The following is a 144179-nucleotide window of genomic DNA, read 5'->3' as shown; positions in this document are numbered from 1 at the left end:
TGCAGTCAGGCCCATTCAGCCTCTCTGCTGCGACTGCCAACAAGGGGCCAGTCAGGGTTACTCGCGGTGGCCGTTCCATGGGGAGGTGACCTCAGAGCCTCCAGCCAGCCTGCGCTTGGAAAGGCAGCAGCTGGGGCAGTGAGCGGTAACCCCAGCGAAGTGCCTGGAGTGTGCTGGTACAAGGCCTCTGTGAACCCTGGGCTTCCCCAGAGCCCTCCCCCCTGAGGAGTATGCCAGACTCACCCTGTGCTGGGGCAATGGCAAAGTATCTCCCCTCCCCACAGCATCTGTACATCGGTGTGGGTCTCCCCAGGCTCTTGTGAGCTCCTTAAAACCCAGCGCTGAGCCTGGCTGTCCAACTCCATACTGCTCACATCTCTCCTGCATGGGTACCCCCCACACTGACTCAGCTCCCCAGCGCCTCTCCCAGCATAAAACCCAGGCTGGCTCTTTGCAGGCAGCCTCAGCCCATGTTTCATTAGCTGCTCCTACCCCAGTACACAAGTGAAACAGCCCTACCCTGCCCTTGGCCATACAGTGCCTTCCGCTGACCCACGGCCGCTGCTGCACCTTTGCCCCACTCTGCCCGAAACCCCTGTGGGAACCGCTCCATCTCACAGCTGACGCACTGTGTGATCAGGGCAGGTGACAGCAGGAGGGGACTGGAAACAGACACATACACCCCTGCTGAGACACACATATATACACCCATCCTAAGCCAGCTATTCCCAGCCACACACACACACACACACACTCACATAGACACAGCTCTCTCTCTCTCTCTCTCTCTCTCACACACACACACACACACACACTCACATAGACACAGCTCTCTCTCTCTCTCTCTCTCACACACACACACACACACACACACACACGTGTCTGCGCAAAGAGACCAAAGCTGGATGGCTACAGCTGGAGCTTCATCAATGTCTCCCAGCCCAAGGTGCAGTGCTGCATCTCTGGTCAGTTGTGAGTCTGAGATGAAGCACTGTAGCTCGGGAAGGGAGGAGCTGTGCAGCAGAGGGAAAGGCATCCGTCCAACGAGCCACACGGGAGCCCAGGCCAACAGGCCTTATGGCTCCAGGCAGCAGCTTCCCTTGATGGGCAGCAAGACGATATGACTCCCCACTTGGGTTCAGACCCATAGGGTGTGAACTGGGGAGAGAAAACCCCAGGCCAGGCACCTGGGGCTCAGCGCAGAGGTAGAGGGAAAGGTCTCTAGTACCAACCAGGACACAGGGTGCTCTTCTGGTTCCAGTCGGGCAGGGGAGAAGGTTAGGAAGGATTTTCAGGAAGCCTGGTATCTAGGCGGCCCCTAGTTGCACTGCAGTTGCCTTCATTGCTGGCTCTAGGGCTGGGTTTCCAAGAGCTCTGGGTGTGCACGTGTGAATGCACCTGTGTGGCTCTGTCGGCAGAGTGAGTGTGGATTCCCTCCCCTACAGTGGGTAGAGTGTGGCTCGCCCACCCTGGCTGCACTTTGGGAACATTCCCTAATGCTCAGCAAGGAGTTTGGAGCAGAGAGGAGCTGTGGGGAATGAACCTCACCCATTACAAGAGCTCAGATCTGTTAGGACTGGGCAGGAGATGTTGGGGGAGATGGACTCCATGGCAACAAGCCCTCCCAGGGCTGGCCCTTCGAGGAGCCTATGGTGCAAAGTGCTGCTCTCTAGCTGTAGGGCAGAGAGACATGCAGGAGGTATAAGGCAGTGGCACACCCCAAATAGTGGGCTGGAGCTGCGTGATTAGGACCTGTGGGCTTGTGCTGCACCCCCCGCCCCAAGTCCCCTGGGGATGCATGGAGTGTTAAGGGGGATTCATCTTCCTCAGGGGCGGGGAGTAACTTGGCTAAAGGAATGAAGGAGAGCGAGGGGGAGGAGGGGCTGACTGGGGTCAGTGCAGGGCGTCCCTGCAGAAGAGTCACAAGCTGGGTTTGGACACCTGTGCAGCACTCCCTCAGGGTAGCACCTGGAGCTGTGGATGGCTAAAGGACGCTCAAGTACTGGGGACGGCGGAAACCACACTTCCTCTCCCTGCCGTGTCCTCAGGGTCCAGTTTTCCCAGGAATCCCTTAGGCACTATGACGGGGATTCCTGGAAATACTGTTCTTGAGGCCATGGCTCAGCAGCTGGAGAAGACCTGCCCCCCTGCCGATGCAGAGACCTCCAGAAGTCAGCGGAGCTGGAGAACAAGGTTTGGAAGCACGTCTGGGGATTGACTTCTGGCAATGCCAGGCTGGAGGATGGGAGCAGGGCCGGTTTTAGGGTGATTCAGCTGATTCCCTGGAATCAGGCCCCGCGCCCCTAAGAGGGCCCCGCAACGTCCCAAAGGAGCTGCCGCTGAAGTCCCATCACTGTCTTCGGCGGCATTTCGGCAGAGGGTCCATCCTCCGCAGCATCGATTGAGCTGCCGCCGAAGACAGCAGCGGGACTTCGGCGGCAGCTCCTTCGAACCTAAAGCCGGCCCAGGATGGGAGGGAGGAGCTCTCCAGTGCTGTCATGCCATGGCCATGCTGGGTGTGAGGGGTGGGTGTGAGCCCTGGTTTAACTCACCCCAGCTCTGCCAAACAAGGCCCAAGCCCAGCCAAGTGCACAGAAGCTATTGCATCCCCCAGACCACAACTCAGCACAGTGCAAAGAAATCTAGGGGGACCACCAACAGGCCCAGGAGCTGCCCTGTGTGCTGGGATCCTGCAGGAACAGAGCCTCCTCCTTTATTAGCTCAGAGCTGGGGGCCGCCCCACTCCCTAGTGTGCTGCCATCATGGCTGTGGGGTGAGTTCGTGTGAGTAAAGGCCTCCCCGGGGTCCTGGGTGTGTTACTTGGCCGCTGCTGTGTAAATAAAGATCTGGGCTCATCATGCAACTTGTCCGTGGCTGGTTTTCTCAGGGGGGCGGGGGGGGTGAGGGGAAGTCATGCCCCACCATCAGCAAGTGCAAACAGGGCAGCCTGGGGCAATCCACCCGCTGAAGCCTCTGCCCCTCCTCGGCAAGGAGCAGCTCAGCGAGGCAGCTCTTTGGTTCCGTACTCTAGGGCTGTTCACCACCTAGTGCCATAGGGCCCTGGCCTAGTTACGTTCCTGGTGCTACCCCAACAGACATGTTAAATGATCACACTAACTGAAGCCCCCACAGAGGTGCCTTCCATAAGGCTGTGCCGAGAGCTTGGGATAGGCCCCAGAACCCAAATCCCCAGGGCAGGGGGCCTCTCCTCAGTCCCAGCGACTCCTCTCCATTTGCTTGAAATCACCACGCCACCCGTTGGTCAGCTTCACACCTGGGGGAGACCCTGATGCCCATGGGGCCGATTCCTCAGTAATTCCACATCCCAGGGAATCACTAGTTTTGACGTGACTGGAGCTCTCTGATTGCCTGTTAATGACGTCCTCCTCCACCCACCCATGTGGCATGCCCCAGATTAGAGCGTTCCCCATAAGCCATCCTACCACCGCAGTGGGATGGCTGGTCTCTTTCCCCACACCTCCCCGCCCCAGGGCCTTCACTGGGAACGTGAGTCTCTCACGCTGCCTCCAGCTCTTGTGACTGCCCCAAGCACGTGCACCCACTTTCCGCTCCAGCGCAAAGGTCGTGCGTGCTCTGGGCATCACGCTGCAAGCCCTCCCTGCCCTGCCAGTCTGGGCCCAGCGCTCTGGCCTACTTTAGCCATCATGCCCACCCTGCCACTCCCACCCCTCGGACATGCAGCCTGCTGGCAACAGCCCAGTGCAAACCTGCCGACTGCGGCGGAGCGGTGCAAAGACTGAGCCACGAGCGCCACCTTCTGGCTCGAGGTGGCTTTGTCTAGGCCATAAGGCACCCAGCACGTGATGCCGCCTGCCAGTGATGGCGGCTCAGTGAGCCTCACAGCAGTGCAGGGGGTCAGGTGTGGTGCAGGGACAGCGAGGATGTGGGGTGCCCAATCACACTTATGATGCGCCTCTTCTGCAGTCTGCCCACTAAGCTGCCTGCCCTGGGGCTACTCCGACAGCCCAGGCCTCATCAAACAGCTGCCACCTGTCAGATGAAAAAGTTTCCTGCTTTCCCAACAAAACTCCGCAGGCCTGAGGTCCAGGATGGGCAATAGTGAGTCCTGCCACAGTGATGGGCTCAAGGCCTACTAACCTTCCAGGGCTAGAGACAGGTGCTTTCGCCTGATTCCAAGCAGGACACCCCATCCTAATGTCTAGCCCTGAAGGGTCTGGGATACTGCACTCAAAAGCCACGTTCGGTCATTTTTAGCGAGGGAGTGCGATCGCCACACAGCCTGTGCAATTGGGCGCCTGCTGCTGAGGGTGAGGTCAATGAGAGGAACAGGTGACGTGAATTCAAACCCTGCTTTCCTCAGAAAATGATATGGATTGAGAGGTGCCCGCATCCACACTCATCTCTGCTCTGCAGAGTACCAGGAGCCTGACACCCCGCGAGAGCTGTGTAAGGGCAGACACACGACCAGCAGATGGCGCTGCAGGTCAGGCTCACAGTCCAGGATAAGCCTAAAACTGAGGGGCAGTAGCAGAGTGGGGTGACTCAGGATGGAGATAGCAGGGTGTGGGGTATGTGATCAGGCCTAGGAGCTTAGCAGAGTTTTGTGGGGCGCTCAGGATGGGAATAGCCTTGGGGTGGGAGTGGGCTGAAGGTCCGGCTTGAAGGGCCTCATTGCATGCAAATATGCTGGTGCATGTGACACACGTACCAAAGGTGCTTGCTGAGCTCCCACTGAACAACCCTGATCTCCCCTGCACAGCCCCCTAGTCTGTGGTTACTCCTGGACCCAGCTCCCCAGCACTCATGTTCTCCCTCTAATAAGGAAAAGCCATCAAGTGCTGCCAGAATAACCCCCCGAATGACAGCACAACAACCGGCTTCGCAGCGCTGGGATGAGCAGCCATCAGCAGCATCTTCCACTCCACCACTCCCTCACAGGCCCTCTCTCTGGAGACCCACCCCCATCTCCAGCCAGCCAGTAAGTGTCAGATCCCAGGGGGTCCCAGGCCCTCATGTCCTTTGGGCCACTCACCTGGCTTCACCTGGCATGTCTAGGAGCCTGGGTGAAGGCAGGACCCTGTGTGAAAAGCCGCCACTGGTCTGAGCTGAACTTGCTCTGAGGGAGGGAGGGAGAGGCATGCTGGAGAGTGGGACAAGGAGGGACACTCAGCCCAGGCCCATTCCTGCCAAGGGGAGAAGGCTCATGCAGCAGCAGCGTTCAGGGATGGGTGCACGGACAGGTCAGTCTGAGCCATTTCAGGTGAAGGAGTGACCCGGGCAGACCCATGTTCCAGTCTGCCAAGTCCATTGGGATCCCCCATTCCTGCCAACCAACACGCCAGAGCCCCCCAAACAGCTGGCAAGGATCCTTCTCGTGTGCTGGCTGAATCCCCTAGTCCCTGGCTTCCCATCCACACCTTCAAAGCTCTGTGATGCCATCCCCAGCTGGCACCTAACCCAGCTCCCTATGCTCTTCCTGAGCCCCCATCCTCATGCTCCCCTTGGCTCCTTGACCCCCGCGGCCTGGTGCGGCTGTTGCCTGGCTGCTGGAGAGGCAGACTCTGCACTACATTGAAGTGAGTAACACACAGCAAATCTCTGCCACCTCACCCCTGGGCTGTGTTGCACTGTAGGGTGAGGATTGGAGTCGCTGCTGTGGAGCTGCCAGCCCAGAGCTATTGGCTGGAGCAGGCTAGGCTGAGGCTTCACACTGACGCAGAGGAGCTGCAAGCAACACGTCTATGTCACTAGCCCCCCCCCCAGCTATGGGTGAACCAGGCAGGGAGCCCAGCCCAGCCCAGCCCAGCTCCGCCTGCATGGCTCAGCACTGCAGCACCAGCAGCATGGCCAGGGGCCACAGAGGGAATTTCCTTGGGACAGTCCCAGGTGTGAAGGGTGCGGGGCACAGCGAGCTCCCCTTTCCCCCAAGTTGTACCGGAAATGGTCACAGAGGGATCCCTGTTGCCAGCTCCCTCGGAGCCGAGCCAAGCCAGACTCCCTGCCAGCATCAGGCAACAAGCACAGGCAGCTGAGCCCTGGGGTCTCCCACACGGGCATAGGCTTTGCCAGCTGGCTCTTTACACCTGGACAACGAACACTGGGCCGGACTAAACCTCGCCATGCCGAAGGGTGGGTAGCTAGCTAGACGGATGCTGCGCTGATTGCATAGGAACTAGCTCACTAGTATTAAAAACCCTTGAGGGCCCTGTTTGCTGTCAAAAACCAGCCCCACCGTGTCTTTTACCCACAGTCCCCAGGCCCTTGCCTAGCCCCAGGGTCTCTGCTCCAGGCCATGACCCCTTGAAGCTCAGCCCGACATTACCCCAGGAAGATGTCACGGGTGCAGGATTTTTGGGGCACCTCAGCTACCTTGCAATGGTGTTTCTCCAGCTGGGGCCCCCCGCGGGGGGGGGGGGGGGGGAGGGAGCAGAGAGGTTCTGGGTTAGTGTATGGGAAGGGGGTCCCAGTGCTGTCTGGCCACCCCCCCCCACCCCAGCTGGCCATGGGTGCTGCAGAAGGCCTAGTGCCTCATGCTGCCTGCCTTCCCCCACCAGAGGGGGGCAGCAAGACTGAACGAGGCTCCCCAATCTCCTTACGCCCACCAGGCTGATCCCTGACTCACTGGGGACGGGGCGGTGCCCAGGGAGCATTTCCAGGTGATTCATGGCCAGGAAACGCTTCCTCAGCAAGGCCCTCAGAGCCAGGCATCGCCCTGCACCAGCTGCGCTGATTCCCGGGGCCCATGCTCAGGCGCATACCCAGGGCTAGCGCCAGCTGGCCAGCCCCTTCCCGGACACAGCCCTTGGCCGCCGGGCCTTGCCCATGGCTCGTTCGCTCCACCTAGGTGATGGTCAGTGCCTCCCCTCCCTGCCCTCCCCCTTCCAGGCTGCTGCAGGGCGAGCAGCGCGGTGGGTTGCACTGCTTGGCAGGGATGGGGTGCCCCATGAGTACCGTATCAGCCATCACCGCCAAGCGGATCCCAGCCAGCCGCCGGCCCCACTCGGGGGAGGGGAACCTGCCCTCTCCATGAGCACTGCCAGCTGCTCTGGGCACCGCCTGGCAGGTTTCCTTCACCGTCGGGCCCCGGGCCTAGTTGGCGCATAAAGAGTTAGCTTTGCAGGGCTCACAGCACGGGGCTGGAGCGTGGGCTAGCCGGGTGACCCCTGCTGGGCTATCTCGGTGCTTCCTGCCCCAGTGGGCCCCTCCATGCTTCCACCCCCAGGAATACATGGTGCATGCAGGCCCCTTGGTGCACCCGCCCAGCACAACCCAGTGCCCATGCGTCTCGGTGCTCGCAGCACCTGCCTGCCCCGCAGCACGAAATTCCCCATTCAATGGCCCTTCCCGGCCCAGAGCGGATCTGATAGTTGTTGTGACCTGGGAAGCAGCTGAAGGGAAGCAGAATGGGAGGGGCTCCCGGTTCCTGTTACTGTCTGTCAGGGGATACAAGTGACAGGCTAAGAATAGCCCTGAATCTCAGCCACCATGCACCACTGGCTTCCCTGGGAAGCAGCAGAGCGAGGGGCTGGGGATGAGTGGTCAGGGACTGGAGGCATAGGTGGGTGTTGGGTCTGAGTGTGTGTGTGTGTGGGGGGCGTGTTTGAGAGCGACAGACACAGGCCGTGGCAGAAAGTATAGGGGCCTTTGGGGCATTTCCCTGACGGTGGCCCAGGAGCCTGCTGCTTAGGGCGCATGATGGGGTAAAGGGCTTGGTAAAGGGCTCCAAGCAGGACATCGCCCCTGCTTGTCATAGGGTGTGTCTGCACTACGGGCTCTACAGCTGTTGTGTGGACACCTCCAGCATTGACAGAAGGGGTTTTTTCTGTTGCTGTAATTAATCCACCTCCCGGAGCGGCAGGAGCTAGGTTGACGGAAGGACTCTTCCATCGCCCCAGCTACGTTCAGACCAGCGTTAGGTCAGTGTAACCGCTCACACCCCTGAGCAATGTAGCTGGGTCAATCTAAAGTTTAGGTGTAGACCAGAGCTTAGCTCCTGCAGTGGTCCACAGAGATCGTCGGCAGCTAGACATGGGTTGGGGTATCCCCAAAGGCTGCTCTAACCAGCTCCAGGGCCTGAGATGCCTCCCTTCAGCCCCAGCATAAGGGAGGCACAAAGATGGTACAAAACACAGTGCCTGTGCTGGGCTCATCCCAGGCCCGGGGATGAATTGGAGCCTGAGCATGGGGTCAAGGGTGTGTCTGAGAACTGCCTTCCATTCAGACTGAGAGAGGGAATGATTAAATGCTCCATTGCATATTGACAGCTGAAGCAAAAGAACACCACCGGCCAAGGACTAGAACACATGCAAGCCTGGATGGTGGTTGGACCGTGCAGTCCAAGAGGCTTCCTAGGAGTCTGATAAAAACCATAGTCCCCATGAGGGTGGAGGACTGATTTGGATGCAACTGTGGGGGTGGTGGAAGGTGGGGGAAAAGCAGCAGAAACACCAGAGAACCTGATAGAGAAGCAGCTGAAAGCCAAGGAGACAGAACGAGCACTCAAGTGTGGCCCTGTGAAAATATGAGAGTGAGAGAGCTTTTGGGCAGAGTGCTGGCTGAAAGAGGCTTGAAACTGAGAGCAGAGAAACTTCTTTCTGCTGCTTGATTGCTCCTGTGTTCACAGAAACAGGACTTTGTGCATTCTTTGAAAATAAACAGGATTGCATCACAGATACCTGACTCCACGATCAGTTTCTTCTCCTAACAGAAACAACCCTCAAAGCCCCGAATATTGGCATGCTGAGGTCAACAGGGGCCTTTGCCTGAGTGAGGCCTGAAGCAGGAGAAAGGACCTTAGCAGGAGTTAGCTAGTGGTCTCTTGGGCTTCCCCAGGCTCTGTTCCCCACACACACCTGCCTCCGCCCAGACTGTGGGCCAAGGGACAGGCCTTCTCCATGCCCCAAGTGGTTTGTTTTCTGCCCTGCTCATCTAAGCTCTGACTGCTTGGCTCTCCCTGGCTATTGCCTGTCACAGGGGGCAGCGAGGGAGTCTGGATGATCCATCTCTTGCTCTAGGACTTTCTCGCTGGCTCATAGCTGCCTGCTTCAGCTGGTGAGCAATGCATTTCCTCCAGCGTCTGTGGTCAAATCCTGCAAGTCCACCCAAAACCCAACCCCCTGGCACCAATCCCCAGCTCCCAGCAGTGTAAGGCTCCAATCACGCCTCCAAGGGCTCCCACTGACAGCAGCTGCCCCTCACAGACACTCACAGCAACACAACCGTGAACTCACACACTGATACCCTCCCAATACCACACACAAGGGATCTGCGCACATCACATGCTCACACTAGTGCCTCCTCTCTCTCTCTCTCTCTCTCACACACACACACACAGTACAGAACAACCCTGAGCCTCCACTTGGCAGGCGCACACGTCAGCCATCCCAAGGTTAGTGGAGATCAAAGCCTCTTGGCTGCTGACTCAGCTTTGCCCAGCGCAGGCAGGACACACCCCAGGAGGGGTTTCTGCAGGGCTGGCACAGGACAGGGCAGGGGAACAAACTCCTGCAGCCCGCACCTTTTCTTGGCAGAATTTGCCAGCCCTGCCTCCCCCGCTGCCTTGCTGGCTCTCTCCCTCCCCCTCCTATCTGTGTTGCAGGTAGAAGACACAGCCCAGTGCCATTCTCTGTCTCACCACACCGGGGCCTGCGTCTCACCAGAGCTGGGCTGCCCCACGGGGAGAGCAGGGCGTTAGCTTCTCTCCCACGCCAGCTGCGTCACTGTAAGCGCCATCCATGTGCTCAGAGCTGCCCCCCCACACACACACACAAAGACACGGTCACAGTCCCCTGCACAGTCATACCCATCCCTGCTGCCACAGCTCCCCTGACCCCAGTGGGCTCCCAGTCCCAGAGAATAGTTTCCAATAGGGCTGGGAGGGGCAGTACACATTAGAAAAGCTGCCTTGATGAGTATTGTGGGGCTGCCCCATTGCATCCAGAAGGAGCTGGAGTCAGCAGCGGAGCTGGAGCCCAGCCCGCCCCAGCACACCGCTCCCTCAGAGGGGGGCGGGCAGCATGTGCCTCCGTGCCACCCCTAGGGACCAGGGGAGCAGCACCTGCCAGGTGAATTAGGAATCTGCTGCCGTGTGGTGATGTGGCAAAATGGCCCTGCCCCCCCACGTCCTGCCCTCCAGGGGATGGACTCGTGTCCGATGGAGGTGGAAGAATGCTGCTTCCACGGGTGGGAATGGCTGTGATATGGAGTCTGGGGAACTATCAGCTTGTAGGTTAGTAGAGACCCGGGTGCCTTGAGCCAGGGCAAGGGTGGGATCAGCAGGATTGTCCCGCACAGAGACCATGTATTAACAGAGGGCCCCCAAAGCCTCCTGTGCGCCGAAAGGCCCCCCCAAACTGCACCGGCCTCCCTCCCACCACGGGAGGACCCACTGACTGCCCCCCTGCTCACCTGCCGCTGCCTGAGCGGGAACCAAACTCTTGAGCTTTTGCGTTTGATCCACTTCATCCTGAAGGTGAACCCTGCTGCTGAAAGGGGCTGGGCAGGGAAATCCAGCGACCAGTATGGGCTCCCACCCCCGGAGCAACATGGCACAGGCTAGTCCTGGAGAGGCCACCCCTGAGCCATCCCCCCTGGCCCCAGCCCCAAACACAGCGCTGCACTTCCCGAGATGAAATGCCCTCACCTCGGAGCGGGGCTGCTGGCAGGGAGAGGTTTTCTATCCTGGGACAATTCTTGCGATTTCAAAAACCTGTTCCCGTCTCAGAACTGGGCAAACAGTCACACGTCTGAAAATGTTCACAAGCTGAAAACCTGGGGGAAAATGTCAGTTTGGGCTCATCCAAAAGGTTGGCATCAGTTTCAACCATTTAAAACCTTTCTTTTGGTCTAAATTGTTTCACTTCAAAAGGGGAAGTCATCCCGAGCCAGAGAAACAAACCTCATTTGGAAAAACATCTCGATGGGATGTTTTGACAATGGCAAAACTTGTTTTCCATGTTTTTTGATTTTTTGTTTTTTTTAGTTGGGACATTCCAAACGCCCCTTTCCACAAAGCTTTGGTTTCACCTTGTCAGCGTTTTCAGCAAAACCCCCACCCAATATTTTGTCCAAAAACTTCCTGACCAGCTCTGCTGTAGCAGTGCAGGCCCTAGGCCAGGACTCTCTGCAGCACTAAGGCCCCATGACACCATCCTGGGCCTGCAAATTGTGGAAATGGTCACCAGGACCTAGCCACGGCATAAGGAGAGTCCCAAGCTAGTGTAGCGTTCCCCCACTCGCCTTGTCCCCCCGCCTCTGCACCCACGGGATCTGAACAATGGAGTGTTAGGGCCAGGGACCGCGCAAAGCTGCAGCAGGCCCCGAGCCCTGCTAGTAAAACAGCTGCCCCAGCATTTGTAGGGAAGCCTCCATCTATGCCCCTTGAATAAAATAAAGGGATGTTTCCATTTGAACAGCAGCTTTCACCCCGTGGGATGCTCCAGACAATGCAAACTGTCTACATTATTATAGCACCGTTAAAATGCAGCTGTCTCTGGGGTGGTGGATGGAAACCAGGCGACCTGCAGGTAATACTAGATGATATTTTGTGCTTCTACCGCACCTTCCACCTCAAGCTCACAACCTGCTTTATGAACCTTAGTTAATATAGCCTCCTGGCAGCCCTTGGAGGGTGGGAAGGAGCATAGATCTTTTTGCTGATGGGGAAACTGAGGCAGAGAGGGTGCCTATGTGACCGACACAATGAAATTGTCTCTTGCCTCCCAGGCCTTGCTTTAGCCACAAAATCCTCCTTCCTCTTGTGGTGGGAGACTAAGTTTTGGCCCAGGGTGCTAGTCAAACCCCTGCCGTTACAAGAAGTGCCAGGGGAGCTTTCCTGTCCATGTCAAGGAGACAGGAGCTTAGAGGCCATGGTCAGATCTGACAGACCCGACACAGTGATCCGCAAGGGACTCCTCTCCCTCAGAAGGAAGAAGGGCTCGGAGGCCACAACTGGGGTTTGAATCTGAGATTCCAGCCAGGCTGGATGCTGCAAGCCTGACGCTCACATCCTTAAATGTTGGCCCTGCGGCTGCCTCAGCCTTTGCTTTAATGGCTGCAGCTCCTTCTCAAGGTATGTGCATCTCTCTTCCAGGATCCAGTTCCCCACTGGGTGCAGCCCAGCTGCTGCCACCGTAGCGACTTTGCAGAGTTAATGAAACCTTCCAGGGATGCTGCACTGCAGACAGATAATGGTGGTAGCTAGGTGGAGCCAACTGCCTCCTCCTAAGCCCCAGAGCAACTGCAGGTCCGCAGGGGGCTGCACCAGCAGGGCTGATTCCCTGTATCACCCCAGGGGCGCATTTCAAAGGGGACGTGAAGACACTGACTTCATCACACTGGCAGCCCGGCCCCTCCAGCCTTATTCCCAATCATCCCAACCTGGGTTCTTTCCAGCTGATTGTTTTCCTGGAGTTCGGGGAGGAGTATTTGGTGTGTGAGCCCATGCAGGGCCTTCTAATCTATTCTCCATGGGTTATTATACTGTGCTTATCACCGTCGCATCTGAGCAACACAACCCCACATCTGTCACGTGTTGTTTGTTCTCTCTGCCTCTCCCTGGAGGGAGATGCAGGTGGTGTGGAGTGTCTTGCTCTGGAAGGTTTGTTGTTGTTGTTGTTGTTAAATATCCCTGTTGCTGTGTGTTTATATTAGAGAAGGCAAAGTCAAAGAAATGCCTTCAGTACTGGTGGAAGTGTTCACCTGTGCAGAGAGCCCCTGGGCTGTACAGAAGGGGCTTCGGACGCTGAGGATTGCTGTACTGCCAACCCCAAGCATTGGAAGAACAGGAGCCAGGCTCCCAGAAATCATGAGACTGGTTTAGAAAAAATACAGAGGGGGGATTTTTCTTTGCCTTCTGGTTCTGAACTGCTAGACTGCACTTGGGGGTGGGACAGGGGGTGGGAGGTAATAGGAGCCTATATAAGAAAAAGCCCCCAAAATTGGGACTGTCTCTATAAAATCAGGTCATCTGGTCATCCTACCACGAGGGCTAGAAACTTCCTTTTCTTTTTTAAAGCTGAGATTCCCACATAATCACGTAATTCCAGGAGCTGGGGCTGCAAGAAAAACACCAAATAGCATGAGACTGTCAATAAAATCACAAGGGTCGGAGACAGTGGAACCACTCTAGTACAAACCCTGATGGAGAAAGGGGGCGGCTTCTGCAGCTTGTCCCTCCTTGGAGCCTTCCCCAAGGCTATTCAGTTAGATCCTGTTTCAGTGGGATGGATGTGGCAGCAAGGTGCCTCTTTAGATGCTCATTGATCCTCAGCAGGTGATGATGGATTAGCAGAGTGGATTAATGCACGAGGCTTCCCATTCGGGTGTGGTCACAAGTAGAGATGGCCCCAAGCCCCTGATTCAAACACCCCCAGACTGTGGGAAAGTCCAGATCGGCTCTGAGCTCTGGTTTTGCCTCCAGTCACCCATGTGTTGAATTTGGTGGCGTCTCAACACCGTCTCTGGTGAACATTTGCCTCCATCCATTTTGAGCTGACACTGCCAGGCACACCAAGATGGAGGGGGCTTGGGAGGGAGCCAGGTGTGGGACAGTACAAGCTGCCCACATCTAGGCCTAACTGGAGTTGGTAGCTTTCACTTTCAGGCATCCTACAAATCCTCAGAGAAGTGTTTCGGGACGTCCCAGCCTGGGCTGCCCATTTGTTTGCCACAGATGGGATTTTGTCAACAGCCAGAGACAGTCACCAGGGGAGATGGCAAACCCTGGCTGCAGGGTCCATCTGAGATATGATTGAAGGCCTTAGGCCTTAGGACAAGGCTACTTCTAATCCTAACTTCAAAGGAAGGGCCCACGACTCCCCTGAAGGAAGCGCTAGTGTGAAATGCCCAGATCACAGCACCCCCTCTTCTAATTCTCCTGTTTGCCGGACTTCCCCCCACTCAGCACTCTGAGGGTCGCACCCCCTCCTGACCCTCAACAGGTGGGACATGACCCACCGAGACCTGGAAAAGGAGGCTGGGGCAGAGGAACCAGGAGAACAAATCAAACAGCTGCCAGCAGCGTTTACAGGTGTGGTGGGGCTCAGACAGACCTGTTGCAGTGGGATCCCCTACAACAAATGGTCCAAGGGTTGGGGGACTGGCCTTTGACTTAGAAACCCATGTTCCGTTCCCTTTGTTGAAATTACTTAGCTTCTCTGTGGGATAATAGCACTGCCCTACCTCCCAGAGGTGTTGGATGGATAAATACATAAAGAATGTGAGGGGCTCAGGCCCTATGGTGATGTGGGCTGTATAAGTAGCTAAGATAGGCAGCAAAGTGAAACATGATAACAGTACTGCCAGTCTCAAGCATTAAATAAATCAGGAGAGTTTTAAAAAATGAATACCGTTTGGGGTTCTTTTTATTTGGCGTTAGCCTTTAGCCTCACATTTTCACGCTTTTCTTTGCAATAATGAGGGTGAGAAACCTGCTATTTTTTTAAATGAAAGCTGAGGTCCTCATGTGGTCCCCTGATTCCAGGAGCTGGGGCTTTAAGAAAAGCACCAAATAGCATGAGACGTGTGATAAGATTACAAAAGTTAACAACATGGTGGTAAGCTCCTATGAAACTCCTGGTGGTTCTTCCATCATCATCATCATCATCATCATCCTTTGCCTCTCCACAGCAGCTTCCATAAAGCCCACTTCATACATTAACAAAGTTCCAGGAAACGAATAAGGACTATGTAGGGTGACCAGACAGCAAGTGTGAAAAATCGGTACGGGGTGGGGGGTAATAGGAGCCTATATAAGAAAAAGATCCAAAAATCAGGACTGTCCCTATAAAATCGGGACATCTGGTCACCCTAGGACCATGTCAACCATCACCAGCTGGGTGAAAGACATCAGCTCTTCGGCACCAAACAGTAGCTAACTGGTTAGGAAAAGAATGCTGTATCCAGCTGAAATTGCTGGGGGGCTTCAGAGAGGTAATTCCCTCCTGCCTAGGCCACCAGGTCTAATATCGCTGCTCTTACAGGCTGTGCCGTGGGATTTTTTCTAACTTCAGCAGGGTCTGCTTTACATCCCCTTGCCCCAAAGCTGCCCCACCAGCCCAGCACTCACTGACGCACGATACACTGGGGCGTTGCTTCCGTATTGATGCAGAAGAAAGGGAGCCACCTCCCCAGTCACCCTCACCACTTCCAGCACCACCTCCACCCTCCGTTGAAGGTCTCCCTACCAGATGCTACCATAGCTTAGCTCAGCCCTGCTCAGTGTGCAGGGGCGGCTCCAGGCCCCAGCACGCCAAGCGCGTGCCTGGGGCGGCAAGCCACGGGGGGGCGCTCTGCCGGTCGTCACGAGGGCGGCAGGCAGGTTGCGTTCGGAGGATCCTCTGGTCCCGCGGCTTCGACGGACCTCCCGCAGGCGTGCCGCCGAATCCGCAGGCCCGGGGACCTCCCACAGGCAAGCCGCCGAAGGCAGCCTGCCTGCCGTGCGTGGGGCGGCAAAATACCTGGAGCCGCCCCTGTCAGTGTGTAAGATCACAGCAGCACAAGCTGGGGTGGCCCATGAGAGCCAGGGGGGAACCTCATGAAATCTGTGCTAGAACCAGCCAGAAAGTCCCCCCTCCTTTTGGCCATTTTACCAAGGCAGGTGGGCTGTGGGGGGCAGGGGTCTCATTTATGTATCGCGCTCCCCTCACACAGCAAAGTGAAGCTTCTGCAATTTCTGGAAATCAGTTGGATTTCCCAGGGCATCCCAGATCCAGCTTGAATCCACAGATCCATATGAAAACTCCTTAGATCTGATACCTCACAGAACCGCCCCTTGTTGGTCAGATTTTGGTCTCTGCGCCCCAAGTTTCCTGAAAAGCTGCTGTCATTACAGTCACTCTGCTGCTGTGAATTCTTACACGCACACAGAAAAGGGAAACCATATGAGAATGCAAATTCATAGCATATCAGTTAGTGCCCCAGCTACCAGCCTTCTGCCGGCCCTTTGGAGGCTGCTATCTGAACATGCCATTCATGGGCTAGGATGGTGGTGACTCAGCAGATACCTACCAGTTCTGCAAGATGAGTCATGGCCAGGTTTCCAGAACGAGGCCATGCCTGCATTATGGGCTGGCCAGCTGGCTCTTTGCAGCTGGAGTTGAATCATAATGGGGAGAGCAGTTCCTCCTGGTTAGGAATTAAAGGCTGCATTCTGGGCAGCAGGGCAGTGGCAAGTGGGAATGCCAACTTAGCACACGAGGGTAGGTTTTTGTGAGACACTGGCTGCACGGAAGCAGGGTTTGGCATAGCATCTAGGTCTCCCCATTTGGTATTTATGCTGTTACAGAGACCCAGGATACCCGCAAAACCTGTTCCTGTGCAAAATGTGGGTGATTCAGGAATTGCTTGCCTAAGGATGATCTCTGAAATGGAAGCTAGCCAATGTAGCAGCCAGTGCGAATGGTTACAGCTGATGCTCTTCCTTGTGGCACCTTGTTCAGATGTGATTTGGCGGGTACAGGAGACATCTGCTCCAAGAGGAGCTTGTCTGTTTCTCTTCTGGCACATTTCCAAAGAAATTCACATTGCCCAAGAGAAAGCAGACCCTGACAGTGGCTTCAGGCCCTAGACCCAGCAAGGAGACGTGGCAAGGACAAAACACATCGGGAGCAGAAAGGACCAGAGAGAGGGTGAACTCCAGGAAAGCAATGGAGGAAATGCTCCGGATGGATAATGGATCTATCTATTATCCAGTTTATAGTTGGATTTTATACATATTGTCCAATTATACAGAGATCAAAAGGGTTTTTTGGTGGGGGGAACGGGTATTGCAGAAATTCTGCCTAATTGGAAAAAAAATTGTAAGCAATAAATAATGATACCTTCAAAAATACTTCTGGGCTAGAACTTGCTCCAGGGGATACATATAATGAAGGTTTATCCTCCAGGGGATACTGGCAGAGATGAAAATCCTCCCAGCAACACTTGTGATAAGCTGTGCTTACAGCAATACTCAGGCTGCAAGGGGTCCCGGAAATGGGCCGGGGGTTGAAGAGCAGATTGTAGGGTGAGAAGATCAAAGAGCAGCTGACCAGAGGGACTCCGAGCAGAGCAGGAGTCCTTCGATAATTCTTCATGGCAAGAAATCAAAACAAGTCGTCATGTTTGTCCAATGGGAGTTTTCCGCCTGTCCCCAGTGGATGATCCCAAGTTCCCTTGGCACAACGCTATTTCCTCCAGCAGCCCCCAGGCAGGCGGAAGGGGTGTTCAGACACCACAGCAGTGACTGGGGAGTAAATGCAGAGAGGGCCTCCTGAGTCCCACTGAACAGCGCCTGGAGCATCACAGTGCATGTGGCCCTGATGGAGAGGGGCAGGAGGCAGGGTCCCAGGGTGCAGGAAGGAGCTTTCCGGCTGTGTCCCTGACTGCATGAGGCAAGCATGGAGACAGCTGTCAAAGAGAAGGAGTTGGAGCTGTTATTTGCACAGCCGGTGTGGACAGTCAGTTTCCAATCAGACCTGTGTGCAAGTGTGGCGGAGAGATCTGATTGCGCCATTCGGGACCATAGGGAGGCTGCTGATGGCAGGAATTAATATGTTCTCTCTCATCCCCCCACATCCGGTTGGCTGATGGCAAGAGGCCAGCTGTTCCCTGTGCCACCCCGTTCAACAGCAGGAGGAAGATTGCCCCTCACCCAACTTCCCACAGCTCTGGGCTTGATGCTGGGTACCCTGTAGTGTCTTGAGGAAAGCCCATCAGCTAGCAGGACAAGGCAGGGGGCTCCCACTCCAGGGTGACGAGTGGTTCAGAGTTTGGTGGGTAGCACCGCACCAGAGGGCTGAACTGGGTTCTGATGAGAAGGGGCAGCTTCTCTTTGGCCTTCACTGTGCCCTTCTCCAAAACCTGCCTCCACCCTGGCCAGGCTTTTTGTAACGGGGTTGATCCATGCTGGGACGGGCCCATCAGGTCTGTCTGGGGAGGCAGAGAGGTCCTGCTGGGACTCCCTTCTCCTCCCCCACTCCCTCTCTGCTCTGACACTGCCACGCTAATTCCACCCCCACCCCGGGCGCATGCTGGCACCATGTGACTTGCCAGCAGAGGGGGAGACTGCGGAATGACGTGAAGCATCTCCTCAGTGTCAGCGCTTCCCGAACAGGTGGCAGAAATCAGCTTAAAACTAATCCCCCTTGTCCTGCGTTGGCGTCCGGGGCCCAAGAGAGGCTGCCTCCCACGTGCTGCGCCACTCCACGAGCGGGAGCAGAGGCCTCCGTGCTTTTATCTGGTGCCAAGGGGAAGGGGAAGGAGTCATGTCCCAGGAGAGCAACTTGTGTTGGTGAGTCCGGCCGTCATCAGCTGCTCGTGCTGGCAGAGAGGAGCAGAGCCGTGGTTCTGCCGCTGGGTCCGTGCCAGGAGAGTGTACATGGCTGAGCTCTGCCCACGCCCCTGGAGTCCATCTCTCAGGCAGTTGCGGGGCTCAGCTCCAGCCAGGAGCACCCACTCCCCTTGTCCTCACTTTGTGGTTGGGGAAACTGAGGTACAGAGTGAGTAAGTGCTTTGTCCAAGGTCCCCCAGGAAGTCTGCTGGGGCAGGAATAGGGCCTGAAAACAGAACCCACAGTCCCTGGGTTTAACCTCTACCCTGTGCTTCCACCAGACTAGCACAGACTCTGCACCCTTCAGGCCCAGTCACACAGCATCTTCACCTCAGCAGCATCCACCCCTGCTCAGTCCAACAGTCGCCTCCCTCAGACGCAGACAGGATCCCGTCTGAGCAGCACTCGCCTTGTGCTTATGTGTTGGCTGCCATCTTAGCTGCCATGCCGGCACTGAACCATGGACCTCCTGAGCTAAAAGCACAAAGCTAAAGCGTTGTAGCTGTGGGACGTCACCAACCCAGATCCTCCATGGATCAGCCCAGAGGGGGCCCTGAAACTCACACTCACCAATGAATTACCCTTACATACAGCTCAGTCTCTCCGTGCGATGGCCCAGGAAGCACCATCAGCTCCCCATTTCACCATCCAGCACCCGCTGGGCAACATGCCAATACACAGGGGCGGCTCCAGGCCCCAGCACGCCAAGCACGTGCTTGGGGCGGCAAGCTGTGAGGGGCGCTCTGCCGGTGCCACGAGGGCGGCAGACAGGCTGCCTGCGGGAGGTCTGCCGAAGCCGCGGGACCAGCGGACCCTCTGCAGGCAAACTGCCAGAGGCAGCCTGCCTGCCGTGCTTGGGGCGGCAAAATCCCTAGAGCCGCCCCGGCCAGTACAACAGCTCTAGCTTCACCTGGAGTCAGGGTCATGCGTTATTTTGAAGCGGATGGTTCATTGTTTGGCCCGGTGGGGGTCAGGAAGGCACTGGGCCAGCCCAAGTCCTCATGGCTGCTCCAGCTCCCAGCTCCTGTGCAGCGAGAGCCACTTGCCTGCTCCAAGGGCCAACCCCTGCACACCCCGCTGTGCTTTGGAGCACGGGGCCCGGGGTCTGCTCAGCTTCCAGCCCTGAGCTGGAGACAGCCACCTGCTCAGCACACATGCTTTTGCAGACCTAATTAGAACAAATAAGCACATCTGTAGCTAGAGGCAGAGACCCCGCCCCCATCTCATTTGTAGACCTGGAGCTCAGTATTTGTAGACCTGGAGTTCCTGCTGGTGGGACAAGCTGGCTGAGAGTCCAGGAGCCTAAACACCTTCAGCATGAGTAATAACACTGAGCTGGAGGGACTCTTCTGGCTCAGACAGTCCTTGGCCTCTCTGCCATGACTTCCAACAAGGGAGCCAGTCCGTGTCCAGTGTGATGGGGACAGGGCGTTTGGTCCTTGGATTCTATGACACAGCAGCGGGCTCACACTGTTCCAGGGGGATGATACAACTGCTGCCAGTGCACTGGAGCAGATACTCCTGCAGTGACCGAGCAGGACTGGCTCAGAGAGGCCTTGATAGGTCTCATTTCCCTGTGTGACTTATAGCCGTTTCAGGAGACGCTGAACCTGGGCCGGGGCAGCCATGTGACCCTGGCTCCCCAGGGGAGAGGTAGCAGGGTTGGCTCAAGCCCCAGCTTGTCAGCTCAAAGGAGGCTTGGCCCAGCACGGTCTTCAGGATGTGGCCAGTGCCCCCCTCTGTCCTCAGGCACCGCTCAGAAACAAGGAGCTTGTTCCAGCCTAGCCGTGGGGCCCACCTCACTGCTGCGTTCTAAGGGGAAGCAGAACAGCTGCTAATTACGGTTGCTAATGGGTGAAGGGCACCGTGGCTGTAATTAGCCTCGGTTGCACTCCCACTCTGGCCCAGTCACCCCCATCAGACACACATGTTGGAGCACGCTCGCTCCCAGGCACAGGAAAGGATGGCAGAGAGGCAGATGAACCAAAGCCCCTTGCTTCCCTCGCGGGAATCCCCCTGCATAGGCCTCTGCCAGCCAGGACCCACCCCAGTGCCTTCTCTGTAGATGATTCCCGGGGCACCCAGCTGTCGCCAGGAGCAAACCAGCCCTGCCTGAGAGAATGTACCCTGACCCCCCACCCACAAGGGACAGAGCCATGGGGGCCCAGCTTCTGCTGTGCAGGAGGCACAGACCCACCTACTGAGCTATGCTGCTTTGGCTGTATTAGATGAGACCACTGACCCAGCCAGTGCCCCACCAGCACTGCTAGCACCACCTACTTCAGAGGGAAGTGAAAACCCAGGCCATGGTGCAATGCAGTGCAACCTGGATACCTGGCATGCACAGGGACGTTTCCTTCCTGACTCCTGGGGGATCAGTTTGCACCCTGAAGCATGACATTGGCAAATGTCAGGACACCCTGAGCTGCACAGCCTGAGCATTGCCTAGCTGGCATCCTGCAGCACTAAATCCCACAGGGTGGTCACCATAGAATTTCCTGCAAACCATTTGACAGCTGCTTTCCTGCCAGCTTATTTAAGGCCTCCGCACCCACCCGCCTAGCTTGGTAAATATTTGAAGGAGGTGGGTTCATAGTCTCCCTCTCTCAATCTGCAGATGAAGAACCAGCTGGGTCACCCCAAAGCAGAATGAAGGACTGGGCATTGCATGGACCAGAGTCCATGCCCATAGCGCCTGGCGGGGGCTGCTGGAGGGGTGGCAATGCAGAGGCAGCGTGAGTGATTAGGGAGGACAAGGCTGAGAAGCTGGGGATGAAGAGGACACTGGGTGCCCTTCCCTGGCCAGGCACACATTCCCGCTGTCTGCCCTTCACCCATCACAGCACAAACTCAACAGCAGGGGAATTACTACAGCCCAGCGCGGCTCTCCCCCTCCCCGCCTGCCTGAGTCAGCACTTCAGGAGATTCATGTAAACACCGAAGCGCCCGAGTGCATTTTCCAGGCCTGCCTCGTGCGGGTGAATAACAGCTGCGTAATGCAGCACGGGCACAGCCGAGCACAGAGAAAGCAAAATCGGCAGAGGGAGCCGCACAGGAAAGGCCCCAGGGACCAGGGTGCAGCAGAGGGGGTGCGCCTAGGGCTGGGCACACGGGGGTTGTGGTGCCCGTGGGAAGAGAGCAGAGGAGCAGAGGCCATATTCCTGCCCACCTGAAATGGGCACTGCAAGGGGAGGGGCCGCGCTGAGTGTCACTTTTCAGGAGGAGCTGCCGACCCCAGTACAAGAGATCAGCGAGACCCGAGGGGCCGGAAACGTTGGCGCTAGTGGTATGAAGTCCAGCCTGCCATTCCAGTGCCTCTGCCAACCTAGCTATGCCAGCGCCCCCTGCACCCATGGCCCTAACACACTGCTCGTCCCTGCCCTGTCCCACTGCCCCCCAGGCCTGTGAGCCAGCAGTGTCAGCTGCACTCAGGCACCCTTGCTGGTGGCACTGGCAGTGTGGGGCCTTCTGACCCAGCTCTCTGCTCCTTTTTAATAGAGGGGATAAATGGGAGCCCGAGGCTCTCGGGCAGGATGGCGCTGGAAGAAAGGAGGGCCAGGCCAAGCCCTGCCCTGGAGAGGGAGCCACGGCCCAGACATGCCCAGACTGTCAGCCAAAAGCAGGGCTTGAAAGCGCCATCGTCAGCAGCCTCCGTGGCCCAGAGCGGAGCTGGCGTCCCCGCCCTTGCTGACGAGCAGAGCAGCTCGAAACCTGCCGGGTGACGGGCCACAGCGGTGCTGCAAAGCAGAGAGGTGGGGCCGCTGCTCCCCGCCCCACCCAGGGCGCCGCAGCCTGCTGTGCAAGCACCAGTGCACCAGAAAGTGAGCCGAGTGCAGACAAAACGCAAGCCCTGGCATATGGCAACCAGAGAGGCCGCAGCAGCACAGACGTCCATCCCCTGCACCCCATTAGGTGGGGGGAAAGCCCCCCGTTCATGGCAGGGCCAGGAATCGAGCCTAGCTCTGATCTTCCACCCCCACTGAGGCCTGCACCTCATGGTGCTGAGTGCGGGTGGCAAGCCCAGCCCTGAACCAGGCAGGAGCTCACCCTCCAAGAGCGGGAGAAGGGGCACACTGGGAGGCCCTGGGAAGGACCTGGTGGGGAGAGAGGCCTGTTTTCTTCTTGCAGGTGTGGCTGCAGGGCAAGCTGGGTCACACACAGGCCCAGGAGCTAAAAGGGGCCTGGAGGTTGGCCAAACTGGCAGAGAGGAAGGGGTGGGAGGCTCACAGAGAGCCTAGGCAGGGCTAAGGCAAGCAGGCAAGTGCCAGTCACCCCCTTTCCCGCTCCTCTCTGAGATCAGCAATGGAATTCTGGCCGTTGGGGCACTTTGGCCTCTGGGCCCCTGGCTGCTGGCAGGGAATACCTGGGAAGGGAGGGCAGTGCCTCTAATTAGCTCCTTTCTGCTTCTTTTGAGCCATTCAAAAGCCGGTGGGGCTTTTTCACACCCATAAAACACAAGTGAAGCAGACTTCACCCCTCCCAGCAGGTGCTCCTGCACCTGCAGCCGAAGCTGCTAAGTGCCCATCCCTACCCTACAGCCTGGGCAGGAGCCCCTGCAGCTGGAGCAGACGGGAGCTTGACCCTCGCCAGCCTGCAGAGCTGGACCTTACTCTGCACATTCCAGTGGCTTTGCAATAGAAAAGTCCCCCCCCACCACACACACACACACGGAGCCCTTTGCTGGTCTGCAGCCTCGGACAGGCTGTGGTAGCTGCCTGGGAACACGAGGGGCTGCAACCCAAAGGGATGCAGCGAGTTCCCTGATGAGTTAAGGAGCCAGGGCTGTCAGGCTCTTTTCTACCACTCTAAACGGTGGGACTTAACCAGCATAACAGCAGCCACATGGGAGAGGAGAGGAGGCACAGATAGAAGCACGTGCCCCCTGTCCCCCAATGCCTTTTGAATTAGGAGTCTGCTACATGCTCCCCAGCGATCTCTTTGCTAAAGGATCACCATGGAAGAGAGAACACTCCTGCTGGAATGGGCCACAGCATTCCCCCTCCCTGCCCTGAAAGGAGATGCATGAGAGATGGCGGACTTGCTTACAGGGAAAAAGCTCTCTGGCGCAGGAGCCATCTTTCTGTTCTGTGCGTGTACAGCCCCTAGCACAACGGGCTGTCTGCAGGAATGAGGAAAAATACATCATCGCCACTGCTGGAGAGCCCTACCCAGGGAATGAGGGGCTCGCCCTAGCCGGCTGACTCTGCTCCAAAGAGAACCCCCACCCTGTCCCAGCTCAACGCGTCAGGGCAGCAGGAGTTCTGCCTCTCTAGCTTTTCCCTGTGATTCTGTTCCCAGCCCCTGCCTGTGATGGGGACCACGCTGCTTCCTGGCCCGCTGGGGCGCCACCATCCCAGCAACCTGGCCTGCTGCTGAACCAAGACCAGCCCCAGCCCTTTCCCTGGAGCCTGGCCCATCAAGGCTGGCTGTTTGCAGGGATCAACCCCAGCTCTTGTCTAAGGGATCTGCTTCAGCAGGGCTGCCCTAGTCTCGCTCACCTGCTGTTGCCAGGGGACAGAGTGAAACGCTAAGCACACACAAGCCTGCAGAGGATTTCCGCCTTAGCAGGGTAGGGCCTCTTTGTCTTCCTGCCACTCCAGCTGCTGCACCTGGATTGAGAGCAGGCCCAAGGGGTTCCCCAGTCTGTTGGCCAGCTGCACCCCACACTGCAGCCCCCATCCCCTTCTGCAGGGAAAGGGCCCAGGGCTCGTGGGGTGTGAGAGGCAACGCTCCACCCACAGGGGCTCATTTTGCCTGCATGAATCTAAGGACGTTAGTTTTGAGTTTTCTTCTTCCACACAGCCCTGCCATGCCCCCCGCCCCTCCAGTTTCCCCCATTATTCCAGTTCTGAGCTCTCCCCGCCAATCTACTACGGCACCTCAATACTGATCCCCGGTGCCCCTCTCCTCGCTCCAGCCCTTGGCCTTTCCACGGGGGTTTGCAGGATGGGGCCCAATTATTTGGAGATTTCCAAGGTACCCCCCTCACCCTGGCGTCAGGCACCCTGGGCCCAACTGATCAGAGCCCCACCCCGTGGCTCATGCCTTATGCTGGCGCGTTGCTCCCGTGCTGATGTGGGTGGGGGCAGTGCAAAGCTGGTTAGCAATCAAAGGAGACAGCTCTGGCCCTCAAGGAGAGTTCAGTCCACGCCACCATGGCTGTCAGACATGGGAGTAAATAAGGTGGGTCCTTGCACCAGGCCCTGACAACAAGCCACCCAGGCTCTGTGGATCAGTAGAGCTTGCTGCAGACACCCACATCCCGTAGGAACGGGGCTGAAAGCTCTGGCACGACAATGGCAGCTGTTCTGCATCTCAGCCCGACGCTAAGGGCCTGTGGCTGTACTCAGAGCAGTGACACAGAGAGGAAGAGCTCTCCCTCCTATTGCTGGTCCTGGTGGGATCCCGTCCCCCTGACCCCTTTAACGATTTCCTCCCCAGAAGCACCGCAGCATTTAAAGAGGGGAACACTGGCCTCTCGAGTGAAACACATAACTGCTAGCGCAAACTACAGCAGGAGGGCACGCCCAGCTGACACCAAGTCCCTGGGCTTCCCTGGCCCCCACCCCATTGCTAGAGAGGTTTGACACGTTCCTACCAGATCCACAGACAATGCAGCTTAAACCTGAATCCAGTGTACGTAGGCACCTGCACAGAGGAACTAGGGGAGGGACTGCAGTGTGGAGGCAGGAGGGCAAAGCTCAGGAGGCAGGTCTGAATGATGGACAAGGGAGACCGTGTGTGGCAGGACTCCCCTTCCTCTCCCGCACCCCCATGCTGTACACTGGATGGCTAAGAAAACAGCTAGAAACTCAATTCTGGCTCTTGAGTTCCAACAGCAGCTCCTGAGCAGACAGACGACCATCACTCCTGGGGAGTTAGCAGGAGCAGGGGAACTGGAGGCTCTTGTTACAGAGAGTGGGGGGTTCTGGGCCTACTGCATCATCCACAGCAGGAGGTGGCCATATGAGACCATGACATCCATTCTCTTCACCATGGCGTCTGAAGGCCTGGACTGGACAGTAGACCCGTGCTGCAGCTGTGAATTTGACTCAATATTTCAACATGGCCCCTTCTTTCCTTTGTCACCCATGGAAGACAGTCACACTCCTGGGTGCAAGGACAGGGTACATGCTCAGGTAGTGCTCAGGGGCTGGAGGTCAGCACCAGAGCTGTGTGGAGTGGGGCTGGAGGAGGGAGTGGGGCACAGAAGCCTTAATGAAAGGAATTTACAGAGCACTGCTATTTCTTTCTCTCAACAATTGGTTTGAAAAGTGTCCTGTGACGACTCTTTCTGTGCAAGCAACACATTCTCTGTCTCACCCCCTCCCCACCCCGAGACGTACTGTTATTGCCATTTCTCTTCTGCTAATGATCATTTCTGAGCAATCCCTTCCTGAAACTCTGCAGAACATTGACACAATTAGTTCAGGACTCTATTGTCTAACTTCCTGCAGTGTTAGCAAAGCGTCCTACGTGCTGAGACTAAACACCTCTGTTTAGAATGGCTGCAGCCAGTGTTTATATCACTATGGCTGCAAAAGACAACACAGAGGAGTGGAGGTCCACACAATAAGGGGATATGAGAAATAGAGCAACTTCAGGCCTGTGTGTAATTGACAACTCAACACTTGGGAGGACATATGGGCAAAATTGGTTGAAATGATTAAAAATTGTTACGGCTTGAGGAGGGGATTTTCTGAAGCACTCAGTGCTGGCTGATCAGTTTGCCTTTGGCTTCACAGGGGAGCAGAGAGTTAGGCCAACTGTGAATGTTTTGGAAAATCACACTCTTACCTGTGGGAATGCCTAATCTCTACTGCCTCAGTTCTGCTGGAGTCCCTTTCCTGGGGAAATCACCCCTCCCCTCCCTTTGAATACTTATGCAAAACCATCATTGGCACTGGCGAGAGTTTTGTTTGCCTTTAATAAAAGATTAGCAACGTATACTGGGACAATTCATTGTACTTGGGCCAGAATCTACTGCTCTGGCTTCAGGTTGCATCCTAGGGCAATAGATTGATGCTGTTGCCCCTTCGTTATAAATCATACTGCGTCTCAAGGAGACTTGTTCAAATGTATCTTCAAGGCCAATAGCTTGTGGCATCAGGAGTGCACAGAGCAAGCCAGCCCACAGGGTTTTGGGTAGGGATAATACTAGCTGTAACAGAACGCCACTAGCCGTCACCTTCAGCCCCCAACTAAAACCTCTCCAGCGCATCATCTAGGATCTACAACCTATCCTGAAGGATGATCCACCACTCTCACAGATCTTGGGAGACAGGCCAGTCCTCGCTTACAGACAGCCCCCAAACCTGAAGCAAATACTCACCAGCAACCACACAACAAAACACTAACCCAGGAACCTATCCTTGCAACAAAGCCCATTGCCAACTCTGTCCTCATATCTATTCAGGGGACACCATCATAGGACCTAATCACATCAGCCACACCATCAGAGGCTCGTTCACCTGCACGTCTACCAATGTGATATGTGCCAGCAATGCCCCTCCGCCATGTACATTGGCCAAACCAGACAGTCTCTACGCAAAAGAATAAATGGACACAAACCAGACGTCAAGAATTATAACATTCAAAAATCAGTTGGAGAACACTTCAATCTCCCTGGTCACTCGATTACAGACCTAAAAGTCACAATTCTCCAACAAAAAAACTTCAAAAACAGACTCCAACAAGAGACTGCTGAATTGGAATTAATTTGCAAATTGGACACCATTAAATTAGGCTTGAATAAAGACTGGGAGTGGATGGGCCATTACACAAAGTAAAACTATTTCCCCATGCTTATTCCCCCCCACCACCCCCTCCCCACCCCCACACACAGTTCCTCACATCTCCTTGTCAATTGCTGGAAATGGGCCATTTTCATTACCACTACAAACCGTTCTTTCTCTCTCCTGCTGGTAATAGCTCACCTTGACTGATCACTCTCGTTAGTGTGTGCATGGTAACACCCATTGTTTCACGTTCTCTGTGTATATATATTTTCCTACTGTATTTCCACTACATGCATTTGATGAGGTGGGCTGTAGCCCACAAAAGCTTATGCTCAAATAAATGTGTTAGTCTCTAAGGTGCCACGAGTACGCCTGTTCTTTTTGCGGATACAGACTAACACGGCTGCTACTCTGAAACTAGCTGGTAGTGTCCTTGTTTTTATGAAGGCCCATCACAGGATCAGGACAGCATTGTTGCTGGCATGGTCCTAGTCCCAGCACTACAGCCTAGATAGAAGACCTTTAAGGAGAAGCAAGGAGAGTTCAGGACCTGTTGATCTTGACAACCTCCCCTCCCAGTCCCCTCAATGCTCATTGAGGTAGGACTCAGCACCTGGGGCAGGCAGAGTAATTCACTTGGCATAAAGCACAGAGACACTTCCCTTTGCACACATGAATTATTACTCATGGGAGATAAGGAAGTGCCTCTTGTTTATGTCACAAGTGGTTTTTTCAGACCACTTAGCAAGTCAGTGACAGAGCAGGTATTAGAGCCCAAATCACCTGACTCCCAACCCAGTGCCGTGCTGACATCACAGAACAATCCTTCCTGCCTGACCAGGCTTGGGAGTGGGAACAGCCCAACCACCCCAACATGAATGTCATGTGTCCTCCAGAAAGATACAAGTTCTAGCTACTGACAGCGACCAGGGTGATCCAGTCCTAGGCATGCTCCATTTGCACTACTTAAGAAGTCCATTGATTGATTTTAGTTGATTAAAGTTCTTCCACTTGAGGTATGTCTACACTGCACACTAAGCCTGGGCTCTGACATAGGGTACGTCTACACTACGGGATTATTCCGATTTTACATAAACCGGTTTAGCAAAACAGATTGTATAAAATCGATTGCGCGCGGCCACACTAAACACATTAAATCGGTGGTGTGCGTCCACGGTCCAAGGCTAGTGTCGATTTCTGGAGCGTTGCACTGTGGGTAGCTATCTCGTAGCTATCCCATAGTTCCCGCAGCCTCCCCCGCCCCTTGGAATTTCCGGGTTGTGATCCCAGTGCCTGATGGGGCAAAAATCATTGTCGCGGGTGGCTCTGGGTACAGCCTCACCCCTCCCTCCCTGAAAGCAGCAGACAAGCGTTTCGCACCTTTTTTGCTTGGTGAACTGTGCGGACGCCATAACACAGCAAGCATGGACCCTGCTCAGCTCAATACCGCAATCGTGCATGTTTTAAACACCTCGCGCACTCTCGTGCAGTATATGCTGAACCAGGACCTTCAAACCGAGGCTAGGAGGAGGCGGATACGGCAGCGCGGCGATGACAGTGATGAGGACGTAGACACAGAATTCTCTCAAACCGCGGGCCCCTGCGCTTTGGAGATCCTGATGGTAATGGGGCAGATTCTATCCATTGAACGCCGATTTTGGGCCTGGGAAACAAGCACTGACTGGTGGGACCGCATTGTGTTGCAGGTGTGGGACGATTCCCAGTGGCTGCGAAACTTTCGCATGCGTAAGGGCACTTTCATGGAACTTTGTGACTTGCTTGCCCCTGCCCTGAAACGCCAGAATACCAAGATGAGAGCAGCCCTCACAGTAGAGAAGCGAGTGGCGATAGCCCTGTGGAAGCTTGCAACGCCAGACAGCTACTGGTCAGTCGGGAATCAATTTGGAGTTGGAAAATCTACTGTGGGGGCTGCTGTGATGCAAGTATCCAAAGCAATCACTAAGCTGCTGCTACGAAAGGTTGTGACTCTGGGAAACGTGCAGGCCATAGTGGATGGCTTTGCTGCACTGGGATTCCCTAACTGTGGGGGGGCGATAGATGGAACCCATATCCCTATCTTGGCACCGCAGCGCCAGGGCACCCAGTACGTAAACCGCAAGGGGTACTTTTCAATGGTGCTGCAAGCACTGGTGGATCACAAGGGACGTTTCACAAACATCCACGTGGGATGGCCAGGGAGGGTTCATGACGCTCGTGTATTCAGAAGCACTACTCTGTTTAAACGGCTGCAGCAAGGGAATTACTTCCCAGACCAGAAAACAACAGTTGGGGATGTTGAAATGCCTGTCGTTATCCTGGGGGACCCAGCCTACCCCTTGATGCCATGGCTCATGAAGCCATACACAGGCAGCCTGGACAGTGGTCAGGATCTGTTCAATTACAGGCTGAGCAAATGCAGAATGGTGGTTGAATGTGCATTTGGCCGTTTAAAGGCGTGCTGGCGGACATTACTGACTCGCTCAGACCTCAGCCAAACCAATGTCCCCTATGTTATTGCTGCTTGCTGTATTCTCCACAATCTCTGTGAGAGTAAGGGGGAGACCTTTATGGCGGGGTGGGAGGCTGAGGCAAATCACCTGGCCGCTGATTACGCGCAGCCAGACACCAGGGAGATTAGAAGAGCACACCAGGAAGCGGTGCGCATCAGAGAAGCTTTGAAAACGAGCTTCATCAATGGCCAGGGTACAGTGTGACTGCTGTGTTTGTTGATGAACACCCAACCCCCCTTGATTGACTCATTCCCTGTAAGCAACTCACCCTCCCCCTTCGAGTACAGCTTACTTATGCAAATAAAGTCACTCTCGTTTAAAAATCATGAATTCTTTATTAATTTATTATAAAAAGAGGGAGAGAAAGGTTTGGGAGGAGGATAGGAAGGATGGAGAAGGCCATTAAAAAAATTTCACATTAACGACAGCCTTCTTGTTGGCCTGTCCACGGGGGTGGAGTGGGCGGGTGCACGGAGCCTCCCCCCACGCGTTCTTACACGTCTGGGTGAGGAGGATATGGAACATGGTGAGGGTTGAGGGTGGTTATACAGGGGCTGCAGCGGCACTCTGTGATCCTGCTGCCGTTCCTGAAGCTCCACCAGACGCCGGAGCATGTCAGTTTGATCACGCAGCAGCCCCAGAGTTGCATCCCGCCACCGCTGATCTTCCTGCCGCCACCGCTGATTTTCCTGCCAGTCTTCCTGCCGCCACCTCTCATCTCGGGTGTCCCTCCTGTCCTCACGTTCACTGGCCTCTTTCCTGTAATTTGATACCACGTCCTTCCACTCATTCAGATGAGCTCTTTCATTGCGTGTAACTTCCATAATATCTGATAACATTTCATCTCACGTCTTCTTTTTCCTCCGCCTTATCTGTGCTAGCCTTTGGGATGGAGGAGGGATGGTTGAAAAATTTGCAGCTGCATGAGGGAGATAAATATTTAGAAAGATACATTTTACAGAACAATGGTTATACTCTTTCACAGTGAACAGCTCTATTCACCTTACATAGCACATGTGATTTCCCTACAAGGTCACATTTTTCATCTTAATAGTGAGTGCCTGCAGCTCTGGAGTTACAGATCTCACAGACACAGGTCCAGGCATCAGAATTCAGCTTGCATGCGGCCATGGTAAGCCACTGTCTTTCGGCTTCTGCAGTGATTTACCCCTCCCCACAATGCATGGCTAATACCACGCTAGCTCCCTGCTAATCAACACCCTTCCCACCCCCCCCACCCACTGCGTGGCTGGTAGCTTGGGGAAGCCCCGCTGACCAAACACAAAAAAGATCATCGGCATTTCATTCCTCCCCTCCCCCCGCTTGGCTACGTGGAGGAAAGGATTTTTTTTTAAGCTGCTGCAGTCCACGAACCCAGTAGGAAAATGGCCATCCCCCTTAATTAAATTCCTGATTTTTAATCAGGTTATCCTGAACGATATCACTTTGCTGAGGATAACACAACAAGATAAAGAACGGATGCTTCTTGAATGCCAGCAGTCACCGGGACCATACGCTGCTATGCTTTGCCACGCAATGATACCTGATTACTTGCTACATGCATGGCGTGGTAAAGTGTCCTACCATGGTGGGCGGAACAAGGCTGCCTTGCCCAGAAACCTTCTGCAAAGGCTTCTGGAGTACCTACAGGAGTGCTTCATCGAGATGTCCCTGGAGGATTTCCTCTCAATCCCCGGACATGTTAACAAACTTTTCTAAGTAACTATACTGTCTGCGAATGCATCCCAAGTCCTCAGGGCAAATCAATCATTAAAAAACGCTTGCTTAAAAAACAATGTTTGCTATTTACAAAGGTACACTCACCAGAGCTCCCTTCCATGGCGTCATTGTCTGGGATACTTGCTTGGGAGGGCTGGGAGGAGGGTAACTCCGTCAGGGTGATAAAAAGCTCCTGGCTGCTGGGGCTCACGGAGTGCTGTGTGCTCTCTGCTAGGTCTTCCTCCTCTTCTTCATCTTCATCTTCCCCGTCTGCATAATCCTCAGCCATGGCAGAGATTACAACCCCCACCTCGGAATCCACGATCAGGGGTGGGGTACTTGTGGCGCAGCCCCCTAAAATTGCATGCAGCTCAGCATAGAAGCGGCATGTTTTTCGACCTGCCCCGGACCTTCCGTTTGCTTCTTTGGTTTTCTGGTAGGCTTGTCTGAGCTCCTTAACTTTCACTCTGCACTGCACTGAGTCCCTGCTGTGGCCTTTATCCGTCATAGCCTTAGAAATTCTTTCAAATACTTTTTCATTTCGTCTTTTGGAACGCAGTTCTGTTAGCACTGAATCCTCTCCCCATATAGCGATCAGATCCAGTACCTCCCGTGCAGTCCATGCTGGGGCTCTTTTTCGATTCTCAGGAGACTGCATGGTTACCTGTGCTGATGAGCTGTGCGTGGTCACCTGTGCTGATGAGCTCTCCACGCTGGGGAAGCAGGAAATGAATTTCAAAAGTTCGCGGGGCTTTTCCTGTCTACCTGGCCAGTGCATCCGAGTTCAGATTGCGGTCCAGAGCGGTCACTGCTGCACTGTGGGATAGCTCCCGGAGGCCAATACCGTCGATCAGCGTCCACACTAACCCTAATCCGATATGTTAAAACCGATACTAGCGTTACTCCTCTCGTTAGGGAGGAGTACAGAAACCGGTTTAAAGAGCCATTAAAATCGATATATGGTGCCTCCTAGTGTGGACGGTTGTGGCGTTAAATCAGTTTTACGCTCCTAAAACCGATTTAAACGCCTAGTGTAGACCAGGCTTCAGGTTTGATCCCAACCCCTCTTTCCATCCCCACACAGGTCAGTCTGACCCAGGTCAGCAAACACTCAGGACCTAGGTCCTAGGATCCAGAACCTAGGATCATACTAGGGGGGTAGATCAGAGCCCAACTCACACTGTGATTTGGGTCTAAGCCCTGTCATTTTGCAAAGTGGACACAGCTCAAGTGGCAGACTCAAGTCAGAAAGGCTGCATAGTGCAGTATGGACACATTAGCATGACTCAGAGACCTGGATCCAGCGATTGTAAGCCCAGGTTTACAATCCAGTGTGGACACACTGAGTCCCAGCCTGGGTTTACGGTGCACTGCACTGTAGACATACTCATGTGGCTTTGAATCCAGCACGTTCACAAAGCTCAGTACAACCAGCATTATTAAATCAGTTGCCCAGTTCACTGTTTAGTATTACACCAGGGTCAGTGTCCTCTGGAAGTATAACGACAGGATGCCCTGCTTAGGAGCGGAGCAGCAAGATGAGAAGGCGCTGGAGGATTTGAGAGGAGGGAGGCTGCAGTTTGGTTTAGCAGTGCTATGGGGGCTTCTGTAACTCTGCCCTTTTTTTGCGGGAACTAGGGCACAGAAAGGCTGAACTGTAGTGCGCTGTGGGTAAGGAAAGGCGTGGGGAGTCCGGCGGCAGAAGGTTCTCTTTGAGGAAGGGCAGAGAAGGGAGGATTCTAGGAGGATTCTGCCATCACTCTCTAACATGGTGTCTTATACTGGGGCTGTGCAGCTGCTCTGATCAGCTGGAGAACAGCTAATCCTTTCACCTAGCTGCCCCTGCAAGGGCTGGCCTATGGCAGACCATGGAAGGCAGAGCAGGAATAAAGCCTTCTTCACTGGTGAGCTATGGTGAGCACAGTGAAAGTGGAAGGAGAACCTGAGATGAAAGCCCTAGACCTTGTCTTCACTAGGAAAGAGAGAGGAGTTTGTAATTCTAGGTGATGGCCCCAGCCAGTGTGTTAAGACCATCTTATCTACACTAGGATTTTCACTGTGTTTGTTAATGTATTAAGCAGCCTGTTTCTTCCAGCGAAGACGTTGCAGTCTCCTTTTCTCAGTCATGCTGAGGAAATGCAATTACACCACAGGATGGCCTCCAACAGAAACAGGAGCAGAGCTCCTGCTGAATGGGGCTGTGCCTGTGCTGGGAGGCCAAAGGGCAGGCAGGGGCACAGTTCACAGCCGTTGTCAGTCAGAATGTGCTGCCCGCACAGTTCTGTAATGGAGACAGCAGAGAGAGCCACTCTGGTTTGCACCTTCATTGGGCCGACAGCCGGACTCTGCACTAGGTGCTATCCCAGTGGCTGTATGCAAGCTGGGCAGTAAGTAACCCACCTCCATTCTCCCTCTCCCGGCTGTAAAGCACAGGCTGAATGGTGTGTCACCTTTAGTAACAGCAGGGGGATTGCTGGGAAATGGGAATCAGAGCAGGTGGTGTAGGCTGGTGGAGTGGATCTGTTTATGGGGGAAATAAAACAGCACTTTCTGCTACTTACAGCCCTGGCTGAAGCATCAGCATCTATGGCTGACAGACACCTGCCTGTTGTGAACTAAACATGGGATTTTTAGAAGCACCTAGCGAGTTAATAGCACAAAGCAGTGGGACTTGTACTTTCTCCCTTTGGCCTTGTCTGCCCACAACCATATCACTGTAGTTCAAAGAGCACAACCCCCTGTAATGGACACAGTTATACTAGAATAAAGGTGCCTTATAACCGTACAGCTCATGCCCCTGCCCGTGCCCGTGCACGGGGCTAGTATAAGATACGGTTGTACTAACTACAGCTGCTTTATAACTACAGCTGTAAGCACCTACCCATAGCTAACAGCTACACCAGCCCAAACCTGGGAGTAGACAAGGACAAGGCATTTTTCAAAAGCCCTCCTCAAACTGCTCCAGCCGGTGCCTGGGAAGAAGTTTATTGGCTCTGCCAGAGGAAGGCCGCTGGCTACTCGGATGTAGGCAGACTATTAAAGCTCAGGCACAGACACGCAGGGGCTGATTGAGATGCACATGTGAACAGCTGAAGCCTCCTTTTACAAGGACAGTTTTTGAGATGGAGGCTTTTCCATTTGCCCAATGGAACATTTTGACTGACCCGGCATTTGGCTCCAGTTGCACAGTGCTAGAGAAGCAATGCAGAGGACGGCACAGAAGCCAAGGTAGCTCTCTGCCCTTAGGTGCATAGGGCACTAAGCCCACACTATCACCATGAGCATCTCAGCCACACCCAAAGGGCATACTGGAATCGAGGACAAAAGCTTCTCACTCAAGTGTTGCCAAAGCTAAGCCAGTCACTGCTCCCCCGCTGCTCCCCCCACCCCCTCAGCATTTATAGATATGGTTAATCACCATTCCCCATACAATAATCTATGGAGCCAGTCAGACTATTGGAATGGGGGGGGGAGGGGAAATCAAGAGCTTATCTCCAATTTAAGCTATTTTTGCCAACGTTTTTTAACCTAGGCTGTGTCTACACTCAGTATGCTACAGCTGAGCCCCCATAACACTGCAGTATAGACACTCACTACAGGTTCTCCTGTCGCTGTAGTTAATCCACCTCCCTGAGAGGCAGTAGCAAGGTCAGTGGAAGAATTCTTCCGTCAACCTAGCGCTCTTGATGCCGGGGGTTAGGTCAGTTTAACTACGTCTCTCAGGTAGGCGGATGTAAGTAGGCCAGTGTAAGTTTCCAGCATCCACCAGTCCCTGATTAGTAGTTGGAGTAGATAGCCAGTCTCCTCTACACCAGTTACTGCATCCTATTTGCCACCCTTGGTAGACACCCTCCTTCTCCTCAGCCATTGGACAGTGACTCTATGTAGGGCTGTTGGAAAGTGTTGCCATAAGGATCAGCATCTCCTGCTTCCATGAAGTGGAACCGCTTCCTCTGTGACCGTAACGACGGGAGACCATTTACCTCTGCCAAGGTCTGGTATCCCAGCAATAAAGGCTGGACTGAGATCAGAGCTTCTGCTCTAGTTCACACTTATGGCAATGCAGATGGCAGCGTCCATATAGTGTCAGCTGATGGAAGTTGTTCCTGCATATATCTGTGCCCTTCTAGAAACCCATGTAGGCAATACACAGAGTTCTTTACTGGAAAGAGTTCATGGGGTTTACTATTTCTCCCTCCACCCTCTCCTTGCTTTTTCCAAACGGATCCCAAGTGCTCTGCATTCTCCCTTGGGACCATGATCACACTAAACAAACAGCAGCAGCTGGTGAATGTCACTCAGCAGGAGGAGCGGGATCTCTCCCTGCCAGCCATTAGCCAGGTATGTGTTAGTTTCCTCACTCCCAGTTCCATGATCTCCTGCCAAAGGCAAAGACTGCCAACATCTAACCAAAAGGAAAGCTGAGCTCTGCTGCAACTCAATATGCTTCAGCTCCAACACAACCCAGGAGGTGTCAACTTACTCCAAAGAACCAACTGCTCTTTGGAGAGGGAAGAGCTGGGCATGCCACGACAGCCGTGTTTTTCCCTTGAGAGAGTTTGTGTGTAGCCCATTAGGAAAACTGTTGCAATTTGGTTATTTGCAATAAATGGAAGAAATGCCCCATGTAAGCAGCGCTAGAGCCCCAGAAGCACTCCTAGGATTCAGAAAGGGCTCAGGCTCAGGAGGCCAAATGCCTCGGCTTACATACTGCGAGTCTTGCGAACAGGGCCAATCAGCTGCTGCCTACATGAAGGACTCCGGATCTGACCGTCAGGGTTGATCAGTATCAAGGACTCCCCCCTCCAGTGTCAGAAGTGATTTTAGTGTTGGCAAAATGTGCTAGACAATCTGGGACAACGAAGTCTCTCTCCACACTCCTCTGCCTGCTTTGACTCTGACCTACTTCAAGCGCCTGCAGGTAATGAAGTCTCCATGCCCATTCAAAGTCTCCCTGGAATACAGTTAATACTCGATTGCACTTACACATTGAAGGGCAATTTGAATTCTGATGTGCTCAGCCGGAACAGCATGAAGCGCTAGCGGCCCAGTGACTTCATTTCTCCCCCAGCGCCTTCCCCCACCGTAGCAAGGAAGAGTAATGCAGAAATAAGGTGCAATAGCTGGGCACCAGTTAAAGGAAAACTGCAGCGCAACCCCCCTCCAGTTATCCCTTGCTGTTTACCCGTTTCCTGGCAACCGCAAAGGAGGCGAATGCTGTGGTGCTCTATTTTCACAAGCTGCCCTCCTGCTGCCCCCTTTTAAAGGTAACGAGGCAGCCCAGAGGCCGGCGGTGCTTCTCCTCTAGAGCGCACTGGCACTGACAGCACCCCAACAGGGAGAGGAAACCAACAGCAATGGCCTTTAATCCCACACTGACTAGGTGACTGGCTGGGCCCACCCGGCCTTAAACTCTGACCTCCTTAGTCTATACCAGCCAGAGTCCAACAGAAGCAGGCAGCTGCTCATGTGAGCTTGGCGATGGACCCTGGCTTTTGTTGAGGTGAATGCTTTTTTTTTTTTTTTTAATTTAACACACACCCATTAGATAAACTTATGATGGCAGAAAGGTGTTGAAAGGCTTGGGCGTCGCCTCGTGCTGTCAAACATCCAAACCGATGGCTGGTATTGGTCCACAAAGAGCTGGCCAGCCCCCCGCGGTGGGTGCTGCTGCTCCTCGGTGCCAGCTGCTAAATTGCATTTTAAAAGACCCAGCTAACTCTGCTTTTCCTCAGAGCACTTCTTCCACATAAAGCAATTACTGGAGGCACCACAGGGAAAACATGCAAGCACAAAAGGGAGGGGAAGGAGGTGCATGGGACTCGCCACACGTTTGGACATCCTTAACACAGCCGTTTGCTATCTGAGGGGGGAAAAGGACATTTAGTGTAAAGTGTAAGAGCTGAAGTTTTGCTGCATGACACATGAACAAGCCATGCCTGAGCAGGGCTAGAGATACTGCATTCTCAGGCTGCACTTTGCCTTCTGGGCACATGCAAAGATATTTTACAGAGCACAGGACATGCTGGAAGAAAAGCAAGTCTCGCTCTGAATTGCAGGGAACACATTCTGAGGCCTCTATAGTACCCTCAACATGTGCCCACTGACAGGAGTGGCTCTGAATGTTATCAAGAGGTACAGGAACGGCCAGATGAGATACAATTTAAAGAGTTGTCAGCAGGGAGAAAGTTCATTCAACAGAACGGATGGTGTAATCAGTTTATGGGGCTTGCTACCAGGTTAATGCTAGTCACAAAGCCCTTATCACAAGCCAGATAGGGCTCAGTTGCAATGAACCCTATAAACTTATGTAAAACATGGATAAGTGTTGGGCCCTGGAGTGACTGTAGCAGAAGCACATCTATTAAAAATAGTGCTGACTGCAGTTTAGTGCACCTAGCAGTGTGAAAAGTAGTTACATTTATTAGGGCTAATTGCAACCCAGCTGTGCACTTTGTTTCCCCCCTGTGAAGAGTGAGGAGGAAATCGGGGTGGGGTATATTTCCAGGATGTGACTCAGTGTGAATTTCAGGTGTTGCCTACTAGCACCACTGCACTGCAATTGCGTGACATAAGTTGGCAAACACCTGAGTCACATAAGGAAGAACTGGCTCTTTCTCCTAAAGGATTATTAATGAGTGCTCTAGATTTTGTAATGGCCCTAAATACTAGAAATGCTTCTAAGACGTTAACCAGCAGGGCTTGCCTTTTTACATGTTATGACACAACAGCAGCACTCTCTTGGAAGTAGTCCTTCTAAAATACCAACTGCTCCTGCAGGAGGAACTGCCAACAGAAAAAGAAACAAGTTCAGCATGGAAATCTGAGCTTAATTGCTTCCAGTAACCAAGCTAGAAGGAACCTAGACCTGTGTCCCTCCCTCTGGTATTTTCCAGTTTGAGCTGCTCTCAGCTGCTGTGTAAAACTGTCATACAAACAGGGGAGGCGAACATTTGACAGCACGGTCCAGACAAAGCAAACAATCCAAAAAAGAAAAAAAATTGATCTTGTAGCTATAGAAAACAATGTGAGTTCTAAACTGGTGTCCCCTTTCAAATTCCCTGCCTATACCCAGATTTGTCTAGGTGTAAGCAGCTACATTGCAAAGCCCTAAATACTAGTACCCAAGTTACTGGGTCCACACCGATGCTGCACTCACTTGCCTGAGGTGCTAGGACTCAGTGGGATATCTCCCATGGTTCTTAGCACTGCAATAAGCAGAGCCATTCTGTGATTCTTTTCCAGCAGACCATGGAGAATGTCTGGCCTTCTAGGCACATCCAGGGAATTGTGGAAAGGCAGGATTTTTCTCATATACCCCAAGGGGTATGTATACCCCCGTTTGAAAACCGCTGCTTTAGATAATGCTGTTTATACAGAGCAAAACCCTAGTCTCCAGGAATAGGTCATTACACAAGTACATGGAGAAAGGACTTCCCCAACAGCAGGGAAGCTTATGAGCCAGTCCATGCATTATGTCAAAGGTGATGATTTTTTTTTAAAGAAGGGGGATGGGGGGGAAGAAGAGGAATCAGTTTTCTGATCAGGTGTTTTATTACATCCTGAATTACTGTTTTCATTGTGCCTTTTAAAAAAATTCTGTTCAAAACTCTGCCACTAAACAAAAGGTGTCTAAATTTAGGTAATTTGGCAAGCCCTACGCAGCATGCACTTAAATTCCTACCCCATCTTCTGAAATATTTACTAGTTCCATTCAAAATGCTGCCCCCCCTTTTGTTAGTTTAAAAAATTGTTCGAGACTTTTCCTCTCCTTAGCTATGAATACTGATATTCTGCATGACACCGCAGAGACCAAGATTCACTGAAGTACAAGTAGCTTCCCTTCCCCCCATTCAGCCACCCCAAATGGGAAATTTAAGGTTACCCCAAACCAGAATTCATATTTCTGACTGAAACCCAGGAGAGAAGCGATGGGTCACATTAGAGACAGGGGAAAAAAAAACAAAAACAAAAACAAAGGTCAAATATTTACTGAAAATTTGGTCAAGTACCTTCAAGAAATAATCAGGAAGCAAAACGTTAAAGCTTTCCATTAGTAATACAAAGTACTTTGACTTTATACAATAAGCTAGCTGTATAATTAGAGTATTTGAAAATTTGATTCCAATTTACCTACTTCACCTGGAGTTCATCTCTTCTTCACAAATTAATCCTAGCTATCTGAAACCAGCCCTGGCTATTGGTGGCAGTCATACTACACATGCTGCACTTGTGCAGTTCCTTTATACATGCTATTTGATGCATGCATTCAATGAGTCAACTAGACCAAAGCTTTTGTATATAAAAACTTTAATGCCTCAAACTCATCTGAAGAATAGTACGTTTGGGACCCGCAAGACTCTTTTCAAAAGACCCAATTTCTTTGGGAAAGTGTGTGTTAAGGGGAGAGCTCCTCTTCACAACTTGGGACAAAGCAGCTTCTCATGTGTAGTGTGGAAAGATTTCCATCCAAATAGTCGACAAGGCTGTGCAGTGGCCAGCCTTACACTTCTTGACCACCAGCCCCAAAAAGACTTCACTGCATACAGGATTTGCATCAAAGGCCCATTGGTTTATTCCTACATAATGGAACTTTAAAGATCTACTGTCCCACACTGGAGCACGCCATGAAGAGAGCTGCCCTAGAAAGGTGGTTTTCTTTAGTCCTTTGCTTGCCCCATTACAATTACGGGAGACATTTGTGCTTGCAGCAGAGAGCTCTTCCTCACAGCTCAACTTCCATCTTTCTGCTGGAGTCTGTGGTGCTTGTAAACTTGCATTTACGACATCAGGCTGGTATGAATTCAGCATGATGGCTTCACTCTAAGTAAGGAGCAGATGAAGCTGAGAAAGGCTGGCTCAGCAACATCTTCTAAATTGGAGAACAGTATCAAGGGAAATTAAAACCCCATGTGAAAAGCTCACTGGATTAAGTTTTGAACTAGACTCTGAAGGCTCCTTGGTGCAAAATTCCCACTTCAGTATGTGTACAATCCACAAAGCCGCATGCAAGTCCAGGGAACTTTTCAGAAGTGCACACTTACAATGGTAGAACAGAATAGATACATCTCTTCAACAACTGAGTTTAGGTACAAAAGTTTAATAAAAACCAGAACCACCCTCAGGCAACCGCAAGAGAATAAACTCGGTTAAAGATTGCGTACATCAAGGTTATACATTGAACAGGCTTTCAATGCGTTTGGTGACCATTTGGCAGGCTCCGTTCTTTTAAACAAACCTGCATGTCCGAGTTAAAAGCTAGAATCACTTACCAGAACCCCCAGTGCTAATACCCAGAGCAGTAAGCAGAGCACTTGTTCTAACATGAACAGAAAAGTGAACACAACTTTGGAGCCCTACAAACTTGGTAATGTGCCCAAACTTTAAAAACAGCATCAACGTGACAGTGTGCTCTTAATGATTTAGACAGCTACAAAATTGCTTAAAACCTGTTTTTCTTTACTGTGTTATGTTGTCAGGAACGCTGGTTCTCACTAAGAGGCAAGTTCGCAAGGGATGGGGTCTTAGTCTTTGCTTATATATGACCATTGTAGGTACGTTATAATTGCTTGGAAATCTGTTGCAAAATAATTTTGCTTTGCCCTTTAGGGCACTGGATATTAGTAAGGGAACCACCCAGGACACGCATCTGGCAGAGCTGAAACTGAAAGCCATTAGCCCGGATTCACAGAGTTTAGTACTTTGGCTTCAGTTTTAGGTTTTGGTTACAGTATATATTGCACAGCATACAGCCATTCAACATTCAGCTAGTGCCCACCCTCTGGATGATTCTATCTTACTCGTTTTGTTCAGCCCGATGGCTGCAGGAGTGGGAAGTACCTTCCAAAACACATACTGACTGATGTGCATATGACAGCATGTCCCATGCTAGATTCATGTTTTCACATCAAACAAGAACCATATATACCAGGGGTCGGCAACCTTTCAGAAGCGGTGTGCCGAGTCTTCATTCATTCACTCTAATTTTAGGTTTTGCGTGCCAGTAATACATTTTAACGTTCTTAGAAGGTCTCTTTCTATAAGTCTATAATGTAACTAAACTATTGTTATATGTAAAGTAAATTAGGTCTTTAAAATGTTTAAGAAGCTTCATTTAAAATTAAATAAAATGCAGAGCCCTCCGGACCAGTGGCCAGGACCCAGGCAGTGTGAGTGCCACTGAAAATCAGCTCGTGCCATAGGTTGCCTACCCCTGATATATACGTATTAAATAGTACTAATTAGCTTCCATCCTTTCCTGGACATGGAAGTAGCACAATTTGACTTTTGTAGTTTAACAGGATCTCTTGACTCCACCAAATCCAGGTTTTCCTGCTAGGTGAACAAGGCAGGCAGCTAGGAATGGATTTCGCTTATAGTGCTACACACCTGCTGAAATTTTTTTTCCCCCATTAATAATCCATTACAAACTCATTTGTAAGCTGAAGAACAAGATAACTACACAGGAAAGGAATCTCTCCCTCTACAACTGTCATATCTTCCCAACAGTAGCTGACAGTGGCTGTGATAGCATTTCCCCCACAATTTTGGGGAACTACATCTATGCAAAGAAATAGCATTGGTGGCCTATGAAGTTCAGATCAACTAATCCTCTCTGGAAACATGACAGCTGTCCAAGAGGAGCTTACATTTCAGATCAGCGTCTTCCACTTATACCAGTGTGTCTTAAGAAGTGGGACTTTCCATTCAGTTTAGATATACCGTAGCATACTGCGGTTTGTGCCTAGAGATGCTATGGTGTCTTTGAAATATGGCTGTTTCCATTACTGAGACTGGGATTTGTCAGATGCTTAGAATTTCAAGTTTCCTTTGGCAAAATATGAAGTAGAGGAATGCCACCTAGAACCTCACTGCTACCCCAACTGCCCAGAAATACATGAAAGAAATCAGTTTCCTCATTCACTCTGGAAATGTAGCTATCTTAAGCATCCTCCCTGCTCTGGCTGCAAGAAACTGTCTTTACTCCAAGGCGAAGTTACAAAAGAAAAACAAAGCCCTTCATATACATAGACAGAAGCACTGGGCGTATATTTTGATATATTTAAGATCTTGAGCACTTTCAAACTCCTCGCCCATCCAAACAGATATTTACTCATGTTAACGATTGAAGTGGTGTTTATTAATATAGTTGCCAGCTCACAAGACAAAGGTTTCTGCAGATATGAACTTAACATCTTATCAGGAAAACTAGAATATGAGCCTATCTGCCCGCCACCCCCCATTAGATTGCCCACTTTTTGGAACAGCAGTAGCCTGTTATAATTATGATCTCAGTCTCTTTAGTAAGAGTGCACAGGATATAATGCAGACCTGGAATAATAAGTTTTTCAAATTAAAGATCTTTTCCAGCAAGAAAAATACGCCTCCTGGCCAAAAACTTTGCTATGTGTATGTAAACAGTCTAAAAAGGCTAATGTACAAAACACCATTTACACAATAGGCATCTGGCAGCATTTTCAGATTTTTTTAATTTATTCTGACATGCTATAAAGGAATAAATTACACTGTTAAAGAATTACCAGCAATAAAAGTACTTTTCTTTCAGCTGGGCTAAAGTAAGAGTGAGGAGGAAAGCCCAGCGCAGTAACCAATGTGAACACTGCACGGTGTGAGGCTGTCCAAGAACAAGAGTTAATTTGATCATATCCACTTCACAAGAACTTGAAAGAAAATGCCTTGGTTTAAAACCCTCCAAACTCTTCCATTCTAAATTTTCAAAACTAATAATCACAAGTCAGTCCAGCCAATGCAAGACAACGGCAACGCTTGTGGGTTGTCAATACTGGGGTCTTCAAAAGATGCCAATCTCTTGTTAGAGAGGGCTGGGTATCAATGCAGCAGGTTATAAAAAATGCTAGACTGCCCTTCCCTTCCCCCTCAAGGAAAAAAAAAATACAAAATTTATTTAAAAACAAAAGTGAGGAAGAATTACAATACTAAATCTAAAATGATTTAGAAAGAAATATGACTTTTTGCTTAACAAATGGCCTTGAAATTGTCTGTTTAAAAAAAACTGGAGTGTTGATTTCTTTAGACTGAATTAACAAGGCAAATTTAAAAAAAAATCTCATTTCCTTACAGAAAGTTTAGTTTTTAATGAACTTGTAAACAAAAAAGCTCCCATTTCAAAATAAAAACAAAATCCCAGATCATATAGATGTTTACAGTGATTACATTTATCTAAGCAACTTACATACAGGTTCAGTTGTAAGATGTTAACTAAATTTCTGTGACAAATATGCTGTTTTTCCTTTTATACCAAGAACATTATAGAGTTAATGCAGAGTCCTAAAGATTATCTAGTAGTCGCTAAGTTTCTCTTAAGTCTTCACTTTAGATGCTGTTATTTCTAGCACAGGTAAGCAGGCAGAGTCTTTCATACGCTTAAAAACTGGAATCTTTGGTTACTACCATGTCAGCTGGCTTGGTATGTTGCACATAGAAGCCAACAATTTTAAGAATGTTTTAAGTGTACAACTTTCAAAACCCAGGGAGGAATAACCAGAAAGAGTGCACAATTGTGAGCATTTACAATTATCACAACTGTTGCTGAAGACTGTTCATGCCATTCTTCCAAAACAATGAGATCTCATAAGCAGTGTAGTTCAAAGTAAAAAGGTAACAAAAATTGGCATATGCACAATTTTCTCCACCATTTTGTGTCAACTATTTAGTTAACTTTTCCACTTGAAAAAATGCAATAGAAAACCGGACACCATGTTTCACTATCTCAGTAATTCACAATTACAGCTGCTGCTACAACTCAAAGTGCAGCATCACCAGCGCTGCCCAGAGCCAGTTTATACTGAAATTAAGTTCTTTACACCAAGTAAATGGTTGCCCACAACCACTGGCAAGTGTACGTATGAACTAAAATTTCTAGGATTTGGGGAGTGTCAAGTCCTGCTCCGATCTGCTCTGCTTCATTTGTTCCTCTCTTCATGCTCAGAAACCTGTAAGATAAACAAAGGCAACTTACTGATATTTGACAAGAAAAGGCATAGCCCCTGGGATGGCAGGGTTAAACACAAATAGTTATGGTCATTTACAGGGAAAATGTTGTTCCATTTTCGAATGGTATGGTCCCTGCTTTCCTTTTCTAAAGCTAAACATGGTTTGACTGATCACTGTTCTGAATGACCACCACATGCTTATAAATGTATAGCAACAGTACACATATGCACTAACTAGATGCAAAGTCCTTCAAATGGGCATTCAGTTTGGCAGCCAGCCATATACTTTAAGAACAAGATGTGGTCTTGCCACTAGGAAGCAAGGTGTAATTTCACAGAGTTGTTTTCTACTTGTCTGTAATGCCCTGTGTGTGTATTTTGCAGAATGTCACCACAGGTCACCTGATGGCAGTACATATGTACTGCCTCTCTGAGGAGCATCAAGTGGCAGGAAGCAGATTTTATCCTTTTCTTTGGGGCCAGCCTGATTAGAACCATTTTGGAACGGTGCAGAAATACTTTAAAATGCCTTTTCACTCCACTATGAAGCAACTACGAATCAGCTGTTTTGCTTCACATCCTTATTTTAAAAAGGCATATTGTGCTGTGTTGGGTGGGAGCCATTGCTTCAGCTAGACACCAGTGGACCCTCAGGGCTCCATTTATGCCCTTTGCAGTTGTCTACTTTTATTGGTGATACTAGGAATGCTCAGGTTTAAGACGACTTGTAGGCAGGCCCCAGACTCTAAGAAACACTATAGACTGAAGTGTTGTAGCGAGATGTTCACAAATCAAGGAGCATTTTGTTTATGAATGAATGTCTCTGGCCATCTGATAGGACTTCCTCCCTCCTCCCCCTCAAATTCATTTGAGAGCAGTTAATTCTGTTCTCAAACAGATACAGCCACAAGAAACCTTCAATCAAATCACCCCCCTGAGGAGTCATTTCGGTACCCCAAAAACCTTTTAAGGTGACCAATAAGTATTTTAAAATTGGACTTGTGGCCGTTGCTATTAAAAAGGGATAAAAGGCCTGAAAGGTTGTTTCTGAACTTCAAAAAAAGTCAGGCATTTCTAAGGGAAGTTTGAACACTAATGACTTACTGAAGGGACTAAAATGCTGAAACTTTAACAGATTTCCTTTAACCAGAGTCAATCATTAAACAGATTTAAAAAAATAATTTTAAGAGCAGCGAATAAAAAAAATCCCTTTCCTTTAACTGCTCAGCTTTTAGCTCTTGTGATGTCACCATTTCACTAGTTCTGTAGTCAGAGAGCCTTCCAGAATACACGGCACTTAGATTTCTAATGGAAACAAGCAAAAAATACTTTACGATCTGTAAAGAAAACTGAACTTCAAATAAAGAAGCCAAAAAGGATTAGAGTCCAAGATTCTTTTCTTCTTTGCAACTCATCTTTAATATGCCTTATCCAAATGACTGCAGCTGTACGTTTTTAGTTGAAAGATAAAGGCCCATCTGACATGCTTTGCCCCAAATCATTACCCAGCTTCAGACTATTCACATTCTGATAGGCTCGTAAAATAGTCTGAAGTGCACTGCACCTAATTTGAAAAGCATTTAAATTGATCAGCAATTACACCACCTTCTTTTAAGCACCCTCATCAAAAGCTACAGGAAAAACTACTGTTGCGCAGTCTGCATTTTTCCTGCGTGACTGTGTCCTTCTGTTGCGACAGTCTTAGCTAAGTTGACCAGCGCTTCCTACAGTCTCAGCATTGGTTACAGATACTGGGCTGTACTTTGGCATGTCATGCTGATTAGACTGGCAACCACAATCTGATATGTACATAGTCCCGCAGCAGTCTGGTCACGAGACTGTCCAACACTAGTGCCATTTTACCATATCCTTTGTTCAGATTCTTCTATTACAGGGGTTCTCCGACTTTTGTAGTGGTGACCCCTTTCACACAGCAAGACTGAGTGCGACCCCTCTTATACATTAAAAACACTTTTTTATATATTTAACTCCATTATAAGGGCTGGAGGCAATGCAGGGTTTGGGGTGGAGGCTGACAACTCGTGACCCCCCCATGTTATAACCTTGCGACCCCCTCAGGGGTCCCATCCCCCAGTTTGAGAACCCCTGGTCTATTACTACACACCTATCACTGTTAGAGTCACTGCATTTTGGCAATTCTTGTAAGTTGCACTTTTACAACAAAGACTGCACTACCGTACTTGTATGAGGTGAACTGAAAAATACTATTTCTTTTGCTTACTTTTAGTGCAAATATTTGTAATAAAAAATACACATGGATTTGGTAACACAGAATACTATGAAAATGTAGAAAAACATCCTAAAAATATTTAATACATTTCAATTGGTATTTTATTGTTTAACAGTGCGATTAAAAGTGCAATTAATCGCAATTAATTTGAGTTATTGCAATTAATCGACAGCCCTAATATGTACATTTATTTAAGCAATTTTAGTTTAGTATTTTCAGATTAACTGTACATTTTCAGTATGCTAGAAAACAGTGAATTATATTGCTTATTTACTGGATAATTAACTTTTGCCCATAATTTGAGTCAGGCTGCATTAGGATGAAAACTGGAATTTAAACACACAAAACAGCATTTTTATTCAACAAAACTTTGCTTATCAAAACATATTTCACATTTACAACTAAATGATTCAGCAAACAGAGGGATTAACTGTGTTAAGCAGTGAATTAAATCGATTATTTCAGATCAGCTCCAGTTACTTTCACTTTGGCACATTTGAAAATTTGACCCGGCTGAAGTTCCTTTTCGCCTAAGTCTCTTGAACATGAGAAGAGTCTCCTACATTTCTTAGGCCATCCTTCAAACTTTTAAAACTGAAGATTTAATTCCCTCCCCGCCTTGTTTTTATAAGGCAGACAAGCTTTCCTGCTTTTTCAACTCCCAATTGATTTCTCAACTTTGAATTAGTTCAAATGAAGCAAATATTCACTGTGCCTGCAGAAGAGGCTACTGCTGTTAAAAGCAGGTTTAACACTTCAAAAAAAATTCTGGTTCCAGGCGCTTAACTAGTGACTGCCAACAGTTCAGTGGTGTGTCTTTGTTTAAATCATTAGCAAACATGTACGGTTTGAACGGTTTACCTCCAGCCCTGAAATTTATTGTGGTTGGCATAACTGATGAGTGATTATTAGATGCCAATGCTGTAGCAGCATCTTCAGCAGTTAAGGCATCTACCCTGGTACTTTCTTACTGCCTGCAATTTAACTTTGTTCATTATTTCCTTTCTTCAATGTCTCTTGATGTTCCTTTCTAAATTTCAACACCATCAGCCATCTTTCTGCAGTTTATCCAAGGCTACAGAAAGAGGTTTCAGTATATGCAGCATGCACTCTACATTTCTCTTCAGTCTGATGTTGACTACTTCAGCTGTGATAGTTCCATCTATTTTGCCAACCATTTGCTTCACAAATAGTCATCAGAACAGGTCAGTTCTTAATAAATACCTCAAGAGTCAACTAATCCCATTGTACATATTGGGTGATAATTGGTTTGGATCTTCCTCCTCTCTTCAGCACAGCTGAGGCAAAGTGGTTGTTAGGGAATTATTTTGAAATTTCAACATTTTCATTTATTCCTGGAGGTGTATTTTAGCTAAAAGATCAAATGAGCACTGCATCCCCAAGTTATAAGTTTCAGGGTCCCTTCGTTATTTTCTTCTAAATATCTTCTCCTCTTTGCTACATGATGCTACACACTTGAATTTTTGTTCAAATTGTTATAGCTTTTACTGCTACTGGTAAGTATTCTGCTGCATGGATATTTCCTGATGTATCAATTGTTCTTGTAAGACAGACAACCCCATCTTCTGTTGTCACACAAGCACATATTACTAGATCATTGTGTACCTTGTTCCACTCATCAAGACTCTGATTAATGAATTTCCCATCAATTTTTTTTGTTTGCACTATTCAATTTCATTCTCACACTGTGTCCAGTAACATTCCAGCATTGTCTGCTCTGCCAGTGGAGTGTAGCCTCATCATAATGATTGAGCCTCGTCAATGAAATGTTTGCTCTTAACGAGATGAAAGGGAGAATTTGTTGCATAAACGAACCAAGGAATCTTGTCACCAAAGGAGTCTGGCTGGAATTGGCTGGTCCTGATTACTAACACATCCATGGTTTTACTCGATGAAGTCTTTTCTTGATTCAGTTAATTTACTGTCTGACATACATTTAGTTGCAGCAATCTACTGGTACCAGCAAATGACTCTGAAGTTGTCGACACTGCAGATGGATGTTCATAAACCCTTATTGTCTAAGATGGACCCTGAAACAAAATGGTAGAAGTCACTCATTGAGTATTACTCAGTGTTGCTTAAAAATAAATAAGAAGACAGATTACAAATGAAACACACATCCTACTAGAGCTGTTTGTACCACTGTTTTAATAATTTATTCTGAACCTAATTTTATAGGAACATATCTATTTAAAAACCCTTATTTCTAGCAACATATCAGACAGCGTGAAAAGAAAAACCCCTTTAAATGTTAAAATTCATAAATGCCTAATCAAACTTTACTTTTAAACAGGAAATCTTCACCTAGGATGTTTGATTGTACTGCACAATAAAAAAAAGTTATTTCAGAAGTTGAGCAGCAACAGTAAAAATGTAATTGATAATTTGTGGGGGCACTTAATATATCAATTATATTTTGAACACAAGAACTTTGAAATTGGTAAGTAATCAATCTAACCAAAACACTAATTTGTGACAATAAACGACGTTATCATTTACTAACATAGTAAGACATGGTAGACAGTCCATAAGAATGGTGGAAAAATAAGTTTACTAACCAGTTAATCCAGATTGTTCAGATATGTCCACATCATCTTCAAAATCACTGCCTTCTGAAGAGCATTTTGCATCATGCTTCATTCTGACAACCAGACCTTGCAACTCTGTTGTATTGCTTACATTTAGCATATGTTCCTTTTATACCCAGAGGTACTTTTTATTTTAAATATGTCCTGCAGCCATGGCAGGTCTCTCCCGCCCCTCCTTCCCCAGTTTTGAAATGAATAGAGCAGGGGTTCTCAGGACAAATGTTTTGGTGGCCTCATAGTGGGGCCACCAACTCTTGCTGGTGGCTGCTCATTTTTTCCTAAAATACTTGTAGGCTGGGGCCTGAAGCCATGTCCAGCTGCTGAAACAGACAGGGGATGGGGTCTGGGGATGGAGCCCAAAGCCGTGCGACTGGAGCCTGCTGCTGCACAGCTAGAGCCCAGGGCTGGAGCCCAAAACATGGCCAGAGCCTTATGCCCCGCCTCCCCAGGGTTGAAGCCCAAAGCCTGAGCCCCACTGTGCCGGGAAGGTGGGGAACTCACTGGCCACCTGCTCCTCCAGCATAGTGCCCCTTGTGTTTTCGGAGAGGGGCAGGATCCAACTCCTACTGGCAGCCCTGCAACCAATACCAAGGTGGCGCATCCAGGAGCAACAGGGAGGGGCTGCTACTTCGCCACTCCTTCCCCATCACAGCCCAGGAGGCTGTGGCCGCAAGAAAAGCCCCTGGTGGCCGCATTTGAGAAACACTGCGCTAGAGACTGCACTCTGAAGAACGTTATCCCTTCTTCCCAGTGTCCTGTTTTCACTCCAGCATTGCACCCTTCTGCTCCTTCTCCCTTGTTACAAAACTCCTCTACCCAGCCCCAGAAAAACAAAAGAATTAGCAATCCAAGCTATAAAACAGGAGTAGGAGACCTCCAGGTGGGCTCAGTGGATGATCCTGATGAGATACATATCTCCTGAAGTTAAGAGGCCTGGTCCAACTCATATGACAACTTTGCTAGTCTCTTGCACCAAGCAGTACAGCCTGTGGGTCCACCACAGGATCAAGCTATTACAGTACATGATTTATTATGTCATTTATAAAGCATTTAGAATCAGGGGAAAAACATTTTATATAGAAAAACATCCTTTAACTCCACGTTTTTGAAAGAGGCTCATGTATTTTTTATTTAAGTGTTTTAAGAGATTACAGCAAGTTTAAGCCTTAACATATTCTGTAGTAAATTCAAACTTCATTTTAAACAGGTTTATTTTTAAAGAGAAATTTTTTTTTAAATTTTAAAATCCTATTTTTGTATTTTTTCAAAAAAATTTGTATTCACCATTTAGCAAGGAGAATCACAGAACAGTTCTTTTGTAGCTGTTAACTGAAACAAGTGACATGAATAACTGTCAAAGATTCTTTCCTTTGGTGTTTCCCTCAGTGAAGATTAAACTTGCAAATCAAGCTTTAAGAATTTGCATCAACTGCAGTTAGGGTTGGGAATTTGATCAGTCTAAAACAATTGACTTAAAAAAAAATGTCAAATATGGAAAACCACTAAAGCACTAATTTATCAGAATAGTAACAACAACAAAAAAGTAACACTTTATGGTCTCCAATAGGCTTAGCTTTAGACACTTGTACCTAATTATGACAGGAAAGTTATTTCACTTAGAAAAATGTGAAGCAGAATGAAAACATTCTAATAAATAAGAATTACCACCTTTTTAGCAATGTGAATGTTATGCAAGAAAACCTCTGTGTAAGCTTCTCTCACCAACAGAAGTTGGTCCAATAATAGATATTACATCACTCACCTTTGTCTCTCTAATATCGTGGGACCAACAGGGTTACAACAACACTGCATACAACAATGCAAGACTGAACAGTCACAAAAGAAAAATTAAACTGAAATCAAACACATAGCATATGTAAAAGTAAAGTAATTTTTAAATGCACTTATGCTAGGTAGGTAGCAGGCCAACTCTTCAAGCATCTTGCTTTTCATCTTTTTCTTCAGCTTCAACTACTTCATCTATTTCTGCCATCAAATTCATCAGTATCTCCTTCCTCTTCATCCGATAAATACTGAGTCAACTCTTAATCTGCCATTTTCTTCTCTAACATTAAATTGTGACACATGGTAACCAGCTTCCCAGCACTGATGGGCTTCAGTTTATTTCTGGTTTCTGAATGGATGGGGATTCCCCAAACTCACAAATTTTGTTTTGTACATGCAGTTGTAGAGGGAATCACTTCTGCCACTGTAGCTAGACTGCAAGGAGGACACAACCCTTTCCACCATGATTAAGGAGCAAGCTCTTTTGATTCCCTGCTGGGACTGCACACCATATTGTTTTGACACTGAACAGGCTACCTCTTACTTTATAATTTGCCACCTCCATCAGAATTGTTTGCACATTTGTATATGCTTTAAAATTTGCAACAGTTACTAAGAGGTCACAAGCTGAATGAATGTTTTGCCACAAAGGTCTTGGCTCTAGAAGTGTGGATCAAGAAGGTAGGCAGCATTGTGTGCAGGAGTGATCACTTGGTTTTTCCATGATACTGTTTTGTCTATTATCTTTCCTCTTCAGCTTTTGTACGTTGATTGTGTTCAGTATTCTCAGAAAATTGTATCGATCAGCAACTCATTCTTGGCATCAGACAATGTTCAACTATAGTTTTCCATAGTCTGAATGGACTGAGCTATGGGGTACAAGCAGTGAAATGAACTTTGAACTTTACATTCAAGACATTGAGACTGTCAGTGTAGAGTACTCGGGGGCAGCACTTGGCCACCCCTTTTTCCAACAGCTGTTTATTGAATGACCTTCTTGCATATTTGAAGATCTTTGAAACATTTAATAGAAGATGCCCATCGTGTATGACAATGCTTACTCAGTGTGGAGGATACTGAGTCCTGTACTCAAAACGTTGAAGAATGGCTGGTTTTTCAAAAACCTCATAATGCTTTTCATTTCTGACACATCATGAGAAAGTTATCAGATCTCACCAATGAAAAGCTGCCTCATATGAACAGCACAAATGACAAAGAAAGTGTGGACACGTATTTGTTAAAGCCCAAGCAGCTTTCGTATTAGCCATGTTGTTGGTCACAACCAAAATAATCTTCCCTGGAGCTAATTCACTGATTACATTATTACACTGGTCAACAATATACTGGGCTATGTGGTGATTCTCACTTGTGCACTGAAACGAGTAAAGCACTGTGGAGTTATCATGAAGTTGATGGATGGAGCTATAGTCACAGAATGCTCCATCAAATACCAGAGACAAGTGAGGAACTTGCACAATAAGTACACCAATTCTTTTTCACATCGTCTGCTTTGGCATTCAGAAAACTTCCTATGAACTGTATCCTACTAGGTACTTCGTAAATAGGATACAACTTATGAAAAAATTCTAGCATTGAGGATTTTTGATGGTATAAAATGGTATATTGCTGACATAAATACCTCTGCCAAATGTAGTAAAGTTAGGTTTTCAGTGCTGAAGCAGGTAGAGCATCAAAATTCTTATCAGAAGATGAAGTGGAATTAACTTCACTTTCAGTCATATCACTGTCTTAATAGAAATTCCCAACATGCTTCATGATGCTGCCAGAGACAAAGTTGGAGTGCACAGAAGAAAAATTTTGATGCAGACCAATTTTCCCTATCTTGCTCTTTGACTGCAATAATCTTTGCTAGTAGCTGGACACATCGTAAGAATTCATCAAAGTGTTTCTCCATTCTATCTACGTGTCATACTCAGGAGAACAGAACTTGCACTTAGCTTTAACAGTTTTTCCATGTTCATGTCTAGTAAAAAAGTTTCCATACAAATGATTCTGGGTTTCCCCAACTCTGCATAATTTATGTCACTGTCGTTAATGTGTCTCTACTTCTGGAATGTTCTCCAGATTATGAAGTATCTCTTGTATTTCAACCAAACAGTTGCCAATCTATTCTGTTTCTATCTGCTGCTGCTCCAGAAGATTCCAGCGAATCAAAACATTTTTGGGCATGCTGCCCTCTCCCTCCCAGGACCGTTACAGATTTCCAGATCAAACGAAAGGGAGAGGGAGCTCTTCCTCCCTGCAGCAAACACAACGGATTCATAAGCAGCAGCAAGAGAAACACAGCAGGAAAGGAGAGGCCTTTATTGAGATGTGATGTCAGAACCCCCTCATTAGCACAGGATTTTTCAGATTATCGGTAAGGTTTGGCTGGGGTTAACTGTGTGAGCATTAAAAAGGAAGTTTTTGTTGAGAGGGGAATAGTTGGAGTTTATTTACACATGCATTTAATGTTGCTGTTTGCTTTGTTGACGTGAGGAAGGAGTTGGGGGTTAATAGCTCAGATTCTTTTCTTTGTTTAGGGAGAGGTTTAATGGCCGTGTAGCGTCTGTGTGTGTTGGGAAAGGAAGTATAATGACTGTGAATGACTCCATCCCCAACTCCCGAGTTAATTTCTTATGTTTGGTCAGTTCAGAGTAGACTGTAAGCTCTTCTGGGTAGGGACTATGTCTTAAATTTGTTTAATGTGCTTTATAACCACCATGTACATTGATGGCCTGGTATAAAGAAAAAAAACCAAACACACACACAAAATTTGTTCTATAACGTTCTAACCAGTCAAGATGCTCAACTTTCACCTTTTCCCAACAGATGGCATTAGCATGTAACAGGGTGAGTGACCAATATGTTCAAGTTGGCTTGCTAACATATGGCATCATGGTTGATGCAATTAAAAAGGTAGGCTGCCAGCTACATCAGGCCATACTTGTTGGAATACTTATAGTGGTTAAGTAGGCCTTCAACTGACCTGCCTGCTAAGTGCAGCATTCACCTCAAGAACAAGTTTTAATATCCCAGCTTGGTCTACCAGTAAGAGAATGCTGGAAGTCAGAATTGTGCAGTGGCTTTCACAGCACTTCCCTGCATTATTAGCCTTAAACTTAACCTGTTAGCTTACTGACTTTCACACCTAGATTCACTGCAGGTTAAATTCTAACCAAGGATTATCCAAGGTTTCTCTTTTGTTTCAACCGTGCTTGGCACAAGGACCTACTATAGTAGTAACTATTACTGCATCAATGGATTATAATCTAATACAGCACATGCACTGCGAAGGTAAGATTGAAATCATTTCCTTGCTCCAAGAGCTGAGTTTTAAAAGCAGCAAGAAAACATTCAAAGTAGTCCCTAGAGCGCTTCCAGCAGAATTCAACAGTGTTCAAACTGAAGCATGTTTTGTCTCAAAAAGAAGTTTTGGAAAGCAATTGCATCTGAACATTTCACAACATTTCCCCACAAAACCATCATATAAAGACTTATGTTTTATACCAAGAAGTCTGAAAACCAAGAACATCCAGCCACTTTGAAATGAAAAGATGGAAAATTGTGACTTTCTGGGATAAAACCTTGAAGTACAACAGCAGTTCAAGATTATACCTGAATTTGAGCAAGACATTCCAGGCTTATTGGTCCTCTCCCTGGCCTTTGGGCCAAGTGAGGCTGAATGCTGGACGTATTAATATTAGGAGGAAGCCAACTGATGAAACCATATCATTCACAGTTTTCCATTTTCACTGTTGAACAGATGCAGAGCGGAGAAAAACCCACAGCACTCCTATAACTGGAACAGAGCAGAACCCAAAGTCTCCAGGTACTGGCCCTAGTTAATGAGAACTATCCCTTAAAAGTGTTAGGTCTAGGATTTTGGATTGTATCATTTATCACATTCCCAACACCAAGTCAGTTTCTTGTTTTGGAAAAGGGGTTAATGCGGGAGCAAAAGATGCAGTGGTTAAAATGACCCAACATCCCCAAAAGAAATGATATGAAGAACAAGGACATTTTGGTTTAAAGTTAGTAGTCAAATTCTCCAAGGACGTCTTTTTTTTTTTTTTTTTTAAACAAACAGCCAAATGTGTGTTTTTAAACCACCTCCTTGATCTAACACTTAAATCACTGGCATTATCCAATTTAGTGTTTAATTTTTTTCCTGTAACGTCACTTGGTTCTTGGCTACTAACCTTTCATGTTACTCTTGGATTTGTCAGTTTGCTTGCCTGTGGGGGTTTGGGCCTGCTGCCCCTGCCCACTGGAAGAGGCGGCTTGCTGTGCTGCTTTCTGCTTTAACATTGTCCAGTCGAATGTGTAGTCATATTGGTGGTTCAGGGTCCTAGAAGACAGGGAAACATTTACTGCAACACATGACTACCTTACTGTGAATTTCAAGCCAGTATGCTGAGAAATGAAGCTAGACGTTAATCTTCAAAGCACTTAACAAAAACTACTAAGAGTAGTGTACAAATGCTAAATAATAATTGAAAGGAATCCTTGGAGTAAGCTTGAAAGCCATTTGGTAATGTCTGCTTCCCTCATTCACACAGATATCTGCATCTGTAGAAGTACTTCTGCATAGCCCAGCTTCTCCTTCTACCTACACTGAAGTCATGATGACCCAACATCATGGGTCTGTTCTCAGTGGTACTGGATTACAGAATAAGGAGTAATGGTCTCAAGTTGCAGTGGGAGAGGTTTAGGTTGGATACTAGGGAAAACTTTTTCACTAGGAGGGTGGTGAAGCACTGGAATGGGTTACCTAGGGAGGTGATGGAATCTCCTTCCTTAGAGGTTTTTAAGGTCAGGCTTGACAAAGCCCTGGCTGGTATGATTTAGTTGGGGATTGGTCCTGCTCTGAACAGGGGGTTGGATTAGATGACCTCCTGAGGTCCCTTCCAACCCTGATAGTCTATGATTCTTTCTTTATATTGTATTATAGGAAAGATTTGTGGTGCTATAAAGTCATAACTCTTCAGTGTAAGATGATTTGTAAGATCCCAAAGGTCTAAGATTACAGAGGGTCAACAACAACTTGCATTATTAAAAGGCAATTTACAGAGAAAACAGTTGGCCTTGTGTTCTTGTTTGCTTCTTTATAGTGTAAAAAGCATTAATGGGTTTTTAAACACCATTCCCTCCCCTCAAATAAACTTCCAGGACACCATCAGCAAATCTATATGTAGCCCCAATCCTCACAGCACCCAAAAGCCTCCCATTGGTTCTTCTTGTGATCCAAATCCCATAATCCTCTTGCAATTGAGAGTTGTGGGTGATGGTGAGATGTGGGACAATTTCACACATTTTGTGGGTTGAAGATGAAGAGGAATCAAAGTCACTGATCTAGGTCATCGCCAGAGCGGAACAGATCAAATAGAAAAGATTCTCTTCCTTCACAGCCAATTTCATGTTGTGCCACATTTCCTGGTTTTCTAAAATTGTAGTTTGCACTCTGTTTCTAATTTTAAATGAATTCTTGAAGTAAACTAGAAGTCTCCATATTCCAGGAGTTGTTTAAAAAACAAAAACAAAAAAACCCTAGTTCTAAAGAAGATTCATGAAGAAATTATTTTTCATTTGAGTGCTGACACAATTAGATTTCTAAATCATTGTGCTACATTTTGAGACTGACCTGAAAAGAATACGGAATAATTGCCTCAGATACATGTAATCAGGTGCCTCTTCAAAGCGCAGGCCACGACAGTAGTTCAGGTACATGGCAAATTCTGCAGGAAATCCCTGTAAGCAACAGAATTAGTCAAACTATGACCTGCAATGAGGAGCCATTTGTAAGGATTCGGAAATCAAAAAGCCATAGCCAATGTTTAACAGCAAAGTTAAAAAATTGATTTGGGTCTTAGGAGAAGGCAAGAATTTAAGTCTCTGTTTTGGCCCCATTTTGCTCAGGATGCTCATCTGGTCACTAGACACCCAAGAATATATTCCTTTTCCAGTCTTAATGCACAGGATCTTAATATGATGTCTAACGTAAAAATAAAGATATATCTACAAACTACAGCACCTAATTAAAACTGAAAATATACCAAATGCTTTATTCTTTTATACCCTTCCCCTTTTATTCTAGTTATGCTTAGTTCTTAAAAAATCCTTTGCCCCAACAGAAGTGGTTACAGTTCTTCAGAAAACTCAAAGTTACTCATACAGGCATTATACGTAAAAACAGAAGCTACTGCTTAATGCTCCTTGGGACTTAATCATGAAAAGTCTCCTACTTTGAGAACTGGTATCATAATGTGAATTTCTGTGTAATAAGTGCTGCTTAAACACCCTATTCTTAAGGATAAAATAGTTATTTGCATAAACGAATGCTCTAGTGTTGTAAGAGAAAAAGCAAGAGAAGGGAGAATTCAGTGACAGATACTTCTAAAATTTGTCATCTGTAAGAAGTAGAACTACATTTCCTACATTCACTATACGGTGGATTTGCAGGATTGCAGTTAGACCCCAGGGACTCTTGGAAGACATCTAACTAATAAAATAATCTATCCTGGAGATGGGTAAAAAGTAGGCATCTATGCCCATGCCTTTGATGCCATGAGGTGCTGACATCTGCAGCCCCAGAGAGGGTACAGTGAGCTGGATCCTTTGAAATCCCAGATGACAGTATCGGATAATTGTTTTCTGCAGTTAGGCCTCTCAAGTGGGATTCCATAGGGGTCCATTTTATTGCTTCTTCCATTCAACAGGTATAGGAGACTATTAGGAAACATGAGCTGCTGAGTCTTCCCTCACAGCACTGGATGAGCTCTAGCTCCATCTCATCCAATCTTTCCTGTGATGCGAGTGTTCTATTTGTAGCTCAATGAAATATTTTAAGAATGTGGATGACACTCAACCCAGATAAACCTGGCGGAGTGCTTACATGGTGAGAGCAAGCAGAAATGGCAAAGGTGAAGATTTATATTGTTCAGACCCCCCAAAACGAGGCTATGCCTGCCTTACTTATATTTGCAAATTAAGGATCTTGTTAGATTGCCAGCTGCACCTGCTGTTCAAGTAGCAATGGCTAGCAGGAGAATTCAAGTGAGTAGAGAATGCAGTTTATTTGAAGTGCTTAGACTGCATGTCCAACATGTCCTTTGAGTTTCTAAGGAATGATGTCATGTGGTGAAAAAGTTATTTCCATTTACTCTTACCTTACACAAAACCTCAACAGGAGTGGACATCTTCTTTTCACTAATCTTTTCATACTTTTGCTTCTTTGTTGCAGCCTGTGGAACATGTGGGTCACAATATAAAAAGATGTTGTGCAACACTGGATTAACAAGGACAGTAGCAAAAAATAAAAACCAAACTGACAGGGAAAGCCCTTTGTCAACCAGAAGGTGTTATGTGTTTTTTTATTTTATTTTATTTTTATAAAATGTGAAATCTCCAAGTCCCACATACTTATTGCAGAGGGAATGAAGGTCAATCTGGTATTAAGATTTGGACACAGTTTAATACCATTTATTGCAGTCTAAGGCTTTTATCACATGGCACAACTCGTGTCTTTCTAGCTGCTGCTTTTGTCCACTAGACCATACTTGAATATCCATTAATTCCAATTCCTGAGCTCCCTTCAACTGCTGCCTGTGCTTTTTAGTGAGCAACCATTACATTAGATAGAGGCTGAAAAGTTCTAGTATTTCACAAGCGGACTGCCTGTTTAAAAACCTTACAGTTTGTGCAGCAGTAACACCCCCTGAACAGCACAATTCCCATATGAGAAAGAAAACTAAAATACAGGAAAGAATAAGTGTGCACTATTCAATCACAATATGACCATGCTTTTACATGATGACCCCATGTTCTGACACAGGGTAATGCAAATGCACACCCGTGTTAAGCTTTCAATTAAGATAGCAATTCAGCTAACCCACAAACTAGACTTACATGTTCTTTTTAAAGTTATACTTTCATATCCTACATAGCTACTGAGAATACTAAAATAACCTTTAATATCTTAAGTCTCCCTTTCCAAAATGACCTCACCCTTGGATAGGAAGAGTACTTTTGCAAGCCATTGTTTAGTATAAATTTAAAAAGTGAAAAAATACACACATTCTGCATACTGCATGAGAAAAAGCAGAGGCTCTCTCCTGTCACATCCAGTAAAACTAAACTTGGAAAAGAGCTCTGAGTTAGAACCGCACAGATCATTTTATGCAGGCTAGTAGTAAAGAGCATCCATTCCCAGCTCTTAAATGTTTAGAATCTACAGTAAGACTGCAGACTGCATGGCCTACCTTTAATCCTTGCCAAGGCAGGCTGGTTCTATTAAAATACATCAATACATAGCCTAGAGACTCCATATCATCTCGACGACTGTAGAGAAAAAAGATAATCTTAAAAACTGCAAATGTTATCAGAAAATTAAGATTGCACCATTTAGTGTTCATAAGAATCCTTAAACTGGAAACAGTGTCATGTTTGTTCATACTATTTCTAACAATGACCAAAATGGAAGAAAAACCTGGGATTAAGCTATGTTTCTCTACATGTCATTTTAGAGATACTGAAATTTAGGGCAAACGTAACAATCAGACTGAAGGCTCCAATGTTACTTAGTTTTTCAAAGCAAGGAAAATGACTTTCCCATGCAGCTCCTATTGACATTAGTTGCAGTTGTGACTGAACACCTGCACATCTATGGAAGTTTGTTCCCATGAAACTCCAGAAAGCCAAAGTGAGAAATCTGATAACCACAGATGCATTAACTTCATTTAAGGCCTGGTCCACACTTGATATTTAGGTCAACAAACCTAAATCCAGAGTGTAAAATCTACACGACTGACGTAGCTATGACGACCTAACTGCCAGCATACATGCAGCGATGTCAACGGAAGAATGCTTCCATCGACCTAATTATGGTCATTTGGGGACAAAATCCCTACATCGATGTAAAAAAAACCCTTTCCAACAGAGCTATGCCTATAGTCTCTGGAGTATATACAGACCTTAATTCAGGCAGAAAACTGATCTGAATTAGAGACTTCTATAGTCTTCCTTATTTACATCTTTGACCTACTTTAAACAGTTTTCCTTGAACGCTGCTTTTAATATGGGGCTTACTGTAGATTCTGGTGTTCAATTACTATCAACATATCTAGACAGGGAGCCATTGTGACCCCTATATTTAGTTATTTAAAACCACCATCCCCCCCCAAAAAAGGGGGGGAGGGGCGCGAAATGTTGTAAGAGGAAGCTCCAGTGCCATTTGCAGACTGCATTAAGAGCTTGCTGCTAAAACACTGTTTTCCACTAGACATGCTCTGGCACCACTAAGCAGCCTCAGACCTTATCACACCAAACATGCTCCACAGGTAACATTTTCCTGAATCATTTTTCTGTGTGAGTACACTGCTACCTCGATACAACGCCACCCGATAGAACACAAATTTGGATATACTGCGGTAAAGCAGTGCTCCAAGGGGTGGGGCTGCGCACTCCGGTGGATCAAAGCAAGTTCAATATAACACGGTTTCACCTATAACGCGGTAAGATTTTTTTGGCTCCCAAGGACAGCGTTCTATCGAGGCAGAGGTGTATTTAAAACCAGGTGCAATTCACTGCAGTGAGGAGGTATCTGCTCCACCAGTTTTCCTTCTTGGCAGTGTCCTCTCTGCAATGGCAGGGAAGGCCTCTGCCCTTCTATATGCCAGCCTGCTGCTGATGCCTATTTAGTGTGGTCTGGACTAACTAATTTTCTGTGTCTACCCAGAAACCCCAGTTCACCAAACACACCTCCTGCCAGGCTGTTATTTTGCAGGAATCGGAGCCTACAGGGAAGCTAGATGGCAACAGGTTCCCTCATTCCGCCCACTAGGGGTTAAAGGGAGAGGGGAGGGAAGATGAGAGAAAGCAGTGGGGAGAGAGAAAACAGCAGAGGGGAGTTTATTTAATGAGTCTGTAGTGAAGGAGCATCTATGTAAGTAGATTCCAAAAGAATCCACATGTGCATGTAAGACAACCCTGCCCTGCAGAACTTACTACCTGAGAGAATACTCAGTGAATGTACCGTACTTACGAGGTAGGATGGAAAAAGGAGGGTGACAGTAGTCAGACTGTGCAGTTTTCTAGGCCACAGTGTGCAAAATTTGCTGGTTCTGAAATCATTTGTTTTTTTCCATTTTAAAATAAACTCTAGCAAACCCCAGTGACCTCATGCATAGACATGATGTGCTTAAGAGCCTATATGGGGGTGGTGGCAGTAGGACTCTGGGGCAGACTTTTCTCTGAGCCCAGGCAGAGAGGGGGCTGCATGCACCTCCCCTGTAATTTTTTTAAATGGATTTTTCAATGCCATAGCTGTACAGTATGAAGCCTGGAATTTACAGTCTTGTACTGACATTTCCTAATAAAGGCTTCATTAGAATCGAAACGCATGTAAGTGGACTCCAGGATATCTGGCTTGTAAAGGATGAGATGATATCACCTTCTGTTATACTAGGTATTTATGCTACTTCAGTAACAGCTGTCACTACACTTGACAGAGCAAACCCTGCACTAGTCTCAATTTAGCACTGTAACTGATGAAGGGGTCTGCTGTCAAGTTTCAGGTCTCCTCCATCTTCTCTTGATTTACAGCAGGGGATCACTTAGTGGCTTCACTACTGTCTGACTCTGAATGTTTTAGTAATTCTTAGAGAGAGTGAGGTAAAGAAAGTTTGCCATTAAACTAGAATTCCAAATACCAAAATAGAGGATGGGAGAGCTGCCAGACTCAAACAACCAAAAATAGCCCCAAAGAATGCATAGTCCTTTTTATGATCACTGTCTCTACCTTCAGATTGTGGCTTATCCAAATCTACTTGGGATGCAATGTATCAAAACCAGCGTTAAGAGCATGTGTTCACATCAGAAGTTCTCATACCCACCTTCTCTGTTTGCCCCACATGTCTAAGATGTCAGAAAATTGCCTGGGAAGAACCACCATATTTAAATTGCTATTCATGACTGCTACACAAAAAAGCCATAGAGGAAGGAGGTCAATATGGAAACATATGGTCCTTTTCTAAACTCTATGGTACTAAACCCTTCCCAAATGCTCTGAATAGTCAGTTGTAAGTTTTACTATAATTGATGAGATAAAACAGCTGCTCAAGCTATGTTTTAATAATGTTCAAGCTCTGATTACAGCTCAGGGAGCAAAAATTCAGAGGAACGGCTAATACTTTAGGATGTGACCTATTATGGCTCTATACTAGAGTCCTGCAGCAGGACTGGGATCCCGCAGGACCCACTGCAATAATAGCAGGAGCAGGTAAAATGTACTTTGTTGTGGGCGGGGAAATGTGAACTGTGGTAGGTTGAGGGAAAACAGTAAAAAAATATTTAAATAAAGGTTTTAACTGAAATTTAAGCAAGGGATAAAACGATTTGATGCATATTGTAACAGGAGTGAAGTTTTTTTTTTTACATGGTTTAAGCAAGATTGGTTTTATTATTTTAGTAGTAAAAACTGAAGTGTGTGCGCGTGCATATACATGCTTTTTTAAAAAAAAAGTGGCATGGGGGAATCTGTTTCTCTTGCAGAATCTAAAGTTTTTGCAGGTGGGAGCAGGATAAAAGTGCAAGAAACAATATGGGAGGAGGATTTAAAAAAAAAAGAGGTCCTGTGTCTTATGTATAACAACATCTAGCAGGAATGGGTGAGGGATGGAAATACAGCATCAACTTATGTTTGGCTTGGTGTGCCCAACACATGCTTCTGAACAGCCAGAGGAGGGTGTACCCTCTCCAGTTGAATTCTGGAAGAGTGGAGCTCAGGCATGCAGAGCAAGTGATGCACTCTGGCTCCAGGTGGTACAAATCCACCCTTTTGATTGATTAATGAAGTTCAATATTTGCTTTTGAGAAGGTGACTCTCTCTCACTCTTCCAGGAACAGGGATACTACTATAACCGCAGCCAAGTATGCAAAAGACTAGAACAGATGAGGAAAGCAGGGGTGCCGTGATCCTCAAAACCTTACCTGCAGGTATGGGCACAAGCATAACCTAACAAGTAACGCATGGGGAAAGACAGAAAAATACCAGCACCGAAAGTCAGTATAAAAAGGCCTCTGAAGCCAGTTAGGAGTTTTTCCCATTCCTGAAATAAAAAAAATGGGCTATGGAAGTGGATCTTCCAAGACCTTTCAAAGTGACAAGTGCCAGCACAATGAAAAAAAAAATTGTGCTTTGAAATTTTATTCAGAACAAGTGTTTCTTCAGCCTGCAAGACTCATCCTACTTCAAGGAAGAAAATAAATTAGCTTAATTAGCTTTCATACTCTGGCAGAAGCAGGCAGACAGGTAAGTATTTGCCAAGGGACGTGTTCACACATTTGAGTGAAAGTAGTTTAGAAACTTCTGAGTCTTATGAATGAGGTCAGCCCACAGCCTTCAGGAGCACGGCAGTAATCCCCTTGAACTCACCTCTGCTCAATGCCAAGATGTGCATTGATACTGGCATATCGAGCTGTGCCAGTGAGATTTTTGTCTTCTCTGTATGGTATGTGTTGTCTTGTCCTGTTGTCACGGTACTTTTTGGCCAAACCAAAGTCAATAAGGAATAACTTAAAGAGAAATGAAAATAGGTTATTGCTTCCAGATGCAAGTATGTGGAAACCCCACCCAATATGTACTTTGTTTCATTAGGTCTATAGTTAAATCAGAGGCAATAGTTTAAAGCAGGGGTCCCCAACGTGGTGCCTGCGGGTGCCATGGCGCCTGCCGAGGCGTCCAAGTGTGCCCGCATACTGGCCGGTGGACGAGCATCCGCCGAAATGTGGCAGCATTTCGGCGATGACACCTCTGGATGACGCCACTTGCCGGCAGCATTTCGGCGGATGCTCGTCCGCCGCCACAGTTCTCTGTGGCTCATCGTCTGGCACCCAGCAGACGAAAAAGGTTGGGGACCACTGGTTTAAAGGAAGCAAAGTAATGTGGCAGTAAGTCTTACTTGCTCTAACAAGCAAACTCGAAGTTTTAATATTCAATTATTTCAAGCCTTTCCTTTTCCCGGTGGGAGGGACTAGATTTTGCTACTTAACTCAAAGGTTTAGTCTTAAACATACTTTACTACTGTTCTAATCTGTATTACACTAAGGTTATGTCTACACTGCCCTACAGTTTGGATTATGGGGGTGTGAACAACAGTGCATGCTGTAACTCCCTTGTACAGATTCTGCTGGTGTGAACTAAAAGGTTCTTACTTTGCATTCATGTAGTCCTGTTTGAAAAGGACTACATTAATGCACACTAAGAACCTTTTAGTTGGTGTCAGCAGCAGCCACACAGAGGAGTCACAGAACAGCACTCTGATTCGCACTGCTAGTCACACCCCTGTAGTGCAAACTCTGGGGCAGTATAGACAAGCCCTTACTCAAGATCTGTGACATGTGATTATTAGTTAGGAAGGGAAATGAAAATATGGTATGGCTGTATGTATCAAAAATTTATTCATCTTGAAGCAATTCTGCACTACATACATTTAGATATTCACTTAAAGGCAGCTCAGCAACTTAAACCTTTCAATTATATTTTGATGTGCTAGCATTTGTGCATTTTAACTGTCACAGCAATCAAAGATAATTTTGCATAGCATAAAAGGCCAACTTCAACAGCAATGAGATATATTGCTTTCAGCCATACACCCATATTTTTAAGCTACTGATAAGTCAGCAAGCCAAGTACCATGAGATGCTTTTATTAAATCCAGCTGATTATACTCACATAGCCAAGCAGCTCTAGCCCAGTAAAAGGATCAGATTAAGATTTATTTCTACAAAGCCCAAGTCAACTAAACCTCCATAACTATCAAACTTAAACAGCAAGTAGGTTTAACTGGATTACGGTTAGTGTGCTGTTATTGTATTTTCTTGTGGCAAAACTTCAGGCAGAATTTGGCAGCCAAGAATGAGACTGAGGTATGTAAAAAGTGTTTTCAGTTATAGATCTGGAATATCACGTTTTTGTCTCAGTGTTGAACAATTAAATCTGTTCCTTTCTTTCCTTTAAGATACTCAGATAATTTTTTAGCTCAACCTTCAAGTTTCAGCCTGATGGCATGTGACACCCCACTGCCATAGATTAGATCCAGAGGCCAAGAGAAGGTTGGGGTCTCAGTCCATACATAGGACAAGGGATTGAAGTGGCTGAGTGTCAGGCTATTAAAAGGTGCTTTTGCAACTCTTAAATAATTTGCAGGAGAACCACACTCAAGGGCTTAAATTCAAAAGATTATTCCAGGTAACTCAGACAGAGGACGTGGTTCTTAAATTCACTCAACAAGTAGGAAGGGGGGAAAGAAAGAAAAAAAAAAGACCAAAGGGATAGTTTTACCATAGTATAAGGAGAGAGGTCTGCCTCTGTACATCTAGGTCAGGGGTCGGCAACCGGTGGCTCGCGGCTCGCCAGGGTAAGCACCCTGGCGGGCCGGCCTGGTTTGTTTATCTGCCGCGTCGGCAAGTTCGGCCGATCGCGGCTCCCACTGGCCGCGGTTCGCGGTCCCAGGCCAATGCGGGAGGCAGGAAGCGGCGCGAGCCGAGGGATGTTCTGGCCGCAGCTTCCTGCCTCCCGCATTGGCCTGGGACCGCGAACCGCGGCCAGTGGGAGCCGCGATCGGACGAACTTGCCGACGCGGCAGATAAACAAACCGGGCCGGCCCGCCAGGGTGCTTACCCTGGCGAGCCGCGAGCCACCGGTTGCCGACCCCTGATCTAGGTGGTAACACAAATTAAAATCAACGTTTCTACTGTGCAAGGAAGCTTCACTCTAGGGTAGCTGGCTGGTGGAGATTTGTTAACTATAGTTGCTTTTGGAGAGCAATCAAATTCAGAATACAGTAACTCCTCACTTAACGTTGTAGTTATGTTCCTGAAAAATGCCACTAAGCGAAACAGTGTTAAGCAAATCCAATTTCCCCATAAGAACGGATGTAAATATTGGGGGTTGGGGTGGGGGTTAGGTTCCAGGGGAAATTTTTTTTGCCATACAGTACAGTACTATAGTTGGGAGGTGCCCCCGCCTTACCCCACACAGGCACAGCCCACTGGCACTGGAGACAATGAGGCAGGCAAGGAGGCTGAAGGTGCTGTAGGCTAGGAGAAGCACGCTGCGCAGTGGCAGCTTCACCTACTCTGCAAGCACCAGGGGCTCAAACCTTGGCCCGCTCATGCCACCCCTTCCCCCAAACTCCCACCCTTAACCCGTCTCTTCTTCCCCACTCCTTAACTCCGCATGTGGCATCCTCGCTCCTTCCCCCTGCCTCCTGGCCACAGGGAAGGGGGAGGAGCAAGATCATGGCGTACAGGCTCCCCCTCTCTCCTGAACACCTCAAGCCAGCTGATTGCCACCTGCAGGAGGCAGGGGAGGGGTGCTCCGTGTCCTCACTGCTTCCCCCTCCCTGCGGCAATCAGCTGGCTTGCAACTTCAGGGGGCAGGAGGGAGAGGGGAGGAGCGAGGACTCATCAAGCAGGCTCCCCGCCCCCTTCCCAGCTGCAGCAATCAGCTGGTTTGCAGCGTTCAGGAGGCAGGGGGAGCCTGTACGCTGAGTCCTCGCTCCTCCCCTCTCTCTCCTGAACGCTGCAAGCCAACTGATTGCCATGGGGTGAAGGGGTGGGGGAAGGCGCTAATCCACGGGGTCTCCTGGAGGCCAGGAGGCGCTGGCGGCGGGGGCGTAGGGGAGCAGATCGGGGGCTGCCAGCTGTGGACAAAGCAGGCAGCCAAACGATGTTATAGCAAAGCATTGCACAACTTTAAATGGAGCATGTTCTGTAATTGAGCAGGGACCTAAGAGCGAAACAACATTAAGCGAGAGGATGTTAAGCGGGGAATTACTGTACTCTTTAACAGCCTGAAGACAGGTCTTACGGTGGCCGAGATAAGGGGCAATGTTTGATGCTGAAGAACTTGGGGACATTTTGCCATATTTTATACTTGTTTTATATTTAAGACCATGATCTTAAGAACCTGCTTTCACACAAATTTGCATGAGATTTCTTTCTTCCTTTTCTCTTAAGGGAAAGCTTTGCCTTACTGAAATTTCTTCCACTGGTGGCTGTTCCACCAGATGAAGCCACTGCCAGTCTCAAAAAGCAGACAGAAAGATATCCGTTCTTAGCCACACAATACAACTGGCAGAGACAACACCTCACAGGCTGAGCAGAAACATCAAATTCTTAGAACTACTGAGACAATTTAATAAATCCTAAAGTAGAAGCTGTAAGGTTACACCTGTATTAGCATGCTACAAGTGCTACCTACCTTTGACATAGGAAAAACTAAGTGCTGATGTAAATTTATAGCTGACCTCCACACAGAAAGACGACTCCCATCCTCTGTTCAAAGTTTAAAGCTTTGTGATCACATGACCCCCACCAATATGTTGCTTTGATCACAAAAGCTGTTTGTTAGAGTGCCCCCTTCCAGTAATAACAAATAAGTATTTTATACCTCAAAGGAAAGCCACCTTCCTCAATGACTGCATACATTTACTTAATCAGAACATTTAAACTACACAAGGAATTTACAAAGTACTTTAAATACTTCAAAGTCTCAGCTGATATGACAGGCACTTTTGTAATCCTCGGGGTCTGCCATTAATCCTAAGTGCAGGAAGAAACCCAGCCTCATGATATTGATCAAAATAAAACGTATAACCACACACACAACAGCAGTCTTTATAGTTCTTTAGGCAAATTCTGTATTTTTCCTGGAGTTTTGTTCCACATGGCATTTTAAAGCCTACATGCTGATGCCTCTTTAAAAAAAAAAGCTTAATTGCAGGAATTTTGTGATACTCCATGCTTCCTGCTACAACTCTTATAGACATGCTTAATTGCATATTGGGCTGATTATGAGTAGGGAACAACAGCTTTTTTTAAATGTACAGATATAAATTATTTAAAAATGGCCTAATCCAGTGATTTTTACACTGATCAAGTAACTGGAATCTCTGTTGTATTCCACTGTAACTTTTTTCCCCTCAGGGACTTAACCTAGTCTCCAGGAGCAGGACAGCAAGTTCAGCCACCTCCTTTCTAGACAACTAAGGCAGTAAATGGAGTAAAGTAGTATCTCTCAATGTAGGAGGCTGGGATCGCTTCAGAACACCCTCTGACCCAAATTCAACATGGACAGACTTTCATCAGATGCCAGTCAGCAGTAACAGAAAAGCCATCACAGAAACAAGTTCAATAGCACCTTAACTTAATTTGAGGTATAAGGGTAGGGCAGCTGCAGTTGTAGAATAAAAATTGCCTTGACTGAAATGTTTTCAGAACTAGATTCCTAATGACTCTGTCAGTCAGGTGCAGCACAGGTAGTTGTTCTGTAGTACAAGCAGTGAAGATGACTGCTTCTGCAAGCTACATACCAGAATAGTACACAAAATCAACTGATAAGTTGCTTACTGATTAATTTCCATTTAGTTTCAACTGCCTGGTTAGAAATAGGCACAAGACTTGCTTTCCCTTTCCAATCATGTCCTCCCTCCTAGCAGCAAGGAACCCTACACTTAAGATTTGAAAGCAACAGGCAACATGGGATTATCCAAGGGACAGGTTTATCAGGGCACCCTCATTTTATGAGCACATAGGTACTCATGACTTAAGACCTCACACCACCATTTGAAATGGATTTACCAAGCAAAAACTGCACGGGAAAGGAGACTGACTGAGGTGGTCAACAGGATTCCCCATCTCTGAACACATTCAGATATACAGCATGAACCCTGCTAGTGGGCATACGTGCACAGCCCTATGAGCAAGTCCTGCTGCTACATTGCTACCAGTTTGAAGGGGTAACCTATCCACGTCAAGACATGCAACGAATTGCACAAAGTTTTATATACCAAACTAAAACCAATTTCTGCATTTGAATACAAGGCATGTACATATAACCCATTTCACATTTAAGTTTACAGAAAACACTTTACAGTTTAGACAAGCGCCACAGGAAAACATCTTAGAAATGTTACATGTTTGCCAAGTATGTCTGAATAATGCCAACATAAGAGGTGCTTTTGCAAGGTCTACATTCTCCAGAAACAAAACAAAACAAAAAAAAAATAAAAGCACATGAATTTGGGGTTGAGGTTGGAATAGGAGACAGTTTCAGACCTGGTTTAATCCTGAGAAAGATGGGTCCTGAGAAGTACTAACAGTCATGCTTCTTTTCCTCTTCCCCACTGGAGATTCTAAACACTGAACAAACAATAGAGGGTGGCAGTGCATCAAACAGTATTGCTTACATTGCAACAATGGCCGGCGCAGACAGGCAACACCGAGGCGTTAGAGAAAGAACAGGGTAGCCAAATGCCATCCTTCTTCCACCAAGCACTGTAGTTTTCCAAAATAGTTTTTTTTTGTTTTTTTGTTTTTTTTAAAGAGAAAATTTTGAAAGATGTGGCAAGATAAATTTTGAATACGAGCCACTCCATAATGGCACTGCCTTAAACAGGGATAGCAATGGTGACATTTGGCTCTATCAAAAAAGGAAATTGAAGCTTTGCTTACAAAAGCATTCTTTGGTACCACAAACTGCCCTTCCCCAAAAGACATTCAGAAAAAGTAAATCTTCAGTAAGGAAGAGGTAGAAGGCATTTAGTCACCTTAAAGTTTACTTTCATAGGCATGCAGGGCTTATTTCTAGCAGAGCTGAAAGTTCACCTTTTAAGGTAGGAACAAAGTTACCCCCAAATATCAAATTGAGAATAATTTAAAAATTGATCACTTAAATTGAAATTGTGACTACATTTTTTAAAAATATATTGTTTATCATTGACAGGAAGCTACTGGAACAAGATTACCATGGCACCCTAGTCTTTTTGTGACTGGCATGTCCTCAAGTAGTATGTACAAAACTATTCAATATGTAGCTGCACTTAGCTACGAAGAAAAGGAACAAAACAGTGTATTATATCTGGAAGCAAATGTTTCTAAAATGGAGCAGCCATTAGTCCAAAACTGAACCAAAATGTCCCTTTTCAATTCTGCTTAGGGTAAAGCAACAATTTTACATTCTTACATTAAGGACTATCTAAGTTGTTAAACTTGGTATTTAATAAAACTCATGCCCTCAACAAGTGTCTGCGACCATTTCATTGTGTGGCTCCCTAACACAGATAGCAAGTGGCATTGACTAAAAATTCATGGTCTGCAGGCAATTTAGGTTTTCCACTCAGCTGACGTGACTAACATGCTCATCTAATAAAATGAGCACAGCAGTATTTTCTAGGCCATTATTCCATATCAAGGTAGAACAAGGAGCTACAATGCCAACCCAGCATGACTGTGCAAAAAAGTGTGGGAAAACGGCCAAAAACGAAAGAAGTTGGAAATCAGAGACAAACTAGTAAAAAATAATTAAAACAAGCTATTTTAATTTATTGCCAGGTCTTGCCAGAAAATTAAAGAACCTGACTGCTTTATAGCGGAGAAAAATAGAGCTCTATAGAGTAAAAGTATGAAACTTGGGAATGAGCAAGGTTTAACAGCAACAGGATTACATGAAGACTTTACCTTTCAATTTGACTGTTACAAAAGATTTTCCAACAAAAACAGTTAAATCTAAATGTTCATTGTGCACTGCACCCCTTCAGACAGAACTCTGATGTTTCTCATGTTAGCAACCAGTTTTGTTTCTAATGTTAATGGCTTCAAGTTGGCATTCATACAGGCAAACAAAGGTAAACATTTTATAGCTAATAGTGCCGAAAGATAGTAAACATCCTCAGATAGCATATAAAGAACGTAAGTGGGAATCTTGCTTCCAATAAAAAGCTTAATTATGTACGTTTGTCCTGAAGTTAAAAATTTCTATTAAATAGCATGCTTACTGCATTGCCAATGCTGCCTGTCTGCCCGAGCTCAACATAACAATTGAGAATTAAACATTTCACTCAACAGAACTAGTAATTGAAAACAGTATTTCTCTATGCAAAGTTTCCAACTGGAAGCATGCATCTCTGGCTAAGTTAACCCCCACCCCTACCCACAAGTTTAAAGTTAGCAACTAGAAGTACCCCAATTTAACTTAAAATATTTAAGATTCAGTAAGCTCAGTTTTGATGTGTGATCTTCAAGCATTCAGCTAATCTACATTTTTGTACTTCTACTTGACAGGTTTTCAGAAATTCAGTTACAAATATAGTTTAAGTCAACAATGCTACCATCTATAGGTAGACGGTTATTTTGGTATGCATAATCCTGAAGATTGAAGGTTTCATTACCAATCATTGCAAATTTTTAACACCTTGGTGACAGGTAGGTCAGGAGCTCCTAAGCTGGTGCGAACACATTTTGCATCAAGAAATCAGCCCTGGAGCCAAGAGTTAAGATTTGATTTTAACATTAAAGAAAAAAAATTAAGGTATTCTGATATGCACTAACTTTGAATAATGAAACACCATAGTTGGACAGAGCACGCTTAGGTAATCAATTAAATTAGTTTACACTTCAGATTTTTATGTTTAAAAACAATCTGTCATTAAAATCCTCCTTGTGAGGTGGATCAAAGGCCCAAATGTTCATGGCACTGCATTTAGCAATACATGTATCCCACCACCTGCCATCAAAGAATTAAACTGATTTAGTCTCTTTAACATATCCATTTCAGCAATGACAAACAGTTAACTCAAGCTGAATAGATTTTTTCAAAATCTAAATGTTTATCAGAACCATTCTTAGAGGCATTACCCTCCTTGTTCTTTCATGCAGAGAGCATTAGACTAACCTTATTACAGTGACGCCCGATACCCATTAGGAAGTTATCTGGTTTAATGTCTCTGTGTATAAAATTCTTTGTGTGCACATATTCAATTCTACTGATCATCTGTAAATACAAGAAAAAATAATCAGAATTTAACATTAGAAAGAGAAAGCTAAAGATCAAAGATATTAGAACAAAAGTCCAGTGTTTTAGTTCAAGTTCATTTTCCTTAATAATGAAGGAGTTATAAATTGCGTATTTCGCCAAGTACATTTTAACATGTACTCACAAAATAGATTTGTCAAGTGAAGCGACAAACAGTTTGATGAAGATAATCACTGGTCTGTCATCACTTGACCAGTACTACAGGTCTTCAGTGTAAGTGTCCAACTGTTTCACTATAAATAGTACAAGTGGTATTCACAATTGAGTTATCCACGAATTTCAGAAACCCAAGCAATCTAACAGAAGTTACTTTGTTTACTACAGGACTGTTTTAGAAATCTTTTCCTGATATTGTTTAACTAGGAACTAACTCATTAACAGTTTGTTACTTCACATGTGCCTTTTAGCTATTCTGGTTATCTTAATTAGCTGGATAATAATATTACAGTGTTAGGTGAGGTCTACATTACGGGGACTATTGTGGTATAGCTACAACACCATCACCATGCTGGTATAACCCCATACAGTGATGGAAGGTGTTTTTCCCTGTTGCTGTAGGACCACCTCCCAAGCAATGGGAGCTAAGTCAATGGAGGCGTTCTTCCATCAACCTGGCTGCACCTACTCTAGAGGGTTAGGTTGGCATAGCTATGGTGCTCAGGCATGTGGATTTTTTCACACCCCCGAGTGCGACAGCTATGTTGATCTAAATTTTAAGTGTAGACCGGGCCATAGTGAACTACAAGTGTCAATACTGTAGCATCTCTCTAAGCTAGTAACAATCCCAGTGGATTATGCCCCAGTGCCCATCTTTAAATTTACTGTACTAGAGTTCTACATCCTATCCAGTGGGGCGTTTAAAGACATTCCTATTGTCCCCAGATACTTAGGTTACTTGAAGAATCAAAACCTTTCCTTGTTACCACCACAGCAGCCAAGAGAGTGGTTCTCCCTCTGAAGTGAGCATCAGTGACTAAAAGCAGCTGAGAACAAGGACAGTTGACACCTATCTCCACTCAGAAATGCTCTAAGCTTCCTTGGCTGACAGCCTGGGATTTCATGACATTTGGCAAAGTGACAGTTGGTACTAACATCAGTTGATAATCTTGGATAATTTTCAATACAAGTTTGAAAAACTCACCTATATTTAGGTCCATCTAACCATGGTACTCATGGCACAACATTTTTCACGGCCCTGAGTGACTCAGCTAGGTGGTTCTAATTTTTAAGTGTAGACCAAGCCCTAGATTCTATGATAGAATATTTCATGCCTAAATAGAGAGGCAAGGCAAGATACAGCATTTCTAAGGTACTCAGCACTAAGTATGTAACCTCAAACTCTAGAGATCTGAATTATGAGATAGGAGTTTGGCATCTCCATGCTTTTCCCTAATGGAAAGCAGACATCCCAAAACCATTCAATTTGAGAAGACTAAAAGTCAGGATAGCAAGGATGTAGCAGATATACATTGATGTGCAGTGGCAGAAAAGTCTATATACAGCCTGCCAACAATATGCTTGGCTGAAGCCTATTATAGTGCTTCATTTAATCAAATTAACCCAAAATTTTGAGGATTGCTTTTTACCATTACCAATACTTGACAGCTGTGATGTAAGTAAAATAAAATTAAGAGCATGATTTTAAAAAGTGTTAACACTAGCATGGGTAGAATACTAATATTTGTGTTGCATTATTAGCTCTCTACAATGCTAATCTTATGCTCTACTATACCACGAAACTGTCACTGTTCGTATTTTTTGCTTCTATGTGGGTCAATTAGTCACTTGAGTATTTGGAGTACTGAGTTGCACACATTCTGACATACTTAAAAGGAGCACTGTTTGCTTCGTTTTCCTTACAATGCAAAGTTAAGTTTCACATACCTGGTCTGCTAACATAAGTACTGTTTTCATTGTGAACCTGCGGGAACAGAAGTTGAAGAGATCTTCAAGGCTGGGTCCCAGAAGATCCATAACTAGAACATTATAATCTTTCTCTTGACCATACCACCTGTAACGAAGCAGAGATGTCTAAGCTGTCATTCTGTTTAACATAAACTAACAACCTGTAGTATTAACAATCAGGCAGCCAGTTAATATTTTCTAGAAGATGCCAAGTAATACATTTTCCCACTTCAAAACAACTGAGATTGTTGATGCACAAATCCAGTTAACTAGACTGTTTTACAAAGTGTTCAGTATTTATAAGCAAGCCTTGGCTACTGCTAGACATGGAGTATTTTTGTGACAGTAATTTATTTTGATGTAGATTAGTGGCAACGATGCATTTCTTTTATAATATTCATTTTGTTTAGGACTTAATTGGATCAGCTCCATTTTGTTCTTCCTGCCACTGATTTCCAGAAAGCAGTACATAATGCTGGCCTTTAACTACGTTAACTCCCATTCTCTTATTAACCACCAAAAGCACTGACTAAAAACGACCCACTGGCAGCTGGCCTTTACAAGCTGGATACAGTATAATTTTTTATTATTAAATAGAATATCTTTTTGTAAAGCAAGCAGCAACAAAAAGCTCTGTAGCAACTTACTGAGTCACCCTACTTTCTGGAAAAATCACTCAACTTTCATAGGACATTGAGCAAAAAGGTTTTGTTTGTATTTTAATAAGGTGTGCCTTCAATTTTCACTTCAAAACAAAGGAGTGTCAGTTTCCATCTGCAACTCTCACATCCATCTCAGTCTTCAACTAGATGTCTGCCACTTTCTGACAGAAGAACATTTGAAAAATACCAGTGTACCAAATTAAAATGACAGAGCAAAGCAGAAGCAGCTATATGAACAGTAGGGTTCAAATCATGTTTGGACTGGCACCTTTCAAAGGTATCACCTCATTTTTGGTGTTGCTTCTTGTAGTTTCCAATTTCACCCCAGAGAATGTTCACATATATAAAAGAGAGCTGTACAGTTGTTTTTTTCACGCTATGACTATTTTTTTCACTAGATCACAACAGGGCGAGGGAGTTAGACATTCCCTCACTACACATTCATCCAGGTTTTCATTGGCATCGATCTCTCTAGCACTTGAGCACCTAGTAGATACATTCTGGTCTAGCAGAAGAAGCTGATGGAAAAATCTAGTGAGAGATCCTTGGTATACTTAAAGCAAAACTAAGATTTTACTAAAAGTAAAAGTTTAAAATTCCAAAAGCAGAAATCTAAAGGCACTGTTAAAATACAATACTAAATTACACTACTCTGGCCCAGGTATATCTTGCAAGCCACCAGAATGTTTAATCTCACAATTCTGAGCAAAGGCATTGAGAAATAGGAAGGAACGACTTACAAAAAGCATATCTATTCTTTCAGCAATGACGGAAGATCTCTTCCCATCCACAGTATTCCTACTAACGTGTCTGATATTTCATACCAATGCATACTATTATCCTACCAGATGTAATAGGGCTCGGAGTGGGCAACCTTTCAGAAGTGGTGTGCCTAGTCTTCATTTATTCACTCTAATTTAAGGTTTTGCATGCGAGTAATACATTTTCACATTTTTAGAAGGTCTCTTTCCATAAGTCTATCATATATTAACTAAACTATTATTGTATGTAAAGTAAATAAGGTTTTTTAAATGTTTAAGAGGCTTCATTTAAAATTACATTAAAATGCAGAGCCCCCCCCCAGACTGGTGGCCAGTGAGAGTGCCATAAGATTAACTTTTCTGGGATCTGACTAATATGGCCCTTGCCATAGCACTAGCAATAAATATCCCAAAAATAAAGGTAGGTGAACAGAAGACTATATCAAGTTCTGACTTAAGCCCCAGCTACCATATGTCTGTGTAACTCCTGTAGCAAATACCTACTTAAGGAGAGGACTCTAGGAAAGTAAGGTATCACAGATTGCTCTGTCCTCAACACTACTGATTCCATCAATCCAGGTCATGAGTTTCAGTACAGCCAAATCCATTGTCCTACATCTAGGAACAAAGTATAGGCCACGCTGACAGGCGGGGGGCTATATCCTGGAAAGCAGAGTCTGAAGAGGACTTTAGGGGTTGTGGTAGGTAACCAACTGAACACATTCTTAAAGTACATACACAGGGAGAAGATGTACGAGGCTCTTTAGTCTAGAGTAGCAGTTCTCAAACTGTGGGTCAGGACCCCAAAGTGGGTCAAGGCCCCGTTTTAATGGGGTTTCCAAGGACTGATGTTACTCTTGCTGGGGGCCAAGGCTGGACTCCAGACCTGAGTGTGTGTGGGGGCGGGGGAAGCCTCAGATTACACACCCCCTGCCTGGGGCTGAAGCGATTAGGCTTTGACCCGCCACCCCAAGAGCAGTAGAGCTCTGGCCCCCCTGAAGGCTTTAGGTTCCAGTTTCCCTTTCAAGAAGTACTATATTTTGTTTGCATTATAGATATTGCTCCCTGCACAGTCTAAAATAGACAGTTACCCACCACTGTCTACTGTAAAACCATTTTCAATCCAAACAGTTAAAGTTTTGTAAAGTTATAAGCAACTGAAATTTGGCCAAGTTATAAGTTTCTGAAAGTCTCAGCATCTAGTTTGGCAGCTACATTCTCCAAAGATTCTCTCTCTAATGGGCATGCTGCAGGGGTAGAGCAGACTTTCCTGCTATTGCTCCTTCCACCTGGCAAAAGCCACTGTCACAACATGCATTGGATAGATCATCTCAACCTGGGGAGAGGGTCCAACTTTTAGGGGCGTGACAAATCTTCTAATAGTTCAGTAATTATAGTAAATTTAGGGGGTACAGGGGCAAGCACCAGGATGCAATGTTACTCATTCAAAAACAATTTTAGGGGGTAGGAGTCTAGGAAAAACAATGCTAAGGTGGGACCAGATTTAAAAAAGGTTGAGAACCAGGTTGTTCTTGGCCCTGACTCAGCACAGGGGGGCTGTATTAGATGACCTCCTGAGATCCCTTCCAACCCTACATTTCTATGATTTAAAACTTAACACAGGAAATGAGCACATTAACAATGGAGCTAATGAACTAGTTTAGAACTAAAAAAGATGCTTCATTCAACGTAAGAAATAAGAGGTCAGTGTGTTTTGGGGTGTATATCTAGAGAGATCAAGCGTTTGAGCAGACCTTCCAGAGAAGTTGTTGCCTACTTGCTTTGAAAAGCATTTCAATCCCTTCATCCAACCCCCATACATTCTATGAACAAATTCACTATGACAGTTCCACCTCACTTCTGCCCAAACATGTTTCATTAAATGCTTAGGTCTACCTCAAATGTAGAAAGCGAATGCAAATTTCAGCCATTTGTTTTAATTTAAGTTAAATTAAATTAAGGATTATACGAAGCAAGGAAGCAATATGCTCTATTTCTGCTATCAAAAAAAGGTAACTGACTCCAATCAAACTGTGCAGGTATATCTCAGCGAGGTGTATGAATTGTTGAAAGAGGTAGGATTTTTTCTAACAAAACAGGTTTTTTGTTTTTAAATAGACTTATCAAGGAGTGGACTAGGAACATCATTCACCCAGACTAAAAACAGTCTATTTTTAGATTTTTGCTAACATCTCAATGTATTCTCCCTCCCACCAAAACAAACTATGTTTTGGGCGGATGATGTCCCTTATGGCAGAATGTTTGGGGATTTTTTAAAATACAGAAAAATCTCTGTCCTCATAACCAATTCTAAAATAAAGGATTTCAATATTTATCAAGAGTTCTTAACAGGCTTGTAATATTTAGTCTCCATGGCCTAAAGCAAAGCTAGTTCTGCAACAACTTACCAAAAGGAATTTATGTTGGAAAATGCTGTAGTATTTCACCACCTCTTTAATTTCTTAAATTGTTCCATGTCAGAAATAATTCCTGTCTATTCACACAACCAGTTAATTTGAAAGGTTTGGTAAAGGAGATCTGAAATATTCAGTGTTTGCTTTGCTAAACACTGCAAATCAACGACTTCATTTTCCTGTAATGTTTCCAGGAAAAACTGGATTAAGAAGTTAGGCTACATGTTGTCCATTCAAGGTTTGTTTGGTAGCTGCTACTATTGGAAACTAATAGTAAGGAATGCAGAAACTTGGCTCTCACAAGCAAACCCTTGGAAAATATACTTATAATGTTGAAAGATCTGGCAAGTAGTCTAGTTTACTTTATACTTCTATATTCATTGAATCAATGTTAGCTGGCATGTAGAAGGACAATGTTATACAGACTTAAAATCAGCATTACCATTTGTGTCATGAGAAAATTAGATTTTTTACAAAAAAAGAAGTTTCTCTTACCTAGGGGACCCCCTGCCACAAACTCTCCCCTCCTCTACACATGATTTCTCTCAAAGGCCCAGCTCCACAGCAGCTGGCAGAATTAAACAATACACACCTAATTTTATGTTTTGGGGTGAATTAAGGATATTTAAAGATCTAGCCAGATATCAGATGCTATTTGAGCATCTCAGATTACAAATTCTCCAGATATCTATTGGAGATTAACTGCTGATCTTGCCTTGGATGTGGAAGTGTAGGAAATTACACTGTTTGTTTAAATCTCAGATTGAGGTTTACTGTCAAGAAGCATCAATACATTTTGGATGTGTTGAAGTAAGGCAAGGCAAAAAGTTTATGATGAACAAAGTCAAGAAGTTAATACATTGTTTTAAGATACTATTAGCCACTCACACTACACACACACTAATACGAAAGATGGAATATACATACGCAAGTCCTTTGAGATCCCTAGCCTATAAAAATGCGTATTATATAACGTCCTCATAGAGATTACTCAGCCTCACATAAGATATTTATTTTTTCTGTGGCCTAAAAATTTGATGTGCATGTTCTGTTTTTTGGCACATCAGATGTTCACTCATCCTTGCTCATTAATCCACAAACATGTTAATTTTTTCATCATACCATGGTGTTTGTCATATCTCAGAGGTTGCAAAATTACTAGCAAACATACTATTGCGTAAAAAGGTAACTCGATGCTTCTTGATTGTGAAATAACTTGCATTCTGAGCTAAACAGTCGTTACTTCAGGACATGGCTAAGGATTTACAGGTAGTCTTGGAATGGCCAGATTTTTAATCAGGGTCAATAAATGGCAACTTCACCATATGCACACAAACTAATGAAAATATATGTTCATCAATGATAATCAAAGTTTACAGACAGGCAAAGAAAGAAAAATGATGCTTGAGAACTTAGTTTGCTTTAAGGATATTTACATTGTATATTTTGACATGATTTTGACAATTTGCATTTTAACAGTTATAAAGCTTTAACTTTTTGAATCAACATCTACTGTCATTAAACAATTACTGTCTGACCTCCCCATTGTCTGGTCCCGCAAACAGTTTCCCACAACTGAAATTTTAAATTGATAAAAATCTAAAATACTTAAAAACAGATATTGATAGTAGTTGAAATAATCAAAAAAGAAAAAATCAAAATTCTGCCATGCCTAGATATAGGCCACACTCAACTTAGTAAAGTACTCCTTGTTTATAGGGGTAAGAAATGTGGGAGATCAGAAATTGAGGTAGCCTTCACAGTTTTAGGCCTGCAGAGTTGGGGCAGTATGCAATTAGATTTACAACTGTATGCATCCCTGCTTTCCAATGGGCTAAAAATTTCATATTAATTAAAATGAACTATTCTAAAGGTATTGATTAAGATAAGGACAGACTTTCAAATGGCATCAAAGACATGCAAAAATAGACAAACCTTCCAGTCATATATGCACATTAGCACATTTTTACTGCAGTAAAGCAGTGTGACATACATAGGCAGAGTTGGAAAACTTGTTTGTAACCGCCTGCATTTCAATGTCTGTGTCACTATGCTGGGGAATTAAGTCATGTGGTGTGAGAAATGATTTGGTTTGCAGCTCCCAGATGGGCAAGCAGGCATTCTGCCAAGTCACATGATTCACCTTAGTGTTTACTCAGCAAACCCATGGTTTTTATTTCTTTAATGACTAACCTTGAGGAAAGCAAATGAAAGTGTTGATACTGCAGTGCTAGGTGCACAATTACAGTACTTAGCTCCACCAAGGCATCATCCTCTAAACAGCAACTGCTTTTAAGTTGGCTAGAGTTAGGGCCCTACCAAATTCATGGTCCATTTTGGCCAATTTCACAGTGATGGGATTTTAAAAATTGTAAATTTCATTATTTCAGGTATTTAATATCTGAAACCTCACAGTGCTGTAACTGTAGGAGTCCTTACCCAAAATGGGGGTGGAGGGTTGCAAGGTTATTGTAAGGGGGTCACAGTACTGCCATCCTTACTTCTGCACTGCCTTCAGGAGCTGGGCCCTTGGCTAGCAGCTGCCGCTCTCTGGCAAGCCAGCTCTGAAGGCAGCACGGAAGTAAGGGTGGCAATACCACAACCCCCTTACAATAACCTTGCAAAACCTCCCCCACCACACACATATATTCTGGGTCGGGACCCCGAGTTTGAGAAACGCTGGTTTCTCCCGTGAATTCTGTATAGTATAGGGTAAAACCACACAAAAGACCAGATTTCACAGTCAGTGATGTGTTTTTCACGGCAGAGAATTTGGTAGGGCTATAGCTATAACATACATTTTGAAACTTTTCAATTTCAAAACCCTGATGTTAGTGAATACATGTTACAAGAATATGGCCAGTGACAAATTAATATATAGAACATCTTGAGAAACTAGACTGTAACAATAGCAAGTTTACTAATAAGACTAATTTTGTTCAATTATCAAAGCAGTAACTTTATGGTCAAATGTTACTTCCTAAAGTAGACTGTACATTCAATCTTGTATAAGGAAGGACTCACTAGAGTATTTAACAGAGGGAGAAGGAAGAAAGCCGCGTGTAGGAGCAGAAGTAGATGAGACCACTTGTTTCTATGTTAGCCCAACAGCCAGTGAGATTCTAGGCCTGATTTCAGACTATGTTGCACCACTTTCACTGTTCCACAAAATAGCAGTTAAGAGCTTAATTCTAAATCATTAGGCAAGTATAAACAGCAGTCACATAACTGCGAGCAGAAAACACCATTACATCTTCAGATAAATACCCATCTAAGAGTTCCCAAACATACAGATTCACCCTTAACTGGGGCACAAACGTAAAACCCAAACACTGGCAAAAACGACTCAAAGGAATAATCTCAAAGCAACATAAAAGGCACTCTAGTGACAGTTACAAATTACATCATGTTACTAAATACAATAAAACTGAAGCAGAAAGTAGCCATGGTAGCAGTCTTAGACACGGGAAACACACCTGTGCATTTAAGTCTATGAGGAAATGCAGACAAAGCTGTTATTGGTTCAAACATATCACTACAGCTTTAGATCTCGTTTACTAAACTAGAAATGTGTTTTATCTCAGACTACATCTAACAAAATGGACTACTTGAAAATATCAGTGATAACTTATTGACACCAGCACAACTTGCACATATGGATTTCATATGTCTACCTGGGACATTACACACATTTATTCTTGGTTCCCTATGTTTTGTCAATATCCTGTACTGCTCTAGTCTACAATTATTCTGACTGGCACCAAGCAACTGGTTCCTTAATATCTTTCTGTTTCAAATATACAGTTTCATTATGGCAGTCACCTTTCAACTATTAAAGATGGAGGAAAATTTCATGGCAAACAAGTATGCCTATGCACCAAGAGTTTAGATTCTTTACATTTGCTAATTCAACCCCTCCAGAGGCAGAGATAATGTAATGCACAGAGTGTGTGTGTGTGTGTATATATATATATATATATATATATATAAATAAAATAGAGCCTGTCACCATGAGATATTTGAGACTGAATTGCCTACATATTTTACAATTTACATATGTGTTAGCTTCTCCATATTGACTTGTATGTTCTCTGCCATAAAGCTGGAAAAACAATTAATTGTAGACCAGCTAGAGTCAGGAATACAAATGCAATTAACATAATATGGGATAACTGGTATAGTCAAGTGAAATATTTAGCAGAGGTCACTCACTGTGGAAACTAACGTTAGTTATAAATTAGGCCACCCAAGTACTAAATTAACCATCGGCAACTAAACACTTTCTATAAGAAAGTTAGAGTTACTAGAAATAAAATCAAGTATCAGAGGGGTAGCCATATTAGTCTGGATCTGTAAAAGCAGCAGAGTTCTGTGGCACCTTACAGACTAACAAACATATTGGAGCATAAGCTTTCGTGGGTGAATACCCGACTATAAATAAAATATTGTGACTGTTTTGTACAGCTAAAACAGATGATTTCGAACTAATATATAAAAGTATGCTAATGCAACTCATTCCCATAAATGACATGCAGCCTGATCATTTAAACTGACTAGAACTCTCTATGCTGCATATGCACTTCTAAGTGATTGACTTACTATTTTACTAATTGCTTAAGGCAGAAAATCTACAACTGGTAAATTGTTTCTACATATGTTTCTATAGAAATTAAGTCTTCCTGCCTTTCTGATTGCAAAGGCAATCCTCCAATATAAGGAGGAACCCATGGAGTGCTTTCATCCCAAGTCTTTAGATTGCTCTAGTGCTGCTCAGCTTTCCCAAGCAGCATTAAAAAAACGAAAAAAACGTGTCAGTTTAACTACTGCATACAGGATGCCACATATATTGAAATGGACAAAACTGGTGACTACCTTGGTATCTGCTTCCGCTAGATAAAGCTGTGAGCAGAGGCAGACAGAACCAAGTATAGGAGAATATCTGGAAAAGATTGAGGCTATCCCTATTCAACTGAAGAGATTTGGGAAAAGAAGTGGCAGGGGAGTCTCACACACCTACAAATATGAAACAATCCATTGACAGGACCCTCTCTGGTTCCGGCAACTTCCCAGAGCGCTGCCGATAGAAGTTACAGTTGTGCCCTCTCCATGTCTCATATTAGTATCTGGCTAGCAGGTCTGTTTTTCAAGCCCTGTCTTATGATCTTGAATAAGCAGTTCGAAGCTGAGAACGCATCTCACCAGTTAAAATATTTAACTTGTATAAAACACTGCTTAAAGGGACATTCACTTGAAATGAAGTCTGAAAATTATTAATCTATTGTTACTAACAAAATCCTAGGATTACTATTAAGTACCTATTTTTTCAATTTACTTTGTGCTTCCTGCAGCACTCTGTGTAACTCAGCTTCACCGTTTCCCTGAATAGTCCATTATTATTGGAGATACTAGTGAACAGTAAAGCCAAAAGACCCTTTTAACATTTTAAGATGTTTCAGGACACTGTTTGAAGGGTGCTTTATCACAAGCTATAATATTTATAAATTTGAATGGTTTTAAATTAATAAATTTCAAGTGTCCTTTACATCACTACTCATCTAACTGCACATATTGCACTCCTGACACTTAATGCTAGAGTAGGCGTTACTCATTTTGGAAGTTAGGAAGGACCCATGTTAAATGTTAAATTTGAATAGCTCCATACAATGGTGTGATTCTACTTACGACTAAATTAAAATGTCACTTTAGTCAGCTTCATATGCTTAGTGGGCTATTAAGACTCCTACAGTGAGAACACAGGGCAGACTGCTTTAAACCTTGTAGGTCATATCAGGAGAATAAGATTAATAAGTCTTCTAGACTTTGCTTCCCAAGATGATGGTGGGAAGCTGTAAGAAGCTTCACCCTTCTCCCTCCACTCCCCCTGCCATACGGAATATGAAAAATGGCATAAACATGCCTCGACACCCGTACAATATACAACAGATTTGAACATTAAGCCTGGAGGAAAGAAAGCTATGATATACACAATACATATGTTTTCAGTAGCCTTGGAACTCAAAGAACCAATGGTATATTTTTAGTGCCATTAATTATCACCTACCAGTGTATGTATGTGTTATGCTGTGTCTACACAAAAGAGCAATGGCTTCCTCATGTAGCGCCAGCCTTAGTTCTGCCCCCAAATAAATGCAACATTTAATGTTACACATGATTAACTGTAACCAAGGAGCAGATACATCACTCATTCCAAATACAGCCAGATCCTGGCAATTCTTCTGAACAACTAATCCTCAAGAAAAATCTCTACCCAAAGAAAACCTACCTAAAAATACGTAGAGAGTGCATCTTGAAAGACATTTAAGTTACAATAAATTAATACAAGAAATAAAGTTCAGAACAAGCCACCAGCCAAATATACAGCCAGCCAGAACCAAGGAATCTGGTACAAACTCTAATACCCCAAATTAATGTGATCAATTAAACAAGAAAGTAACAGATGAAAATGCATTGCCAGTACAAGAAGGGGACTGACATAATGCCCTAGAACCATCAGAATAAATCTACCATAAGAATGTGGACTTTTCATTCAGTCCATCAGAGCTGCCTTAGGGCACAAAATCAGTTAAAGAAGTGTAACCTTGATTCAAGTTTTGTGTCAAACCAAAAATGAAATTCATGTTGCACAATAAATATACATGTCAAGAACACACATTACATTGTTTAACTACTAGTGCATTCATATAGTTCCTTGTACTCAGAACTATTTTCAAATTCTTAATCATCTGAAGGGGTCTGCATGGTGGGGGTATGGAATAATAGCTGTGCCCTTTTTTCAAGGTTTCTTTTACACCATAAAGCAAAACCTTTCCTGCCTAAATCTGACTGTATTTTTTATCTTAAACATAAGGATTGCAAAGTCTCCAAGCTGTCCTGTTTACAGTGAAGGCTGAGGATTCATGTACTGTCAGCTTTCTCAGCTCTTTGAGGTGACATTCAAAAAAAGTATTTTAAAATTGGATTTTGCGCTTTTGCTTCTTTATACATTATGAACACATGTAAGGGTTTTTTATCTCAACATATCTGGAAGATCCAGTAAAACCAAGATGACTAGACTAGATGTATCTAAGCGTGTTTTTGCGCTTGCATCTAAGGAGGAAGAGAGTTGGGTATTCAACAGAGACTCTCTCTTATTGCAAAAGTATTAGTAATTGCACTTCCGTGTTTACTGCCTTGATATGTGTAGGGTATGTCTACACTTAAGCGTAGCACTTCAGTGTAGCATTACCTATGGCAACAGGAAGCGTTCTCCTGTCAACACAGGTAGTCCACCTCCCCAGGTGGTAGCTAGGAGAACAGAAGAATTTTTCCATCAACCTACTGCTGTCTACACAGGCACATAGGTTGGCTTAACAATGCAACTCCGGGGTGTGGATTTTTCACCCACATGGACACACTTAAAATCAACCAAATTTCTAGTGCAGACCAGGACTAAGAAGGCACAACATGTTTTTCAAAAGCTAGCCTGCATAATCTTTACATTAGTAACTCAGGCGTACCATTTTATTTCTTGTATAGATACAGCATAACAAAGGTGTTATCTAGTAGTTTTTATACACAGGTCTCAACAGTGAATCACAGAAATACAGGACTGGAAGGAACCTCGATAGGTTATCAAGTCCAGTCCCCTACACTGAGGCAGGACCAAGTATTATCTAGACGAGGGGTGGGCAAACTTTTTGGCCCGAGGCCCACATCTGGGCATGAAAATTATATAGCAGGGCACGAATGCTCATGAAATTGGGTGTTGGGGTGTGGGCCCTGGGGTGGGGCCAAAAATGAAGAGTTCAGGATGTGGGAGGGGGCTCCAGGCTGGAGCAGGGGGTTGGGGTACAGGGGAGGAGGTGAGGGCTCAAGCTGACGGTGTGGGCTCTGGGGTGCAGGACAGTGGAACCGAGGGGTTTGGAGGGTGATCAGTGCTGGGGTAGGGGTCCTGCAGGGGGTCAGAGGTGCAGGCTCCAGACAGCGCTTGCCTCAAGCAGCTCCCGGAAGCAGCAGCACATCCCCCCTCTGGCTCCTACTCAGAGGAACGGACAGGCAAGCTCTGCATGCTGCCCCATCCACAGGAGCCACCCCTGCAGCTCCCATTGGCTGTGGCTGCCGACCAATGGGAACTGTGGGGGCGGTGCCTGGGGCAGGGGCAGCATGCAGAGCCCCCTGACTGCCCCTATTAGTAAGGGGCAGATGGGGAACATGCTGCTACTTCTGGGAGCTGTGCGGAGCCACAGCACAAGCGGAGTGGGGCCAACCCCGGATCCTGCTCCCCAGCAGGAGCTCAAGGGCCAGATTAAAACATCTGAAGGCCCAGATGTGGCCCCCGGACTATAGTCTGCCCACCCGATATGTTTGACTAACCTGTTCTTAAAAGCCTCCAACTACCAGAGATACCACAATCTCCCTATATAATTTGTTCCAGTGCTTGACTACCCTTACAGTTAGGTAGTTTTTCCTAATGTCTAACCTAAATCTCCCTTGCTGCAATTTAAGATCATCATTTCTTGCCCTATCCTCAGTGGGTAAGGAGAACAATTTATCTCCCTCCTCTTTGTAACAACTTTCTACATACCTGAAGACTTATGTCCCCTCTCCCTCAATCTTCTCTTCTCCAGATGTACCATCCCCATTTTTTTCAATGTTTTCTCATAGGTCACATTGTCTAAAATTTTCCCCCGTTTGTCGAATGTGAGCTTGAATTCTTTTGTAAAGCATTACCTCGGTTTTACAGATGGGGAAACTGAAGTACAGAAAGACAAAGTGACTTTTTCAAGGTTAGACAACAAGCCAGTGGCAAAGCCAAGAATGAGCTCTCAATTCCCTGTCAAGTGTCCTATCCACTGGATCACAATACCTCCTGCTATGACTACTTTAATAGAGTGCAGCTGTAAGGTTTTATAACCGTTTTAAAGCTTGCCTGACTTATGAAGAAAAAAGGATTAAATTTTCCTTAATATTCTCCTCCAGCAGAGCACAACTCAATTCTATTTGAACTGTTCATATTACACACATTCTGTCATAGTATTGACATGGTGTACTGTCAGAATATTTAACTGAAAACTAAGCTGAATATAAAAGCCAAACATTTTCCCGACAAGAGTGCAGTTAAAGAGTACCAGATCACATGCATCTAAAGAGACATACTGGAAAAATCAAGCACAATATGCACAATGTATGGACATCATCAGGATCAAGGTCACAAATTAATTCTTTGTACAATGTACGTATCCTTGATGGGTGTTCTAGTGACACAGTCCATGTTGTAAGTCAGGTTATTCATCTTCATTCACAGCAACACAAGTATTTGGCCCGAATCAAATTCCACCATGCTTAATATTTGTAGACAAGAACTTTATTGTACAAATTGTTATTGCCCTTCTCTGATGTTAAGTAGAAAACAAAATAAGAAGCCTTTATTTTAGGTTTTCCCACTGCAACTGTCACCAGATATCATCACGATAGATGCCGGCCAAAAGTAGAAATGTGGTTAGAGACTGTCAATTCAAATTTTGGTAGAATACACCCCCCAAGATTTAAACCCAGCAGAAGTGCTGTGGAAGGATTTCAAATTAGGGCAGATGTTCTGAAAGGCAGCATTTTGCAGAACACAGACTATTAGGACTAGCACTGTGAGAATCTGAAAGTGAAATTGACCAGACTCTGTGTCAGTCAGGGTTATCTAAGGGATTGCTTAACCTGAACTCTTGTCAGTTTAAAAGAGTGAGTTGAGTAGTTTCAGAGACCGTATCAGTTGCCAAATCTCCCAACCAATTTTTTGTGGTATTACCCATCATTTCCTATTCTTTAAAACAGTTGTTCATTCCCATACTGTTGTGTGGAAAAAAACATTTAAAATAAATAAAAGGGAAAATGCTGACAATACACAAAGTGAAATGGGATATATAAAAATACTGTTGAATGCACAACAAAAAAACATACTAAACCCAAGTTTTTTCTTTCAGTGATATCAATCTAGTTAGTTTCAAAGAGTAGGTACGTTTTATACAAGAATATTACTTAAGTTTACTGTTTTTTCCAAGCTGAGATGCTAAACGTCATAAGTAAGTTTATTACTATTAAGCCTGAGGACATTTCTTTGAACTGTAATTCACTTTTGCTACATGGAAACAATACTATGTTATGGACTTGGTGGTAGAATAATAGGTATGTTATTCTTTAAGTGAAAAACAATTTACATTTATCTAAAAATACCTGCTTTTTCAGACTGGTCATGAATTATTAAATAATATCTGTTCGCTTTGGCAGTTTTTCCAAGTTAGCATCGTTTTAATGTGCAACTATTTCAGTAGTGGCATTTCAACAGATAATTTCATTCATTTTTTTAAACTGTGAAAAGGACGCTGAAATTGCATAATGTATGCAGGTCTGGTTTCACACTTAAAGCTAGAGCTTTTTTGCTTCATACAGTTATATTTGTTCTACCCTTACATAAGGCTATACTGATTTTGCACTGCAAAGGGTTTAAATATATAGGACAACACAGCCTATGGCAACATAGTTATGGTATATGTGCAGGAGATATTACTGCTCATAACTGGAGGCGCACACACAAGTGTCCTTATTTGAAAGCATTAAACTATTAGTATTCAATAAGATTTACAAAATAACATGTCCTACAATAACAGAGTCCAGTCAAAATGTCCTACAAAATCTGTGGGGTTATATCCTTTATGTACATTAAACAAGAAAAAGAAGGGGTACAAAGCATGTACTATAGCTAGGCTTGTCAGTTCAATTTTAATATTTTTTTTAACAACTGATGGCTAATATTGATTTTTAAACATTTTCTATATTTATCAATTTAAATTTTGACAGTTGAAGGGAATTTTGGGGGGATCCGACAACAGTAATCTAATGATAGCAGAAGTTGAGATTCAAAAAGTTAAAGCTTCAAAATCATTAAAGCACAAACTGTCAACATCACCTCAAAATTTAAATCAAACTATGCTCTCAAGCAGCACTTTTCTCACTTTGCCTATTTGTAAATTTCTATTATTGATGGAAATGTTTTTCATTGGTGTGTGTGTGTACATGGTGAAACAGATGTTTATCAAGATTTACCGATAAAAATCTAATCCTTCCAATCCTAACTATTGCTAGTACCCTACCCTTTGCAAACCACTAAGTTCTGTTTATGTAGCCATTGACTCCAATAACATAGCTTTGATTTTCTTCACACTCACCACAAAACAGATGTTAAATACAATTCACAGAATTTTAAATGTGATAAGCTTCTAATGAAGGCTCTTGAAAAGTGACAACTCATAAAAAGTTGTATAAAGATAGTTAAATTTCAGCACATCTCTTACTGAGGTAAGGGGAACCCACCAGTTTTTGATTTATTCTTGCTCACCTGGCTGACCTACCAGTATTAATACAATAATCCAATTCTCAAGTCTGCTTCACTACTAAGAAAATTTAAAAATAGTTCTGACTAAGCCTTCCCTGATGTATTAAAACAAGTTTTCATAACTAGCATGAAACAAGGAAGCTGCATAACAAGGGAATGGAAGGGGGAGGGGGAGGGGAGAGAATAATCTTGGCACTGTATCTCTAGAGGGCTCAGTGACGCATCTGTTGTGGGCAACACAAGGGGGTTGCCATTTCATTCCCCCTGGAGGTTCTCTGCAGACCTGAGCCTTCCGGACACACAAATGTGCTGGAAGGAAGAGAGGTACATGCCAGAGCATGTCCATGTCCCAACAGAAGATGGGGGAAGGGTTAGTCACGTCCATCCGCCATTTTCTGAGCAGAGAAGGAAGACATGTTGGAACAAAAACACAACAAAAGAGAGCAGCCATTTCCAATGCTGCCTCCCCGGAAGCCAGCCTACACTCCCAAACACAAATCCTGCAGGAATTCCACCTCCTCAGGGATTGCTGCATAAACGGCTAAAATCTACAGGGCAATAAGGGGAATGGGGAAGGCTGGGTTGGAGAGATCCTGCTAATTCTACCGTACACACACTTTTCCACCTCCTAAATCAATCCTGAGTAAAAACACTCAACCCTTCTCTAACCATGGAGCCCCATCACACGATGCACTGGACAAGAGTCCATACTGATGTCCCTCAGCCTGTTTGACTCTTACCTTATGTGTGGGATGCCAACTCCGCCTTGCAGAATCTTGTACAGTTTGCTCTCGTACAGCAGCTGGGGATGCCTGGCCTTCTGAGACTCCAACTTCACGGCCACTTCCTGCAGTGAGAGGGAACAGGGATCAGAGCATCCACCAAGCACCAGGGTTTAGGAGGACACAGCACTCCACTCCCACTCAGAGCTCTGCTGCAGTAGATTTTGGGAATATGGGAAAATTTTCTAGAGCTCACAACACTAGCTCAGTATCCACAATATGGAGGAGCAGCAGGCTCTGCAAATAAAATCCACACGGTGCTGATTTGTGCATAAATATCCATCCTGGGAGGGAAATAGGACTAGAGATGTTTAGTCTTCAGATCCATACGACTAATCGAGATGGGAGTTGTTCCTTCGTGGCTCGGAAAAATGTGGGATGGAGAGAGGAAAAAGAAGAAAACCGAAGAGTAGGGGGGTCTTCTGTGTTTCTCCCCATATGCTGAGTGCCAGGTAAGTGTGTGCTCCCTCAAAGTGGAAAGGGATGGATGGATGACTGGGGGAGGGGAAGACGAACCCCTGCGCTGCTGAAGGCAAGGGACATAGGCAACCCCCATAAAAAAAGGGGGTCTAACTCTACCACCCATCCCCAGGGTAAGTGGAGATCCCCCGAATCGATGTACTATCACCAGGTAAGTTTCTCCTGCGAAGGGCCAGCCTCCCTCTGGTAGCGGACTAACCACCCCGGCGGGCACGCTGATCGCCCAATCTCTTGGTGAAACCAACCGCAGGGGCCTGGGCTCCCTGTGCTGACAGGGCCCCGGCTCGATGAGGGTCACTGGGTAGGTGCCCCGGGGCGGGGACTCCCTGAAGGGATGAGTCCCGGGGCTCCCTGCGGGGCTACGTGGCGCCCTTACCTCCCCGTTGGTGATGTTGATGGCCAGATAGATGTCCCCGAACGAGCCCGACCCGATCTTCCGCACCAGCTTGTATTTACCCCCGACGATGAACTCGGCCTTGGAGCCGCTGCTGCTCGCCATGGTGAGGGGCGGCTCGCGGCCCTCCCGGCGCTGAGGGGAAGTGAGGTGGGGGTCCTACGCTGAAGCAAGGAGCCTGGGGGGGAGGGCTCTGCGCCGCCCGGGAGGAGGAGTGGGAAGCGGCAGCGGAGGAGGAATCTGGTCCCCGCCGCTCAGCTTAGGCCGGGCCCCTGCGGCGGGCGTCCTCCTCCGCGGCTCTGCCCTACTCCCCGGCCGGGCGCCACTACACTCTCTGCCCGCTCCAGAGATACGGGAGTGGCACCGGGAGGCTCTGGGGATCCGAGCGCAGCTGGCACCGCCGGATCCCGGCCGCCGCCGCTGGTCCTTCACTCAGCAGCCGCCGCCATCTTGTATATCGCGCGGCTGCTATCACGGACACAAAATGCCTCCACTCTGCGGCCGCCGCTTCTTCACCGCGCAGGGCACTCTGGGAACGGGGCGGGGCAGCTACTGTGCATGTGCGACAGGACACAAAATGCGCATGTGCAAGCTAAGAGGGCAGGCGAGGACGTTGGGCCAGCGCGCATGCGTAGACGGAGTTAAATCAAAGTCAATGACTAGCTTGGCTCTTCACGCAGCGTCAGCTTCCGCAAATGCACATGCGCACTACCCTATTCGGAATCCAGGGGGAAGGGTGAAAAGAAAGGGCGCATGCCCGCCCGCCCTTCTTCACCTGTTTCCCTCCCACACATCCTTAAAGGGCCAGTGGCCTTTCAAAATCACCAGGGGCCTCTGTCACTTGACATGGCCAACTTGGTGGGAATGGGGCCAGGGAGGGGCACGCGGGCTTTGCAGCAAGAGCACACGCAGCGGGTTAGGCCCTGCTCCACGGCAGCTGAGCCCCCCAAGTCACCCCAGAGACTCAGATTTCTGTTTCTGGCAGGGGGAAGCAGAGCCAGGGCCCTGGGCTAGCAATCGGATCAATCAGTCACCTTCAGATGGGGGCCATCTGATTGCGGGTCCTTCCGTTTTTGGTGCCCAGCTTGTAACAGCCAGAGCCTGATTTTCAGAGATCTTCAGCATCTGTTGCAGCATTCAGTGCAGTTAGTGAGAGCTGCTCATTTGGTGCTCAACACTCAGCACTGGAAAATCGAGCCCACAATGTCTCTAGCTGGCAGTATTGCTCATGCTGAGTATTCAAAAATCATGAGTCAAGCCCCAGAAAAATCATGAGCATGGCTTAAAAATTATGAGATTTTTAAAAGTCTAAATTTGGAGTTTTTTTGTTTGGCATCTGTTTTTTGAGCCTCTAAGGTTAATTTTTTCAAGTTTTCTCTGCAGACATGAAGGATAGAGACAATTTTTTAACGAAGCTGAGATCCTCAATTAATCATGTGACTCTGGGTGCTGGGGCTTTAGAAAAACACCAAATGTCATGAGAGCTGCAACACGTGGGTACCCAAAACCAGATGTATCCAAAAATCAGTGGCCACTTCTGAAAATTTGGCTGCGCATGCACAGCTGCTTTTTGTCCATCCCACAAACCAATCTGCTAAATATTGCGGTTGTTTGGCTCTTTGTAAAGTGGCTGACGGGACCCTAGGTGAAGAATACTTTGAAGATATAAAGGGCCTAAAAGTCAGACTAGGTGTAAATGGGTCCACTCCCACTGAAGTCAAAGGAGTTGCAACAGCTTATCTTTTTATAAGTGGATGGATCTCCTCTAGAACCTCTTTGGAGCAGGCACCTGACTTAGGTGTTTTATAAATAATAAATTAATACTTTGAGGTCACATTTTACTCAATGTAATGTTACATTGTGCTTAAATGCAGTATTCATAGATCTGATTCTTGTACCCATCCTCTTAGTCACTTTTCCTGCTACATACCCCCTTCTTGATCTTCAGTGTGTCAGTTACACCCATGTACACCATCTTTCTGACCAGTACACACATGACCTGTAATTCACATCACCTTTTACATCAGCTCTGAGTATGGCCCAAAGTGGTAGCCAAGCTCTGCTGACAACTTATCAGATCCCAAATCAAATCCGAAAACCTTTGAAACATTAAGGTTAAGTGCTTGACTTCATTGTATAAAAAAATAAATTCAGAGTAACATGTGACACCTAAGGTTCTCCTGCTATTCTGAGATGCCTGCTGCAGTATCTCAGGCCCAGAAGCACAATAGGGGTGAATTAAGAATGGAGTGGAGCTCTCCTGTGCTTTTGTGCAAGCTCTATTTTATCATCCTTCTTTGGTAGGTCTGACATGATTTGATTTACCTCCTAACCTTGGTTCAGCTACGAGTCTTTTTGGATTGTAAAGTGTGTTGCACTAATTCTTGGAGATGCCTTGCAAATTTCTGCTGGGAGTTCTTTAAGCAGCTGCTTTGTGTCAGCTAGATATATTCTGGGTCTGCTGTTTCTTTCTGCCTTTTTAAATGTTCTTTCCTTCTTTGTCCTCTCAATCCATTCTCGGCATTGTTCTTTTGCAAGAGCATGAAACTGAGAATTCCTTGTGACTCATTATTACTCACTGTCAGGATGGGCTCCACCGCGCAAGACTAAATTTGGGAGAAGATTTAGGCCTCCAGCCCTGTTGAAAAAGTACCTAAAGAAATGCAGCCAAATTATAAAAGCAGCATCAGGGCCGGCTCCAGAGCCCAGCGGGGCAAGCACCCGCGTGGGGCGGCCCTTTCCCGGGGGGGCGGCAGGCTGGGCCGGCGGACCTGCCGTAGTCATGCCTGCGGGAGGTCCACCGGAGCCCCGAGAGCAGCGGACCTGCCGCAGACATGACTGCGGAGGGGACGCTCGGTCGGCGGCTCCAGTGGACCTCCCGCAGGCATGACTGCGGACAGTTCGCTGGTCCCGCGGCTCGGCTGGACCTCCCGCAGGCATGCCTGCGGCAGCTCAACCAGAGCCGCCGGACCAGCGAACCGTCCGCAGCTGCGGGAGGTCCAGCCGAGCCGCGCGACCAGCGGACCCTCCGCAGTCATGCCCGCGGGAGGTCCGCTGCTCCCGCGGCTCGGAGGCGCCTCCCAGGCATGACTGCTTGGGGCGGCCAAATTTGTAGAGCTGCCCCTGAGCAGCATCCATTAGATACCAACTTGGCATGTCTCTTGCTAACTGGATCAGCCACAGAAGCTCCCTTTCAGCTCAGCTGGTGGGGTTGCTAACCACATGCTTATGAATGATGAGGAGCCTAATGTAAGGCCTAGTCTACACACAGTTTATGTACCGATTTAACTACTTTGTTTAGGACTGTGACTTTATACTGATATGGTTAAAGCGTACAACCTCTAGTGTGAATGCAATCAGGGCCGACTTTAGGCCGATTCGCCCGATTCCGCGCCGGTGCCTTTTTAATTTTTACTCATCCGGCGGTGCTTCGGGTCTTCGGTGGCATTTCGGCGGCGGGCCCTTCACTCACTCTGGGTCTTTGGCGGCATTTTGGCGGCGGGTCCTTGAGTGCCGCCGAAGACCCGGAGCGCCGCCGAGTGAGTACAAATCGGGCCCCGCACTTGCTAAAGCCGGCCCTGAATGCAATTATACCAGTATAAAGGTGCTTATACCAGTACAGCTTATTCCCCTGATATATCTACAACCACACTAGGGACTGTACTGTTTTAACTATATTAGTTTCTAAATGGCTTTAGGTCTAGTGGTAGAAGAAATCTCTGTCAACAAGCCCCAAGTCTTGGCTGTGACTATGTGATAACTCTGAGACTTGCCTAAATTCATTTGGTCTCCACTTGTTATCCATAAGGTGGCTGCAAAGCAGGAAACCAAGAAGGATGAGGAAGTCCAAGTAAGGGATAAAGCTTGCAGTTAGCAATGATCCTGAACTGCAAAGTTCAAATCCAAACTTCCTTGTGCTTCAGGGCATTTGGATCTGAGTTTTGCTTTGGTCCCATCTCTCCCTACAATGAAAATAAAAAAACTGATCTGAATCAACACTGATCACATTCGGGACTAATCCACATACCTGAGAATCAATAAGGATGCCCAAAGTTAGAGTCATCCCAAAATTCATTCCCATGTAAATTCTGTAATTGATTCTTTGCATAAGTAAGAATATCTGCACTGGTCTCTCACTGAAAGTGAATGTTGATCTTGTACCAAGGAGTATGGATACATATCACAGGAGAAGGGAACTGGACTTTCAAGGGCACTTGAGATGTCTCAGAACAACTCCCTCAACTCATTTCTAAATAAGGAGCTTTGTGTCCCCAATTGCCGGTGTTGTTACTGTTGATCGTGATGTGCAAACAGCTCAGGGACTGAGAAGCACTTAAAGCTCTACGGGATTTTTAATAGCTGCTCTTGAAGGGATTTGAGCAGTTGGGAAGCTGTTTGACTTGAGTCACATTTATCTGAAAGAGCTGGAAAAACAGGTTGTCCGATAAATAGACCATATATGGGTGTATCTGAGTGCTACTGTCCGCTCTGCTCTAGATTTGCAAAATTGTGCAATGCTGCCATCTGATGGCTGAAAAGTTACTGCTATTATTACTGAATAAAACTAATACTTTCATAGGGGCTGGAACTAGGGTTGCTGCCACAGCCCCTAGCTCAAAATGGTTTCCATTATATACAGAGTTTCAGTTTGGTTCAATGGCTCTCAGGACCCTCACTATAAAAATTGTTCCAGCACCCCTGAATATTATATTACAATGACACCCAGAGACTCCAATCAGGATTGGAATCCCATGAAGACACTGTTTCTGCCCTGAAGAGCTTACAATCTAAGAAGACAAGTATCATATGAAGGGGGATATGATCAAATATACACAATTTATAATATACATATAGACATTTGTTATTTTTTCTCTTGATAATTTTAAATATATAAGGTCAATGCCAGTTATCCCCATCTGTCCTCAAGCCATTACTAATTAGCTAACTTCTTACAGGCATCACAGCAGAGATGGGTTTTGAAAGATTTGAAAGAGGATCAGTTCAGGAAGGATGTTCTGGGCATAGAAGGCAGCCAGTAAGAAGGCACAGAAATGTGTGTGAGAAGCTGACGAACATGCTGGAATGGAGGAAGAGTAATACAAGAAGAGACAAGAGCTGATACATTTAGAGAGTAGAGTTCTGAAAGGCCTTGAAAGTGAGGACAAGAAGGTTAAACTTGATGCCATGAAACCGAGGGAGCCAGTGAGGAGATTCAAAAGGACTTGGTCAAAACACAGAAGATGATCTTAACAGCTGCATTTTGTATGGTGATATGAGTGTTAGGGAGGCCACAGTAGCGAAAATGGGAGATGATGAAAGCTGGATGGGAGTTTTGGCTGTCTGGACAGAAAGAAAAGAGATCTATCTAGCTATCTATGCTTCTAGTTAGCAAAGGTATCAGCATCTCCTCAGGTAACCCTTTGATTCCTACTCCTGAGCACACGTGTTCATGTGCATGCACACACACAAACACATGCATTGCCCACTATTTAAACATACACATGCACTCACATACACTTTCCATGCATGCGTGCACACAAGATCACAGGGACAATTCCACCATGCCATCCATCTGCATGAGGCTCAAGGAATATCATAGACTGTATGTAGGCTTGGAAGGATTCAACTTTTATCAGTGAATGTCAATTTCACTGCACACACACAAACCTCTGCAAAAATATTTCCATAGATAATAACTGAAATTTACAAATAGGCAAAGTAAGAAAAATGCTGCCTGAGAACTTATTAGAATTCGATTTAAGGATATTTACATTGTATATTTTGATGCGTGATGCTGACAAATTTTAACAGTTATAAAGCTTTAACCTTTCAAATCTCAATGTCTACTGTCATTAAATCATTTCTGATTCCCCCCCAACTTTCCTACGACCGTGAAAATGTAAAAAAATAAAATGCTTAAATCCCATAATTTTGCACAACTGAAGATTTAAATTGATACAAATTGAAAAAAAATGCTTAAAAATCCATATTATCCATCAAAATTATAAAAAAAAATCTAATTCTTCCAAGTCTAGATGTATGATACTGAAATGACCTTGGCTCATTTCCTGTTTCTACTACTGTTCTGTCCACATTATAAATGCCAGTTTTAAGATTTGGGTCTTGGCAATATATGAGCTGTACTCGTGTATGTATCTTTCTACAATAGCAAGAAGGTAATATTTTTCTCAAGTACAAGAAATGAATTTCTGGATGGGCAGGAGTTAAACACATTAAGTGAATGGCATTAGTAAGGACATAGGATCTGAATGAACATCAGAGAGCTATCCATTCAAGTATCCCATGCCTTACCCATATCAGATCAGATCTATAGGTCCATCCAGTCCTGTTTCCAGCTCTGGCACAAGGTATCAGACTCAAAGGCCTAAGCTGGTATTCTGCCCCTTGCCATATAAGATCAGATCCACAGGTATGTCTAGTATGGTACCCTACCGTCTGCCATACTGGATTAGACACATAGATCCATCTACTTTGGAATCCTGCTTCTAGTAGTGACCAATATCTGATACCTCAGAGGAAGATGAACACTCTTCATAATGCACCTTTCCAGCTGTCGTGCCCTATAGGAGAAATAACTTTCCAGCTTTCCCATGGATAAACATGGTCTACACTGTGGAGTTTGGTCTTTAGTTTATAGAGCTGTGAATAATATTGACAGTCCAAAAGCCATCCAGGCCTTTCAGAAAATCCATGTTCTCACTCTGAGACTTTGAGAAAAAACACGAGTTACACAGATGTTAACATTTTCACAGCCTGTCAGTATCAGAAACAAAATGAACACTCAAAAACCAGTAGGAGAACACTTTAACCTGTCTGGTCATTCAATGACAGACCTGTGGTGGCAATTTTGCAACAGAAAAGCTTCAAAAACAGACTCCAACGAGAAACTGCTGAGCTGGAATTGATATGCAAACTAGATACAGTCAACTTAGGCTTGAATAGGGACTGGGAACGGCTGAGCCATTACAAACATTGAATCTATCTCCCCTTGTAAGTATTCTCACACTTCTTATCAAACTGTCTGTACTGGGCTATCTTGATTATCACTTCAAAAGTTTTTTTCTCTTACTTAATTGGCCTCTCAGAGTTGGTAAGATAACTCCCACCTTTTCATCCTTTCTGTATGTGTATATATATCTCCTCAATATGTGTTCCATTCTATGCATCTGAAGAAGTGGGCTGTAGCCCACGAAAGCTTATGCTCATATAAATTTGTTAGTCTCTAAGGTGCCACAAGTACTCCTGTTCTTTTTGCGGATACAGACTAACATGGCTGCTACTCTGAAAAATGAATTGAGGAACACTTCTGACTTTGAGTTTCTTTTGTAAAAGATGTAAGCCACAGGGAGCATTAATGGCATTGTAAATGTGAGTTGCAAGGGGATTTGTAGTGTGTGTCAGAGGAAGATGGACAAATCCGATCAGCAAAAAAGTGTGCGTTCCCAGCTTCAAAGATGGTTTTGCAAACAACTGAGAGAAAAAAAGTAATTGCTTAATTCAAACTTAAAATTGGGAACGATCAGCCTACACACCACCATCAACAAAATATAATAAAAAAATTGCCTGAGACAAATCAATCTGATGGAATCATAGAAATGTAGGACTGGAAAGGACCTTGAGAAGTCTTCTAGTCCAGTCACCTGCACTCAAGGCAGGACTAAGTATTATCTAGACCATCCCTGACAAGTGTTTATCTGACATGCTCTTAAAAACCTCCAATGATGGAGATTCCACAACTTCCCTAGGCCATTTATTCCAGTGCTTAACCACCCTGACAGGAAGTTTTTCCTAATGTCCAACCTAAACCTCCCTTGCTGCAATTTAAGCAGTGACCTCACCTTCTGCAAGTCATTTCATCTTGCTGTAGGCTGGATCTTTGCAGACTGACTACTACTGCACGCTTCCCGACAGAATACCCTCACCAGCAAGCAGCACCGGTAAGGTAAACCACTGAGAATTAAAAATGATAGACTATAATTTTAACACACTTTCAATACACCACACTTTCTAGCCTCAGCCCTTTAATATTTTCTCTGTCTAAAGGCTCTGAAATGCTTTATGAATCTCATGTTTTTCATTGTTTTGCAGGGGGCAATGAAGCAAGGAAAAGATGTTTATATCGCCAGATAAAGCAAAAGGAATAAATCCCCTTTCTTCTCTCTCCATTAGATACACTGAACTTCCTGCTTTGTTGAGAACCTCTCTCATACAATTAGCTCAATATCACTTTGATCCCAGCACTGCTCACACTTCAGTCGTTCTTTCTATTCAACTGAATGTCCCCAAAGCTTTTAATTTGATCCCAGCGTAGGGAGAGGGGCTGTGCACACCATAATGAAACAGCTGTTCTATAGAGTACAGATCCAGCAGCATACTTGCAATAATGCCAGTGAATCTGTCACTATGAAATCAGAAAGAGAGAGGGACCAGATCGTCCTTCTGAGCAGCAGGGATACCCCCTGCTCTTGCCAAGCAGCACTGGAGGGAAGCCCTCCAATGACAAGCTACACCATGCAGTGATCTGAAAGGTCAGAGAGTGTCAAGCGTCTCCTCATGGGTGGCCTGTGAGTGCTGATGATTGGGTGTTTAATTAAAATAATTATTTCTGAGCCCCCTGCTGGGATCCACTCTCCTTGCTGTTGTTGGCAATAGGGGGCTGGGACCCAGTGTCAGAGAGGAGAGCCTAGATTCAATTTTGCTGGACTACTGTTTAATATCAGAGTTAGGGTGGAGCACTTCACAAATAGCATAACACTTACAAAGACTTTGGGACAGAATCTGATCTCAGGTATGTCAGCGTCCGTTAACCTGACGCAAGTCCAGTGAATTACTCAAAGTTTACACTGATGTAAATGAGATTAGGATCCGCCCTTTTGTCCTTGTATTGATCCTGCCATTTGAGGATCTCCAATCACATTACAACTTTTCATGAATTTAATTCCACAACAACCCAGTGAAGTAGACAAGTAGCAATACCTCATTTCACAGAAACTGAGGGCCCCTGCATTTGTGGGGAAAGATTTTCAAAGGCACAAAGGAAGCCTAAGCCTTAAGTGATTTGCCCAAAGTCACCCAGGAAGTCATTGGCAAAATTGGGAATAAATCTCAGATCACCTGACTTCAAGTACTTTGGTCTAGTTATTAAACAACACTGCCTCTCCATCTGACTGGTGGGTTAAATATCGGATTGCAGAGACCTATGAAATAGCATATACCCAGTCATAGGCAGTACAACCTGTCTGATGCAGTTAGGAAAGGTTGTTAATACAAGAGCAGGAACATGGCTAACATCTACGCGCTTCTGCATTAGAGACGGGCCAGCGCCTGTGTTATTGGCACTGCCACAATATTTATGCATCAGATTAGATCTGGATGAATGGTTTTGCAGACTCACTGGGATATTCATTTCAAGACACCATTCTGCCTCAGTATCTCAGCGCTTTCCCGACTGCCCATGCTGTTATGTCAGGAGCATGTCCTTGAGACAAGGGCACAGTTCCCTTGTGGCTTTCCTTCTGAGCAGGGTGGCCAGGTCTGTAGCTTTTCTATGGCCTTCAGCTGGGGGCTTTTTACAGCAGAGAGTAGGCTGTTTACTGATCTATTTTTAGAGCTGCTCACAGCTTTTTGGGCTGCTGCTGTAGACAAGAATCTTGCATTGCTAGGGGCCGAATCAGATACACATCAGCCAAAGGCAAGGCACCAGGACATAACCAAAGGTCGCATTATTGCTCTGATAGCCACTAGCAGGACTCAGACGCCCAGAATATCAGGCTGCTGAAGTTATTGACAGGATGTAGAGTTCAGCAATTGCCCCCCATACAATGGCTGTTACATTCAATAGGCCAAATTCTGCTTCTGGTCCATATGCCTCAACCCTGGCCTGGAGATTAATACAACAGATCCCTCCTAAAGTAAGGGGAATTCAGTACCTGTGGCCCATTCAGTCACTGGGCTCTCTGCTGAGACTGTCAGCAAAGGTGTCAACTGGTGCCACTGGGATGGTGGTTTCCAGTGGTCCTATTCATGGTGTGAGGAGCTACTCAGCATGAGTAAAGGTGGAAGAATCAGACCCTAATGAACCAGGAAAAGGTCTGGGTATCATTGTGAACAGCTCAATGAAAGTCTCTGCCAATGTGAAATGGCAGTAAAAAAAAAAAAAGTATCAGGGTGCATAAGGAAGGGGACAGGAAATACTGCTCGAGATATTCTAATGCTATTGGATAAATCCAGGGTACACCTTCCCCTGGCTGGAATAGCGTGTTCAGTTCTGATCAGCCCATCTTAAAAAAGATATGTCAGAAATAGAGCAGGTTCAGAGGCAGGGAGTAGTAACTAGATGCCTGGAGAGGCTTCAGTAAGAAAAGAAATTGACAAGACTCGGACTATTTTTGAGAGGAAACAAAGAAGAAAGAGCATCAAAATAAGGACTGATCTGGAGAAGGCAAATTTGATGCCCTCTCAATATAAAAACAAAGCGATGGTCAATGGAAGGAAAAGGCAGCAAACTTAAAACTAGTACAAGAAAATCATTTTACACAACCCACAGTGATCTGTGGCTCTCACTGTCACAACAGATCACTGAGGCCAAGAGCCAAGTATTAGACATTAGCAGAGTATTAGAGTATGGGAACAGCTCCACTGAAGTCACTGCAGTGGTGGATGTGACCCAGAGTGTCCTTCATTCATCTTTTCATAAATACTGCATCATTCACCTTGTTTTACTAAAAAAATCCCTTCTAACATATGCTAAAGAATTAAGACAGCAGCTACTAAACATACTCAGCAAAATGCAACAGAATGGGCTCATTTAAAACATCCTGTAGTGACTCTTAAATGCTGAGCTATAGCGAGGATATCCACAGACTCCACTACTGTATATCACCAAATTAGACTACCAAAACCATCCAGTTAACTCACACTGTCTAGGTGTGTCAAGGCTGATTCCCCACTCTGGCACTTCGAGTGCAGAAGGTGGGGGCCCGCAAGGATTCTAAAAATTAATACTGGCCACTCCCAATACTGGCCATTCCCACTGGGTACAGCTTCTCTCTGACCTTGGATTGGTAGATGCTGCCACCACCCAAGTGCAGAACCCCTTTGAGAACCCAGGAAGGCATGCGTGGTAATTCCCTTCTGTTGGGTACCCGCAAGCCCTTTCACACACACACACCCTCTGGGAAGAGCTGAGAAAGAAAGAAAAAAAAAGAAATCTGCTGTTGTCACCAGCTAATTAAACAACATGTGCACAAACCTCTTAAAACACAAAAATCCAATTCTATTCTTAAAAAAGGTACATTTTATTAATAAAAAGAAAGGAAAGAAAATACATCTGGGAATTTAGGCATTTGCTAGATTTAAAAAGAAAAACAACTACAAGGATTAAGCATCAAGAATAACTTTCTTGAGGTCCATCTTAAAGGTTACGAGCAAAACAAAAGGACCTGGGGTTAGCACAGAGGAATCCACAAGCCATAATGAAATACAAGGAATAAACCTAATTGCGTCTTCCTAGACATTTCCTGATCTACTTACATATCTGGGATTTTAAATGAGTAGTTTCTAGGTATGATACTGATGATTTTTTCATACCTGGCCCAAGCTCTTACATCATAGCTCTGTCCTGTTTGCCTCTCCCTGGGAGAACAACAGACAGACAAAAGGGGAGTCTTGTTTCAATTTTAAAAAGTTCTAGCCTTCCCATTGGCTCTTTTGGCCAGGTGCCCACTTACTTTATTTTACCTATGCATAGTAGTGAGACTTTTTAACCCTTTACAGGTAGAGCAATAAGAGAACAGCTGCTAAGAGGGATTTTATAGCTACTGGCTGGCTGGGTGTCCAGAAAAGGGAGCTCCACTCCCCCTTCATTTATCACAAGGTGTCTTCTTGTAACAACAGAGAATCCCTCACAATCCATTTGCTTATGCCAGAGTAAGAAGTAAGGGCCCAATCTAGCAAAGCCATTAAGACTAGAGCTGCTTGAAAGTCGGAATTTTCATTCTGTGGGAAATTCCAAAATAAAAAATTAAAGTTCCTTTTGGAAATGCAAATGGAATTTTGAAATTCCCTGCAAAAGGGAAAATCTGGGGAAAAAATCAGTTTGAAATAATCGAAACATTTTGTTTCAAACATTTCTACGTGAAATTGAGCCTGAGCTTCCAGCTCAACTGTGGTTCCCAGGGCTTTTAGGATCCTGACTCCCCATCAGGCTGGTTAGGAGCCAGGGCTCCCAGTCTTCCAGTTCTGTGGCTGGGGGCCTGGAAGTCTTGAGAGCCCCTAAAGCCTTTCAGGCTCTTGGGTCCAGAGCAGAGACCTTGAAACCATAGGGCAGTCCGCATAGTGAGACTGCTCAGAGCTGCAGGCCCCCAAGCTGGTGTTGTTCATGTTTTCGTGAAATATTTCAAGTTCAACAAATTGGCATTTTCCAACTAAACTGTTTTGTTGAAAATCCAGCTCTAGTTCAGTGGGACTAGTCACATGCTTCTATTCTATTCTATACTGGTTCTCAGACCTCGCTCATCACCGCAGTATCTGAACACTTGTTTAAAATTAAGCATGTGCTTAAATGCTTTACTGCATTTAAGCCTTAGGTCTTATGTACACACAAAAGTTGTACCATTTTAATGATATCACTATAACTAAAGTGGTACAATCCCTCTAACGTGGACACAGCTATATATCTATAAAACAGTGCTATATTGATATATTCTTATATATATATACTGGTATTCCTGTATGGGAAGTGCAATAAGCAATAGTGGTACAAGCACTTTTATACTGTGATAACTTTATCCACTCTAGGGGTTGTACCAGTATCATTATTTCATTAAAAATTACAAACCAGCCAACATGGTTCTACCAGTATAAAAACACAGCGTGTAGAGCAGGACTTAGTGTGGCTATTTTCTCCCTGTCCTGATTGACATTGGTAATCAATCTCTTGTCCTAAAGATTAAAAGATGAAATGTAGAAATGAACCTAAACATTAGATTTTAACAAGTGTAAATAATAATTAAAAGTTCATAGGAGAGCTTTTTCTCTATGCAGTTGTTCTCTTTAATTGCCGCGAAGCAGGATTTACATAACTTCAGGGAGTTTGAAACTGAAAGTTTGCACCTAACCTTTTCTTAAAGGTGATTTGCAAATTGTTTTAAAATAGTTTCACAGAAACGTTTATGTTCACTGTGCCAAACAGCTGCAGACAGGAAGGCATTCATCATTTTGTTAAGTTGTTGTTTTGGGTTTGCAAAGGTTGTTTCTATCATTCTTTTCCACCCCAGGTTTGGTCTCTTTCGTTCACAGTTACTTAGCTTTGCTACTGAGTTCTTTCTTTCTTTCTTTCTTTCTTTCTTTCTTTCTTTCTTTCCTTTTTTACATTTTTAAAGCGCATTAAAACCCAATTAACAAATTTCAGCAAGTTAAGCTTGATGGCCCTGCAGACTCAAGGCTTCTGTTTAGCCACAGAAGAGGTACAAGAACACATAGTATCAATGCAAGCTTCACACACACATACAGTCACTAGCCCAGTCTATAAGTCTCAACCGTGGCCTGGCAACTTGTAGGTGGTTTTAGTACTGACCTCTGTAATGCAAGTGCCACTATCACAGTCCCCTGCTGTGAGGGGAAGCCAAATAATTTCAAATACTGGACATTAATGTCTTCAATATCCAGGCTGATATCTAGAAATTGCAGAGCTGGCCCCATCAGAAATGTCATAAGCAGACAGAAAGAGTCACCGCAGACCACTGTCTTTACTAATCTTCATCTGGAATGATCCCAGACAAAATAGGATCTTCATCCTCTTTCCCCTCACTTGTCTTCAAGGCCATGTTGAGTTTATGCCAAAACAGCGGAATCTCCATCTCCTCCTGGGGCCACGTGAGGTATGTTTTCTTCTTCACCAGCTTTCTCATTCTGTGGTAGGATGATAGACTATCACTGGGGATGTGTTCCAGGAAAATCAGAATCAGGACATCCTTGTGTTCATCAAAGAGGCGAAAACTGGCCACCTGGATCTCCTTAGAGCACCACTCACTTTCCAGGTAGTGGTGGGTTATGACACAAATGGTCTTCCTGCTGGCATAGATGTTTTCCACAATGTTCTTCAGGATGCACTTCCCTGGTTCAAAGTCACGGTAGTGCAGACATAGCCTCCAGTGGTATTTGTCTTCCAGTGTGGGAAGGAGTTCATTGATCACCCACTCCTGGTCATGCGTGTTGTAGGAGACAAATGCGTCATAGTCGTATTTTGTATGTTGCCTCATCCTTTTGTACCTCTTGTCATGAATATAGGCAAGTAGCAGGTGGTAAGCATAAATCCCTGGCCACCTCCAGCGAAAACAGATGCATACTATCATCAGCAAAATAATTGTGGTTGTATTCGTAACAAATAAGATAAACTCATGGTTGACTGTGCAGGAGGAGGTGTGGAAGGCCCACAGTTTCCTTCCCTTACTGGCAAGTGGGAAAGCACAGGTGTATTGGTAGAAATAGAGCACTTGAGTTTTTAAGTCATGAAGAGACCAACTGAGGAACTTTTGGTTATCGCAAGAACAAGTGAAAGGATTTTGTCTAAGATCCAAAAAAGTAAGGTAAGGCAAAGCCCTTATGTGTTTAAGTTCAATTACATTTAGTTTGTTTCCAGACACCCTGAGTATGGCCAGCTTAGAAAAGTTTACATGGAGAACAAAATCAAGAGACTGCAGCCCTATTTTATTGAGATGTAGCTCTGTCAGCTTCGGTCCAGGCTGGAGCAGAGCTGGGCTAATGAGATTGATAGGATTGTTGCTCAAATCCAGTTCTTGGAGCGTAGGGGTGTAACTAAAGGTGGATGGATCCAAATCAGTGATGGGTAAGTTGCCTGCATGGATTCTCACTATTGATTCCAACCCCTGCAAGAAGTTCGATGGGAAATTCAGAAGCCCTTTGTGACGTTGGCTGTTCAGAGAGAGGTATTTTAAGGACTTCAGGAGAATGAAGGGAGGGTTGTCAAGTTCTCCAGATGTCTCATAGGAGATGTAATTTTCAAAAAGCTCAAGGTCAACCAATGAGTTTACTCCCTGGAAGATGCCTTTCTGCAAAGTTTCCTTGGTGATCTTATTTGTGCCAAGAAGCAGTGTCTGCAGCTGCCTCAGACCTTCAAAGGCTCCGGGTTCTATTGTGCTAATTTGGTTGTCCAGCAGGCTGAGAAACTGCAGAGAAGTCAGATTCCTAAAAGTTTCTTTCTTGATGGAGCTCATCTTATTTCCTGCTAGTTCCATTTTTTCCAGTTTCCCTAAACTATCTGAAAAAGGTTGTGAAATTTCCAAAAGAAGGTTCTTTCCCAAATTTAATTCCAACAAATTGTGTAGATCCCGAAACAAATCTGAGCTGATCGTAGTGATTCTGTTTCCAGTTAGAGTGAGGTGCTCCAGGTTCTTTAGATTGGCAAAGTCATTTGGGACAATTTTCCTAATTTGGTTAAAGCTGAGATCCAGACTTTTCAGAGACATTATATTCGAAGTTGCATTTGGTACTGCAGTGAACTCATTTGCCAAGGAAAGACTCTGTAAAGAATTCAGGGGCTGAAAAGATATACATGGCACCACTTTTAAACTGTTGTGTGACAGATCCAAATGCCATAGATGAGTGCAGTTTTCAAAGACAATTCCTTTAATGCTTTCGAATTTATTGCCTTGTAAATTAAGAGTCTTGACATTTCGGTGCCAAAGGCATACCTTTTCTATGAGCTTGTCAGAATCAGTCAAGTTCAACTCATTTAGGTGGATCTCCTCTAGCAAAGAACAATTCAGTTTTTGGACCACAGCCAATATGTCTAGTGATGTCATAAATATCCCTCCTAAATATAATCTCTTTAACCCTTTCAGGAAACAAGGGTCTTGTATAATCCATGTAATGTGGCTATGGGTGCCAGAGAAAGATAAATCCAGTGAAAGAAGTCTATACAAAGCATCAGTTGCAACATCAATGAAAGAGATTGGGTTATGGGATGCATCCAGTTCACGAAGCCACATCGGCACATTAACAATATCTTTGGTCGTGAAATTTGTTATATTGTTCTCTCTTATGTGCAGCTCTTCCAAAGATTTTACCTTAAACACAACATCCAAAGCATTCAGAGAATGTAACTTGTTTGATGATAAATCAATTACCTTTAACTTCATCAGGTGGGCAAAGAGAGATGGTTCAATCCTGTCAATATTATTTTTCCTAAGTAGCAAGACTGTAAGGTTCCCCAGCCCATCAAACATAGAGCTGGAAAGAACTCTCAGCTGGTTTGAAGTGAGGTTCAAGATCTTTAGGCTACTTGTGTGAGTAAAAGTGCCTTCTTCAATTAGATGAATTTGGTTCTGAGAAACATTCAAGACTTGCAACAGACTCAGTTTGCTGAAGTCAGTCTGCCTCAGGCTTGCAATCCGATTCTCAGACAGATCTAAGCTGCTTACATTCCAGGGAAGATGACTTGGGACTTGAGACAAGTTCTGATGATAGCACAGCACCTTTATCGTTTTGCTCCACTTTCCATGGACCACACAGTTCTGCAGTGAGTAAGGAGCCACTCCTTGGCCTTGGCTGAAGAAAATCAAGGCAGAGAAAAGCTGCAGGAACAACATCTCTCTAACTCTTGAGCGCTCCTTTAGTTCAAAACCAAGAGGAGTCGTAGTAGTGAGAAGAGAGCTGAAAGTGAAATTAGTTCTCTTGTGTAATCAGGAAAAGTCTCCAAATGAGGAAGAGAAATATCCTTGCATTGCATATCGCTATTAATAAAATATTGAGGTCTCTAGTTTCAGAAGAGCTGGAGTTAGTTGCTTTACATCTCATCCTACTGAAGAATTAAAAATTAAAGGGCCAAATTTTCAAAGGATGGTGCAGTGGGTATGTGAGCACCTGTTATGGCCTGCATAAAACACTCAGGCATGTGCACAATGGGTAAGTGTGCAGAAAGGCTGTGATTTCATTCAGGTCTTCACCAGGGCTCGATTTTGCAATTTAGGTCACTCAGATGTTTAAAATCCCAATCGCTCCTGTAAATCAGGGACATACCTGTAGACATCTAAGCATCCAGCTTTTCCCTTCTCAGCCAGCTCCCAGGTTGCTGCCACCCACTTCTGGCACCTATTTTAATGATTATGGATCCCTCCACTAGCGGGGTGTTGGACAATGGTAATGATGCCCAATAATGAACTAGTTGGCTCTTTACAGTGCATCTATAGATAATGCAGAATGAAGCTAGTGCTCATTTCCTGTGCCACATGCATGGAATTTAGCTGATGCCCATCATATCTGTATTTCTGTGGCAACAGCTTAGATACATGTTGTTAGTTCAAGCCATTAGGCCAGATGCATTGTTGGTATAAATGGGCACAGATCCATGGCTCAGTGGAGTTTCATCCCTTTACAAAAGGTAAGAATCTGGCCCATTGTGTTTTCAATCCATATGATTGCGTTGAGTGTTTTATAAATCAGTTGTGACTCCAGAAAACATCAGTTTATGTCTCACACTCCCTGCCAGCCTGTGGATTCCCAGGGCAGCTAGAGTCATGGGGTTCTCCTATTGCACCATTGAACTGCTCTGACCTTCTGCTTACCCAACCTACTTCTGTCTCCAAACAGGAAGCTAGCTGCCATTGCAGGGTGGAGCCTTAAATACATTTCCTGAGCTCATGGCACTTTAGAGGAGGCAAGGAAATCTCAGGCCTTTTGCTGTAAATGTCTTTGTTACCAGAGAGGAAAACCAAAGCAACCAGGAAGATATGTAAGTGGTTTGTATTCTACAGACTATGCTTAGGCAATGGAGAACCCGCTGTTTGTTTTGTCTAGGACCAATTGGAGGATAATGGGCTGTCCTGAAAGGGTGGGATAGCAAAAACTGCACCCACCCCAGAGCTGTGCAGATTTGTGCCAGAGTGTCAGCTGGGCCCTAGCCTATCTTTAGGTCAAGGATTCATTTAAGTGCCCTTTCATCCCTACCAGCAGTCCCTGCAGGTCAGTGTTCAGGCAACTGGTCTGAGACATCAGCGGTTTCCAGGAGCCCTCACTCGCACTGTACTTTGCGTTTACCCTGTTCTTGGTCCAGCTCAACTCCCGATAGGCCACATCTTGAGAGGTGTTGAGCATGTGCCACTCCCCTGGATGCCCGTGAGAGGTCCAGTCCCTTGACGCTGCTCAGTAGGAGTTTTGCAGGAGTAAGGATTTGGGGATTTCGACCCAGAGATGGCCCCAGACTGGAACACCCAGTTCCAGACAAATAATTGTGAAGGAAAAGCTGCAGCTCGGGTCTCTTTGAAAAGGTGTCCCTTTACAGCTAGACAGAATCCTATGGAGCCTCTTCAGTTTAGATTCATAGGTTCATAAAGTGATCGATGCATCTGTTACCTCTGGTCTGAGTATCTGCTCCTCTCCACTGAGCTGCGAAGCTTTTCTTGCCATTTGAGAGCTGCTGCTTACAAAGATCAAAAGAGCATGGCCTGAGAGACGCTGTTTGATTTTTCTCTCCTCAAAAGGCTATTGTGAGCCTCCGTTCATTAGCGTTTGTGAAGAGCTGTGGATGGAAGGTGCTAGCTAAAGGAAGGGTTATTCTCGTCTTATTGTTGCCACAGTAAGATAAATATCACCATCAAATCAGTCTCATCCTTGATGCACAGAGCCCTGTTCCATGTCTTCCTATGAGCAGTGCTTGCAATGCACAGGTCTCCCTTTCTAGCTTCAGGATCTGAGTGATAGATTACAAGGTTGCAAGCTGCATTGCTCTGGCGCTTTTCAGACCAAGATCTTCGAAGGGTTCCTTTGGAGTGGGGCTTTAAATGAATTTCAGCCCTGGTGAACAGTGTCGTGGCGACAGCTCTGGAGACTTTCCAAAGTAGGGACCTAAGTTGGACTCCTAAATCTATATTTAGACACCTAGAGAAGTGGTCTGCTTTCAGAGGTGCTGAGCACCCAGCAACTACCATTTGGCTTCACTGGAAGGTGCTGAATGGTCAGCACTTTCCAATAGCAGGCTGCTTATGTAAGTTCCTAAATACAAGCTGGGGAGCATAACCCATTTTGGCAAATCCTCCACTTAGCCCCAGAGCAAATACAACACAGGCAGAGTCAGGACAAGCTCCCCCTTGATGTGCCTGAATACTGATCAGGAGGGACCACCACTTGGCGTGAAAGGGCACTTCAGTTAGTCCCCACCAGCTGTGATGGCAATTTTGTGCGGGAGACATTTCTCCACTAGTCTTTGCACTGAGGCCAACAATTTTTTCCACTGAGTTTCTCAACAATGTACAGAGCAAGGCTATTTTTAGACCCATAACCCCAACCTCCACAGCTGTCTGCCCCACAGACTGCAGAGTTCCCTTTTTTGAGTTCCTTTCTGGAATTACTGTGTTATTGGCTTTGATTCTCTGCATTGGATTTAGATACCGCGGCCATTGATTCCTGTTCAGGAGTGCAAGCAGGGTGGTACGCTCCAGTACGCAGTACCAGCAAGAGATTGTTAGGGGGTACGGGGTACCAGAAAGACTTGGGGCTAGCCCCCACTCCTTAAAGGAGCAGAACAGGGCTAGGAAGGGCATTAATTCTTTATATGGATTTAACAGCACAATGCATATGCTAACAAACTGAAACAAAGGCTGTGTTAGCATATGTATTGTGCTGTTACATTGGTCAGGAGTCCTCAAGAGGGGAGGGATGTGGGGAGGATGGAAGGTGTTTAAACAGTGTTTTTTATTCTGTTTCTCCCCATTGGTCTGAACTATCCATGACATCCATACTGCATCACAGCAAGTCCAGATCATTAGAGGAATGCCTTTGCTTGGACTGACCAGAGGATGTTTGGATTCTGATGTCAGCCCAGTTCTGCAGCCTGACAGGAATCAGGTATTGACATACATAGAATTCTTCTTTGCAGCCAAACTAGTCTAATGTGCATTTTGCTAACCGGAACTGGAACTGGAGTAGCAACTCAAAGAAAACAAATGCCTCATTTTCCAGCTTTGTGGGTCAGAGAACTATAAGTGAAGATTATAATGCCAGACACTGATGACTTTAAACCAGCTGCCTCAGGAATCTGCCAAGAACTTTGCTGAAAATATGTTCCTCATCTTAGCAAGGGAGCTAAGACTTATCACACATCTGCCCACCTTTATTTGAATGAAGCTCCTTCTGATCTGACAGCTCAGGCTTTGTCAGTTTCATCCAGGACAATTTACAAACTTGGAACCTAATCCTGTAAACCCTTAATCATTTGACAAATCCCATTGAAGACAACGGGACTATCTGCATGTCTATGGACCACTTTTGTGGTAAGAGTTTGAGAAGTCTGTTCTGTTCCTATAAAGGAAGTTGAATCTCCCATTGAAATGCAATGTTTGAGTACAATATCATAATGCAGTTTAGGATACAGTTCTACTTAAAATTTGTCTTTTAATAAGTCATACATATGCTGAAATGGCTCCTCACCGAACTCCCATATTCCATATAAACAGACTGAAATACTGCATATTCGCGGGGGGGGGGGGGAGAAGTGAGTGGTTAAGCATGTTGATGTTTGTATATACAAACACCCATTTCATCACTTTAGTGCAAAATATAGCTGAACTTAAATTTCTATAGAATTTGAAGAAATTTGAACAGCCCCAATTGTTTTCTGTGTTAATAAGTGTGAACCTGAAAAAATTACATGCCTTCCCTGAGAGAAAAGAATCAGTCCACACTTACTGGAAAAAAATTCCTTCCAACTGGTGTTCAGAAAAGTGCTACAAGACACATACATAACCTCATGAGCAGAGGGAGAAGAGGAGACCCTCCCACATTATGACCAACAAAAAAAAAATAATAATAAAATCTCAAAGAGGCAGAGGTTCACAGATTTGCAAACATAAAAAGCCTGTGTTATGCTTTAAGCCACCTCAGCACATACCAGGTTTATGAACATTAAAAAGTTAACTGCAAAGGAACACTGAAGCCCATTAACCTGAATGTGTGCCAGCCAGTAGGCCCTCATGGACTAAAGGTGCCGTCACACCTGAACAGCTAAAAATTAACCTTGCCCTTTTAAGCTAAATGGAGTCATGTCACTGGCTCCATCTCTGTTCTAACATAACAGATAACAAAACTCCAGTGCATCTCTCATGTAACAGGATAAAGACAACTGGGGCCAGATCTTCCCATGGGGTAAACCAGCCTTCTTTCACAGAAGCCAATGGAGCTGTTCCAATTTTCACCATCCGAGGATCTGGGCCCACAGCATCAAACCAAAGGTAAATGCTGCAAATCCTCAGTATGTTCAACATGAGTTCTGCCTGCATTTGGGCCCACAGCAGGATTGGATACCAGGTGTTTTCATGTTGTGAAAATCAAACTCCCCTCTCATTGAATTCAATAGGGCTATAGCACCGTAACTAAGAGGAGAATGTGTCTTTAGATCTTCAGTCACACTAATGGCAATGAACTAATACAAGACTTCGGAATTATCAGCCATTTCACAACAGCCTGTGGTTTTTCAGGTGCAAAGTGACTCAAGCGATCGTTGAGACAAACCTTCCAAGGTGGTCAAAGTAGCTGGAGCTGTAACATGAAAATATGAAATAAATCCTATCAAGAGAACTTAAAACCCCCATTATTTTACTCCATATTAAGTGCTGTTTTTCCAAGCAGCCCTTGCTCCCCCAGGCCATAATGAGATTAGTGTTCACATTAAATGGCCTGTAAGATATTAGCCTTTGTTAGTCTGTAGTCTCTGTGCTTGGGAAGGCAACAGGAAATAGCACAGAGAAACTCCCTTCTGTTAGTGATAAAGAATATTTCAAGGAAAATAAGCAACTGGGTATGAAAACAATGGCAGAATGGAACACGTAGCGAGACACCTTGGAGCACAGCCTGCTGCCACTGAAGTCAATAGGAATTTTTCCATGGCTGCAGTGGAAGCAGGATTGTCAGAAATGACCTAACTGCAGTAATTATGTCGTTAAAAAAAACAAATGTTTTCTCTGCATCACATTCCACATGCAGAAGGTCTGTCTGTAGTATTTGTCCGCACAATCTGCCCTGTCTTATTCTTCTCCTTCCTGGGCCCCAACACCAGAGTGTCTGATGTTAACCTCATAGCAGCAGTTTAGCAAGAAATCAGTCTTTAAAAAATTGTTTTGCATCTGACACCACCTGCAAAGAATCCAGCTTCATTCAAGAAGATGGAGATGCTATAAAACACAAGATCTGCTTCTCTTTAAAATGAACAGAAAATACCGACAATGTCATGGGTCCACAGGCTTGGTGCTCTTGAACAGCACTGAATCAATCCCTGGCACGAGCCTCTTCAGTGTGACAACCCCCACAGGGCACATTCTCAAAAGGGTAAAGTATCAGAGGGGTAGCCGTGTTAGTCTGGATCTGTAAAAGCAGCAAAGAATCCTGTGGCACCTTATAGACTAACTGACGTTTTGCAGCATGAGCTTTCGTGGGTGAATATGCATCCGAAGAAGTGGGATATGCCACTTGCATCCGAAGAAGTGGGTATTCACCCACGAAAGCTCATGCTGCAAAACGTCAGTTAGTCTATAAGGTGCCACAGGATTCTTTGCTGCTTCAAAAGGGTAAGGTTCCTTGCCTTCAGTGCCTCCTGGGATTAACCACAGAGCCTTCATCACCCCAGCTTCACTCTGTGAGCTCCCTGCAGTGAGTCCAGCTGAATAGGCCACCTGGGGAAGCTTTGCACACCCCCACACCCCCACAAACAAAGGGAACCAAAGCACGCACGCACACACACACACACACACACACACACACACACACACACACACACACACACACACACACACACACACACACCCCTGCCTTCCTTAGTCCTCAGTCAACAGTGATTCTCAGCCAGCATTGTAAAAACAAAAGGGTTTATTAATTGTCTGGAGCACAGCATAGAAAATTCTTTGTTAGCAGAGCAAGAAGGAAGTTATGGCAAAGTCCATCTTGGTCAGATCCAGAGCCCCAAGGGCTGACTCTCGACCCCCAAGTCCCCATTTCACCAGCCCCCCTCCTTCCAGCTGCCTCATGTTTAGCTACCACCTCTGGCTCCTCTCCAGCCCTTTGTCCTGGCTGCCAGGAAAACTCTTGTCACCTGCTTTCCACCTTAGGCCTTGTCCACACTACAAGACTATTTCGAATCAACTTAGTTCGAATTTGTGGATTCGACCTTATGAAGTCGAATTTGTGTATCCATACTAAATACACTAATTCGAATTTCTGAGTCCACATTCACGGGGCCAGCGTCAACTTTGGAAGCGGTGCACTGTGGGAAGCTATCCCACAGTTCCCGCAGTCCCCGCTGCCCATTGGAATGCTGGGTAGAGCCCCCAATGCCTGCTGGGGGGAGAAATGTGTCGAGAGTGGTTTTGGGTAAGTGTCGTCATTGAACCGTCAATCACAACCTCCCTCCCTCCCTCCTTGAAAGCGCCTGCGGGCAATCTGTTCGTGCACTTTTCTGGTCAGTGACAGCGCGGACGCCACAGCACTGCAAGCATGGAGCCCGCTGCGATCATCGCCGTTTTCTCCTCCTCGCACTTTATCGTCCACCTCTTCCACAGTCAGCTGCTGAGAAATTGGGCTACTTTTCAATGGTGCTGCAAGCACTGGGGGACCGTAGGGGACGTTTTACAAACATCAACATCGGGTGGCCGGGCAAGGTTCATGATGCGTGTGTTTTCAGGAACTGTGGGCTGCTCAGACGCCTGCAGGAAGGTAGTTTCTTCCCGGACCACGAAATAACTGTTGTGGATGTGCAGATGCCTATAGTCATCCTCGGGGACCCAGCCTGCCCGCTAATGCACTTGCTCATGAAGCCCTATACAGGCGCCTGGGACAGCGACAAGGAACTCTTCAAATACCAGCGAGCAGCGTGACCTGTGACTGTTCAGTTTCTTTACAGAGAAGCTGAACCTGCCCCTGTTTCTTTACCCAGTTACTGTTGACTCTCCTCTTCGGTTACATACCCCGTTCACCCCGTTACCCCCACTTCCAACACACGTGTAAAAATAAAATACATGTCCCATTATTACTTAACAAAGGTTTCTTTATTCATGACTTTTCGTGAAAGGATTGAAACTGGGACGCAGACTGTGCTGGGTAGGGTGTGCGGTGATGTAAAGACCGCCTCTAAACTCAAGGAATGACAGGCTCCTGCTCCTAGAGCGGTCCGCAGTGCCGGAAGGCTTCTTTCAACGGAGCCTGCCATCCCTCTTTATGTAATTCTGTGTGCGGGCGGATATGTGACCTTGTGGTGGAGGAGGACGGATACAGATTCCTCAGCTGCGTGACTCAGCGGTCCAGGACAAGGACCGCTGTATAAGATCTGTAACCGCCCTCCCCCGCTGCAAAGTCACATCTCCCCCGCCCACACAGATCCTGGAAACCACCTCCTATACCGACCAGGGTGCCTACTGACTGCACCGTGTGTGTGACCCGCTGCTGATCCTGCCCCGTGTCTGTACCCTGGGAAAGGTGACTGTCCTATGCAATTAACCACCCCCTTCCCCACGCCCCCCATTCAAACACAGTCTTCTTTGAAAAAACATAACGGAAACAGTAATTAACAGCAAAGCATTTTTATTAATTAAGTAGACAGTTAGGGGATGGGACTGGGATTGGGACTACTGTGAGTCTGGAAGTGAAGGACTTCGGCAAATGTAGGGTATGAGAGCTTTTGGGTACTTGAGCACTGTGCTGTGGTACAGTGACAGTATTCACGTCCCCGGCCGCCCCTCCTCCTGATTATTTTCGGTGAGGGGGGGATGGGACTTTGTGGCGGGGGAGTGCGGTTGCAGATACACTGCAGGGTGTCTCTGTCCTCCTGCGGTCCTGCAGAACATCCACAAGGCGCCTGAGGGTGTCCGTTTGCTCCCTCACTAGTCCAAGCAGCGTTTCAGTCGCCTGCTTGTCTTCCTCACGCCACCTCTCCTCCCGTTCGCTGTGTGAGTGCTGGCACAGAGAGACGGTCTCCCTCCACTGGCTCTGCTGGTCCGCCTCTGCTAGGTAGCAGCCCATACGTTCCTCGAACATCTTGTCCCTTGTCTTTTTCTTTCGCCGCCTAATCTTTGCCAGCCTCTGCGAGGGGGATGCTGTGGCAGGTCTGGAGACAGTGGAAGCTGTGAGATGGGAAACAGGGAGTGAATTCCTTGCAAAGATACATTTTTGCGAACAATTAACTGAGTCTAGGCTGTCTCTGTGAATTCTGGGTTGAGATCCCTGTGCCTGCTGGGGCACAAATCATTTTCGCGGTGGATTCTGGGTAAATGTCGCCAGTCATTACTTCCTCCGGGAAAGCAACGGCAGACAATCATTTCAAGCCCGTTTTCCCAGAATTGCCCTGGCATACGCCATAGCGTGGCAACCATGGACACTGTTTTGCCTTTTGTGTATGTCACCGTATGTGTACTAGATGCCGCTGACAGAGGCGGGCCAGCAGCGCTACACAGCAGCATGCTTTTGCTTTTGCATGACAGCAGAGATGGTTACCAGCCATATTGTACCATCTACCATACCATAAATTGGTAATAAGATGGTAATAAGATGGGCATGGTTACCTGTCCTTTTGCACTGCACCATTTGGTGCTGTCATAAGTGCCCCTGGCCGAGCAGCCAGGGGCGCAAAAGCAAAAATTGGGAATGACTCCCTGAGTCAATCCCTCCTTTTTAGTATCTAAAAATAGAATCAGTCGTGCCTAGATTATGGGCAAGTGTACTAGAGAACCACTGTATCATAGAACCGGAGAGCACAGCTGCTCTGTGTCCGATCCTGCATAAATTTGGAGCTGTATGCTATTCACAGGGGGTGCTCCTGCAACAACACCACCTGTTCATTCCGGCCTTCCCACAGCCTTCCTGGGCTACCATACCATTGTCCCACCACTTGTGTGATGAAGTAATAAAGAATGCAGGAATAAGACACAGTGACTTGTTTGTGAGAAATGAGTGGAAGGAAGCCTCCAGCTGCAATGATAGTCCAGGCAGGACATTAATTACTGTGGATGAAGGAGCCCATCATCCCTCTGCTAGTCCAGGGGCAATTCAATCTTTTCTTTACACAGGAAGGGTGGGGGCTGATGGAGCTCAGCCCCCTGTTGCAATGATGAGGACGGTTACCAGCCATACTGCACCATCTACCATGAAAAATTAGGGCCAGGCGCCCTTGATCGACCTCACAGATGCTAGTACGCATGGTTACCAGTCCTTTTGCACTGCCCCATGTGCCAATAGGCTGATGATGAGGACGGATACCAGTCTTTTTGTACCATCAGCCATCCATAGCGTGGGGGGAGCAAGGATGTTGGTGTTGAGTGCTGCACCATCGCGTCTATCTGCAGCATTCAGTAAAGATAGGGTGACATGTAAAAGAGTCAACAGAGGATTGTTTTCACTTCTGGTGGTGGGTGGGGTGTGTGCACAAATTGCCGAACTATGCCCTGACCCACCGCAGACACTGTGTTTGACCCTAGAAGCATTTGGAGCTCATCCAAGAATGCAAATACTTTTCGGAGACAGCAGGAACTGTGGGATACCTTGCGTCCTCATTCCCCCTCCCTCCATGAGCGTCCATTATATTCTTTGGCTTTCCGTTACGCTCATCACGCAGCTGCGTGCTGAGTCTGTGCTATGCCGTCTGTCCGTAGATTTTTTAAAAATACTTTGGACCAGGCGTAAAATTACAGTAATTACCCTAATTAGATGCAGGAGTCTCCGAGCGAGATCACCCTGAGGACGGTCACTGAAGGAGATAGAGAGCGCATGCTGTGTGAAAGCTAGCACGAACCAGGGCCCGATGCAGCCGTGCTCGGGGAGGCAGTGCTCCCTGAGTACCTCATGAAAGCCTTGCGCAGAAAAGTGTGCTACCACGGAGCACCCAATAAGGCAGCTCTCCCCAGGAACCTCCTGCTGATGCTTTTCGATTAACGCAAGGAGAGCTTCGTGGAGATCTCCAAGGATGATTTCTGTTCTATCCCCATATATAGAGAGCCCTCCTTTTCACACAGTTAAGATTCCTGTTATATTAAGAATAAAAGTTAACATGGTTAAAGCACTTACCGACTGCTCCTTCCCCTGATTCAGGATCTGGGTTCATGGCCGGGGAGGGTTGGTAGGGGATCTCCGTGACAGTGATGAATAGATCCTGGCTGTCGGGGAAACCAGCGTTGTAAGCGCTCTCGCCTGCCTCGTCCTCCACAAACCCTTCCTCATCTTCCCCGTCCGCGAACATCGCCGAGGAACTGGCCGTCGACACTGTCCCATCGTCAGAGTCCACGGTCACTGGTGGGGCAGTGGTGGCAGGCTCCGTAGCGTCCGTTTGCTGCTTTGATTTTTTGGTAGCCTTGTCTGGGGTCCTTGATTTTCACGCGGCGCTGCGTTGCATCCCGCCTGTATCCTCTGTCTCTCATGGCTTTGGAGACCTTCTCGTCTCCAAAGCAAGTTCTTTGCATTCCGTGTTTTGGAGCGCAGCTCCGAAAGCACAGACTCCTCGCCCCACACACCGATTAGATCGAAGAGTTCCCAGTCAGTCTATGCTGGGTCCCTCTTTCTATTCACAGATAACATGAACTCCTCTGCTGGAGAGCTCTGCATCGTTGCAGGTGCTGCAGAGCTCGCCCCGATGTCCAGCCAGGACATCAGATTCAAAGTGCCCAGACAGGAAAATGAATTCAAATTTTCCCGGGTCATTTCCTGTGTGGCTGGTCAGAGAATCCAAGCTCGGACTGCTGCCCAGAGCGTCAACAGAGTGGTGCACTGTGGGATAGCTCCCGAAGCTACTAAGTTCGATTTGCATCCACACCTAGCCTAATTCGAGCTAGCCATGTCGAATTTAGCGTTACTCCACCTGTCGGGGTGGAGTACCGAATTCGAACTAAAGAGCCCTCTAGTTCGAATTAAATGGCTTCCTGGTGTGGACGGTTGAGCGGTTAGTTCGAATTAACGCTGCTAAATTCGAATTAAAGTCCTAGTGTAGACCAGGCCTTAGTTCCTTTGTTCCCCAGCTGGTCAAACTGGTTGATTTCCTGCAGAGGCTTGGCTGTCCAGGGCTGTTAGTTGCTAGGCACCAGATGTCTGGGCCATCAGAATGACCCCTAACCTCTGGCTGAGTTACTGAAGTTGTCAAATCATGGTTTAAAGACTTCAAGTTACAGAGAGGCTACCATTTACACTAGTTGAAACCTGCAAGTGACCCATGCCCCATGCGTCAGAGGAAGGTGAAAACCCTCCAGGTGAAAAACCTGCCAATCTGACTCAGAGGCAAATTCCTTCCTGACCCCAAGACCCACCAGCTAGACACCTGGGAAAGAATTCGCTGTAGTAATGCAGAGCCATTCCGAACTAGTGTCCCATCACTGGCTGTAGGAGATATTTGCCGCAAGCAGTCGTGGATCAGCTACATGCCATTGTAGGCAGTCCTATCATACCATCCCTCCAGAAACTTATAAATCTCAGTCTTGAAGCCAGTTAGGTTTTTTTCCCCCATTGCTCCCTTTGGAAGCTGTTCCAGAACTTCACTCCTCTGATGGTTAGAAATCTTTGCCTAATTTCAAGCCTAAACTTGTTGATGGCGAGTATATATCAATTTGTTCTTGTGTCCACATTGGCGCTTAACTTAAATAACTCCTCTCCCTCCCTGGTATTTATTCCTCTGATGTATTTATAGAGAGCAATCATAGCTCCCTTCAGCCTTCTTTTGGTTAGGCTAAACAAGCCAAACTCTTTGAGTCTCCTCTCATAAGGTAGGTTTTCCATTCCTCGGATCATCCTAGTAGCCCTTCTCTGCACCTGTTCCAGTTTGAATTCATCTTTCTTAAACATGGGAGACCAGAACTGCACACAGTATTCCAGATAAGGTCTCACTAGTGCCTTGTATAATGGTACTAATACTTCCCTGTCTCTACTGGAAATACATGGAACGTCTCTTAGAATTTATGGAGCTGGTTTATCTTTTTACCAACAAGAAAACTAAGCGTTGATCCATTTTGAGCCAGAAAGTCCTTATGTCTTCTGGCAGTAGTTGATAAATTTGTGGTCACTGTGGGAAGGCAAATACATTCCAACAAACACATTCCAAGTTGCATCAGCACCAATGGAAATGTTGACTGGTGAGCTTGTGCCCCAACTGGCTTGGCAGCTTTGTTCTTTGCAATGTTGCTCTCATCTTTGACTTTCAATCCAAGCAGGAAGAACAAAGCTCAGATGCTGCAGCAGGAAACCAGCATCTGACTTCATCTTCAGAACAACAATGGGCCATAAAGAGTGGGCTCCTTATTACTAAGAAGTGGATGAGCTGTCAGGATTAGTGTGATTACCTGGAAGATACACACCAGAGAGGAAGAGCTCACCTCGGGTAGGCATCTCAGCTTATCTTTCAAAGCCAATGCTCCCTGATGTACTGATAGTGTGGAATATACCAGCAAACGAAACGAGTGTGCAGCTTCATTGGTGATGTGGTGCCTGGGGGTAGCGATGGCAGGATGTGGGGGGTATTTTGCTGCAGATTGGGGGTGTTATGTAGTCCAGAGTCTTTGGAACTGTGGGGCAGTAGTGTACAGCAGGGCACAGGTCCAGCTCTGGATGCCAGGTGTGTGCGATAATGGGCACACAACTGCAGAATCAACACAAAACCAGGAAGAGAGAGGAAAATAGTATTATCAAATATGGATGGTTGGGTCATTCTCAAAAGCCTTTCCCCATCTGACGCGTTCTCATGTCTTCGTAGAATCAGAGGGGCTGATTTAATCTAAATATTATTTTTAAGAATTTACTCTAGAGACAATGCACTGCAAGTGGACTTCCTTGATGGAATTATTTTTTCCTTGTTACCTTATTTACGGTAAATCTACTTCACCCCAAACATCCCAAGGAATTTTGGATACATGGCCATTATGGTCTATTCTGTCAGTGAGCTGCATAGTAAGAGGTCCCCAGGTAGTCCACATATTTATATGTATGATCCTATGTTACTGCCTCACCCAAAGTGACGTCCTAGGTGGGATTGAGCATTTGCCCTCCTGAGCTGAATTGGGAAACTATTCCTGCCTAATGAGGACAGAACTGCCTCCCTTATGCAAGTCAGAAACTACTTGATGGGGGATGCTGGTGACCAGAGTCTGAAATTGTGGTGTAATCGTGTTGTGTCAATAGAACGGCACCCTTCTCCCTGCAGTGATGAGGTGCAGCTGGTGTGGTTTTGTTTGTATGGAATGTGAATGGGAGGCACAAACTCCTTTTCCATCACACCCATCTTCTCTTCCATTCCTATTCTCAGATTCCTTTGTACAGTGCTACATTTCCTTGTGCATCACCACTAGAAACCTGTGCAGCCTGACTTCAGATTCTGAGTCCAAAAGCAGGAACCACCTGCCAGCTCTGCAAGCAAATTAACAGGCTATCATGGAGGTGCCAGAAGTTAGCTTCCTGTCAGTTGTGTGAGGAGCCCAGGGCTTGTTGGGTGGAGACCTTACTGGAAGTGATGGGCAAATAATTCTAGTGGATGCTTGTGTAATATCCAGCTTGCAAAATAGTTATTCCTGCTCTCCAGCAAACTTGTCACTTTATTTACTTATTCCTGACACTCTCCATGGCCCTATCAGACCATGGCCTTTCCTCCTACAAGTTGCCAAAAACAGGACCAAGTGTGGCAGTGTTCAGTGTGATGTTCACACTGATCACACTAGGAACTGGACTAAGATCCATCCACTCATTTCTTGTAGCTATCAGATGGCGATGTCCACAATCCAACTGGGAGCTTGATTTGGACCTGTGACCCAGAGATGAAAGGCTCCATGCCATTCTACCAGTTCCCCAGGATGCCTGGTTCCCATGATCATCCTGAGATCTCAAGACATCTTTCAGCCAGCCAGCCCCAGTTGTGGTCAGGAATGTATGGAGAAATGGAAAAATCCAATTGCTGATTAGAATAAGCCCCTGTAACAAAGGCAGCCACCTGCATCCTTTGCACTAATAAGAGGAAGGAAGATGAATAAATATCGGCATTGTTTATTTTCTTGAAAAAAGCAATTAAAGTGATACTGAGACTTCAATATAAGTTCCAGGAGCCCAGAACGCTTGGTCTGCATATAGAGAAAGAGAAAAGCTCTTGAATCAAATAGAGAGAAGAGCAGAGTGTTTGACATCCATTAGCCTGTAATCATCACTCTGAAATCAGCATCTGGCTTTCTCTTGATGTCCTCAAACTGTTAGTTATCATGAACTGGAACTAGCTTAATTAGCATAACTGGCCTAGTCCAGATTTGGCAGCCCTGTGAGAACTTAGACAGCATGAATGGGAGATGCAGGGATGCAGATCCATGGGAAGAGAATACAATGCCAACATGCCTTTGGTTAAAGGTCTAGGGAAGGGAACACTGGAGACTGAGACATCAGGTCCCTATAGCATAAAATGAGGGAGAGGGGAGCCATGAAACCATGATAGAAATGAAGAGGGGTGTGGCTCTGATGCCATGTAATTGAGAGCTGACATTTAGTTGTCTCTCTTGCTGTTGGGGTCTATTTTTTCACCATTCTTTATGTTAGGGTGAGAGAGAAGAGAGGGAAGGCAGGGAAGGGGAGAACAGGAGAAGGCGGAGACAGGAAGTGGGAAGGAGGATTGAAATTCAGTGGGAAAGAGGGAAAACTGCCATCATGCCGGAAGCAGCAAGACTTTTCAGTCTGTGACAGATGGAAATGAGGCTTCCTGATTCAAGCAAGGGGAGCTGGCAGGGGTGCCTCTACCCACTCTACCCAAAGGAGAGACATTAAACCTGGGAAGGAGCAAGGAGACGGTTAACTGCAGCTGTCTCTGCACTGGGAATGACTGGTCAAGATTTTGACAGAGCTTTACATTCCTTCTCACAGTCCAGAGGGGTGGAGGGTTGGAGGATAGAGCCTGTGCTGAGATGGGATCAAGCTGAGTAGGCTGTAGTCAAATTAGAAGGGAGATTGGCTAGAACACTGAAAAATAAGGTTCCAGTGAGTATGACTCTCATCACTGAAGAGAGCTTTATTATAAAGAAAAAAGTCTCTTTGGAATATATTATAGGAGTTGAGCCAAATACAGTTTCACAAATGTCAGCCCATAAATAAACCCCTCAGCAGTAAAAGATGCCACTGAATGCATTCTACTTGGCTCAGATCCCCTCCACTTAATTTCACTATCTGCTTTCTTTCCTATCCTGCTAGTGAAGTTGTGCCCCAATGGGAGTTAAGGACCAGATCCTCAGCTTCATTCGCTTCAAATGGAGCTTCAGCAATTTATGCCAGCAGAGCATCAGGCCTTAAGTTACAGGCATGATTCAAAATTCCGATCCAAGTTTTCAAACAATTTCAGTAGGCAAATCTGTGTGCAATTATGTGCCTACTTTGTGGGTGCAATTACTGCAAGTGCATATGTACACACACAGTGGGTAAATGCAAGCACAGATGAGCCTAATTAGCTATGGGGTGATGATGAAGATATTGGAATTACGAGCTCAATCTTAACATTGTCATCACAGAAATGTTTGTTTAGCATATATGGTAAAATCTGAGGGGGAATACAAAATATGGCATGAGTTCTAGCAGGACATACAAACCCAGATCATTTCCAGCTATTCATTACTGGATAGTTCCATGCCATTTCTCAGAGCCGGCCCCGTTCTCCCCAGAATGATGAAATTGACAGTACAGCTCGTGGGTTTGTAAGAGAGTTCAGGTTTGGCAAACCTCACAGTCTATTCTGTAGATTCACATAAATTTGGATCTTTCCCCCCAAGGAGTATTCAATATTTAACCCCCCAACTTGCTCTTCTACCTATGATCCCAGGTCTGTTCAGATCAAGATGCCAATCGCGCCTTTTTGATAAATCTTTCTCCAAAATCAATACTCTTAACATTCCTCTGTCCAGGAGGGACGAGAAGAGGAAGAGCATCTTTTTGTTCTGGACTTTTGTGCTCTTTAAGTGTCTGATTCTGTCACCCTTATGCATGCTGACTAAACAGCTTCCTCCACGGCTAGTGACATGGCTGGTACATGTGGATGCCCTGTGCCTTATTAAGGCAGCAAAAATGATGTTTGAGGATCTATCCCAACCTTCACCAGCTGAAGATCTGGCCCCCCATATTATATTTCACTGGATTTTTTCTTTCCTTCTCACTTCCTTCCCCCATGTTTCTGTCTTGAGCAGAATGTGAACAGGATAACATATGAGTCTGAGCTGAATTGTCAAGCCCACAGTGTTTGAGTGCTCTGAAATTACATCAAGCAGGTGAGCACATTTCTAGACTGTGTGTTTTCTGACTGGCAAGGAGACAGTGAAATCAGTGATATCGGTAAATGGAGAGAAAGACCTTGTGGGGCAAAGAGCTGAAAAGAACAATATGCGGGAAATAATCAAATAGATGTTAAAGCAGCCCTGCCCCCACCGGTGTGTACATGATGCCTTAATGTGAAATAACCCCATAAACCCATTGCGATTGTTGGGTAAGCTCTTGTCGTGCTTTGTCTGCATCAGTCTCTGAGTGCAGAAAATCAGCTATAGTGTTCTGAGCAATCAAAGCAGTAACTGCTCAATGTTCTCTTTGGGAACTTCCTGTTTTTAATATTTATCAGAAAAGCCTCATAGGTTAAGCTTTGAACAGTTCAGATGGCTCATGTGCCCTGCTCTGTATAATCAGAAATGACTTACCAGAGTAGCAGCAAAAGCTAAGGTGACAAGCACAGGGGCAACTGTCAGCATCATGGCCGAGCTGCTTGTTTTATTCTGTATTGAGTCTTAAACTGTGCAATAGCCAATGCCCTCTCTTTAGAGCACTCCTGGATATATGCTGGGCAGCCTGCCTGTGTTCATCCCAGTGTCCTCTATGGCCGTGAGTGTGACATATTCGGCCAACTAAGCTGCAAATATCCTTCCCTCTTCGTATGCTATTATTGCAATGCCAATTTTGGTCCACAGCCCAGTGATCTCAATGGAAGCTTTTCCACTGCCTTCTCTGGGCTTTGGCTCAGGCCTTTATTGAGATGGCCAAGCCAGGGGTGCTGCAGGCAGCAGCCGAGCTCACCAGTCGCTTTTATGCTTTTTTGAAAATATTTCCACCAGAAATTTCACTGGGCCCCTTTCTCAGGAAACAAACACCGAGAAAGGGAAACTTGAAACAACAACAGAAGCAGTAAAGAGAGCTGGCCATGCAAGACAAAGCCATGAAGTGAGTCAAGGCAGTGTGAGCTAGGAAGGGAGTACAGCCACCATTTTAACCTTGCTGCTTATTCTGATCAGCATTCTGGTTCTTGCTCATCCAAAAAATTATCAAGGAAAGAATAACACCAATAGCAACTCGTTCAGGCTTCACTCCTTGTGGAGTCCAGGGCCTCTCTGCAAAGCCGCACAGAGGCAAAGGTGGTCGTGGACACTATTCTCCCCCCCACGCCCCCGGGAACTGAATGGAGTCCCACCAAACTCTCTGTGCCTAGGCCACCAAAATGGTGGTAGGCCCTGGAAGTGTTGGCTCTAGAAAATCTAGCTGTGTGCAGCTTGGCTTGGGGATGACTAGGGTGGGGCACATAAGATAACAGTCTGCAAATATTTGAAAGGTGGAAACAGCACACAGGAAGGGAACCACTTAGTTTGATACGAAGGGAGGGGAAAATTTCACTTAAATATCAGGAAAAATTGGCAGTCATATGTATTAGGTGGCAGAAGCGACTCCCAAGAGAATAGCAGAAGCCACGTTACTTGGGATTTTTTTTTTTTTTTTTTGAAAACTGGACTGCACAAAGCATTGGCAAATGTACAAGAGGAAACAATCGTGCATTGACCCCCCAGTAGGCGGAGTGGGTGACAGCATGCCTTTCTGTCTCTAACATCTATGGCTCCATTATTCCATTCTGTGGGGGGAGAAGTATTGAAAGAAGAAACTGCTGCCTGTCTAAGGCCCTGGGTTCCATTCTCCAATCCAGCCTGTTACACAATAAACTGTGAGGTACAAGATTTTGACAGAAGCGATGGCAAAACCGGAGCTACAGCAGTGTAAGCAACACGGCACGGATGGGAAATCACTTCACTATCTGACACTGTCTATCCCACACAGCGGCCCGGGCCAAAATAGGGGACAGGTGAAAACAGCTGCCAAAGGAAACAAAATCTGTCAGGAAACAGCTCAGGCACCTCAGCAAAGCTGACATTTCCTCCTGCCAGCAGCAATCCAGCGGGGTTAGTTTTGCATATTTATCTCTTAGGACAGTTGAGTGAAGATTGTATTTATTGTGTCCTTCTTTTCCTTTATTTACTCTGAGTGGCTTGAACTGTTGCCACCACCTTTCCTATTACATCTGGGATCGTCCTGATTTTGTGGGGTTGGTTCTGCGTCTGGCTAAACTCACTGGAAAGGGTGAAAGGGGGCCCAGGATAACTTTTGGAGCCCTTGCAACAAGGCAAAGCAACACTGTGAGTGTCCTGGCATCATGACACTGCTTTACTTACAGGAGAAACTCTCCAAAGAGGGCAGCTCCACTGCCCCTAAACGGGCCTTGCCTGTAGCGGGGCGGAGCACAGGTTGCAGGATGGAAGATTTGGAGGAGGAATCTGGAAGTCAGTGTGTTTGCGCAAGGCTTGAGTTGCAAATAATTCTCTTAATACAGAGCTAGTGTAGGATTAGAGTCATGGAGTCCTCTCAGGTTATTATCCAGCATGCAGGATGCTGCCCACACGTTGTGGGGTTTCACTGGCTAAGCGCAAACAGGTGGTTGGTCACTTCCACAGAATATATCAGATCATAGTAGATACAGGTAGAAAAGGTCTCTTAGGTCACCTACTCCCGCATTTGAATGGCCACAGAACAGTTACCCAATAGAAGAATCTGCAGATAGTAGAGTGATGGTTAGACATTATTGTTTCTCATTATGGTTAACTATAGAGGTCTGCCCACAAGAGTGAGACATAGAATCACTGGGAATCTGTTCTGACCTGCAGATCCTGCCTGCTATTCCACCCTCCCATTTCTGCTGAGGCCCCTCACTCCTGACCCACAGCAATCCTGGCTATTCTAGTCTCGTGCTTTCCCACCCCACTCTGCTGAGGCAGCTCAGATCTGATCTGCAGCATCTCTTCCTGTTACATCTGTGGGGTCTCATTAAGGTGGAGTCAGAACCACACAGGGACTCCAGAGCTGAATACTCCTGAATTGTGGAGGGGCTTGGATCTTGATCCAGATCTGAAGAGTCTGATTCAGATCCACTTGTGACGAGAACCTGTTTGTCGTTCTCCCCATGTCACCTTGTGGACACAGAGGATTGGCTTCACATACCAGCTGAGTTCAAGCTGCCACAGTCATTTCACTGAGGCTAGAACTATGGCTAGATTTAGCTGAGGGGGGAGTGGATTGTTTGTCAATCAGATGCTGCTTTGTGGATGATTTTCTATACCTTGATACCATAAAGATGTGAGAGCCTAATAAGCCAAAATTAAACATTGAGAAACCATCCGGTGGAATGATTTGTGTAACTACTGTACTTCCTCAAATGGCTTTATCTTCTGTTTCAAGTCAGGGTTATTATGGTAGGAAACCCTTTTCATTACCCAGTGCTTGAAACACAGTTCCAGAGGAGGTGTGCACCAGGATCCAGTGTCTGTGCCTGTGGGTTTCTTTAGAGAAACCGGTTTGTTCTGTGGCTGTCAGACCGGACTCTCTGCTTGTTGTTGAAAAACAAGTGATGTAGCCAATGAGGGGAGAGGAATCAGTGTGTGTTTGTGGCTGGAATACTGTGGGAAGAAACTTCACTAGAGCCAGCTTATTAAAGCAACTTTAAGGACTACTGATTAGAGTTGAGGGGCTAACTTGTATTCGAGCTGAGTGACAGGACCATAAAGAGACACTGAATAAGCTGGCCCCTTGGGGATGGATTATGTATTTCTTCCAGGCAGGGGCTGTATGCCTTTTGTGTGTATACACCTGTAGCAGCATCCCTGCAGGGCCCTCCTGGCTCCTTCCCCAGCTGGGCTGAGAAAGGCACACAGAGACCTCTAGGTGAAGTGCCCACCTGGTGTTTTTATTTACAGGCTGTGCTCCCTGGACCTTTCCACCATACAAGTAGTCCCCTTCTTGCAGTCCACGGGCAGGAGAGAAGGGACAATCTCTCTCTCTACTTCCCCTCACTGCCTTTCCGCTATTGCAGCTTTCCTCCTTCCAGCTTCCCCCGGGGGCTCTTATCCAGCCCCAGCCTGATGGGGCTTCCCCAGTCAGGGCCAGGTGGGCTACCCAGCTCCAATTCACCTCCCTTAACTGGAGCTGGAGTGCCAGAGGGTTGGCTAAGCAGTTTTCTGCTTAGCGCCCTGTCACAGCACCAAAGGGTACTGAGTTGATGCTCAACAAATAAACAATCAGAGGCGAGGTGAGCACTAAATGATAGATCGTGTTGTGAGCTGTAAAGATACCACAGCGATGGGCACAACATTAGAGAGAGAGTGAGAGAGAGAGAGAGACCTGTGACCTGGCAGAGCCACAACCGGGCTGCATTGGGCTAAAGCCTTTGGGGGTTAGCTAATTTTTGTACCCCATAATATTTTGCCCAGACCATTTCCCACTCCCTGACCCACCAGTTCTGCCTGTGTTATTTCCACTCCCCATCTCCCTATCAGGTTTGGTTGGCTTTCCAGGCAGTAAGCAACCTGCTTTCATCCAGCAATCTCCCCAGCTGGCTGGCTGCCAGAGCATTTTCTGCCATGGCTGTGTCTGCTTGCGCAGGGAGAATGCAGCTGGCTCAGCTGATCTGACTCTCTTGGACTCTCTCTCTGTCCCTCACTGCTGCCAACAGCCTGGGGAGAGCATGAGCATGAGCATGACCCAGAGGAGCTGGACCCTGCTCAGAAACACGCACACACAGCTGAGTGGGCTGGTCCCTCCTGCCTGTGCAGACTGTGCCACTGCAGCACACAGCCAGTTTATCATTAACTTCCACAGAGGCAGCCTAAGCAGCAGCAGCCACAGCCTGTGCCAGGGGAAGCTCCCAGAGGCCAATCCCTGGCTCACTGGCAGGTAAGAATGACAAAATCTGAAATGACAATTGCTTTGCCGTCACTGGAGTTATGCACAGACAGGTGGTGGGGCCTTGAAAACGTCTGTGGTGCGTTAGCAGAGTGCGGACGGTCTGGCCTCTGCTCAGCAGCTGCTGTCGTCTGTGCAGGAGGGTTGCGTAACCAAGTTGGAGATCATGTACCTTCCAAGGCCTGCCTCCTTACGGGAGGAGACCAGGTGCCCATTGGAGAGGGAGGAATGCAGGCACCTGAGAGGAGGGCTGGAGTCTCAGGTTTAGAGCCAGCCCATCTGTCACCACAGCTGAGTCATACCAGCAGCAACGATAACACTTTGAGCTTCTATAGCAGCTTTCACCAAAGTGCCGTGCAGGTGGGTCAATAATGTGTTTTATCCCCACTTTACAGACAGGGAAACTGAGGCCCAGAGCAGCAAAGTGACTTGCCCAAAGTCGAACAGCTGGTCAGTGGCGGAGCTGGGGATGTCTCCTGACTCACAGTCTCCTGCTTTAACCACTAGATGGGCTGGCTGCCAATGGGACTGAACAAGGACAAGCTCTGGTGAGAGGCAAGAGGAGTGTCAAAGCCACACGCTCCGGTTTATTCCCGAGACAAAGCTGTGATTTTTAAAGGCATTCTGACTCAGACCATTGATTGGCAGCTGTCAGTCAGGCTTTTGTAGCCCAGTTAGAAATATTTCTCACCTGATCCATTCATTCTGCCCCCTTCATAGATAGGAAGCTGCAGGGTACTGTGTTCTAGTCACAATTTCACTTCTTTCCCTCGTTTTTGGCTGGAGCCCTAGAAGCAGGTTCTCATGTTTAAGTTGCGGGAGGGAGTTTCCACAGATTTGGAAAAAGCCCTAGCAAGAATGAGCTAATCACTACCTCCTGCAGGCTGCATTTCCCCCCTAGCCAGCACCGTGCAGGACTCGGACCTCTGGAAATGAAAGATGTCCAGAGGAGAGACATTGTGGCTGGCAGGACCGATCCCTATGGAATATTCTTTAGGGAGTTGTCCAGTCACTTTTGAATGATTCCAGGGAGGGGCCTTAATAGCTTATAGTGCGGGTGCTTATAATGTGGTTACTGTTGGGATTATTATGGTTTGTTGAGCAGTGACAATGCACTCAGTGACATGGATTACCCCCGGAGTCCCCTGCTTGGAGTGCCTGGGATTGCCATCACTTGGAGTTTGTAAGAGGACACTGGAAAAGGCACGGAAAGGGTGTGGTAGGGGACAGCTCTTCATTGGCAGGGGGACGGACTGGGTGAGCTGCTATGGTACAATTCTGGGAACCTGTGCTAAGTGCTTTCCAGACGTACAAGCAGCTTCAGTCTCTTCTGAAGGAAGCTTCCAGTGAGACAGAGTTCAGACATGTCTGATGCACGGGTGATGACGGTAGCAGCCTGAGGTGGTGCAGGAATCTAGGTCATTGCTGGGAGACGCTGTGGGAGAAGTGTGATTAAGGAGGGGTGGGAAGAAGAGGAAGGGTGTATGATATATGGGCAGACGGAGACAGCTCCAAGCTTGCAGAGTGCTGGAGAGCCAGGTAGTTGGGAGGCCAGGTATGGCAGCTACCGCTCCGGGTGAAAATTCTACCACCTGGCACAGTGCACTGGGGTGAGATTCACCCATAGAATATAGCCTCAGTAAATCACTCCAGGGCATTGCCACAGGGTCTAATATCACAATGTTCCTCCTGTCACAGACACTGCCCTTCCCAAGGGTAACGATATTCTGGTGGTATCGACCCACGTGTGATATGCCGATGTCATCCCTGAGACTTTGCCTTCCACTGGCTGAGTCTGGCAGATGCTTTTGTGACTGGACACTGGTGTGAATGAGAACATGTGCAAGGGCTCTCAATCATCATGAAAGAAAATCCCAGAAGTATAGTGCTGCAAAACTGGCCATATCCATAAGAACATAAGAACAGCCGTACCGGGTCAGACCAAAGGTCCATCTAGCCCAGTATCTGTCTACCGATAGTGGCCAATGCCAGGTGCCCCAGAGGGAGTGAACCCAACAGGGAATGATCAAGTGATCTCTCTCCTGCCATCCATCTCCATCCTCTGACGAACAGAGGCTAGGGACACCATTCTTACCCATCCTAGCTAATAGCCATTTATGGACTTAGCCACCATGAATTTATCCAGTCCCCTTTTAAACATTGTTTAAACATTGTCCATTAAGTGTAGGGCAGCTACCTTCTCCAAAGCATCACATACAGACAGATATAGATGGGCCGTTAACTACTGAAACTCTGCCAATCAGATGTGGAAACATCTGAAACACTAGGTGCTACAGAGAGTGGTGCAGTGCAATCCCATGAGTAGCCTGTAAGCCAGCTCAGAATTCTAATCCAGTGTCTGTAGAACCTCTCTTTGGATCAGTACCTCCGGGCAAGAAGAGCACAGATGTTAGTATCGCTGCTGACTGATGGGCTCTGGGGAACAGAGGAGAGAAGTAAGCCAGTCCACAGCTGGACTGGACAACCAAACATCTCTCATTTGTCAGAGAGCACAGACCAGATGGCTTTTCTGACAGCTGGACTTTCCTGGGGGAGGCTGCCACACAGAACTGCTGCTGTCTCAAATGGATGGAGAAAGCTCTGTGTTGTGCTAGCTTAACCCTTAAACCACTAGGGTTTTCCAGGCTGCCCTTCCAAGGGGATGCACAGGAGGATGTGTTTGTGTGTCCGTAGTCCACAAAGGGCTATTAATAATTGAGACAAGGATGATATTTGCACCCCAAGATCTCTAAAGGGGGATCAGTAGTATTATCTTCATTTTATAGATGGGGAAACTGAGTCACAGTGTGGCAGAGTGACTCAACTGAGGTCACACAGTGAGTCAGTAGCAGAAGCAGGAATAAAACAAGCTCAGGAGGTTAAATTATTCATCGGGGTTTGAGGGTGGGGCAGACAGATCAGAGAGCAGCAGCGAGCGATGACTATCGAGTGAGGCTAGCATGGGACCAAACACCCACTAGTATATTGTACCCCAAAGCAGGATACTCACCCCAGTAGGTGCTGTTACTAGAGATGTGGGGGGTGCTGCAACGCCCCCGGCTCAAAGTTGTTTCCATTATAGAGAGAGTTTACACCAGGGGTAGGCAACCTATGGCACGTGTGCCGAAGGCGGCACATGAGCTGATTTTCAGTGGCACTCACACTGCCCAGGTCCTGGCCACCGGTCTGGGGGGCTCTGCATTTTAATTTAATTTTAAATGAAGCTTCTTAAACATTTTAAAAACCTTATTTGCTTTACATACAACAGTAGTTTAGTTCTATATTACAGACTTATAGAAAGAGACCTTCTAAAAACGTTAAAGTGTATTACTGACACGCGAAACCTTAAATTAGAGTGAATAAATGAAGACTCGGCACAGCACTTCTGAATGGTTGCAAACCCCTGGTTTACTCTTTGGTTCAATGGCTCTCAGCACCTCCACGATACAAATTGTTCCAGTGCCACTGCTCACCCCTGGACCAGTTCAGTTTTAGGGATCTCCAGATTTAGGGTGAGGTGGTAACTCAGCCCCTAGCCAGGCTGGTGAGGACCTTGGTGCAGGAGGGGCTGGTTTCACCTGCCTTTGGAGCCCCGAGCAGAGATCAGTTTATTAGAATCAGGCAGGTTAATTTCCTGGGGTCCCAGTGGGACTTGGGGCATTGGTGGACCTGTTTCCTCTGGTGTTTCTATTCCTGTGGCAGCTACGCTGCAGGGAGAGACTGGCAAGGGGAAAGACGTTGATACCTGGTTAGACAGATGAGCTCAAGCAACAAACTGCAGCCAAGCCTTAGGGAGCATGACTCAAACCCCAGTGAGATACACAGGATAAAACGCACACTTGAAAACAGGTGGGATGAAAACAGTGTGGTGCTAGTAACCATTCAGGTTTAACTCTTGGTCTTTTCCCTTCCAAATACGGGCTTTGAGCAAGGGCAGAATTCTTTTAAAGCAATTGGGTGGGATTTTAAGTGGCGACAAACTATCTAAATAATTTCGAGCTACTATCGGTTGGGTGGCTTGAGAGCACACCCAATAAGGGCATTACATTTCAGTAGCAATTTCAGTTCCCGTTACACCTCTCTTATCCTGCCATCTGCACCCGGCCCTAGTTTTTCACTTCAGCCTCCTATTTTGCATCACCTAGCACACATCTCTCCCTTTGGGGCCAGTGCTTTAATCATTGCTTTTAGTGAAGACGAGCTGTAGACTGGAGCTGACACGGATTGGAGCTGTTTACCCATTCAAGGCTTCCCTCTCTGTAGTGATTTCGAGTGTATTGCTTTGCCAGTTCCAGAGCTGTGTCTTCCCTCCTCCACTTCAAAATGAGCAACATACAGAATCCAGGAAGGAAACTATGTGAGTTAACTCCTATTCCTGTTCTCTGCAAGCAGGGAGGAACTCAGATAGGCACATTCTAATGTGAAAGGTCTGTGAAGATAACAACGCTCCTCCTGCTTCTAATATCTATGTAACCCTTCTACCCCTCTGAGTTGGCAGCAACAAGGGCCGGGTTCAGTATCCAGGGGTTCCGTTTCAATAACACAATGCAAAACCGGCTCCAGCCCTCACCCAGTGACCTGGGACAATTACATACCACCCCCCTGGGTGCCTCTAGGAGGCAATACTTCCCCTCTCGCAAGCACAGAGTCTGAGTGTAGCAAAATCCTTTTAATAAAGGAGGGAAACAATGTGGCATCATATTGGGGAAACACCACAAACAGGATTCATAACACAAACCATGAGCAAAAGACCCACCAAGTAAGTTTTGGCAATGTCCTTTTCCCCTTAAGTCCAATCACCCCAAAGTCCAACAACCCAAAAGTCTCTGTCCCTGGTCAGTGCCACCCCAGAGTTCAAAAGTTTATCTGCAGAGTTTTACCCCCCCAGCCTGGGTGGAAATGGGGGGGGGGCACACAGGGTGTTATGAGGAACCTTACATGGCCCGAGGCTGACTGCCCCACCTCTCCATGGAGTTCTGCTACAGCCTTCACCACGAACAGCTCCACTCCACCAGCCGCTCCCTTCCTCCAGCCGTCCCCGCAAACTGCTCCACTCCACTCGCTCACTGTTCCGTGGGCTCCTCCAATCATCCTGCAAACTGTTCAGCTCCACACTGCTCCACCCACTGTTCCATGGGCCACTCCAACTTTCCTACAAACTGCTCTGCTCTGCCAGCCGCTTAGCAATATATCTTCAGGCTCCCCCACTAGTTAACACAGCACTCAGCTCAGTAAGTTGAGCTCTTTTACAGATTTCAGCTTGTAGTAGGGAAGCCCCAGTGCTGGTACACCATTGGCCCAAAGTGAATTCAGCTCAGCAGCCTCTAGCTAGACTCCTAATATAATCAAAAGTAGCTCCCCTACTCAACACTAGAAAGAAGAGACTGTGCAATTGAGGTTCCAGACCCTCAAAAGAGAACCATACTATCAGGTACACATACCAATCCCCAACCTCTCTCAATTCACTGGGTTTTGGAACCCATATCCCTTGTCTAGCGAGTGCTCCTTAGTTAATGGTGAAACCCTCTGTCATAAAACAGTTTCATAGTCCCTCATTCACCTAATCAGGGTAACAACACTTTATTCCTCCTGCCCCAATAACAGAGAAATTGGGGATCCCACAGCTGTCAAAGTGACCATTTTGGGCTGCCATGGATTCATGCTAGGTGGGCTGGGTGTGCCTATGCAAACAAGATCAGCCCCTGAAATTCTTTTCCACACTCACCATAATTCACCACCAGATGTCAGGGTAGAGCTCATCCTGACTCCGCTTACATCTATAACAAATGAAAGTTATAGCCCCTCCCACTACCAGAGATATGTCTGTCTGAGAGCCTGATCCCAAGCCCATTGCAGTCAGTGGAAATAGAGCTGGGAGGGATTTTTTGACTGAAACTTTTTGGGCAAAAAATGCTGATTCCGTGACACTGAATATTTCACAAATTCATGTCAAATTCCCTGAATTGGTTTGGTCAGATTAAAACAAATAATTCAGGAAAAATCAAAAAAGTTTCAAATTTTTCTAAATAAATACCTTGATTTTTCAATTCAACGAGATTTTTCATTTTGAAATTTCCTTTAATTTTATTTTGAAACATTAAAAATATTAAAATATTCCCTAAATCAAAAATATGCTGTAAATGCTTGGCTGACCCAAAACTCCCCTCCCTCACACTTTTAGATTCGCTGAAATTAAAAAAAATAGTTTTCCATTTAACCCAAAATATATTTCCCCCGATTTCTCAGAATTGTCAGCAAACCAAAAAATCTGTCATTTGCCCATTTCTAAATGGCAAGACTCCCCCTGGACTTTGAGTAAGGCTCTTGAGCTGCAGGCAGTATTCCAAATGGTTAGAGTTAAAGTGAAGTTAGAAACAGCACTAAGAATCCCAATCCAAAAGGAACATGCAGAAAAGAAGCAGAGTAAAAGAAGCACCATTATCTAAGGCCTGGTCTACACTATGGAGTGGAGTCGATGTAAGATACACAACTTCAGCTACGAAGTATCTTATTTCGACTTACCTCCCATCCTCACGGCGCAGGATCGACAGTCGTGGCTCCCCCTGTTGACTCTGCTACCGCTGCTCGCCCTGGTGGAGTTCCGGAGTCAACGGGAGCGCGTTTGGGGATCGATATATCGCGTCTAGATGAGACGCGATATATCGATACCCGATAAACCGATCGCTACCCGCCGATCCGGCAGGTAGTGTAGACATACCCTAACACTCATTGAATGGAATAGCCCCAGGTCCCTGCACTTTGGATTTCTGGGCCCAGGTTTTCAGGCAGCTTAGGTGCTCATTTGCAATTGAACATCTAATTTTTTCACACACATCTACTGCAATTGCACACGCAGGTCAGATAACTGTGCCTGCACATGCAGCTAATTATCTGTTTGAAGGCACATCTACCCAATCCATGCATGCAGCCACTGTAATTGTGCACATAAATCTGGTGAATACCTTCCGATATATTTTGTGTCTAACCTAACTGAAAATCCAACCCTTGGGATCAGTGAAATCAGCCCTTTATGGCCACGTATAACTTACTCCCAACCCTTTTTTATTCCTCCATCCTTCACTCACTATGTGGGATTGGACTAATGTTTTTCAGTTTTCTCCCGTTTTTGCTGCAAAGCCAAACCCTAAAGTGTAACTTCTTTTTAATCCCTGAATTGCAATGGGTTATTGGTATCGTGCCAACACCTGAGAGATGATCCAAGCATCAATATCTCTTCACTGGACTGAGACTGCACTGACTGAGACCCCCAAATTTATTGCACGTGGGCCACCAAACAGCCATTGAATGATAATGACTTTGGGTTGCTACCAATTTTGGCTGGATGAAAAGTGGAGACCTAGTGGCAAAAAGTGACTCAACAACACTGAATCAAAGAATCTGTCTTTACTATAGTCATGCATAAACCTGCTGAGATGACTCGATTGCAGAATTGCTCTAAACTGAGCTCTCTGTCTCTCTCAGAACCTGCTGCTAACATGGCGAGCTCCAGCCCAGATGAGCCGCCTGCTAAGGAGACACCAGGCACTGAGTGCCCCATATATGAAGAGGTGATATGCCTTGACAGAGCGGAGCAGAACCAAAGACTGGCAGTGGAAGAGCTGATCAAGACAGAGGCCAGTTATGTCCACACCATCGAGCTGTGTGTGTGTGACATCCGGGTCCACCTCCAGCAAAAGCAGGTAAGAGATAGGCTAATGGAGATGTCAGTCACAATGTGGGGAATGTTCTGTTGGTGTCGATTGAAACGGGAGCTACTGTTTCCTCTCAGTAGGAGCCAAGTCTGTTCCCCTATACAATGGAAGGGCTCTTTTAACCAGCCTCTTCCATAGGAGAGAAGGTGGGGAGGAGTCAGGGGTGAAAGTAACTTACAGGACTTACTGGTACTGCCAGAGTCCTGAGGGGGGCATGGCCTTATCTGGAAGAGGCGTGGCCTCATCTGGAAGAGGCGTGGCCTCTCAAGATTTAAAGGCCCTGGGGCACCAGCTGTGGCTGGGAGACCCAGGGCCTTTAAATCAGCCAGGGGCTCCTAGCTGAAGAGGTGGCTGGGAGCCCCCAGGGGCTCAGGGGCAAATTAAAGGGCCTGGGGCTCCGACCGGGGGAACCCCGAGCTTTGCGGGACTGGGGCAGGGATTTAAAGGGCCCAGAGCTCCTGCCGCTGAGGGGAGCCTCGAGCCCTTTAAATCCTGGCCCCAGCCCGGCCGCCAGAGCCACAGCTGGGATTCAAAGGGCTCTGGGCTGCCCGCAGCGGCAGGGAGCTCTGAGACCTTTAAATCTCAGCCACATCCGGGATTCAAAGGGCTCTGGGCTGCCCGCAGCGGTGGGCAGCCCAGAGCCCATTCAATCTCCGCCATGGAAGCCGGTGCGGTCCAGCACGGCGTACTGGCTCTTGCTTTCACCTCTGGGAGGAGTCTAACCAATCCTGGAAGATTGACATCCAAGCCTAAAAGTGAAGCCTCTTAAATTTGTGGAGGCAGAACCCTCCACCACCACCTCAGAGAGTGACAGTTACCCTGGAGGAGTTTTGCCTCATAGAATTACCTGTGACATGAGGCAACAGATCTTCAAAAATAGCCACTGAACTTGCATTGTTTTACCCATTGAGACTTTCACGTCTGCTTTTAAATGCACAAACATCCAGACTGGGGCACACAAAGTGCATTTGCACAGGCGATCTGAGGGCATGCAGTGCAGTTTGAATGCCTAGCTCTGAACTTCTGCAATGGTACAACTGTAGATGCGGAAAACTGTGCATGCAGTGGAAGCTGGTCAAAATATTATCAACAAAATATTTCCCTTGACAAATGCCATTTCATTGACACTAAAATCTTTTTTTTAGTGGGTGGGAGCTGGAAAGGAAAGGGAAGATGAGAGACTGACTCTGATTCTATTGGAGTGTTTAGGATCCTGGTCTAGGATGTGGGGATCCCAGGTTCAAGTCCCTGATCTCTATCAGGCCAGGCTATAGAGAGCCAGAGTGTCTCACTCTGTGAAACTTCCAAAGGTCTTATTTACATTCTCCATTAAAATGGTTGGGTTTTTTTCATTTGTTGTCCCCCCATATATTTTGATGCCTGGGTCCAGAGGCTCCTCCCCTTTGTCTGGGGGCAGGACGGCTTTAGATGCAGGCAGGCCTGTGCCTGTCTATCCCCAGAACCTCCATCGGTGGAATGTTACCACATTTTGATACCTGTAAATGTTTTGTGAAGTGGGATTGTTGTTTTCCAGCCAGCCCCATGTGCAACTTCCGAGGATGGCTTGAAGGGTGCAGATGCTGCGGCCTGGAGGCTGGTGTCTAGTGTGGGACTGAATTCATTCTGATTGTTTATGGCTTCTTTGTTCCTTTCAGCTGCCTGACATAGACCTGGAAGGGCTTTTCTCTAATATAGATGACGTCCTCTGTGTCTCCAAACGTTTCCTGAAAGGGCTGGAAGCGACAGTGAGCCAGGAGCCTGAGCAGCTGCTTCTGATCAGTAAGTGTGAAGGTGGCAGCGAGTGAGGCTCTGTGTGCCAGGCTGACACTGAACTGATACTGCCGATCCCTGGCAGCAGCAGGGGAAAAGGGCCTGCTTCACCTTAACAGCCATCACCCTTGCCTTCCTCGGCGCTCTTGATATCCAAACATTTACAGTAGCAAATCTGTCTGTGGCTCTGGCAGACCCAGCCAGCCTCATGGGCAGCAATCCAAGGCAGCATGAGTCGTACTCATGTCCTGCTTCTCCCAGGAATCCAGAGCCTGAGGGGAAGGAATTGTTGGGTCTTGTGTGTTAATCTCAGCAGATTGTTTCACTAGCTCTGTGCAATCACCGAGAGCCTAACCCTGCAAGATACACGCTGCATGAGGCACGAGATCGGACCTGCCCATGGAAGGGTTGGGAAGCGTCACAGTCAGGTTGGGATAGGGTGCCTGAGGGGCAGTGATGCCCATTGCTGGGTTACATTTGGCTGGGGAAGGGCCTGGTCTTGTTTGCTCTCCATCTCCTCGTGTTCCCTGTTCCAGCAGGGTGGAGAGGAGCCTCCTGTGACTTTGAACTTCTCCTGCTCATCTGGTGGGGAGAGTGGAGACCTCCATCTCTGCACCAGCCTTCGAAGGCTTCCTTCACACTGTCCCCTGCCAGGGTTCCTCAGCCACAGCTTGGAGGTATCTCCCTCTAGCGTGTCTCGGCTGCCATGTCCATTCAGTCCTTGGTCTCCCTTTGACCCCGCTGGCCAGGAGGCTAATGACAGTGCTGGCACTGTGTATGCTGAGGACGTCCCTCCCCTAGGAATGGGGCTGGCTCCCCAGCGTGACTCTGTCTGGTAATTTTGCTGCCCAGGTGCCTTGTTCCAGGAGTTCAAGGAGGAGATGGAGAGCGTCTATAAGGTTTACTGTGCCTGCTATGAGCAAGCTCTTCTGCTGGTGGAGAGTTACAAGAAGGACCCGAGATTGCAGCAGGAGATTGTGGAGACCCTGAATACGACGGTGTAAGTACCATGCCTGTTCCCGAGCTCTCTTGGTGAAGCTGACTGTGCTTTGGCCTGAATGGCACTCTTTATCCAGGATGGACTGGGCATGCTTTGGAAGCACATTCAGTTTACACAGCTGGCTGGACTAGCTGGATGTCCCTGTCCTCCTGACCAGAGAAGTTGCTGCTGGGGGCACATGTCCTCAGTCAGCTGGCTGGATCATGTACCCTGAAACAGGGGTTGGTAACTATCTTTATACCACAACCTCCTTCAGCCCTCTGGCAAAATTGTGCATCTCTGAGTCCCAGAATCCTCTGGTCCATTTGCCATGGTGCTTTGTAGGAAGCACTGTGAGGACTGGCCCGTGGTTTATGGACATTCCCAAGGTATGGGGAAGACACATTTCCAAGGGACTGAGTAATTCTACTTCAGCGGGAGATCGGAGATGAGGAATGGCGATGGCTCACAGCCACCCCAGACAGCTATTGATGCTCCCATGGGAAGCTGTGACCCAGGAACTGAAGTGCTTGCCTGACAGCACCATTCCCCATTCTGGGGCAGGTGGTCACAGTCTCCTCCAGATATGGCTGGATTCTCCTGTCTCCTCTAGGGTATCTGGCTGCTTGGCCGTGGTGTTCAAATTTGGAGGGCGAAATCTCCTTCCAACCGGGGGTCACGGGGAGAGGCTGCCCTCACACCCCAATAATTCACCTTCCAAACAAAAGCAGGGTCAGGGGCCGTGAAGAGGCCCAGGGACTGAAGAGGATGAAATGAGGTTTGGGGGGCAGCCCTATGGCCCTGCACTGCCTTGAGGGGTGGGGACCCTGACTGCATTCTCAGTGCCTCGACCCCTGTCTGACCATGTGCTCAGCTCCTGGTGACAGATCCATCCTCCCTCAATATCTCCCCCCTGCCCCCGGGCCAACTGAGAAACAGCCGTAACAAGCTCTGAAGGGAGCCCCATCTAGTCCTACTGGACAGGAAAGGACATTGGAATGGGAGAGGGAGAAGGAATTATTGGAGGTGTGTGGAGGGGGGGCGGCCAACATATCAGAATATCATTGCTGTCCCCAACACACGTGACGGACGGGGGGCTGTGACTCTGTTGGCAGGGGAGGACCAGAAATACTAGCCCTTGATTTGTGCTGCATTTGCTTTGGACCTTGGTCCCTGTCTTGGACCCTTGGCTCATCCTTCCAAACCTGGACGATAGGCGAGGCTGGTAACTGAGAGCACCTGCAGCTCGCGCCTGCTCCCCTCCCCCAGCCAGCAAATGGGAAATCATCACCCGCATGCGGAAAGGGGCCTGCCAGCGGATTGCGAGATGCCCTCAGCGTGACCTGGGGCAAGAGCTGACATGGGCTTGCTGCTGACACTCTCACTTCCCTATTAGGCAGGGCACTGATGGCAGGGGACGGGGGTGCTGGGGTTTCTTACTCTGTGCCTCTATGGATCTCGCCACAAAATCACTAGTGTATAGAGCCTGCCATGCTGCTGGGAGGAAGGCTAGTCAGCCTGCAGCACTCGCTCTGCTAAAGGCAGCTAGTCACTGTCTTTGTCTCCCTTCCCCAAGACAAGAATCAATCCCAGGACCTGTTCACTAAACAAACGTGGCGCTGTGTAATGAGGCATGGAAATCCATCCATGGCTGGCAGTGTCCTTCAGGTCGCTCCCTGGCTGGTGCTGGCAGACAGTCATCGCAGTGAGGTAGCACAGCTCTGAGGGGTGACAGTTCACAGGCTCTGCCTGCTTCCCTTTGGAAGGCCGAGACCAGGGCTGCATGGCCTGGAAATCCCTGAGCACCTGACAGTGAGCTCCCCAGCACAGGACGCCAGGTCCTCCGTTAATGTAAATCAGCAAAGCTCCACCACAGTAGTTGTAGCTACAGAGAAACTGATTTTCAGCAGCTGGGGATCCGGCCATGAATTTGAAGAGAAAATGGGAGCAATGGTACTGCCCATCTGTGATGTGCACAGAAGATCCTCCCCACTGTGGTGCCATTTGGGGGTGGGGGGAGGGTTGCTACGCATGTCACATGGATTCAGGGGGTGGATGCAATTAGCCTGGGACGTTATTGTGAAATGGAGTTTCTTTGAAGGTGATCGCCCTCATTACATCACAGGTGTCTGATGCCTATTTGCCCCCCCTGCCTCCACCCTCATGATTGGGTACATCTGAAAGCTGAGGGGTCTCTCACCCAGCTGTGGACAGGAAGGAAGGGCTCAAAGCCTTGCAGGAATTCAGCTGTACTCAAGATCCTAATCCTCCCCATTCGCCTCTCCTGCAGGCCTCACACGGGTGCTTCAGACCTGAGCTTCTTCCTGGTGATACCTGTGCAGAGGGTCACCAAGTACCCGCTGCTGCTGCAGAAGATCCTGGAGAACACGTCAGCCAGGGACAATGCCTACTCTGCCCTGCAGAGCGCAGCCAGTGCCATGCTCGAGATTAATGCCAACATCAACGAGTACAAGAGGCGCAAGGAAGTAGGTGAGGAGGAACTGGCACGTTAAAGGCCTTGTCAGGATGACGGAAGGTCTGTAAAACCCAAGATCAATCAGAAACGTCTCGGCTCATTGTTATTCCATTGAAAACAGTTTATAGTCTGGCTTTAACCTACAGTGGAAAAACCCTTCCTTTCTCCCACCCTCTGTTTGTCTTGATTGTAACCTCTTCCAAACAGGGACAGTCTCTAGCACCATCTAGCACAGTGGGGTCCTGAGCTCAGTTATGGCCTCCCAGAACTAGAGAAACATTATTATTATTCTAATACTACTAATTGCAAAACAAACTGCCCTGTGTAGGAGAAGTGAAACTGACTAGAAACACTCATGAAACTGACCAATCTCTTGTCAGTTTCAGAGCTGAGAAAGGCAAAGAGGAAACAACACCCCAATGGTACCAAATAAAAACAGGCTTTTACAATTCTTTCTGATTTCTTTTTCTAAATTATTTGTATTCAGCCAAGCAATTCACCTTGATAGATTGTAGTGGAGCCTAGTGACACACAGACATCTCCAGCCAGTCACTTGTGCCAGCCAGGGGCGGCTCTAGACATTTTGCCGCCCCAAGCAAGGCGGCATGCCGCGGGAGGCACTCTGCCGGTCGCTGGTCCCGCGGCTCCGGTGGACCTCCCGCAGGAGTGCCTGCGGAGGGTCCGCTGGTCCCGCGGCTCCACTGAAGCCGCGCGGGACCAGTGGACCCTCCGCAGGCACGCCTGCGGAAGGTCCACCGGAGCCGCCCGCCGCCCTCCTGGCAACCGGCAGAGCGCCCCCCGTGGCATGCCGCCCCAAGCACACGCTTGGCGTGCTGGGGTCTGGAGCCGCCCCTGGTGCCAGCACTCCGTCAGACCTTAAGTTCCCTCTAAGCTGCGCAGCTGTCTATTAAGCCCGACACAGGGGCTCAGGGCTGAGGCGGGGAGAGGTGCCTTTCCCCCCATGGGCCCAGCATGGACATGCCCCGGACTTGCCATGGCCAGGGTAAAGGAGCCCTTCCCTCAGTCCAACCCAGCCCTGCAGGAGCTGCTGCGGCCAGGGAGAGGTGCATCTCACCCAGCCCCAAGCTGCTGCAGCAAGAGAGGGCTGGGGGGAGTCCTCTCTCCCCACTGCAGCCCCAGGGAAACCTGCACCCAAAACCCCTCATCCCCGGCCCCACCCCCAACCCTCTGCCCCAACCTGAACCCGAACCCTGAACCCCTCATCCCCAGCCCCACCCCAGTGCCTACACTCCCAGCCAGAGCCGTCACCCCCCCCGACCCCAATCCTCTGCCCCAGTCCTGAGCCCCCTCCCGCACATCACCTCCATATTGGTGCCCATAACAAAATGAATTCCGCACATGGACATACAAAATGAGAGGGAACACTTCATACCCATAGTGGTTTGCGCATGTGAAACTATGGGCAGTTTTTAAAACATTGGCCTTTCATGTCTGAATATTCTACTCTGTTAATGGTTTGAGTTCTCTCTCTCTTTCCACTAATCAGATTAGATTCATGTTACAGTTCCTACAATCCTTTCTTTGTGTTTTACTATTCTTATGACTATTCTTACCTTAGTTCTTCTTATTTGTATCACAATAGCACCTGTGGGGATCAGGGCCCCACTGTGCTAGGCACTGCACAAACACTTAGCAAGAGACAGTCCCTGGCTGGAGAGCTTATAGTCTAATTCAAATGAGACATGAGACGTGTGTGTCAAACTATAGGAGGCAAGGAGGAGGGTAGGAGTGTCCAGGGGAGAACTCAGGAAGGGATATAGTGGAGTAAGCAGACAGGTCATTTACAGCTTCAGTTATACTCAATTCCCTTTATGAGGGGTCAGGGCTGTGCATTTGGGCCCCAAAGAACTGAATGAGATGTCATTCCCAGGAGGGATCCAGGCTCAGAGATTTCTTGATCCCTCACCTGTTTATCTTCCTCCCCTTCTGTCCTGAGGCAGCAACCAAATACAGCAAGGTCGAGCACCTGACACTGCGGGAGCGCCTTGGCCGGCTCAACAAGCATTCCATTGCCAAGAAGACCACGCGGCTGAGCCGGCTCTTCATGCACGAAGCAGGCATTGTGCCCAAGGTGAGGCTCCTGCTCACATCCAGTTCCCAGTAACCATGCAGTGTGTATGTGCTGGTGACGTAGGTAGGAGGAAAACAGTTGAAACATGGGCAGCAGGGGATGGGTGCTGCTTACTGAAAGCACCTGTTGTTTTTCACAGGTGGCCTTTCTGTGGCTTAACACTGGCCATCATGTGTATTTGCAAGTGGGATGTGTGAGACATGGGTGAGCCACACTGAGGTCCTATCAACACTGAGATCATGTGATCCATGCTGTTATCACATGAGACACTTAAGTCCTCATGTAACCCGCCTGTGGTCATTTGTCCCAAATTTAAAGGCTGGCCTAGTGATCTGAGTTCAAATTCACTCTCTTGATCCCCTGGTGAGCAAAGTCCTGGAGCATTGTAGAGGCAGCTTGTTCAGCTCCTAAAGGCTTAGATTGGGAGACTCAAAAGAGGGATTTTTGAGGACCCCAAGGAAGGGAAACAAATCCAGTGGAGTGGACCCTTACTGTAGGCTTCTCCCAAGTCCACTGAAGGCCTTTCTATGCCCTACCTCTACCCTGCATGCATCCCTACCACCACGCAAGTACATT

The 144179-nt window shown here is 46.5% G+C and overlaps 3 protein-coding genes and 2 long non-coding RNA genes across 10 annotated transcripts in view; 3 read left to right on the top strand and 2 right to left on the bottom strand.

Moving 5' to 3' along the window:
- LOC123376054 overlaps positions 1-786 on the top strand; it is a 25220-nt gene extending 24434 nt beyond the window's left edge. Inside the window, exon 3 of the long non-coding RNA XR_006581666.1 lies at positions 1-786. This exon is cut by the window's left edge and continues 1824 nt beyond it. This is a non-coding gene — a long non-coding RNA (uncharacterized LOC123376054).
- Positions 787-42723: 41937 nt separating this feature from the next.
- On the bottom strand, positions 42724-91075 carry CSNK1A1 (casein kinase 1 alpha 1). 5 transcript variants are annotated; one of them, XM_045026335.1, is made up of 11 exons: positions 90517-91073; positions 89619-89725; positions 73638-73764; positions 71613-71711; positions 68999-69082; positions 63312-63451; positions 59140-59218; positions 58048-58122; positions 56523-56629; positions 55081-55229; positions 42724-44233 (listed from the first exon to the last, which is right to left on the bottom strand). In XM_045026335.1, the coding sequence occupies exons 1-11, from the start codon at positions 90637-90639 to the stop codon at positions 44226-44228; spliced, it is 1098 nt and encodes a 365-aa protein (XP_044882270.1). In that variant the 5' UTR covers positions 90640-91073; the 3' UTR covers positions 42724-44225. The 5 variants fall into 5 exon arrangements, with proteins under 5 accessions (XP_044882270.1, XP_044882272.1, XP_044882269.1 ...); XM_045026337.1 differs by having other exon boundaries at positions 55117-55229; positions 90517-91072; XM_045026334.1 differs by lacking the exon at positions 42724-44233 and adding an exon at positions 46817-48535 and having other exon boundaries at positions 90517-91075.
- On the top strand, positions 89301-110590 carry LOC123375455. Its single transcript, XR_006581456.1, has 3 exons — positions 89301-90112; positions 108166-108307; positions 110323-110590. It is a non-coding gene; the product is annotated as an uncharacterized LOC123375455 (long non-coding RNA).
- LOC123375452 (toll-like receptor 13) lies at positions 102541-107165 on the bottom strand. Its single transcript, XM_045026333.1, has one exon. It carries the CDS (start codon positions 107163-107165, stop codon positions 104307-104309), a length of 2859 nt encoding a protein of 952 aa, XP_044882268.1. The 3' UTR covers positions 102541-104306.
- A 17697-nt stretch (positions 110591-128287) lies between the features above and the next one.
- ARHGEF37 (Rho guanine nucleotide exchange factor 37) overlaps positions 128288-144179 on the top strand; it is a 23917-nt gene continuing 8025 nt past the window's right edge. Inside the window, exons 1-7 of one of the 2 annotated variants that reach the window (XM_045027906.1) lie at positions 128288-128565; positions 136057-136274; positions 137942-138065; positions 138593-138733; positions 138909-139056; positions 141326-141525; positions 143473-143603. In XM_045027906.1, coding sequence (XP_044883841.1) covers positions 136071-136274; positions 137942-138065; positions 138593-138733; positions 138909-139056; positions 141326-141525; positions 143473-143603 — 948 coding nt within the window. In that variant the 5' untranslated portion in view covers positions 128288-128565; positions 136057-136070. The remainder of the gene's footprint in view (positions 128566-136056; positions 136275-137941; positions 138066-138592; positions 138734-138908; positions 139057-141325; positions 141526-143472; positions 143604-144179) is intronic. The other variant, XM_045027905.1, reaches the window with a different exon arrangement.

Source organism: Mauremys mutica, chromosome 8 (genome assembly GCF_020497125.1).
Source record: "Mauremys mutica isolate MM-2020 ecotype Southern chromosome 8, ASM2049712v1, whole genome shotgun sequence".
Lineage (NCBI taxonomy): Eukaryota > Metazoa > Chordata > Testudines > Geoemydidae > Mauremys > Mauremys mutica.
This window is presented reverse-complemented; position numbering and strand designations above follow the sequence as displayed.

Excerpts from the sequence above, each read along its gene's own strand:
- CSNK1A1 (XM_045026334.1), bottom strand. The coding sequence starts at position 90,639 with ATGGCGAGCAGCAGCGGCTCCAAGGCCGAGTTCATCGTCGGGGGTAAA. Across the intron at positions 63,452-68,998 it reads CTTTCTCAGGATTAAACCAG|TTATTCCTTATTGACTTTGG; the intron begins GTCTGAAACTGT and ends TTTCTCTTTAAG. Across the intron at positions 58,123-59,139 it reads TGCCTTGGCAAGGATTAAAG|GCTGCAACAAAGAAGCAAAA; the intron begins GTAGGCCATGCA and ends CATGTTCCACAG.
- LOC123375452 (XM_045026333.1), bottom strand. The coding sequence starts at position 107,165 with ATGTTGTTCCTGCAGCTTTTCTCTGCCTTGATTTTCTTCAGCCAAGGC.